This window comes from Nomascus leucogenys, chromosome 25 (assembly GCF_006542625.1).
Source record: "Nomascus leucogenys isolate Asia chromosome 25, Asia_NLE_v1, whole genome shotgun sequence".
NCBI lineage: Eukaryota > Metazoa > Chordata > Mammalia > Primates > Hylobatidae > Nomascus > Nomascus leucogenys.
The window spans coordinates 26,329,348-26,448,199 of NC_044405.1; the positions used below are offsets into that span (position 1 = coordinate 26,329,348).

Consider the following 118,852-nt stretch of genomic DNA (forward strand, 5'->3'; position numbering starts at 1 on the left):
ATGACACTTTCAGGAAAGGAAAACCAGTGTCTGCTGAGCGACTGCTATGTTCCAAGTGTTGCCCAGTTTCACCAGCTTTAATGATACTAAGACACATGCCTCGACCAAAAGAACCATCCTTTCATGTACTACTGAAAGCATGCTACCATTAAACCATGATACTTTATTATTATTATTTAGGATTTCTGTTTTGCATGTATGAAGAATGCTGGGCCCTATTTAGACGTTCTTATATAAACATTATATATAGGTGAAATCAATTGTTAAATAATTCCTAACATTTTCCACACTCAGGCTAACTCTTCTGAATCACATTTGGACTTGGAGTCATCAATATCCATGATTTTCCATGCACTATCATCTTCTTTGCCGTTAAGATGTCAGGTGGCAGAGAATTTTGTAAGAGTAGCGCATGAGTTTCCTACACACTGCAGTCACAAATTATCACAACCTTTGTGGCTTAAAACAAAGCAAACCTTGTCTTCCACTTCTCCGGGTCAGAGGTCGGCCACAGGCTTCACTGGGCTGTCAAGGGGTCACAGGATTGTTTTGCTTTCTGGAGTCCGCTTCCTTGCTGTTGCCAGTCTCTCGAGCAGCCTGTGTCCCCTGGCTCATAGCCTCTACCACTGCTACAAAGCCAGCAATGTTGCATCTCTCTGACCCACCATTCTTCCACAGTCATGGCACCCTCTGAGCACAGCTGGAAAGGTTCTCCGATTTTAAGGATGCACTTGATTAGCTTGGGCTAGCATCTGGATTAACCAAAATAACCTCCCCATCTCAAAGATCTTCCTTGAATCACATCTTCACAGTTCTTTTTGCCACGTAAGGTAACTTATTTCTTGGTTCTGGGGATTAGGGCAAAGACACCCTTGGGGGACACTGTCCTCCTCACTACAAGCAGTTTCCCACGGTCTCCAGAACACCCCCAGCCCCTGACACCTTCCTGAAAATGTTTACACTGGGGCTCTCTTGACATCGTCAGAAGCTGTCAACAGGAAGGTGTTAGAAACCTTCTCCAATGACCCTTAGTCATTTGGTAACTAAAATGTCAGGAGAGATGGTTTCCCATCATGACACCAGGAATTGCAACAACATGCCTACCCTCACCACCCCATGGCTGTGGCATGGAGAACATAAGACGCTACAGTGGCGTCTGCGTCCTGGCTTTGGAATGGTTAAACTAGGAACGAACAGAACTGAGAGACTGTAGACTATGATTTCATCCTCAGGAAGCCCACTGCAGTGAGTCAACGAAGCCATACTGACACACAACTTCAGGAGGGGCCATTCATGTTGAGTCTATGAGAATACGCCCTTGGAGGTGGCCGGTAGACATGGAAATAAGGACACCAGAGCTCAGGGGACAGAAAATTGCCCGGAACATGCCAATGGTCTAAGCAGAATCAGAAGTTGACCCCAGGTCTTGAGCCTCAGAGCCTCTGAGCCCTCCACGGGGTATCTCCACGCTCATTCAAACAGGAGGGCTGATGATAAACAGACATTTGGAAACCTCTATGATTTTAGCCACCCACCTCTCCAGGCAGAACCTTGCCTAGCTGGGACCTTGCTGATGTAATATCATAGTAATTGGCCTTATTTATCCAACTGATATGCTCCCGAAAGCATGCACGGCTTTCGGTAAATGGGACTCTATTTTAAATACGTGAGGAAAGATTGTTCTTTAAAGGAAGTCCGAGGTGAATCCCTACTTCCCTCTGTTCCCAAATGTGCCTAATTAGTCATTTGAAGAAGGCAACATGGGTTAGGTAAAAAAATATTTAGGCTTCTGCAGCTGACTGGGTTCAAATCCGGGTTCGTCATTTCCTCACTGTGATTTTAGACGAGTCAGCAACTCTGTGCGTCCGCGACCTCCTCTGTGATGCAGGTGCATGGTGCCTACCTGGGAGTGTTGGAGGAGAAGAGTTCCAGGACATGGTGGGAGCTCAGCCTTCCTGTCCCTCAATTTCCTTTAATAAGGAAAATTATCATCCCTACCATCCCTGCCTCCCACTGCTTGAGGAGCAAAATGAGGCAGGATTTGTGATATTGCTCTGAAAATTGAACAGCACCAGCGCCATGCAAACAGGAGAGATTATGATGCAGATGGCTGTGTGTTGAGTGCTCCCATCACATGAGAGTCCTATGATGCTTCTTCCCTGTGCTGCGAGGGCTTCATCTCCTAAGCACTAAATGCTAAATTCCCCCTCCCACGCCCATCGCCACTGTCCTCACGGATCCTCGCAGCAGCTTCCCAATTGGTCTCCCTGTCTCCAGCCTCACCACCCCCAACTCTCCTCCACCTAGAAGCTAGAGTGGTGTTCCCAAAAAGGAAACATATTTACAGTCAGTCTGTCTCCTGCCAAATTGTAATTTCTGATGGAAGGGGCTTTCTGGGTGTTATTCGCCCATGTGAGCCCGCCTCTAGCGTGGAGCTTGGCACAGGGAGGGTTCAGCATATGTCTGTTAAGTGCCTGGTTATGGATGCAGCCTGTAGGGTTCTACTGGCCTATTGCACTTTCTGTGTCCTGCCAGAATGCAGGTGGCATTCTGCAGCCCTCTCCAGCTGGGACAGTCCATGAGCTCCAGAAAGTTCACATCAAAGGGTGGCCCGGGCTCCATGATAAAGTGTATAGGCTCTGAAATCAGACCCAGGGTTCTGAATACCATTCCCACCTCTCACCAATCAACTAGCAGTTCTGTGCCTCAGTTTCTCATCTGTAAAATGAGAATGATAATAATGCCTGCTAATAGGGTCATTATTTGTATTAAATAGCTGAGAATATTGCCTGAAATCCCTGCCAACCCACATTATTTTGAAACAAGTCTCATTTCATCCATAAATATGGCAGCATGTGTCTCCGCTAGATAAGAGCCCTCACACACACAATACCACTATCACACCTAAAATATTAACAATAATTCCATAATATCATCCAACCAGTGTTCAAATTTCTCTCATTGTTTCATAAACAACTTTGTCATTTTGTTCAAATCAGGACTGAACAAGGTCTATCTATTCTAAGAGACTGATAGGGTACTGGGATTCTTTTGATCTATAGCAGGGGTTGGCAGACTTTCACTGAAAAGGGTTAGATAGCAAGTATTTTAGTCTTTGTGGGCCATTCTGTCTTTGCTGCTATGACTTAAACGAATGGGTATGGCTGTGTTTCAATAAAACTTTATTTATAAAAACAGGCAGTTGGCCAGATTTGGCCCCAAGAAGGCAGATTGCTAACCTGTGATGTACAGGCTTTTTCAGATTCAGGGTTTTTTTGTTTTGTTTTGTTTGGCGATAACATGTCATAGATCGGTAGCACTGTGGATTTCCATCAGAAGGCTTAGTATGTCAGGGTGTTTCTCTTTCCCTCTCTCTCTAATATTATCAGCCATGTACATTCGGTGTCCAGATTCATTAACTCATTAAGGGAAGTAAAACGGCAACATTCTAATTCTATTGTCCCTTCATCTGTTAGCCGCAATACTTTTACAAAGAGAAACTCACCTTTATCTACTATTTGCTTATACTGAGGTATAGTTTGTACAGGAAAGTCAAGATAATAAATGCTTGATCCCTTTCCTTTCTTTGCCAGCTTTTAAAAATAATGAGTTGGGCTTCTTAGCATTCTTCAAAGATAATCAATGAACTTTTAAAAAGAACATTATGAGCAAATAGATTTCAACACAATTGAAGTGTTTTGAGGCATTGCAGTTACTGCCTTTAATGATGTTTAAATCGTCTCCGTTTTGCCCCAGCTTATGACAAGACCTCAGGAATCTTTGATAACATCCTTGCTTTCTGGTGTGATGAGATATTCTAGGGTTATCTTATTCAGTTTATAAAATCAGCCTTCTCCAAAAAGCCCTGGTTCTCTCTGGAGGGAAGTGACATTTAGTAACCCTAATATGATACTAAGGATACTCATTGTTTCCAGAACTTTTCAGCAGATATACCAAAGGATCATTTTTTTTAAAGGTCTCAGAAATACAGAATTCAAAATACTGAAATTTCTGAATCAATTCAAGACCACAGCTGGGGCCTCTATGGGTAAGGTAAGTATGTGGGAGGTAAGATCCCCCATGATCAAAGCTGTTTGCGTCCCTCGGCCCAGCCTGATCAAACTTCTGGATGTCATCGAAGAGACCTGCCTAACCTAAAGATCATTGTTCTTTAAAAGAAAAACAAGTTCATTAATCACGTGAGGAGCCTTGGGGCCAGGATATAAAGTTAATGACAAGGGACTCCCTTCTATTAAAAGGACTGTGCAAACAGGCATGCCTGGAGGAAGCTAAGGACCGCGATAAAGGAAAACAAACGCCTTATGATTCATCTAACATAGGCTCGGTTACAATTGCAGGTGTAAAAGGAACTGGGAGCTGGCAGTGAGAGACAACAAACATCAGTGGAACATGGAACGGTGACTCTTTCTGGCTGAGCGCCACACGTTCCTACCAGGAATCTTCTATTAGTCATTTGGGCTGGAGGGTGAGATCCTTCCTCACTCTCCACCATATTTGTTCTTTCCAAGGAGAGAGGGCCCATCTAATCGCAGGGCTTTTGTTTTCCTGAGTGGACTCAGGAAGGCTGTGGCTGAAAACGAAGGTGCTGGGAGGCTGCAAGGAGAAGGGAAGGAGGTGGAGGCTCTGGTGGAGTGAGGAAGAGCAGGGCAGTATTCCATGTCCTCTGATGTTAGGGGTGAGGTCAGGAAGCTGGGTCTCACCTTCTCCTTTCTCTGCCCTGCATCGGTCACCATGGTTTAAAAATCAATGCTATTCCATCAGAGGGCTGCCACTTATCATTTCAGTTCCAACACCTGCAAAGTCAAATTATCGTCTCCCAAATCTACCCAGCACCATAGGCTTGAATAGGGATCATGTGCTCTAAGACCATTCATGAAAACAGAGACAACCGAGGAGACAGTCACCCAATGCTGTCCCTTCAGCTTGCATTATTTTCTGACAAGACAGCTCTGCCATCCATGGAAGCCTGTGTGCTCCTCCGTCCCTGGATCTTTACGCATCCTTTTCCCCACAAACCCAAACCATCCCTCTTAAAATGAAAAGCTTACGAATACTCACCCTAGACTGAGTCACGAGTTTCTAGTACAAACTTTAATTAGACTTGATTTTTTAAAAATTTCCCTTATGGCTTTTATTTATTAGAGAGAGCAAATGTCTTTAGTATTAAACTTATATGTCACAACGCATCTTTATCAATGGCCCTAATACATTTCGTGTGCTTTTCAGAAAGATTATGTTCTTCCCAGAGCTGTCTGAATGTCTTTTTGAACCCCTCAAGACTGGACACCAAGGAGTATAAATAATCATTAAAAAACATCACACTCCCTCTACAACCTTAAATCTGAAATGTGAATATATGAATAGAAGGGCTCTGGAATAACTATGCAGATTTATGGAGAATATCAATTTAAGTTATATCACGGGATCCAGCTATGCCTTTCTTCATGGAGCTGGGGATTTGTTAAAGTCGAGGTACAGTTTGGGGGAAGTGTGATTTATGGTTAAAGTCATCTGAAAATCAATACAGTTGAAGATCTCTGACACAAGGGTCCCTTGCAGAGCTAGACGTGATTCGAAAATTGGGAACACAGGAATAAAAATCAAATCTTGAGTAGAAGTAGCTGAAAATTGCAGTGATTCGGGGAAGCTTGGCTTCTAACTCCCCACTGTTTGAAGATGGGCTTGTTTGTTTTTTAAAACAGCCAACATAATTCAGCTGGAGGAGGTAGAAAGAATTTTCTATTCCTTGTTTCTGTAGAAATCAATGGACTTTAGCTTGTATAATTGTCCCCCCTGCCTTTAGTATCTAAAATAAAATAACCCTCGTTGCTTGCATTACTCAACACATTTCTGCGTCTTGGTGTCTATGGCTAAACGAGTATTAATTAGATAGTCCGCGGAGAGCTGGCTGGGGATAGAAGGGGAGGTGGGGGAGAAGGGCAGGGATCGCAGCAGGGTGGACTCGCGGCCCTGATTTGGGATCCTGACAGCAACTTATTAGGTGGCCTGAGGGCCCGGTGCCAGGGGAGAGAGAGCGTTCCAGTAACATCTGACCTGTATTAGGGACAGGGGCGCGGCGGAGGGGGCGAAGGGGGCGGGGGTGGAGGGAAGGTGGCTGGGGGGAAGCCCAGGTTCGCAGCTAGCTCCGGGCAAGAGAGAGAGTAAGGGGGGGCAATGAGGCTGGGGCCAGGCTCCAGCAGCGCCACGCCCCCCACCTCCCCCGATTTTTAGGGAAAATTCTCCAAAGCTCTCGCACCCTCCTCTGCCTCCTTCCACCCTCCACCCTCCCAGCCTCCACTGAGACCTCTTTAAAACCACCCAGGGGCCGCCGGGTGATGAGGCGGGGAAATGGACAGGACTGGGGGCGGGGGTTCGGGGGCAGCGCACGGGAAACGTCTCGAAAGCAGCCAGACCCGGCGACTGAAATGAGGCGGAGGAGCTTGGCGACGGGAGGCGCAGGCTCGGAAAGGCGCGCGAGGCTCCAGGCTCCTTCCCGATCCACCACTCTCCTGGCTGCCCTCCGAGTCACCCCCGGCAGTCCCCGCCGCTGCAGGGCGAATAGACGCCCGCGGACCCCCACGCGCGCGGGGCCGGGGCCCTAGTTCAGGCCCTCGCTTCCCCTTTAAGGGTTCTCGAAACTTTCCCCCCGGTATCAGATGAGCCTCGTCACATCCGTTGGCCGTGGCCGCTGGGGCGCTTTCCGAGGAAATTCGGGACTCGAGTTTCCCGGGGAAGAGGCGCGGCCTGAGCCCGGCGAGGGTGGGCAGGGCAGGCGCAGGTGGACCCCGGCGGCCCCCGAGCCCCGCTGTGACCTTGGCCGCGGGGGAGGGGCTGGGCCGCTGCGGGGCAGTCGCGGCCGCCAGAGGGGGCAGCGGAGAAGAACTTGCCCAACTTGGCGGCGCGGGCTGGGGCGGCTCTGCGCCTCCGCGCCCGCCTCCCTGGCCTCCGCCTTCTCCCCTCCCGAGAGCCTCCTCCCCTCCCGCGAGCCTCCTCCCCTGGGCCCTCCTCCCGTCCTCCCCGCCGCCGCCGGTCCCGGTGCGCGCCCATCCCTGCCCGCAGCCCCGCGCGCCGGCCGAGTCGCTGAGCCGCGGCTGCCGGACGGGACGGGACCGGCTGGGCTGGGCGCGCCCCCCAGGCCCCGCCGTGGGCATGGGCGCACTGGCCCGGGCGCTGCTGCTGCCTCTGCTGGCCCAGTGGCTCCTGCGCGCCGCCCCGGAGCTGGCCCCCGCGCCGTTCACGCTGCCCCTCCGGGTGGCCGCGGCCACGAACCGCGTGGTTGCGCCCACCACGGAAGCCGGGACCCCTGCCGAGCGCCACGCCGACGGCTTGGCGCTCGCCCTGGAGCCTGCCCTGGCGTCCGCCGCGGGCGCCGCCAACTTCTTGGCCATGGTAGACAACCTCCAGGGGGACTCTGGCCGCGGCTACTACCTGGAGATGCTGATCGGGACCCCCCCGCAGAAGGTAGGGACCCCCGGTTGCTGCCGCGGGCTTTTCGGGCTCGTTGGAGGGAGGGGGCTGTCCAGAGACGCCTCCACGCGGCTTAGCGTCGCCCCCAAAGCGGCAGCTGTCCCCGCACAGAAGAGCGGGGAACGCAGAGGGGCTCGGGTGGGCCGGGGAGCGGGGGCGCTCGCTGTTGAGTCGCGGAGGACGGCAGCCCCCGCCCGGGGCGCACGGAGGGGTGTGCGCGAGTGTTTCAGAACTTGTGAGCTCCCCCTCCGCGGGGCTGGGCGGGAGAGGAGACCTGGAACTTGCCGCCTCCAATAACGTGATTTCCTTCTTGCGGGCGACACCTACTTCCAGCGGGAGACGGAGCGGTGGGCCTTGGGCGACGGGCTATTATGGGGAAAAGCACCTCGTGTTCTTACTCTCCCTCCCCCCCCGCCCCCCCACCATGCTGTCTCATTGCTAAAGAGGCTCGTGGCCGGCTTCCAAAGGCGCAGTACCCTTTAAAAAGGATTTATGCATGAGCTCAGCTAAAAGCAACCCGGTTAAGAAGTGGCTCGCTTGCTGCTCTGAGGAAGGAGCAGCGTCTCCCCTGCGCCCGCTTTGCTTTCTCCGAGTTGGTTTGTCAGCTGTGTCCTCGCTCATCCGGCGGCCCTGCCCCTCTGCACGGAGCGATGCATCTACACGCGGGTGTGCAGAGAGTGTGAAATGCAGTCCAGCTACCAGGAAAAAAATAGGGGCTGAGTGAGGTGTCCGGGGACCAAGTGGTATCCCGATTACAACACAAAAATAAAATCAAACAGCTTTCCTTTTCTCTTACTCTGATGTTCATTTACTAACACTTTTTGTAGCAAGAAACAAATGTTCCCAAGCACAGTAATCTGAAAAAAAAAAAAAAAATCCCAATTGATCTGCTTCCCCTCCTACTTTCAAACTATCTAATCCAAGTGGGATTTGAAGTCCTTTGCTCAATTGAATGCAGTATTTGAAGATACTTTATTTTTATTTTTAACATTGTCATTTGGGTTTTGATTCAGCTATGATTCCCCCATAAATAGAACATACTCATGACTTTTGTATAATTCTCATTAAATTATTCAAGACTTTAAGAGGAAAGACATGCCATGCTAATTCTTTTAAAAAAGGAAACTGCCGAATAACTTCTGTAGTTGTTTAATTAGTTTAGGGGAAAAAAAACCTTCAAAAGCGTATATTCAAACTTTGATTCTAGTTGCCTTTCATCTAAGTCATGGGAAGCCACGTGAGTGATCTTTGCCATCTCCGGGAGTGGATGGTTAGAGGGAGGGCATAGGAATCTCCTTCAGCTGAGGGAGCTTAACTTGGCTGTAAGATGTGGTCTTGGCGCAGCCAACACGTGGGAACATGCGCCTGGTGCTGAGAACCTTGTAAATATGACAAGATATTGAGGAAGAACCTCTTCTGTGACTTACAGAGAATCTTTTGGAACAGGCCTTGAATGAATCCCCATTTGACATGTGTGATTTGATGCGAGGGAATTCTCTCTACTAAAAGTAAATTTGGGTGGTCTGAGGGCTATGATGAAAGAAGCCCTGAAACCCTCCCTCTAGAGCAAAGGGGAAAGGAAGAAGCCTGAAGAAGGACTAAGAAATACTTAACTTGGGCAATCAAAAAAAAAAATGCTTTTATAAATAATAACTTGCCTGTTAATTAATTCAATGACCTTTACTTTAAAATGATGAGGTTTAATTAATTTAATTAACAGAAATGTATTGAGTACCTAGGCTCCTGTCTTTACCATCGCCAAGGCAGTAGTTGGTGCAAGATTACTTCCTCAACCATTAGCATGTTTCCAGGGAGGGCTGCTTCTACAGAGACAGATTTAATTTTTACATGTGATGGGGAACGAAATATCCTGTACCTCCTTCCTGGCTTGGTTTAGCGATAAGCTGCTTTATAGCAAAATCTTTCCCAATGCCCACTGTAAAGTCAGGCTTTACTGACTACTGCATTAGGATTCACTACCTGCCTGTGTTGCCCTGAAATGTCTCTGACCACCAGCAGGGTGTCAGCAGCTGGCTAGAGGGGGCAGCAGTGAGGTGACTTCTGAACCTGGAGTGAGCTTTCCTGCTCTATTAATGGCCAGGAGTCATGCATTTATTCTCTGCTGATTCTCTGAAGCCTAAAATAAAAATTGCTTAGGTGGAGAGAAAAATGGAATTGTAAATTCAAGCGATAAATAACCAAGAATTTTTCAAGAATTAAGTAATCGTCATAGACAATGTCTGAAAGCTCAGTACATGACAAGCACTGCGCTCTGTGCTTTTTTAGGTGTGCTTTCCCAGGAATCCCTACCCACCACCCGCCACCCCTCGGGGGTCTTATATGCATTTGGGGGTGGGAAAACTGAAGCTCGGAGAGACTGAATGACTTTCCAGGGCAACAGGGCAAGAAAGAGGGAGGGCCAAAAATGGAAGTCAGGGAGCTGAACTTCAGAAGCCAAGTTCTGAACCACCAGGCAGATAACGACTTCCTTCCCTTCATGCCTCCTCATCTGTTTGGTTTGGGCCTCAAACTACCCTTTCTAGCCAGAGAACCCTGAATTTATACCCCAAGGTGTTAGAAACTTAATGTATGACTGCAACTGGACCCTCCGGAACTCCCTGCTCTTCTCCCATCCCCTCCTTCCTTCAGCACTGCTGAATGAGCAACAGAATGAAGGGCAGGATCCAGGTGTGCATGGGAGAGGCCTTGAGAGGAGAGGTTCAACGGGAACCAGAGCCCTCCAGCTCCCCTTCTTTTATGGGAACGTCAACTGTTGGAAGTGTGCTTGTTCCCCGAAGGCTTTAATCAGGAACTAGAGGTCCATTGTTTGCCCAGTGACTCTGTGAGGAGTCACAGGCATGTGCCCAGAAGCCCGCGTGAGAGCTGCAAGGCCTGTGTGCTGGCGGGCAGGGCCACGTTGGCATGGAGATGACTGCCAGGTTTGTGGCTGATCCCATTATGTGGGTTCTTTCGAACCGTAGAACTTTTGAACAGTTCTTTCAACCAGCATCTGCTTGAACCGTGCAATTTGGTCTTAATAATAATAACACTCTTCTAAAGTAATTATAATTACAGCAATTTCCATTATTAAAAAAGAGACTTTCATGTTAACACAATAACTCCAGCTGAAGACAGGAAAAGGTGTACAGCCATATACCTTGTAGTAGCTTCAGAAAAAGCCTTTGGGAATTTTTTTCTGAAAGATTTTCTGTCATCTCCACTAAGATAGGTGAAGCAGACAGCAAAACTATTCTCATACCTGAACACTTGAATGTAAAGGGCCACCTAATTATTTTGGCGAATCCTATTTTAATCATGGTGCATTCACTTGATTATCAGCCTCTTAGTACACAATTATTTGGAAGACTTGTATTGAAAATATGGATCGAGCATATGCAATAAGAGTTTGTGTTCTTCAGAAGAAGCCATCCAGGCTCCCCAAATGAAGCTGACTGTAGGTGAGGCTGAAAACAAGAAGGCAATCCCAGCAAGGAGAAATCTGAGGGAGCCACCTGAAATGGTAAACTATTAAAGACAATGAGAAAAAACAATTACTGAGGTTGAAAGAACAAGAAAGTCAAAGCCAGTTTGCCATCAGCTCCTTCGAGTGAGAAGTGGCAGCTCCTGGGCTTCAGAGAAAGAATTCATCAAAGACTGTATTACAGAGGACTGGGAAAAGTGAGCCAAGAAATCAGCTTGAAACAACAAAGAGGGACAGGAGTCTGAGAAATAGTTTATAAGATCAAGAGCTGACCTTGATTTCTTGCTGATGGAGTGTTGGACACTCAAAGGGCATGTGAAGCGCTTTGTGTGGCTCACCTCATTGTATCCTTGCAACGTCCTGGAAAATGTGCACAATAATGTGACTTAATTTTCACACGGGGTAACCGAGGCTTGGAGAGGCAGAGTAGTTTGTCCAGGGCCACACTAGTGAAGGCAAAGCAGGGCGGAGCTGTCAATCTGGGTCTGCCCAGCTCAGTCTTTGCACTTCACTGCGGTTGCTCCTTAGGTGCAGTGTTTTAGTTACAGTAACTTTTTGAGAAGAACCATCTTCATGCTTCTGGAGATGATGTGGTTTGACAGGAAGCATCCTGGCGTGATTACAGGTCCTGAACACTGTAGTGTCACACCTGTGACCATGAGCAAGTGTGTAACCTCCCTCGTCTTCCCTTTCCTCAGCTGTGGATAATCTTCTAATTTCTGCATTAATGTCCTGGTCTCAAAACAATAGAAACTTGTTCTCACAATTCTGCAGGCCAGAGTTCAAAAAGCAAGGTGTCAGCAGAAACACTATGCCTCCGGAGGCTCTGGGAGAGGGTCCTTCCTTCCCTCTTCTTAGTGTCTGATGGCTGCTGGCATTTCTTGGCCCTTGGCCGCCATCACTCCAATCTCTCACATCCGTGTAAGTTTCTGTGGTCAAATTCCTCTCTTCTTATAAGGAGACCAGTCATTAGATTAGGGCCTGCCCTCCTCTAACCTGACCTCGTCTTGATCACATCTGCATAGACCCACTTTCTGAATAAGGTTAAGTTCACAGGTACCGGAGTTATGTCTTCAGCATATCTTTTGGGGAACATGAGTTAATCCACAAAAAGTTCATTCTAAGTTTTTCATTCTATGGATTTTTTTTCTTTGACTCTACCTCACTTTTTAATTGTTAATAATTTCAATTTGGGATTCAAGTGTAATTTTTATCACAGGCAATAAACAAATGATGATTTTAGTGCTGTATTAATATGAAGCCTGTGGCAAGACAGTGCCCTGGGGCTTAGGGTGGGAGAAGGAAGAGAGGAGGGTTTCTGCTTCCCTTTTGTACTTCCGTATTGTTTTTCCTGCTGGAAAGTAACTGCTTAAAAATTTAAAATGTCAGTCCAGGCGCGGTGGCTCATGCCTGTAATCCCAGCACTTTGGGAGGCTGAGGCGGGCGGATCACCTGAGGTCAGGAGTTTGACCTGACCCAGCCTGGTCAACATGGTGAAACCCCGTCTCTACTAAAAATGTGAAAATTAGCCAGGCATGGTGGCTTATGCCTGTAGTCCCAGCTACTCGGGAGGCTGAGGCAGGAGAATTGCTTGAACCCAGGAGGCAAAAGTTGCAGTGAGCCGAGATCATGTCACTGCACTCCAGCCTGGGCGACAGAACAAGACTCCGTCTCGAAAAAAAGAATTTAAAATGTCCCATGTCATGTTGCACTCATTCTAGAATTGCTGAAATTAATGTATAATATGAGAGAAATCCAATGTGTGCAAGATTAGATCAATGATATTTAAATACCTATGAGTAATAAACACTTATGTTGGGATGGATGTAGAAAGCTTCAGTATTTCATGTTTTAAACACGTTATAAGGCAACCCCCTTATCAATCAGGATATATTTAATATGAAACAGGTGCTTCCCCCCATACTTCCCGCCATACTCATCCCTGATCTCCTTGTGTGATCTCCTTGTTGTAGGTAGGTTGGCTTCACCTCCTCTTGCCTGCCCATTTTTCCTTTTTCCTCCTGGAATGATCCCAAAAGGATAAGGCTAGCTGTTGTGATGAGTGGCTTTTTTTTTTTTTTTTTTAAGACAGTCTCGCTCTGTTGCCAGGCTGGAGTACAGTGGCCCGATCTTGGCTCACCGCAACCTCCGCCTCCCGGGTTCAAGCGATTCTCCTGCCTCAGCCTTCTGAGTAGCTGGGACTACAGGTGTGTGCCACCACGCCCAGCTAATTTTTGTGCTTTTAGTAGAGACGGGGTTTCACCATGTTGGCCAGAATGGTCTCGATCTCTTGACCTAGTAATCTGCCCACCTCGGCCTCCCAAAGTGCTGGGATTACAGGCGTGAGTCACCATGCTCGGCCAAGTGGCTATTCTTTTGTGGTGGTGGTACCTAGCTGCATTGCTCCCAGGGGTGGACGGGGAGGAATTTAAAGGTGGTGTTTTTCTCCTTCTCCCTGGTATCTGACAGCATGCCTTGGGATTTATGTAACATCTCATTCATAGACCAGAGCAGGTCAAGCCTTTGGCCTCTGAATTCAGGGTCTACCTGTGCTGGAGAAGAGGTGGGGGGTTAGTGGGCACTGACTCTTGCCCCACCCCCACACTGGGTACAGCAGGAGCAGGGTGGTGGTCCTGCTTGCCGGTGAGTGAGGCCCCTCTCCAGGTGACCTGAGGCTCCTATGACTGACTGTGGGCCTCTGCCTGTCCTTGAGTCCCTTGCTGTGTGTCATGGATCCCTCCTCTGGGTCACCCTGTTTGCCCGGCCTTGGTGAGACACTGGGGCTCATTGTATGTTGAGGTAACACATACTACCTGGATGATAGGGCATACCTGTGAGGCAGGTGGGCAGCCTGGCACCCCTTCTATAATTTCCCTGGGTATAAGCATGTTTCTGGTGGAACCTGAGGAAGAGAGTGTCACCTCTTCTGGGTGACTTTCCTGGCCTGGCTCCCCTTCATCCTCTCTTGGCCTAGATGTACTATTTTGATATTTGACTATTGCTACTCAATACAAAAAAAATGGTCACTTTTTTGCTCTTAGAATTCTCTAAGAGTACTCTGGGAGTGCTGACATTAACCACATAAAGGAAATGCAGTGAGTGGGTTTGTTTTGTGCCAATGCTCGCTGTCCAGCCCAGGCTCCGGGTGGGATGTTTTCAGATTTTTGTTGTATGGCGATCATATACCTGCACCTAGAAATATACAACCTCAGTGCTGCCACTGCAGGAAGACAACGAGACTGTCTGGAGAGTAACGTGGCGATGCCCTGGGCAGCACCATCATTCCAGGGAAGCATAAAGGGAAGTGGGAATGCACACTCCATCCGTTTCACGCTAGGCTGAAAGTGGCAGGGGGAGAACTTACACCTGGCTTGCTAAGGGCAGCCTCGTGTTCCCACTTCAGAGCCCCAGCTCCTCCAAAGCCAGTGCTTGGGAAATGGCCTTGTTGGCAGCAGGCAGGACACTGGTGCAGTGTGCCAGCTGTGCAAACCCCCACCAGCAGCCAAAGAAAACAATTTCTAAAGCAGCCCCCAGGATTTCATGCCATGGGGGTGGCGAGGGGTAGGAGGAGGTGGAAAGCATTGAATCAGAAAGTTTTCCGGGTACCAGCAATGCCAGGGTTAATATGGTCTGGCTTGCTTTTCAGGTGAGCACCTGTAGCTGGCAGGAGAGTGGCTTCTTTCCTGGGGCATGAATTCCAGAAGCCTTGGAGGGCTTGAAGCCTTGGTGGGCATGAATTCCAGAAGCCTTGGAGAGGCATCCAGAGCCCCTCCCACTACATCGTGCTGCCTCCTGGGGAAATTCCTAAGCTTTTTTTGAATCAGAAAAGCCACTGACAAGCAGACAGAATTGTGTGGCTTGTGCAGTGATTGGAGAGCTAGGTGCTTTGGGTACTAGTCCCAGATCTGCTACTTGCCGAATGTTGGGTATTGGAGAGAAGTCATTTGACTTGTCTGAGCCTCTGTTTCCTCATCTGTAAATCAGGGAATTTGAACAAGTGACCTCAGATTCCTTCTAGAAGCTCTTAACAGTCAATGACATCATCTATTTCATTTGAGAGAATCTCCATAGCTCTAATTTTTTGCCCCCAGACCAATCTGCTTCAGCTTTGTGTGGGTGCCACACCTGGGGTTCTATTAAAATGCAGAATCGGATTCAGTGACCGGGAGCAGAGCTGACGGTGGCTGCTGCCAGCTCACCGGTCACACTTGGAGTCGTTGCTTCTTTCCCTAAACCAGCTGCCGATGGTTCCTGGAAAGACCAGGAATGCCTTGCAGAAGGGCCTAGAAATACAGATTCCCACATGCAGTCCAGACTTATTGGGTGAGACTGTCTGCACTAGGACCTGAGAATCTGCATTTTATTATGTCCTTTGAGTCCCCTTTAAGCAGCCACGCTGGCCCCAGCCGTTGGACTCTATTTGGAGGCCACTGCAGAGGCCAGATTCTCCTCTGCTCAGCGGTTTCCTGTGCAGAAAGGCTGTGTTCTTTTGTCTTCCTGAATACTGTTGCTAGGTTCAGTGTTTCCTTCTCTTTGCCCATCTAGAAAATCTCCACCTCAAGCAGATCGTGTTCCAAAAACTCCTTGTGTTGGGCAAGTGGAAAACACGCCGTTTTTTCTAGGGATCTCATTCTGAGGTGGTGCTGCTCAAAATCTTGGTGCTGAACGTGTGTTTTTGAGATTTCCAGTCTATCACGGGGCCACAAGGTGTAAATATCAAGAAAAATGAATTACTAGAAAGACAAAGTGAAAAAGACATACAAAATACAAGTGTAATTCTTTTTATTCTTAGTTTGGACAGATACTCCATTCTTCTACACTGGTCCCACAGTTTCTGAAGCTTCCTGTAATGATCAGTGGTTACCTTGTTGCCCAAGTAACTGCAAATCCCTGCTCTACAAAGTGCGCTTGCTCCAAGGCAGTGCACACTAGAAGCTGTTACAAATGGTTCCAGTAACAAATTTGTTTGGCGGCCTTTTCCCTTGAATGAGACAGTGGTTATTTTTGCTAAAGCAGAAAGGAAATGTGATACTATTGGGCTGTGTTTTGCTCTCTGGAGTAATCCTGCTTGGGGAAAATGGAGGCTTGTTCCAGAATGCAGAAATCCCTGTTAAATGAGGCAGTCTTGGGCTGGAGGATGTCTGCCTGCATCCCCAGTGCCTCACAACTCACATCTCTAAAGGCCACTCAGGTGGGACACCATCAAGACATTGAAAATCGGCAGAAGGCAGGCAGGAAGGGGAGAGGGTCGAACCTGTCAAAATAGATATTCAGAAAATCTGTGTTCTAAAATAAGGCAGCCCTTCCCTCACAGCACACTTATTCCTAATTTCAACAGGACTCTGAGTCTTGCCCCACAGCGTCACAGCCTACAGCAAATTAGAAACTGGGGTGGGGGGGATATTATTCCACCAGTAACACCCTTGGGATGGGGCACACAAGATGTTTGCCTTCCTACCTCTCTGTCACCTTCCCAAGAAAGGGTCAAGATGAAACAGTGTGCGTTTATAGTATTGCGAGAGTTAAGTGAGCCGCGGTGTATTAGAACCTTAGCCTCGCACAGCGTCAGCCGTGTGGTAAGCGTTCCATAAATCTTCGTTTAGAAAAAGTGGCAAATTCCAGGCTGATAGTAAACAAGGGAGGGAAGACAAGCAAAATGGAACAGCAACAACAACAGAAAACCCAAGAACTAGATGCCTAACAATCCGGGTCTGTGTCTTGAAGGCATGTGCATCCTGGCCTCTGATTGCAAAGCCAGGCCTTCTGTGGCCCCACGACGCTGCCTCCTAGCCCTCCTAAGGTGGGAATGGAGCTTCACCCCATGGTGGCAAACAGACCTGGCTCCATGGATCTCAACCCGGGCTGATCGTGTCCCCGCCCCAGGGGACATCTGGCATCCTCTGGAGACATTTTGAGTTCCCACAACTTAGAGGGTGCTACTGGCATCCTGTGGGTGGAGACTGGAAGTGCTGCTCAGCATTCTTTGCCGTACAGGGCAGCCCCACAACAAAGAACGATCTGGTCCAAAATGGCAACCCTGCCAAGATTGAGAAATCCTGTTACTCGACACAGCAGGTCGGCTGGCCTAGGAGTCACTGCCCAGAGAGGCAAAGGGAGAATGTCCTGTGGAAACAGCTGCCCTGAGCGTACAGGGCACGCTGACACCTGCTGATTCCCCCATCCTTAAGGTCCTGTCTTATTCCTAACACCACGTGGATCTTCTTGCTAGATGCATTAAAGTGTGAGAAGAGTTAAAAATCACTTATAACTGGAGTGACTGGGGATTAAAGAGGAGAAAAAAATTGAACCTGACTAAAGGATGAGCATGTTTTTCTTTCTTTCTTCAGCACATTGGCTGGGTGTGGTGGCCCCATGCCTATAATCCCAGCACTTTGGAAGGCCGAGGTGGGAGGATTGCTTGAGGATAGGAGTTCAAGATCAGCCTAGGCAACATAGCAAGTTCCCATCTATACAATTTTTTCCTTTTTTTTAATTAGCCGGGCTTGGTGGTGCATGCCTGTAGTCCCAACTACTCAGGAGGCCGAGGCAAGAGGATCACTTGAGCTCAGGAGTTCAAGGCTGCAATGAATTATGATTGTGCCACTGCACTGCAGCATGTGCAACAGAGCAAGACCTTGCCTCAAAACATATTGATTAAGCACCTACTGCATGTCAGGGCCTTGGTCTAAGCCCTGGTACGCAACAGTCAACTAGACAGAGATAGTCTTGGCTTTTACAGAACCTCTCCTTATAAGGAAGACAGATTGTTAAAGAAGTAAACAGACTTTTAGAGGAGTGCCGTGAGACAGTGCAATGTGGGAAGGGGTATGGGTGAAAGAATCCTGCTTTGTAAGGGCGGTTAGGGAAGACCTCTCTGAGGAGGTGCAATTTGAGCTGAGATTGGCATGAGGAGGACTGAGCCTTCAGAAGTTAGGGAAAGCGTGTCCCAGGCTGCAGCCAGGGAGGTGAAGACTTGAGGGTGTCAGGGTGAGTGAGGGTGTCAGCGTGAGTGAGGGTGTCAGGGTGAGGAGTGAGGGTGTCCAGGGTGAGGAGTGAGGGTGTCCAGGGTGAGGAGTGAGGGTGTCAGGGTGAGTGAGGGTGTCAGGGTGAGTGAGGGTGTCAGGGTGAGGAGTGAGGGTGTCAGGGTGAGGGTGTCAGGGAGAGTGAGGGTGTCAGGGTGAGTGAGGGTGTCAGCGTGAGTGAGGGTGTCAGGGTGAGTGAGGGTGTCAGGGTGAGGAGTGAGGGTGTCAGGGTGAGTGAGGGTGTCAGGGTGAGTGAGGGTGTCAGCATGAGTGAGGGTGTCAGGGTGAGTGAGGGTGTCAGGGTGAGGAGTGAGGGTGTCAGGGTGAGTGAGGGTGTCAGGGTGAGTGAGGGTGTCAGCGGTGAGTGAGGGTGTCAGCGTGAGTGAGGGTGTCAGGGTGAGGAGTGAGGGTGTCAGGGTGAGTGAGGGTGTCAGCGTGAGTGAGGGTGTCAGGGTGAGGAGTGAGGGTGTCAGGGAGAGTGAGGGTGTCAGGGTGAGTGAGGGTGTCAGGGAGAGTGAGGGTGTCAGGGTGAGGAGTGAGGGTGTCAGGGTGAGTGAGGGTGTCAGGGTGAGTGAGGGTGTCAGGGTGAGGAGTGAGGGTGTCAGGGTGAGGAGTGAGGGTGTCAGGGTGAGTGAGGGTGTCAGGGTGAGGAGTGAGGGTGTCAGGGAGAGTGAGGGTGTCAGGGTGAGTGAGGGTGTCAGGGTGAGGGGGGGGGGGGGGGGGGGGGGGGGGGGGGGGGGGGGGGGGGGTAGGGTGAGGAGTGAGGGTGTCAGGGAGAGTGAGGGTGTCAGGGTGAGGAGTGAGGGTGTCAGGGTGAGTGAGGGTGTCAGGGTGAGTGAGGGTGTCAGGGTGAGTGCACACGTATGGTGGGGAAGGTTTGCAGTGCTTCAGGTGCAGCTCCTCTCTCATCTAGTTTAAAATTGTGCTCTGAGGTTAGATTTTAGTAGAACAAAGGCCTTACAAAGGATGTGAAAACATTATGCTACCCTGCTTACAGGCAATTAAAAAGGAGAATCAAGCTGACAGTGCCCGGTGTGGGGTGGGGTGGAGAAGACCGCAGAGACTCTTGTGTGTTTTATTCAACAGTGTCCTGGGCTGGTTTCTCCAGAAATGGCCCTGAGACATGGGTGTAAGTGTGGCTAGTTTACTGGGAGATGATCCCAGTGCCGCAGGACAGGCGAGCTCTAAGATTGAGGCATAGCCCGGGAGGGTTCTTAGCTTTGCCCCGGAAGGAACTCAAGGGCAACCCAGTGGTGGTAGCAACTTTTATTGAAGCGGCCAGCCGTGCACAGCAGCACCAGAGGCGCTGCTCCTTGCAGAGCAGGGCTACCCCACAGGCTGTGCGCCCAGAGTAGCAGCTCAGAGGCAGTTCTGCAGTCGTATTTATACCCACTTTTAATTATACGCAAATGAAGGGGCAGTTTATGCAGACATTTCCAGGGTGAGGGTGGTAACTTCTGGGTTGTCCGGTCATTGCCATGGAAAGGGGCAGTAACTTCTGGGTGTTGCCAGGGCCATGGTGAACGGACTTGACACAGGTGGGTGTGTCCTATGGAAACCGGCATCTGCCCTTGACCTATTTTAGCTAGTGCTCACTTTGGTCTGAGTGCCTGAGCCCCACTTCCAGAGTTGAGTCCCGCCTCCTACTTCACTCCCCCTTCAGAGATTAGATACTCCTCCTTAATCTTAAGGGGGCTGCAGAAGGGCGGAGATCTGTTTTCTGTAACTACTTCCTGCTGAGTTTATGGACGTAGGCCCTGCCTAGTACTGGAGGAGTAAAAATCTCTGGATATCTGATCTAAGGGGCCCAGAGGCAGGACGATTTCATTCTCCGTGTCAGTGGACAGGATGGGCTGGAAGCCTTGTGCCAGCATTGTCTCTGGAACTGTGGTAATCTAGAATACACAAACTTTACTAAGAGGTTAAAGAAGCAAGGACCAAAAATTTGTAACAAGACAGTTGTCAAGGGTCCTAGAAGAGGTGAAAAACAGGTGAGACTTGGGAAGGCACTTTGGATGGTTGACCAGATATAGTTGGGGTCAGTGCCCTGGTTCTATCTATGTAACTAGGTAGCTTGCTCATAGAGCTTTTGAATGTTAACCTCAACCTGTCCGGAGTTAATATATGTGCAGCAGGTTGTATTAATAACTGCACGAGACTCCACCTTGTTCAGCTAGTAAATAATCCAATGCTAGTCTGTTATCGACAACTACATTTGCCAGGGTCTGGGGAATTCTTGAATTCTCTTTAATTCCTGAGCTCCGTTGGTGGCTAAGGATTCTAGGATTTGAGCCAAGTCCTTTAGCGTTAACTCATGGTAGGCAAAGCCACCCCAGGGTGCTGCTAGTCCTATTGCCGCCCTGATTCCTGCCAGAATTAGTTTTATTGCTTACTTATTTCTGATATTCTTGGGTCCTAGGGGTTCTAGATTGTGACCCCTGGAGGGGCAAGAGTGGCCAACATTCATTCACGTCAGTTCCAAGGTTTTAGATACAAGGGAAAGTTATTCCTTAAAGAAGAGGTGACTCCTTAGGGAGTTGGACTGGTTACAGGGTGTGACTTCTTCCCATTCATGGTCACAAACAAAAATGAGCCCAGCTGGGGCACCAAGAGAAGCCCTGCAGGGTGCGATGTTTATACTTCGTTGCCAGGTTGGGTCTATAGAGATATTTTCCACCTGTTCTCATGGTGGTGGTTGAACAATCTTTGTTTTCTAGAAGAAGGCAGTACTATCACCTTCCCAGATCAGGCAGTTGTTTTTCCTTTGTATGTTCCCATCCGGGAGAAGGTACCATATATGGTCTTTTCACTTACAAATGGAATCTCATTTACCTCCCTGTGGTCTTGGAAACTTGGCAACTAGAGTTGGATCAGAGCATTGCAGGGAAGCTTCCACTTTTGTGTCATTAATGCAAGAGTGGTTGCAAAATCTAGAGTTATGAGTGCACTGGAGATATAGATGCCCAACTTCCCAGATTCCGATAATAGTGGTCAGGGCAGGGGGACAGCAGGGTTCAGGTGGGATCCACTAAGTGGGGGAGAGTTCCACTTCACAAGTAGGGCTTTGGGTATTTTGGGATTGCTATGGTTAATTAGGAAGTCTGGGGACATGGTCCTGAGATTTTCCAGATAGATCAGAAGATGAAACTCTCTATCCTGGGGGTGTTGATGACAAATCTAGCAACCATAAAGATGATTGATTCTATGATGCTATAATTTTTGAAATATTTACTGTAGAATTTTGTCCACCCTCCCCATCCACATACACACTGGCTTAGGTTAATTAGAAGAGCAAACAGAATTGACAGTGGCATCATGGTATCTGGTTGGGTCTTAGAGTAGCCTCTGTACCCAACAAGCCCACAGGAGATGTTTCCCAGGAGGAGGTGGCTGGTTAAAGCCATAGAAAGGAAATACTACAGTCAGGAAGAAGAGCAAGATTAATGCTCCTATTCCCATCTACAGCATTACATTACCTCTTCTGGCTGAGTGTTGATTATTTTAAATAGGTAGCAGAGGTCTTCCAAAGCTTTACTGATATTGGTTGTGGTTGTAGTGTCCTTCCTTTGTGCCTGTGACTCATAAGAAACAGGTTTAGTCCTGGATCCGTGTGCCCAAGTAGGTGTTCCCTGAAGTTTAACAGCAGTGGGGGTACTTAACAATACCTGATAAGGGCTCTTCCATTTTGTTGTAATTGATTCTTGGGGGATCCCTGTCTTTAAGATTTTAGGAAGTCTCCTGGTTTAACAGGGGAGCTATTTTTTCTTTTGTGGGGAAGGACAGTATTTTATTTTTATATTGGAGGGCCTTTTGAACCTGTCCTAAATTCTAAAGGGGAGGGGGAAGGTTCATACAAGTAATTACTACAAGCCAAGACCACAGCAGCTCAACACATAAAATCCATAGGCAAATCAGTTTTACAACCCCGTTTCCTGGCTTCTAGTTCTTGGCTTCCATACTGCTCAAAAGGAGTTCAAGGGCCAATGAGTGCCCCCCCACCTCCACACTCATCCACACTGTGCAGATGGCTTAGATCATCTACAACGTGGTTGAATTTCCTGACATGTTCTATACTACCTCTTTCTTAAAGTTCTTTTACTCTAGGATAGGAATTTACTATACAAGATTTCTCCACATACAAAATTACTCTTTCTTTATATCCTTCCTTGCAAAACAAACAAAAAATACATTTTCTATTCATAATGTTCTTTACATCTCTCTTTTCTACTCACTGGTTCACTCATGTTTTGAACCTCCCATTTAATAACTTCCAGATTAGACAAAAAAATTTTTCTCCATAAAGAATACATTTCTTTAGCACATTTTATGTAAACCTAGGAAGGAAGAAGTCATGAACTTCACACTAGATATAGTCATTCTATAGATGAGAACCATTCTACCATTTTATGATTTTAAACCATACATTAAGCATATCCCATTTACATGTATTTAATTATTTCACTTTTAACTTTATCTAGATCACTGAGAACCAAGATACCATGCAAAGCTGGTCACCATTTAAAGCCATTTTAACCATTTTAAAGCCTATGAACATCAGTTATTTTTACCTAGGTAAAAATCCTAAAGTTACATTTTGGAAGATACAAGATTCTCTTCAAACTAATAAGCTTTCAGTAGTCTTATTTGTTGAATGTATGAGCGTTCTTTTATCTGTAAGCCAATTTGATAGCACGCTAGACACAACACACATCACAATACATGTACATATACCCAAAAGCGTATTAAATAAAACGACCTATACAAGACAACTGGATTCAAGTTATTTACAGAACTGGGACCCATCTACCTGGCCAAATTTTGTTTGCCCCGATAGGTATGGAAAACAGGAAGAGGCAGGACAGGGAATCCCGTAGCATCAACTAAAAAGGGGAGGGAGCAAACTGCATTGCTCAAAAGGAGATTCTGGAGTCCCCAAGCCACTGGAGAGCACACTCAGCAGTGGAAATACCAGAGCAAATGTTCAGGCGGCTGCTTATCTGCCACTGTGGAAAGCCGTCCTCTGGGACAGTAAACTTGCTTGAGCTAAGCAGCTCACTGGGGCTAGTAGAAGAAGGTCAGCTCTAGTATTGATGGAAGGTTTTTGTTGTTATTGTTCTCTCTCACCAGAGCAGTTAGGACATCCGCATTGCCGGGGGCCCTTTTGCTTATAGTAGGCACAGTGATTCTGGCCCAGGGGTCAGCAAGTCAGGCATCAAGTCTTGTTTAGACATCCCAGATGCTAATTTTGTAACATTTTCTCAAGATGAGTAACCCTGAGGGGGAAGGGGCCTTAAAGTCACTGTTAACAATTGTACTTTTTGGCTATTTCTTTTTACTCCCCTCTTTTGCCCTGCCCCTATTGTTGTAAACTTTAAAGGCTATGTTTAAGTGTTGTTTCCTAGGACTTGAAGGTCCCATTGCTGCTTTTTGTAGATTCCTCCTGATGTCAGGAGAAGATTGAATGATAAAATGTGTATACCCAGGAGAGCTTGCCCTTCTGGGGTGTCTGGGCCTGCATTAGTATATTTCCTGAGTGCTTCAACGAAAGGACCCTGAAACAGAGCGGGATTTTCATCTTTTCCCCAAGTTATTTCTTTAACCTTGTCATAATTGACTGGCTTAACCACACACTTTTTCCTCTACTTTTTTTTTCCCCACAGCACAGCAAGCGGATGACAATATTTGTAAGTCATGGCACTTTAAGGAACGTAGTCAACGTTACAAACTCTTGTATAAGCTTTCCTGGTTTATCTGAAAACTGGCCAATTCTTTCCTTTTATAAGGTCCAATTAGACATAGAAAATGGCATATGTACTCTTTGAGTGTTCCCTCATTTCCATCAGCTACTTCCCACAGTGGACACAGGCTTGACTTTAGGGGCTGATGTGGAGCCCCACTCCTGGTGTACTGGTTGGACTCATTTTCTTGGGCAGCGGAGTGTATAGGCTAGGGCTAGTTGGATAGGGGGGAAAGGTGCCTGATGATATTGGGGTGGAATCTTTCATTAGAGAATTGGCGAGAACCCCCACTCAGGAATGGGGCACTGAAGAGACTCTGGGGAGGCTTATAAGCTTTCTGTGGGGAGCAGCTAGTTGGGGACCCCTTATGCATGGCATTCTAATGCCTGGAAGTAATGTGATCCAGTATAGAGCCATAAAAGCCTGTACATAAGGGATCTCTTCCCATTTTCCTTCTCTTTTACAAAATAAGCCTAATCGTAAAATATCATTATAGTATATAGAACCATGTTTAGGCCAGATATATTCATCATCTAACTTGTATTTAACCCAAATGGTGTTGCAATACAAAATGAGTTTCTTTTTCTTTAAGCCAAATTTGAATTTGCTCCAATAGCTTAAAAGACACCCTAGTGGCGAGTCCCTTGGGATGCTCCTTGTTGTTCCCATGGCTGTAGTAAGGATCTCTCTACAGAGGGCTTTAATTAGCCCAAGTTTAGCAAAAGCCTAGTTATTCTTCCCTCTTAAATTCCCGTGTTCTCTAAAGGTGTAAATATAGAGAGCAAGGTGTTATAAAAATGGATTATGAGCTACAAATGAGCAGTCGAATATTGAGCCTAAATTCCATAGAGATCTGGAGTTGGGTGGAGAGGGGGGCTAAACAAATGGAGGAAGGGAAATGGGTAAACAGCGTTGCCCAAGGGGAGACCTCAGAGGCTCTGACTTGCTGGAGAACCTACCCAGTAGTGGAGATACTGAAAAAAATATTGGGCTGGCCCCTTGTCTACCACTGTAGGTGGCGGACTGCCAGGCCAGGAGCCTGGGAGCTCCCAATTCCTTTGACCGAGAGCGGCTTAGGCAAGGGAGTTATAAGACAGTACACAGGAAGGAGCTTGCAACTGGCTATTAGGAAAATAATACTCTTAACTTCAGGGTGGAAAAAGACAAGACCAATATTCGCCTAGCGAAAGGGGTATAACCCACAATCCTAGAAGAAATGTCAGTGCTGAAAACCCCAGAGCATCTGGAGGGTGGCCTATAATACTGATGCTGAGAACCCAGAATGCCTGCGTTTCAGCCAGCAAGGATGCCCTCGCCAAAGCAGCTGTGCACAGCAGTGCCAAAAACCCTGGGGCACCCAGGGGGCAGCCAACCCCGTGAACCCAAGACCAGGTTACAGAACATAGAACAACGTGACTCTGGTATCCCAGAGTCAACACAACAGGGGACCTCTCACAACCAAGTGTCCTGCCTTAAACAATTGCCCAAATACAGTTAACAGAAAGTCGAAAGCAAGCATAAGACTCCAAACAAGACATACATATTAGGATGCAAAATGAAACCGAAGTGGAGCAATAAAATGGAGTCAGAGGAGAAAGAACCAGGTGAAGGGGTGGCAAGAATGTGCTTCAAGGCACCTAAACTGTGGGGAACTGACCACTTAGCCAAAGGCTTTTATTTCCTAGCTTAGCTGATATTATTGGGGAAGGTTGCAAAGGGGACACTCACCCATCCACAGAAGACAAAGTGGCACCAGCCAGTCTTCCACGTGGGACCCGGGTGCACGTCTCTCCAGGTTCCCCAGCTTGGGGGTGCTCAGCTTCTGTGTAGGGGGCTGGCTGGTTGGAGCAGTGGGTCCCACACGAGGCAGCTATACTGTAGACACTTGGCTGTCCACTCAGTTTCACCACCTGCCAGGGAAAGATGATGGCTGTGAAGAGAGGCACTGATTAGGGTTATAGCTCAGTAGTGCTAGCAGCCCTTTATTATTACTTCCTCAGTGTTACAGATCTTACATCCTCAATCACACACAGACTGCTTCACCGGCTCTTGCTGTCTTGCCAACTGCTGTCTCTTGTCTCTCACCAATTGCTGCCTCTCTGTCTCTGCTGTCTTGCCTCTCTGCCAATTGCCACCATCTCCGCTGTCCTTGTCCCTTTGCTGGTTGCCAGATGATGCAGGACAGGCAAGCCCCAAAATGGGGACTTAGCCTGGGAGAGTTCTTGGATTTGCCCAAAAATTCAAGGGTGAGCTGGTGGTGTTAGGCAGCAGCTTTCATGGAAGCAGCTGTGCACAGCAGCGCCGGAGATGCCGCTCCTTGCAGATCAGGGCTGCTCCATAGGCTGTGTGCCCTGAGTAGCAGCTCAGAGGCAGTTCTGCAGTCATATTTATACCTACCTTTAAGTACATGCAAATTAATGGGCGGTGTATGCAGATACTTCTAGGATGAGGGTGGTAACCTTAGGGCCAGTGGGTCATTGCCATGGAAAGGGGTGGTAACTTCTGGGTGTTGCCATGGAAACGGTAAACCGACATGGCATGCTGGTGGGTGTGTCCTATGGAAAACTGCATCTGCCCGTCATGACCTGTTTTAGCTAGTGCTCAGTTTGGTCCTATGTCCAAGCCCTGCCTCTGGAATCAAGTCCCGCCTCCTGCCTCACCAGGAGTCACAGGTAAGAGTGTGTGTCATGGAGGAGGTTATAAATGTGGGCCACTGAGGCCCACTCCCCCCTGGGGAGCTCTGAGAGGTGACATCAGATAGATTCAGCTGTGCTGACTAGGGGGCAATGCAGCTGGGCCTTATCACCCCCTCCTGCCAACCATGGGTAGAGGGCAGCTCACAGGGGGTTCACTCTTCAGCATTTCTGGCTCAATAGCTGGCCAAAGAAACCATCCGCAGAGAGTCATAGGTGCTTGCATTTAGAGGCTATAGAGTCAGGTGCCCAGGAAGGGTGTGGCCGGCAGTTTGCTGTAGCTACTCTGTGTCTAGAATAGCCACCGTGTGCTAGAACCATGGCTGGCACAAGTTAGGATGATATTTGAGGAATGAAAGATCGAATATGTTCTACCACTGAACGTATTTGAGAGCATTATTTTGGCCCAGGAATCACAAAACAGAGTTTTAAAACTGTTCTTTAAAATCCTAACCTGCTAACAGGCTCTAGAATCTAACTCATGAAAGCCTCTGTGAGTTTGGAGTGTGCCTGTCATTGCTGTGTAGTACTTTGAACTTTTATTGGAAGGTGAAGATGTGATGTGTAGATACTGAGCAAGAGAAAATGGTTGGGGGGCAAAGGGTGATCGTGTTTGAGGTTATAAACAACCACAAAACCACCTTTGAGAATTGAGTGCTCTGAATGTAAGAGCTTGCAAAACCTTTAGAATGTCTGGGCTTTGTATGGTTAACTGGCAGCACAACAAAGTTACAAGCAAGTGTTAAATTCCTGACCCACTACCACTTCCATGTAATCCATCAGGAAGTTTACCAAAGTATAGCTCCCACAGCTTTTGTATACATGAGAATTTACTATGTAATAGTTCGTTTATATTCTGTGTAACATCAGTTCTTAAGTACACACATATTTTAAAAGTATGTAATATTGTTATCATCCTTCCATTAGTCGATATATGTACATTTTGGCTTAACCCTGTAGTCCAGGGTCAACTTCTATGATCCCTCCTTCTTGCTCTTTGCACCCAAATAGGAGAGAAGGCAGTGTCATTCAGGATGGTCGGGCTGCAGGCACCTGTGGGCCGTGTTTATAGAGACTGGAATCACTCTGTGCCCAGCAGAACCCACATCTTCCCCTCTGTGTCTGAGGTGGTGCTTCACTTGGGGCCTGCTCATCTCTGTCTCCATGGACATATGCCTCATTGCCGGGGTTTATGAACCATGAGGCTAAGTAGAGAATTGAAAACTCCCAATATTTGTGTTCGGGCCTAGGGAAAGGCAGGGTGTTCCGTGGTTGGCAGGCCTACGCAAACCACCCCAGAGTCCAAGGAAGCTGAGAGGCCCAGGAAGAGGCTGCCAAATCCAGTTTCTCAGAAAGAAATATTTAATAGGGACTTATGAATGGAAGCCATGCCTGTGTCTAAAGTGGTGGCGAGACGAGATGGTGGATTCCCACCCATCACCCCCCAGACCAGGGCTTACATACCGTAGGAAAGGAATGTCTATGGCAGTCGAAAAGGCAAGAATCCTATGTGAATCTGCCTAAGGGCGGGATTGCCTGAGCTAAGGGCAGGATTTACCAATAAGTACTTTCTCTTACATAAGGAACAATAGATAACAGAAACCTTAGAAGCCTTCCCAGAACTGGGGTCAATCAGAAGTCAACATGGTGGTGGAAACCCAAGGATGGAGTTGCTTTAGCCTCTCCACAGGGGCCTGCTCAACCTCAGCCTTAAGCCTCATGATCCAAACCAGCATCAACAGGATTCTTCCTGGGGCCACTGGGTTTTAGCACAGCCAATGGCACATTGGTTACTGTGGTTCCTTAGCCCTGCAATTGCATCAGAGGCCTGCCCAGAAGACTGATTGGAGGCCAGCAGTCTTGCTCCTGTGGCCAAGCAGCATCTTCTTGTGTCCCTTGAGAGTTTTGAAGGTATTTTCACATTATCTTCCAGATGCTGTTGATAAGTCTGATGCAATTGTAATTCCTGATTCACTGTATATGAACTGTTTTCTTTCCCTCCAGAAACATGTGAAATATTCTTGACCTGGTATTTGGAAATTTCTTGTTGATGTGTCTTTAGTCTGGATCTTTTTTTAAAAAAAAATGCTGGGCACTTAGTGAATCTTTTCAGTCTAGAAACTCATAATGTTCATGTCTGAGAAATTGTCTAGTAATTGCCTGTTCTCTCTTCTTGGACCTCCCATTATTCAGATGTTGCACCTTATAGTCTGGTCTCTCTGTTTCCCTTGTCTGTCTTTTTGTTCTTCTCTCCATTTTCATTTCTGCCACCCACATTTTAGTTTTCAGAATCACTTTCTTTTTCTCTGAATGCTTATGTTTTTGTTTGTTTTTCACCATACTCCTGCTTCAAAGTTGCACATCTTCTTATATTTCTCTGAGAAAATTATGATTTTGCTTAACATTTGATTTCTGCTTCCTGCTTTTTACCTGTCTCCTCCAAGTTCCTTGTTTCAGTGTGTTTGTCATGATCTTTGTGTCTCATGCCAGAGGCTTTCCTCACTATCTCATGATTATTGGCCGTCTGTTCGTATTTAAAAGAGAAGCATTAAAATTTGATTGGAAGTTAAGGACTGTATGGAGACAAGGTATAGAAAATATTTTCATTGTTTTATTAGTCAGGGTTCTGTAGGGGAACAGAACTAATAGATAGATATAAATATAGAGATAGAGATATAGACATAGATATGGATAAAGGGGAGTTTATTAAGTATTAACTTACACAATCACAAGATCCCACAGTAGGCTGTCTGCAAGCTTGAGGAGAAAGGAGAGCCAGTCTGAGTCTCAAAACTGAAGAATTTGGAATCCAATGTTCAAGGGCAGAAAGCGTCCAGTATGGGAGAAAGATGTAGGCTGGGAGGCTAGGCCAGTCTCTCCTTTTCACATTTTTCTTCTGCTTTATATTCACTGGCAGCTGATTAGATGGTGCCCTCCAGATTAAGTGTGGGTCTGCCTTCGCCAGCCCACTGCCTCAAATGTTAATCTCTTTTGACAACACCCTCACAGGCACATCCAGGATCAATACTTTGTATCCTTCAATCCAATCAAGTTGACACTCAGTGTGAACCATCACAAGTCCACCCCTTGTCAACTTGAACCCATACACATCTGAGATCATACATAATCTTCAAATAAAGACAATAATAAGGTCATAATTATGCCTAACATATTACAACTGTTCTTTGTACAACCTGAAACACACCAGTCCCCAACCCAAATACTATTACATAAAGTTAACAATACTTAAATGCTGATTTGAAGTCAGTAAATCTTATGTTACATGCTAAAGGAAAAAGGAAATAAAATCAAGATATTTTCTTAGTACAAGTATAAACATGCACAAACATGTTTTTAACAAAACAAGGAAAAAATACTCATGACAATTATAGTCCTCATTTCTGCAGCTGGTCACATGGTTGTAGCCGGTATTGATGACTGCCTTCTTCTACTACCCATTCTGTATTCCCTTTGCCTTCAGCAAACACCTCAGCAGGTCGTGTGTTTTTTTCTTGGTGGAGTGACCCAAACCTTCATTCCTGAAGGGTCTGGGCCATTTGTAGTCCTACCTAGATGGGGCTGTGGTAGTTTCTTTCCCACTGGCCTTAATCACAGGGCATGGTAATACTAAGAGGTGCCCTAATGGATCTCCTGTATTCCATGAGTACTCTTCCTTACCTCTGTTGTGGAGTAGTAGACTGATTTCATCTTGATAGTCTGGGTCAATCACCCCGGCCACCACTGTAACTCCCTTCTTAACCTGTTGACTTAAAGGTAGGAGGAGCCCAAACTGTCCAGGTGGCAATCTGAACTTCCAGTTTAATGGGATTGTTGTTGTGTCCCCTGGTGGCAGTGTTCCTCCCTCTGGAACTAAGACCTCTAGTCCAACAGAACTTAATGTTATGGGAACAGGAAGCAAAAATTTTGCTACTTAATCAGTAGGGGTGATGGTGAGTGGTGCCATTTCCACTTCCACCCCTTGATTCCTGGACCTGTGAATGCTGGCTATAGGAGAAACAGTACTATATATGGGACGCTGATTCAGAGCATACATGGCCTTCTGGAGAACTTTGTCCCAGCCATGCAAAGTATTGTCACGTAGTTGGCATTGTAATTGTGACTTCAAAAGGCCATTCCAACATTCTGTCAATCCAGCTGCTTCAGGATGATGGGGGGATCATGGTAAGACCAGTGAATTCCATGAGAATGAGCCCACTGTCGCACTTCTTTAGCCATAAAGTGAGTGTCTTGGTCAGAGGCAATGCTGTGTGGAATACCATGACAGTGGATAATGTATTCCATGAACCCACGGATGGTAGTCTTGGCAGAAGCATTGCGTGCAGGATAGGCAAACCCATAGCCAGAGTAAGTGTCTATTCCAGTGGGAACAAACCTCTGCCCTTTCCATGATGGAAGAGTTCCAGTATAATCCACCTGCTACCAGGTAGCTGGCTGATCACCCCTAGAAATGGTGCCATATCGAGGACTCGGTATTGGTGTCTGTTGCTGGCAAATTGGGCACTCAGCAGTGGCCATAGCCAGGCCAGCCTTGGTGAGTGGAAGTCCACGTTGCTGAGCCCATGTGTAACCTCCATCCGTGCTACCATGGCCACTTTGTTCATGGACACATTGGGCGATGACGGGGGTGGCTGGGGAAAGAGGCTGAGTGGTGTCCACAGAAAGGGTCATCCTATTCACTTGATTATTAAAATTCTCCTCTGGTGAGGTCACCCGTTGGTGAGCACTCACATGAGATACAAATATCTTCACAATTTTTGACCACTCAGAGAGGTCCATCCACATCCCTCTTCCCCAAATTTCTTTGTCATCAATTTTCCAATCATGCTTCTTCCAATTCCCTGATGATCCAGCCAAACCATTGGCTACGGCCCATGAATCAGTGTATAATCACACATCTGGCCATTTCTCCTTCCATGCAAAGTGCACAACCAGGTGCACTGCTCAAAATTCTGCCCACTAGGAAGATTTCCTTTCACTGCTGTCCTTCATGGATGCCCTAGAAAGGGGCTGTAGTGCTGCAGCTGTCCACTTTTGGGTGGTGCCTGCATATCGTGCAGAACCATCTGTGAACCAAGCCCTAGTCTTCTCTTCCTGTGTTAGATGATCATAGGGAACTCCCCATGAAGCCATCAGTGCAGGCAAAGGGAGAGAAGGTAGGGTGGCAGGAGTGGAGACCATGGGCATTTGAACTACTTCCTCATGTAACTTACTTGTGCCTTCAGGATCTGCTGGAGCCCGATCACGTATATACCACTTCCATTTGATGATGGAGTGCTGCTGTGCATGACCCACTTTATGGCTAGATGGGTCAGAAAGTACCCAGTTCATGATAGTTCAGGTCGCATGGTGACTTGAAACATTCAGTTTCCACCAAAGCCTGGTAACAGGCCAAGAGCTCTCTCTCAGAAGAAGAGTAGTTATCTGAAGAAGATGGCAGGGCCTTGCTCCAATATTCTAGAGGCCTCCACTGTTATTCACCTATGGAGGCCTGCAAAAGGCTTCAGTCAGCATCCCTATCTGCCACTGACACCTGAAGCACCATTGGATCTGCTGGGTCATATGGCCCAAGTGGCTGAGCAGCTTGCACAGCAGCCTGGACCTGTTGCAGAGCCTTCTCCTGTTCTGGACTCCACTCAAAATTGGCAGCCTTTCGGGTCACTTGATAAATGGGCTGGAGTAACACATCCAAATGAGGAATGTGTTGTCTCCAAAATCCAAATAGGCATTGTGCTCTTTCTTGGTTGTAGGCGGGACTAAATGCAGCAAATTATCCTTCACCTTAGAAGGAATATCTTGACAAGCCCCACACCACTGGACCCTTAGAAATTTTACTGAGGTAGAAGGTCCCTGAATTTTAGTCACATTTATTTCACATCTCCTGGCACATAAATGTCTCACCAGTAAGTCCAGTGTGTTTGCTACTTCTTGCTCACTGGATCCAATCAGCATAATGTCATCAAACTAATGGGCCAGTGTGATATCTCATGGAAATGAAAAGCCATCAAGGTCTCTCCGAATAAGATTATGACACAAAGCCGGAGAGTTTACTGTCCTACCCCTGAGATAGGACAGTAAAGGTGTATTGCTGGCCTTGCCAGCAGAAGGCAAATTGCTTCTGGTGGGCCTTATGGACAGGAATGGGGAAAAAGTTATTTGCCAAGTCAATGGCTGCATACCAGGTACCAGGAGATGTGTTAATTTGCTCAAGCAATGAAACCACATCTGGTACAGCAGCTACAATTGGAGTCACTACTTGGTTAAGCTTACAATAACCCACTGTCATTCTCCAAGATCCATCTGTCTTCTGCACCGGCCAAATGGAAGAGTTGAATGGGGACGTGGTGGGAATCACCACCCCTGCATCCTTCAAGTCCTTGATGGTGGCACTAATCTCCACAATCCCTCCAGGGATGTGATACTGTTTTTGATTTACTATTTTTCTAGGTAGAGGCAGCTCTAATGGCTTCCATTTGGCCTTTCTCATCATAATAGTCCACACCCTACCAGTCAGGGAGCCAGTGTGGGGGTTCTGCCTGCTGCTAAGCATATCTATGCCAATTATGCATTCTGGCATTGGGAAAATGACCACAGAATGAGTCTGAGGACCCACTGGATCCACTGTAAGTTGGACCTGAGCTAAAACTCCATTAATTACCTGACTTCCATAAGCCTCTACTTTACTGGAGGACCACAATGACATTTTGGGTCCTCTGGAATTAACATCAGCTCAGAGCCAGTGTCCAGTAGTCCCTGAAATGTCTGATCATCTCCCTTTCTCCAATGCACAGTTACTCTGACAAAAGGTCTCTTTGGGAAAGGATGGGAGAAAGATTCACTGCATAAATTTTCGGTAATGTAGTGGGGTCCTTCCTCAAGGGGACCCGACCTACCCTTCATTCAAGGGGTTCTGGGGCTGTAAACTAGCTCAAGTCTGGAAATTGATTGAAGGGCCATGATTCTCTGTTTTTATAATTCAAATTAGTCTTTTGTCCATTTGACCTAGAAGTTTTCTGCTTGTATAAATTAAGTAGGAATGCAGTAGGCTTCCTATCAATTTCACTTCCAGGAACACCGTGATTAATTAACCCGTGCCAGAGCTCTACACGAGTCAGACTATTCTGATTGCAGCTTTGCCTCTGCTGTCTATTACGGTAGCTATGCCCACCTGACCTTATCATACCTAGTTTTTGAAACATGGTAAGGAAAATGATTCCACGTAACCTGACCGTATCAGCTGGATGACTGAATAAAACACCTTCTCAGGTCGCTTTCCTCTGGCCTGAAGCTTTTTGCTGTAGCTGCTTTTGCAACAAAGGACACTGCTGTAGACAGTGGATCCTAAATGAGGGTTTCCTGGGGGACTTTAGAGAAAGCTTATATTTTCCTGATAAAACTGTCAAGTGTGACCAAGATAATACTTCCCCCTGTTTTCTGACTTTAATGAAAATACAAGGCCCTCAACAGAGATAGCTGACTTCTGACTTTGGGAGAGAGGTCAGGGAACAGCAGTGATGCTGACGCTGATGTTTTTGAGATATTGGTCTGATAACACTAGAGGCTTCCTTTACATATTTGAGCCATCCTAAATCTATAATTTTCTGTTTACTTGTAGCCAAAAATATTCTAAATGTTTCACCCTCATACTTTTTGAGAAAAAAAATAATAGCTTAATAATAATAAAGTACCTTAAGGCAATTTGCCATTCTTTTCCTTTCTTCAAAATCAGCAAAGCATGGCAGGACACATCTGAAAGTCTGTTTACTGTTGTTTTTGTTGATGTTATTGGCAGGCAGGGCACTTATTTCCAGCAGGGAAGAAGCGGACCCAGTTAAAGGGATCTTAGACTCTGGTCATCAGGAACGGGTCAAGTCCTTCACCATGAGAAGAGCACCAAAGGGAGTTAATATGGGGTTGACCAGAGGTAGGCAAAGAAAGGCTTGTGGGCCAAATCTGGCCAGCTGCCTGTTTTTATAAATAAAGTTTTATTGGAACACAACCATGCTGGTTTGTTTCATAGTTCCTGAGGCTGCTTTCACACTGCAATGGCAGAGGTGAGTGGTCGACACAGATGCCGTCTCACCAAAGCCTATGATATTTACTGTCTGGCCCTATACAGAAAAAGCTTGCTGACCTCTGGGTTAGACTGTCAGGTGGTAGAGACTAAGGAGGGAGTGATAAGTCCCTGGCTGGCCACCTGAGGTTTTATCTGTATCAGGAAGCTGCAGATGGGAGATGTCCAGGCAGTGGCTCAGAAGAACTCATGGAGGACCCATTAGGGGAAGGGTTGGTACGTGGACACCAGCCACGCCCAGAGTGAACCAGCTGTGCAGTCAAATACAAAACTTCCCGTCCCTTACACCTCCATTCCCTGTGTTTCAATTTTAGTGAAGTCAGCCATGCCCAGAGTGAACCAACCGTGCAGTCAAATACAAAACTTCCTGCCCCTCACACCTCCATTCTCCCTGTTTCAATCCTGGTGAGGTCAGAGGCACAGTCATGAGCAAGGTGGGGAAACAGCAGTAAATCCAACCACAACACCTCTCCTCCCCGAGTATAGACCGCCAAGCCTAAATCAGGCCCGTCACATTGGATGCCAGATAGAAACTTTGATATGAGATAGTACTGGACTCAAAATGCCTAAAATCAAATGTATGACCACAAAGGTATTCAAAAAATGTAGACTGTCCAAGATACCATTCAAGGGTGGAGAAGTATGACTTACATGGCTTGTTAGAAAGCAGTGGTATGGCAAGAGAGGGTTCTATTAAAATGTTATTCCATCATATAATTTCTATGGAGAGGGATTTGGAAATGGCTAGCAAAATTACGTACATTTATCCTTTGACTCAGAAATCCACTTCTGGGCTGGACGCAGTGGCTCATGCCTATAATCCCAGCACTTTGGGTGGCCGAGGCAGACGGATCACTTGAGGTCAGGAGTTTGAGACCAGCCTGGCCAACATGGTGAAATCCCGTCTTTACTAAAAAATAAAATAAAATGAAATAAAAAATAAAAATTAGCTGGGCATGGTGGTCCATGCCTGTAGTCCCAGCTGCTTGGGAGGCTGAGGCATGAGAATTGCTTGAACCTGGGAGGCAGAGGTTGCAGTGAGCCAAGATTGCACCAATGCACTCCAGCCTGGGTGACAGAATGAGACTCTATCTCAAAACAAAAAACAAAACCAAAAAAAAAAAAGAGAGAAATCCACTTCTGGATGTCTATACAAACATTATACTGGGGAAAAATATGAAAAGCAATTCACAAGGCTATTCACCATGGCACAACTGTCATAGCAAATGATTAGAAATAACCCACATGTGCCTCGAAAGGGGACTGGTTGATTAAACTATGGTAAATCTACACCATCGAACATGATATAAATGATTGAGAATATCTTTAGATACTGCAAGTGAGAACAGCAAGGTGGAGAAAAGAGGATAGATGTGTACCACTGTTCACCTAAGAAGGTAGTATATGGCACATGGAAGTGTCTTTCCCAAGAAACTGCCCAGGACAAAGGTCTCCAAAGTTAGTGGATGCAGGAAGAAATTAGAATGTCTGAATTTGTTTTGCCTAAAGCAATAAAGAATTTGGCTTTGGTAAGTTGTGGTAAACACAGGTAAACCTCGTTTGGTTCACCTGCCAGGTGTCCTGGTCTTCATTGACGGTGACACACTGCAGAGATCTGGGGTCTAGGGATCGCTGATTCTGCAGCTCAGTGAGCACAACTGGTGCTTCCTCGCATGTTCTTTTGCTTGCACCCTGCTGGTGGCTTCAGTTTCCAGGATTTTGTATGGCATCAGTCTGGTTTGTCTTTTATTTTATTTTATCTTATTTTTTGAGACAGGGTCTCACTCTGTCATTCAGGCTGAGTGCCATGGCACAGTTATTGCTCACTGCAGCTTCAGCCTCTCAGGCCCAAGCCATCCTCCCACCTCAGCCTCCCGAGTAGCTGGGACCACAGGTGCATGCCACCACACCCAGCTCGTTTTTAATTTTTTGTAGGGATGGGGTCTCACTATGTTGCCCAGGCTGGTCTCGAACTTCAGAGCTCAAGTGATCCTCCCACCTTTGCCTCCTGAAGTGCTGTGATTACAGGGATGAGACACTGCACCCAGCCAATTAGGTTTTTTTTTTTTTTTTTTTTTTTTTTTTGAGAAACACGGTCTCTAAAGATGAGTTGCATGATTTTATTTCTCAGAAAGTCACAGTTCCAGATTTGCTGACATTTATGGTGTTAGCAAGTGACTGGCAGTGGTATGGTACTTAGTAGATATTAAAAAAAATAAACACAAACCAGGTCCCTTTAAGATGATATTTTAATGCTAAGTGAGAAGCGTAAAATCTCTCGCTATGGAGAGGTCTTCTGAGGATGATATCTGTACATGTTTACATCATTATTTGATTTCTACTACCAAAATGGAGTAAGTTTGCTACCTGTAAAATACTTTGGAACCCTTAACTTGGGGACAGAATTTCCTACCTATGTAAAAATCTTCCAAATAATGTTGCTTGTGTTAAAAAAAAAATGGAAATAAGCTGTACGTTCCGGTTAGTTTGCTAGTAACTGATTGACATTAGGAAATATGCAAGTTGACTTTTCCAGATGAGGAAACTGAAGCACAGATCAGCTATATGGCTGAGGTAACATCATTCATGAGGGCAGAGCCAGGATTTGAAAGCAGGTTGGCTGGTCCCTCACTGTCCGCCCTGAACCAGTGTACTAAGCTACCTCTTGTGTGTTTTATAAATTTCAAAATGTATGTGATGTACAAAGGGAGGATATGCATAAGGGGTAGATATATACACACATAGAAGTTAAATACTCAAAAATATTTATTTTTATTTTTATTTTTGAGACAGATTCTTACTCTGTGGCCCAGGCTGGAGTGCAGTGGTGCAATCTCAGCTCACTGCAGCCTCTGCCTCCTGGGTTCAAGCAATTCTCGTGTCTCAGTCTCTCGAGTAGCTGGAAATACAGGCACGAGCCACCACACCTGGCTGATTTTTGTATTTTTAGTAGAGGAGGGTTTTGTCGTGTTGGCCAGGCTGGTCTCGAGCTCCTGGCCTCAAGTGATCTGCCCACCTCAGCCTCCCAAAGTGCTGGGATTACAGGTATAAACCACTGTGCCCGGCCCCCACAATATATATTTTTTGATGCCAGTTTATCCCCAAATTTTCAAAGTCACTTGTCACTGAGAATTCTGAAGCCTTGTGGGGAATGATGGGCCTCGTCTGATTCAAGAGAAATTGCCTGTTTCTGAGTTGAGTCATAGTGTATCTGGGTACTCAGGCTAGATCCTAGAACATCACAGACGCTCAGGAGTGATGCATTCACCTGTCTGTTCCTGACAGGGCTTTCTAGCTGCCTTCTTTAATCAGCTCCTCTACCAAAGCAGTTCAGAGAGAATCGAACAATCTTTTTAAAGCATAAATATCAGCTTCCAATGGGGGTCTCCATGCAGTCTCTACTCTACGGGTGGCGTATTTGACCCCTCTTTCCAGCTAGCTGGTGTCAACACACCCACTCGAGTTTCAGCACCGCCGCCTTTTTTTTGTTTTGTTTTGGTTTTTGTTTTTAATTTTAGTATGAGTACTGCTAGCAAAAACAGACTGCTTCTGGAGGTTCAACCGAATAACCGTCACCCTTCTAGGCAACTTGGGTGATTTGTTGGTGGCTCTCTGTACGCCCTTTCTTTCTTTCTCTTTCTTTCTTTCTTTCTTTCTTTCTTTCTTTCTTTCTTTCTTTCTTTCTTTCTTATACTTTAAGTTCTAGGGTACATGTGCACAATGTGCAGGTTTGTTACATATGTATACATGTGCCATATTGGTGTGCTGCACCCATTAACTCGTCATTTAACATTAGGTATCTCTCCTAATGCTTTCCCTCCCCACTCCCCCCACCCCACGACAGGCCCCGGTGTGTGATGTTCCCCACCCTGTGTCCAAGTGTTCTCATTGTTCAATTCCCACCTATGAGTGAGAACATGCAGTGTTTGGTTTTCTGTCCTTGCGATAGTTTGCTCAGAATGATGGTTCACCGCCTTCTTTTTTTAACAGGAACCCTCTCAGAGGTCAAGGTGCTGCCCAGCGTCTGCTCCTCTTTCCCTTTTCCTCCTTGTGGTGCCGGGAGGAGCTGGCTGCCGGAGTTGCTTCCTCATCTTCCTCCACCTGCGCCTTCCTACCCTCCCTCCCTGCCTCCTTCTGGAGGGAGCCCCAGGGAGGAGGGGAAGGCTGGTGAGGAGGAAGAACTGAGCTCTGCTGGCAGCTGCTCAGGGGTCTGCAAGGTGCTGAGGATGCCGCTGGGGGTGGCAGTGGGGCTCTGCCCAGCACCTGGACGGAAGTGTCTTGTCTGGGTGCCCCGGTGAAAGCAGTACCACCTAATGTCCTCCCCCTGTGGTTGCCCAAGGAGTAGGGCATTTTCCTGGGGTAGCTTCCTTCTGTCCTGTGCTAGGGAGGCCAGCTTCCAAGAGTGGTTCAGACTTCCTTTTCTTCTGGCTTCTAATTCAGCTCAGAAGGGCAAGAGAAAAGCCAGTGCATGGATCCCACTCACCCTTCCTGCTTGTTCTAGCCGGGCTTCGATTCCCTCTGCACCTCCAGCTTCTGAAAGCAGGGCCTCTCCCAGCCCCGGCTCTCACTGGCAAGCAAGGTGGTGTGTGCCCTGCCCCTCAGGCCAGGGGTGGGGATGGCTGCCATTGTCGTAGGTCCCTTGTGCCCTGCTCACACCTCCACAAATAGCCCTTCCATCAAAACCTCTTCTTCCCACCTATGAGTGAGAACATGCAGTGTTTGGTTTTTTGTCTTTGTGATAATTTGCTGAGAATGATGGTTTCCAGCTTCATCCATGTCCCTACAAAGGACATAAACAATGAGAACACATGGACACAGGAAGGGGAACATCACACACCGGGGCCTGTTGTGGGGTGGAGGGAGGGGGGAGGGATAGCATTAGGAGATATACCTAATGTTAAATGACGAGTTAATGGGTGCGGCACACCAACATGGCACATGGATACATATATAACAAACCTTCACATATGTAACAAACCTAAAGTATAATAAAAAAAAGAAAAAAAAACCCTCTTCTTGGGAGCTCTGGAGTAGAATTCTCTTTCTGGCTGGACTCTGATAAATACAGCCGGTGATCATTATTTCAGAATGAAACTTCGTTTAGTTTATGAGTCTGTCCAAATATTTTGATCATTTAAATTCAGATTTTAGTTTAGCTCGGTTTGTAGAGAATGGACTGGGCTGTAGAAACTTAGAAGTTAAGCGAATGTGGACTCCGCTGTCTTCATTGCTATCTTCTGTTACTATGGATGTCGGATTAGGTGCACCCATGAGGTCTTGGATTGAAACCCCATGTTCTGCAGGTCTCGGGACCTCTTCCCTGCACTGTGCTAGCCTGGCCCCCTGTGATGGACTGAATTGTGTCCCTCAAATTTATATGTTGAAGTCTAAACCTCTAGTACCTCAAAATATGACTGTTTTTGGAGATGGGGCCTTAAAAGAGGTCATGAAGTTAAAATGTGGCCATGAGAGTGGGCCCTGATCCAGTCTGACAAGTGTCCTTACATAGGACATGCAGAGAGACACCAGGGGTGTGTGCAGAGGTACCGCCATGTGAAGAAGCAGCAAGAGGAGCAAGAGGACGGCCATCTGCAAGCCAAGGGGGAAGCCACCTGCCCACACCTTGATCTGAGACTTCCGGCCTCCACAACCATGAGAAGATACACGTCTGTTGTTTAAGCTGCCCAGTCTGCGGTGCTTTGTTCTGGCAGCCTGCGCTGACTCACAAACCCACTTCTGACCTAGGCCCTGAGTGGGTTCAAGCACGCACAGCCGGGCCGGCTCAGCCACTGTCCGCATTCACAGCCTCCTGCAGCTTCCATTGCTCGGGTATCCTGGTCCTAGCCTTCTTAGTTGGCCATTGCTCACCAGACCATTTTATGTGGGCAGGAATGAGGAGACAAGGAGGGCCTTCAGGGACACAGTTGCCCCTCTGCTGTCATACCCTACCTGTCTTATCCTCTGGACCATGCAAAATGTTTATCTTATGAAGTCTTTTGTTCTTTGGTAAATGCATATTAATATAACAGACACATACTTAGCATCCATGGTGTCCCAGCAGTCCCGCAGCTCTGATCGTAGTAGAGGTGGTTTAAAGAGAAATGCATTAAATAGAGTTGAGTTTGTTTTTCACAAATCAAGACACATCCCGCTTGGGGCAAAGTCGTGACATTCAGGTGAACCTGAAAGTTATAGCTTCTTTTATAGCCAGTTATCCAAGGGCTGAAGCCATCGAGCTGCCTGCCTTCTGAGCACTTGAGACAAAAAGGATTGGAATGTTTGGTACAAAACCCAGCACTTAAAACCTATGAGGCTTTCAGCTATGACTCTTACTGTCTCGCCTCCGTCTGGGAAGTTCATTGATCTTCAAAACCTGGCAGGCTCCTCAGGGGATAGGAGATTTAAGATGGGGCAGCCAGCTCAAATCCCTATTAGGTCCAAGAGCCGAGAGGTGCAACGCGCAGCTAGTTAGGAACATGTGAACATCCTCCCAAAAAGCTGCGAGACCGTTTTGCGTGTAAATCTAAGTTCAGGAAATTATGTGGTGAAATGGGGTTTTTCCACAGTTTGCACTTAGGCCCTTTTCCAGAGAAAATCTGTGTTGACAGTGGAGGGAGGTAATGTTTGAGTTAATTGATGAGGGTTTTAAGCAGTAATCAATATTTCCCAAACTAGCAAACCCAGCATGTTTTAGGGTCATTTTCAATGATTCAAATTAAAATTTGGTTGTTTCAAAACTTCGGTTGAATGCTGACCACTGGAGGCCTGGTGTTGGATGAACAGAGCATATTGGGATGCTAAAAGATATTAAGTGCAAATCCCATCTTTGTCTGAAATTGGTTTTTATATAATTCCTGTTTGAGGAAATTGTGAAATCAAGTAAGACAGTTTTCACTATAAATTATTTTCAAAAGTCTTTGTGCTAAATGATCAGGCATAACCGTAGTAAGCTGTTCGTTATTTGTTACGGTTAATGCTTAGTTGCCATGTGCAGAAATTGATGGTTAGATGTTTGATTAGGGGATTGTTGAAGGTGGTGTGAGGGCTGGGTATTGACTCCAGATGAGTTTTTCAGATGCTACCATGATGAGGAAGGAGCGGGAAATCATATCACACGACCAATGCTTGGAGGATTTCAAGGGGGTGTGCAGCCCACCCACCTCCACCCCAGACGGATGCCGTGGGTCCTAGGCAGGGAACACTCTACACTCAACGAGCTGCCAGCCAGGTGGAAGAGGGCATTATTGCAGAGGACAGGCTTGGGTCTGCTGGAAAGCAGGAGGGGATGGGAAGTATTCAGCCAACTGGACGTTTCCTGGGGACAGGCACCAAGTCCCTTTCACTAGCTGTTTATTTCTGGATAGGCCATCGCTCCTGGCACTGGTCAGATCCTCAACAAATACTGTGGAATTAAACTGAAAAAGGGAGAACGTGGTGAAAAATATGCCCTAACACTGTAACAAGTTAGGTCATAAGGTAACGCACTTCCCATCACGGAAAAACCCAGCAGAAACACTGTCACCTCTGCATGCTGATAGACAGCAGTGCGGTCACTGGGAGATGGGACCAATCGGTGCTCCCCAGACCTGGCTGATCAGCAGTTACATGGGGACCTGGTTAAACATATGGATTCCAGGCACCATTCTCTGGGCTGGAGATGTATATATTCTTTAAGTGTCTGAGGTGATTCCAGTGATCAGCCAGGACAAAATGATGACCCCTAAGATTTTCATGTTTCTTCTTAAAATCTAGTGCAGTGACTGAGTTTGGTTATTGTTTTGGAGAAGTTACTGTAATCCACATGTGACTGCAAACATTTGACAAATCGATATTTCATGGACACGTGATACTTGCCTGGTCCTGTTCTAGGCACCGAGCATCCAGTAGGTGCAACAGTCACCAAAAATCCTGCCTTCTTGGAGCTTACTCTTTCATGAAAGAGACAGGCAGGACAACGTGTTGTAGGCATGGTGATAGAGACTATGAAAGGATGGTGATAGATGCTATGAAGAACATTACCACACTGGCAAAGGAGTGTCAGCGGTAGGGAAGTATCACAAGTTCATAATTATCATGACCAGGGAAGGCATCTCCAATGAGGGAGCTCTGGAGCAGAGACCTGAAAAAGGAGGGGTGGGAGAGCAAGGTGCTTGGGGAAGGGTGTCCAGGCAGAAGGAAGAGCCAGCACGACGGCCTTGAGGACGAGCTGTGCTTGTGTGCTGGAGGGACCCAAGGCGGCCTGTGTGGTGGAGCATGCTAGGTGAGCTGTGGGCAGGAAGGCTTGAGGAAGGCGGGGGAGTGCTGTTGATGAGAGTTGCCTGGCTGCGAGGGTGAATGGGGAGTGTGGTTTTGGAAACACCAAATGGAGGTGCCATTCCTAACACCCATGGGGAGAGCACCTGCAGCAGCTGATCATGCCTCTGGGCCCAGAGACACCTGAGTTTTGAGAGTGTGCTACACAGAGGTGGCACTCACGCGCTCCCATGGACTGAGCCTAGGGACAGGAGGTGAGGTCCCAGCACAGGCTCTGGGACACCCCAAAACTTAGAGGTGGGGGAGGTGAGGAAGGGTCAGTAAAGGGCCCCAAGGAGGAGGAGCCTGGTGAGGCAAGATACCTGGAGACGGGGATGGGGCAGGGAGGAAAGGAGTTTTGAAGGACGTCAAACCCCTCAGCAGGTCAGCTGTGGCTGGAGAGGACATTGCTACAGAGAGAAGAGCTGTTTTTTGGGGGTGGTGGCCCCAAGGGAGAAAGGGAGGAGAGGATCTGGAGCCTGTGAGCTCACTCAGCCCTTTCAAGGGGATTTATTGTGGAGGAGAACGGAGAGATAGGGCTGTGGTTGGAGGACAATGTGGGGTTAAGCCCAGGCTGGAGTGCAGTGGCGCAGTCTTGGCTCACTGCAGCCTCCGCCTCCTGGGTTCAAGCAATTCTCCTGCTTCCGCCTCTGAGTAGCTGGAATTACAGGCACCCACCACCACGCCCGGCTAATTTTTTTTTTTTTTTTTCAGTAGAGACAGGGTTTCAATATGTTGGCCAGGCTGGCCTTGAACTCCTGACCTCAGGTGATCTGGCCGCTTCGGCCTCCCAAAATGCAGGGATTACAGGCATGAGCCACTGCGCCCGGCCAAGAGTTTGCATTTTCTTTCTCAAGGTGGGAGATATCATGTCCCATGTGTAATAAGGGGGAGTGATCCTGGGAGAGGGGAAAAAACTGATGATGCAGAAGAGAGGGAATTAGGGGCGTGCTGTCCTGAGTGGGCACTGAGTGGGGTGGTCCACTGCCCACGGAGAGGGGCTGGAGCTAGGACCATGGGTGGTACCTGTCTCCACTGCTGCTCCAGCAAACATATTTAACACTCACATTCAAGGGCCCTCACACGTATGTTGAAGACTTTGCCAAGGTTAGTATGTTGCAATTTTTTCTCCAAGTCTTCCTTATTTTTCCTGTCTCTAGAATGTTCTGAAAGATTTCTTTATGACTTTTCTATACCATAATTAAAGAAAATATCTGTATTTTGCTGGCAGTAGAAGCCAAAGAGGGATGCATCTGTCATTTCTCTTCTGGGTTAGCATTCTTTCAAAATATCTGGACACCATAAAAATGTAGGGGTCAGTCAATAGAGATTTAATGCTTTCTTGTGAGAAATTCCCTTGGAAAGGCTTTAAGAAAGTCTTTTTAGAAGAGAATGATATCTTTGATCACCATATGCCTATTAAAATACTTTTTTTTTTCTTGTGGGTTTAACATGGAAAAAAACATCAAAGCCTTATATGAGCCACATAGAAATAGCCTGTTTCTTAAATGGCTGGCCTGAAATTAGCGAAGGGCAGCAAATTGAACACGATGGTGTTTCTGTGTTGCGCATTCAGTTTGGGCTGATCAGATCCCACGCAAAAAGATTAACATAAAACGAAGATGAAATTTTAGATTTTAAGAAGATTTCATTGGAAAGCTAGGTCACAGCATTCCACATTCAGGTGAGTACTAGAGTTTATAGCTTATCAGTCATTATCATTAACATACTCACATATAATTGTCGTTGTTGCTCAGAAGTGTTTGCACCTTTTCAACACTTAGAAATTAAATCACATTTTCTGCATTCAAAGCCCTTAACCTTAATCAATATTTTATAATGTATTTTCATAGATGAGATAAATTTGAGTTACCCCAGTTATAAGATGGTTGCTCCTTGCAATTATTCTAGACGTGAAGATTCATTTTGCTAAAATGTGGTAAAATTGCAAGGCCATTCAGCAGGTCAGTTTTAAATACAATACGATGATTATTTCCGTCATCTTGTGTGTGATTGAAAATAACAGATTGTGTGATTGGCAATTCGCTTCCCCATTAGAAAATTTACCTTCCTACTTCTGTTGTGTCTTCTATGGTATAATTATTCTGCTGCCTTGAAAAATATTATAATAAACAGAAGGGCTATTTTTTTTTAAGCGGGCGGCTGAGGAGAAATGAAATTTTGAGTGGAAAACCTCACATGAATTGTCTGTAGTCGCTTGTCCTTCATCCCTCACCAGTCCAAAAGCCAATTCCACAGGAATTGAAAACTGTTATGAAAGAGAAGGCTGATCTTCCGTCTTAACATCGGGTCATGAATTCAATGGGGAACGCTGTATCTTCTTCATCTCTATGACTCAGGCACATAGTAGCTGCTCACTTAATATTTATTAGAAATAAATATTTATTGAAAAAATGAATCTCCCCCAAAGAACTGAAAGCAGGGTCTTGAAGAGATATTCACACACCTGTGTTCACAGCAGCATCATTCACAATAGCAAAAGGTGGAAACAACACAAGTGTCTGTGAACAGTTGAATGGATAAACAAAATTCTGGTCTATACTTATGTTTTAGTTTGGGCTGTCCTAACAAAGTACCCTAGACTGAGTGGCTTATAAATAATGTGAATGTACTTCTCTTAGTTCTGGAGACTGGAAACCCAAGATCCAGGTGCCAGCATGGTCAGGGTCCAACGAGGGCCGCCTTCTGGGCTGCAGACTGCCTGCTCTTCATTGCATCTTCAGATGGCAGAAAGAGGGTGAGAGCTCCTCCGTTCTTTTTATAAGGGCACTAATTCCATCCATGAGGCTCCATCCTCATGACCTAATCACCTCCCAAAGGCCCTGCCTCCTAATAGCACCACCTTGGGGATTAGGACTGCAACAAAAGGCAGGGGACACAAACAATCAGGTCATAGCAACATATAATGGAATATTATTCAGCCTTAAAAAGGAAGACAGTTCCGGCACATGCTATAACATGGAAGAACCTTGAAGACCTTATGCTATGTGATAGAAGACTGTTACAAAAGGACAAGCACTGGATGATTCCATTTATGTGAGGTTTCTGGAGAAGGCAAATTCATAGAGACAGAAACATTAAGGGTGGTGTCTGCAGGAATGGAGCGTGAGGAGTTGTTTAATGGGTAACGGTTTCAGTTTTGTAAAATGAAGTGAGTTCCTCAGGTGGGTGATGATGATGGTTACACAACAATGTGAATGTACTTAATGCCATTGAACTTCACCTTTAGAAAGAGCTAAGATGGTAAATTTTCAGTTATGTGTATTTACCACATTTTAGAAAAAATGAATGTTAATATCTAGAATAATTGCAAGGAGTAACCATCTTATAAATTGCAGTAACTTGAAAATCTTGCCTGATGCTGCAGCAGGTGTATATGCCTTATCTCTTTCTTTTTTTACATTTATTCAAAATTGTGACAAAATTTGAATGTTGGCAACCAGGGTAAAGTTAACGATGTTCTTTTTCTGTAAGTTCAGGTTTGAAGTGGCTCTTCAATTGCTGTCATCAACTCTTGAGCAAAAGAGAACATTTAGTGAAACTCCAGAAACATCTTGAGAACTAAGACATTACACTTTTGATAAGAATTTATTCACATTTCTTTAGAAAATGTGCAGAAAGAACTAATTTGTAGGTAAAATGACGTCCTAAAATTTTGGGAAATGCATAATGGGTTCTTAGGGGTTCTTTCCGGGTGGCTTTAGTTGTCGCTTGGGAAAGGAAGAAGCTAACTAACCCTGTTAATAGAAATGTTATTCTACTTCTCCCCCTCCCCAACTATCATCAAAGTATGAAGGTCAAAGCTCTTTTGTCCTTTTTAATAGTTTGTTTTCTTAAAAGTGGTTGAGTGTGAATTTTCTCTTGCGTGGGAAAAGGATAATTGTTTTTACTGGCATCAGTGAATGTGCTCACACATGACTGTTTAAATGTGTCTTCATTCCTTAGTCAGTAGGATCGCATCCTGCTAGAAGACAGATTGTGTAACCTCAGAGGCTTCCAGGGAAACTCCAGTCCCAGGGAGAGAGTGGGACAGTGCATGCTCTATAGAGAAAGCACCCCTTGTTCTCTCTCTCTGCCTCCCCAACCCTGCCCCACTGATCTCCCTCCTGGTGCAGGCTGTCTTCAGAGGGGCTGTTGGAGCAGAAGAAAACATCCAGCTCACCTGTCACTGAACATCCCCTGTTGCACAGGAACACAGGCTCTCTGGCCTCCAGCCCACATCTGCGGAAGCTTGGTTGGAGTGAAGCTGCTTACGGCTGCTCCCCTTTCAGTCCATGTTTGGTTTCTGCATCCAAGAGGCAGAGCGAGAATCAGACCCTGGACGGGGGTGATCCCTGAAGGCAGTGCAGTCATATGCAGTCTCTTGGCAAGCAGCCAGTGCTCTCAGCTGGGACACCCTGTCTTCAGGCATGCTGCTCTGTGGCCCCGATGCCAGTGGTGACATTGCCTGATTCTGGCCCTGGTTCTGCCTATCACTGCCCAGGCAGCCCTGAACCAAGCTCATACTGCTAGGGCCTTAGGGAGGGAGAGGAATGCAGGCAAAAGTCGTCTCCCATCCACAGCCACCTAAGGAGGAATAGAGCCTTAGGATGTTAAGTGGAACAAACCAAGTCACCACCCACATGTAAGAATGTGACCAAGAGCAAGAAAACCCACAGACACACCTTTCTAAGGGTGGTGGCCTACCCTTAGAATCAGCTTCTCTTTCTCTTCCAAGTGACTGCTCTCCCCACACCTTGGCCTCCACCAGAGGGGGATGTGGGCAGTGCACGCAGGACCACTCGGTGTCTTCTGCAGGGGTGAAAACAGTATGTAAAGCCCCTGTGACTGCAGGTGTCTGCACCTTCTGGGGGTGGGAGAGGGCGTGAAATCCATCAGCAGGAAAGTCCATCCTTGCTGCTCCACTCCACTCGCCCAGGCCGGGCTGGGAAGAGAGGAGAGAGGACTTCAGAGGTGCCCAGGCTGTTCCCAGGGGGAGGCCTGTGTGGTACCCGTTTGTTCGGAGATGATAAGGAGTCCATTCGAGGGAGGAGCTGCCTTCTGGACATGGGAGTGGCTGACACTACCTCTTCGGGTTTCAGTGCAGAGATAAGGAATGCCAGTCTGGTGGATAATTTGATGCGTGCCTTGTTCTGCAGAGTGATGTATTTGAGAAACAGCCCTGTAACGAGAAAAAGCCGCACTACTCCTCTTTAAGTTCAAACACCACCGTGCCAGGCACTTTTCTAGAGGCAGGACAAGGTGCGATGCTCAGAGCAACACTCTTTATTAGCCCAAGGTACAGACAAGGGGGCTGAGGCTCAGAGAGGGTGGCAAACCTCAGATTCTGCAGCTAACAAGAGGTTGAGCTGGGGTTAGAATCTCGGTCCAGCACACCCTGAAGTCACTATTCTTTCCTGTATGGAGAAGACACAGGTGTATCCTGGGACCATGGCTAGGAAATGAACGTGAAACTCGCATCCTGTGAATGTTATGAAAGGACATAGTTCCCAATATCTTTAAGGGCGTTCTCTATGGGTTTGGGATGAAACCTCTCACTGCTGTAGAAATGTGTCCTTTCCACTCTTCATAATTGATGTGTGTTATTTGGAAAGTTTCAAAACTCAGGGAGGTCCCTCTCCCCCCTAACCAACCTAACACCCCAGGAATGAGGTTTCAGCTGCAGAGGTAGTGATGACAGCTCCCAGGTCCAGAAGAATTAGGATTTGGGGACTTGGACTTGAGTGAACTCTTAGGTTCTTAAAATGGGCCTCCTACACCCTAAATACTGCTCCCTCAACTTCAACCTCCACAGTTGGTATCAACCTGCTGTCAACTAAAAGTAAGCTTCTAAGCCCCCCACCAACTGAACAGACCTTCTTTTTGCCAAGGAGACCCCCCCAAAAAAAACTTAAAAACTTAGTTCTCAGCCATGATGGGACAGGAGATCAGACACACCTTGTTATGCTTTCTCCCTGTTACGGTTTAGGCACAACGACTGACCGGTACTAATGTTAAAATAGAGAATAGAACAGACTGTTTGTGGCAACAAGATACCAACTTATAAGCAGCAACCTCAGGCCATGGCAGGCAAGGGTCGAGCCGCGTACTCTACACTTAGAGAACGGATTCCATTCTCACGCCACAGCGTCTTCTTTTTCTCCAGCAGCTAAACATGCACCGGCCCCGAGATCAGCCAGATTCAAATGACTGCAGCTCATCCACCCACAGACGCTGACTGACCCCGTTCCACAGCCATGACTACAGCTCAGATTGGGCAGGAGACTGACTTCAGGAACCTCCTCCAGATAAGAGACCCCTGACAGTGGACTGGCTCTGGCTGCTTTACAGAGGCTGCTTACTTGAGTGCCTTCAAGTCCTGAAAAGACCTTTTTGACATTTAGGGCCTAATTGTGATACATTTAAATGTTAAGACTCCAGCCCAGAGTGAACACAGGAGGCATGTAACATGGCTGTTCAATATGCGTGCATAAGGACCACCTTCATGAATATTCATAGTTCCTCCTGTAACCTGCTGAATATGTATGTTTAGCCAACCCATTCAGCATAAAGCTCCTTCCCCAACCCCTCCTCCTTCAAAGTGCCTGTCTCTGGTCTTGCACAAAGGCACACTTCCCAGACTGCAGGATGGCCGCCTTGCACCTTTATAAGAAGGTATTCTTTTCACCTTCCCAAATGTATAAATATTGTGTTGATTTTTTTTTAAGTGAACACTGCTAAATGCTAAGCATTTGGTGGAAAACCACCACGTTCCAGAATCAGGCAGCCAAGCCCATCCCCATTCCCTCCCCCACCCCTTTCCCCCCTTCACTGCCTCTAGAAAAGTGCCTGGCACAGTGGTGTTTGAACTTAAAGAGGAGTAGTGCGGCTTTTTCTCATTACAGGGCTGTTTCTCAAATACATCACTCTGCAGAACAAGGCACGCATCAAATTTTCCACCAGACTGGCATTCCTTATCTCTGCACTGAAACCCGAAGAGGTAGTGTCAGCCACTCCCATGTCCAGAAGACAGCTCCTCCTTCGAATGGACTCCTTATCATCTCCAAACAAACGGGGACCACACGGGCCTCCCCCTGGGAACAGCCTGGGTACCTCTGAACCACACTTGGCAGTTGTGGTTTTCCCAAGAGGAGCCCGGGTATCCATGTGTCTCTCAACATGTGTCTTTCTAGTAGGAGCCTGTACAGCAATAGTGAAATGGCTCACACTCTCACACGTGCACACACAGCCGGAATAAATTGTATAATCAAGCTCCTCTTAGCTAAGTTCTGTAACATCTGTTTGTGTTAAGTGGCGCTCTTTGAAAATGATTCCCCCCCCTTTATAAAAACAACCTTAATTTTAGATTGTGGAGAAATGGCGCATGACAATTATTTTTGCTTTCTTCAACAAGATGTGTTTAAGTAAATGAGATTCATTTCTAGAACGGAAGCGCTGAAAGAGCCTGATTAACAGAATCAGTGCCTACAATCATATGTAATAACTGTGGGCAAACAGCCCCACGTGGCTGGGCTGCAGAGGCCACTGCTGCTGTGCGTTCAGCTTGCCGGCAGACTTCAGCAGATGGGCTGCTAATATAATTAGGAATCGTTGTGTTAAATGAGCCATTATTTAAATTATCTGCTAATTTTCCTATCTGTTAACCTGCTGAAATAGAGTAATATCTGAGAAATCTCAGGCTGCTAATCACTAACTAGATGAATCACCCAGTTTTTCCCTTTAATGCAACATTTTACCTTATTGCAGCAATTAGCAAATGGCTTTCTGTAGGGTTATTGCCCAATGCATCAACTGGAGATTAAGAAGGGACAGTGGGAGATGTCCACAGTCTGTTCAGGTTTCATCCAGGTGGCAGATTGGTGGCTAGACCATGGCTTCTAGCCTAGGAGGCTCTTGGCTTTCTCGACCACTGTTTTCTTGTTTATTTCATAGTCTCTGCATTAAAGGATATTTGGCCTTCAGAAAGCTTCTCTTAGTCCATTTGGGCTGCTATAACAAAATACCTTAGACTGGGTGGCTTATTGATGGCAGACATGTATTTCTTACAGTTTTGGGAGCTGGAAGTCCAAGACCCAGGCACTGGCAGATTGAGGTCCAGTGAGGGCTTCGTGCTTCATAGAATCAGTGCCTTCTCTCTGTCTCCTTACATGGCAAAAGGTATGAGAGAGCACTCTCAGGTACTTTTGTAAGGGCACTAATCCTGTCTCTTAGGGCCCCACCCTCATGATCTAATTGCCTCCCAAAGGCCTTGCCTCCTATTATCAGTACATTGGGAATAAGGGTTCATCATACAAAGTTAGGAGTCAGGGCACAGACATTCAGAGCATAGCAGAGCATAAGATGAGGACTGTGTGAGTAAAACTTCTCTCACTCTCCCTACCCTGAGACACTGGCAGGGGTCAGGGAAGTGAGGTAGGGGGGGAGGAGGAGGTCAATACAGGGTGCACTCAGAGTGGGCTATTGCAGTGCACATCTGGGGCTCAACCCCACCAAGGACTTCTGGGGGATGGCACAGAGACCACTCCAAACTGTTTGCCTGGAGAGTAAGGGAGCAAGGGTTTGGACCCACCAGCTGTTTATTTTTGGTCGAGGGCTGCTCCCAGGAGCATTCACTCCCTGGCACATCAGACCTAACTTGGACACTAGATAATCTCACTCTTGAGGTTACAGAAGCTGAAGTGAGTGCCCAAGGAATATGGGTAGGCCACCAGCAATCTCTGCTGTCTTCTCGCTTCTAGCTTTGCTTATACTTGGACATTTAAGAGACAAGTTTGTGGTTATTTATATAGCAGCTGGGAGGTTGACTAAGTTTAGCCTGCCCTAGCCGTGTCTAGAAAATCTAAATTAATTCTTTGTACACATGATTTAGGAGTTTGGCCTGTTGAACTTTCTCCAGCTACTTCCAACTTCTTGGCAGGTTTGTTGACCTAATTGGCATTCTCTCTGCTCCTAGGTGGGGGCTCGTGGACGTGCTTCCCCGTCTTAAGGAACAAGTGATTAGTGAATTCCTATTAGTTGTAGGCACTGTGGGGACCATCAAAAAGAGACTAAGAAGAAGAGCTTTGTCCTTAAGGAATTTACAAGCTCATTGAGAGGAAAGATAGGCAACCGGGAAATGTTAGAGGACAATAAAAGACACGAGATGACCCTGGACACCAAAAATCAGGGCATGAGCTGTCAGAGAGGAGGAAATCAGAGCTGCAGCTGGGAGGCCTTCTGGGGAATGCAGGACTTAGCATGGGTCTCAAAGGCAACAGCCTTTGTACGGTTTATCATTTACTCTCAGCCAGCGGGCAGAAGGGGTGAGAGGTGGTTTCTACTTGCATCAAAACAAAATAAGGAATATCAAGCCCCACAAGTCATGCTGTTTAAAAAAATGAGTAAGCTGGCTGGGCACGGTGGCTCACGCCTGTAATCGCAGCACTTTGGGAGGCCAAGGCGGGCGGATCACGAGGTCAGGAGTTTGAGACCGGCCTGACCAACATGGTGAAACCCCGTCTCTACTAAAATACAAAAAAAAATTAGCCAGGCTTGGTGGTGAGTGCCTGTAGTCCCAGCTACTCGGAAGGCTGAGGCAGGAGTATCTCTTGAACCCGGGAGGTGGAGGTTGCAGTGAGCCAAGATCGCGCCACTGCATGCCAGCCTGGGTGACAGAGCAAGACTCCGTCTCAAAAAAAAAGAGTCAGCTTTGTCTGGGCAGGGCCCAGCATGGGGAGAACAGTTCTAAAGGGTTCTTCATGAAGAATCAAATCAAATTGCTCCAGAATCAGCCATTTTCCTTGTCCAGAGGTTTTAGTGCCATGGGATGCTATGGATTGTGTGTCCCTGGTCACCAGGAGCCAGACTCAGTTTACTCAGTTTTCACACCTTGCTGGCTAAAATTGCACGTGGAACCGGCGCTAGTGTTTATTTGCTCACTCACCATGAGCCAGCACTGTGAGGAGCGTGTGTCACAGCATTTCCTTCTCACAAGCGCCCCGTGATAATGGTCATTGCCCCCTTTCCTAGAGGAGGGAGGGTGCAGAGAGACCTGGGGAGAGGCACCGGCACATGAATGGTGGAGGGAGACTGGACCCCCAGCCCTGCGTGCATTCAGTCATTCCACTCAGTGAAGTGGGGACAGAGTTTGTGTGACGGGAGGTAGAATTGTTCTCAAAGGGCTTGTGACTGAGGAGGAAGATGTCTATATTCAGGACATGTCTAGTTCCTGCCCACCTGTGACATGTGGATAATGGTCCTCCCTGTTTTATAATTATTTTGTAAAATCTGATGATGCGGTTTTGGGTGGGGCTGCTGGAACTGGGGCATATTGCCAAGGATGTCTATGCCAAAGACGAACAGTTTTCATCGTGGGGGCATAGAATTTTCACACATCTTCTGGAATAGATCATCGAAATTCTTTTACTCTCAGATTTTCTGTCTAATTGGTAGGTGCTCAAGAGATTCGCTTTAGAAATGAACAAGCCACCTTCCTTTTGCCTGGAGTGTGCATTTCTCCCACTTGCTCTTCACTGCATGAACGTCTCTCTAACCTTGACTTTCATTTATTCATTCAACAACTGTTTAGGGAGCACCTACTAGGCTCCCAGGCACTGTCTGAGGTACTGGTGACAAAGAGATGAGCCACACGTGGCCCTACTGTCAGCTCTGATGGAGGGTGCACTGTGCTGGGGACATCATCTGGAGAAGATAGGCTCTTGTGTGACATGAAGCACCCAGGACAGGGGTACAAAAGCCTTGGGAACACCATGTAAAGTTAGAGGAAGAGGTATGGGGGGAGGGCAGAGATCAGAAGGAAGGACTGTGGGGGGCAAACCAGGAGAGCGCATTTCCAAAGCTTCACTGAGGCCTGGTCACTTGCGGCCAGCACTGCCTGCAGGCTGGACAGGTCAGGGGAGAGCTCAGAGATGACCGTGGGCCCGGAACTCAGAGGTCACTGGTGAGCTTGGCCGGCCATGGAGAGCTGAGGCAGAAGCTCCATCTCTGCAGGTGGAGGAGAGAAAGGGAGAGAGGAATTGAGACGGGATCCAGCCCACTGCTGGATGCTTGACCGCGAAGGGGGAAGGAAGAGTAGCTGGAGGGAGTGTGTTTTGGGTTTCGCCATTTTTAAGAAGGCGAGAAGAAATTAGCCAGTCAGTTCCTACAGTTCCACCTCCTTAGGTCTCTGGCAGCTTGGATCACAGATGGTTTTTAAGGGCAGGTCCTGGTGGACGGGCCATTCTCCCTACTAGATGCTGCACTCTGCAGGGGCCAGGACACAGGCACCATCATCTTTGCTGCTCTCACCCCATGCCCCAGGTTCAGCACAGCAAAGACCCACATCTGCCCTGCAAAGGCCCTCGAGGCTGCTGATGTTGGTGGCAGGGTTGGAGTAGTTAAAAGCCAGTGATTTTCAAGGTAGAAGACTCCACCCAGCTTCTGCTGGAAAACAGGTCTTTGTTAGTTGTGACTGTATTCTGGAAACATGGAATGTGACTTCTATGGGAGGCTCCCTAGTATCACGAAAGAAGCAGGGAACAGGGGTGAGGACGTCAGGATCTCCCTGGGTCGTTTCACGTCTCCAAGGCATTTCTGTTTTCCTCAGTTGTAAAGTGGGGATCTGCCTATTGTATGAGCTTTTGAGTCATTTTAAGTTATGCTTTGCTTGGAAGTTAAGAACATTCCCTGAATTTGAGAATATATCTTTTCAATGACCTTTTATGTAGCTGAAGGGACATGGCCCAGGGCTAGGCTGATGTGTATGTGTGAACACATGCATACATGCACGTGAGGTTGAACCCAAAGAGGCAGGAAATAATTTTGGAAATTCCTAGAATAAAGGAAGGGGCAGATTAAATTGCTAGCATGTGGCGTGAGGTGAGGAACCTGGAAGGAGCCCACAGCCGGGGTGTTTGAGATTTCCGTTGTTTGAGAGTGCCTCGTGTGAAATTTATAGAGCAGGTGGCATTACTATTTTTTTTATCTCTGTGGTTGAGGCTACTTGCAAAAGTGGGTAATGGTCTTGGCTAGAATTCAACACGGGAAAGGTCCATTTCCAGTGTCACCACGCAGAAAATGGTGTTGGCTCCTGTGGGCCGCTCAGACACACGATGTGATGCACAGCCCAGAGCGTTTACTGTGCCCTGGAGACTCGTCCCTTGCCTGACTCTGTGGCCGCCTTATTTATTTGGGGCCATTTCTCTCAGATCATATGCTCTAGGAACGATCATCATGGTGACTGGCTTTGCCAAGCCATGACTCTGAGTTGAACCTTCTTGAAAATCAGCTTTTGCTGGAACTGCCACGGAAGATATGGTTGTGCTGAATGCCTGGGCAATGAGAAGAAATCACCTGTGTAAAAGAATGCAGTCCACACTTTGGTCTGACTTTCTCTGCATTTGTGTTCCCTGCCTCTGCAGAGGAGTGACACCCCCTGAGAGGCAGGACTGGGTCTGGGCGTGTGAGAAAGAGCTCCGGTCATGAGACGATGCAGAGGCTGCGGTGGAACTTCAGATGGAGGGAAGCAGGGTGAAGCGTCTCTGGAGAGAGTTCCCCTGTCACTAGGGCTGCTGTGTGAAGGGCAAGTCTTGTTCCTGCCTTGGCCCTGTCTAGTTACGCAGTTGCAGTCAGTGTGGACGTGCATTGCCAGCCTGACCGGCCGGGCGTGGGGTCTCCTGAGCTACTGAGTGCAGAGTTGCCAGCGAGACCCAGAAATGGTTGTGAAACAGCTTCCACGATGGACAGTGGGCACAGGGAGGAAGGCTGGTCTTGTTCAGAAATCTGTAGCTGTTCTTTTTTTTTTTTTTTCTTCGAGATGGAGTCCTGCTCTGTCATCCAGGCTGGAGCGCAGTGGTGCGAGCTTGGCTTACTGCAACTTCTGCCTCTTGGGTTCAAGGAATTCTCCTGCCTCAGCCTCCTGAGTAGCTGGGATTACAGGTGCATGCCACCACGCCAGGATAATTTTTGTATTTTTAGTAGAGACGGGGTTTTACCATGTTGGTCGGGCTGGTCTCGAACTCTGACCTCGTGATCCGCCCGCCTTGGCCTCCCAAAGTGCTGGGATTACAGGCATGAGCCACTGCGCCCGGCCCAATCTATAGCTGTTCTTATCTGTGACTTTTAATGGCTAAGAAAACGTATTTCCTACTGTTGTGCAATTAGTTATCTTTTTAGGGCGATTGATGTTTCTTGCCTAATATCCACACTGTCCTCTTCTCAAGCCCTAATATTCTCTGATTTGCCTTGTAAAGGAATTTTTTTGTGTTTTTTTTCTGTCTCTCCTTTACCTCTTTACCCCCCTCCTTTCCTTCTTTACCCCGTTTTAGCCAAGCAACTTCAAAATTCATCTCACCTCCAGGAAGCATTTAAATCCCCAACACAGAGACAGTGGTGAAGACTCAGGGCCCTGTGCCTTCCCTATGGCAGCTCATGGCAGCTTTGGCGAGGTATCTGCTGGTTGAGCCTCGGTGCTTTCCAGCCTGGGTGCTGGACACGTGGTACTTTGGAGCCTCCTCCCAGTGATGGTTTAGGTCCCGGCCCTTGCTCTTTTCACATCAGCCATAGAAGTGGCTTTTGCTCTTGTGATAATCCTAAGCTGGCTGCAAAGGTGTCACAGAGCCAGCTCTGCAGGCAACGAGGAGGCCTAGAGGCCGGCAAGCCTTGAAGATGGACGGAGCAAGTATAGGCGCCAGCCAGCAGCAAGTGAGTGGGAGAAGCCTGGGGACATACCTCCATGACACAGCCTGAGGGCTGCCAGCCCCTACCAGAACCGGGAGAGACGAGAAGGGCCCTGAGCTGGAGCTTCTGTGGGAAGCGCAGCCCTGCCCACACCTAGATTTTGGACTTCTGGCCTCCAGAACTGCCAGAAAATAAAAGTCTATTATCTCATGCCAACCAGTTCGTGGCTGTTTGTTAAGGCAGCCATAAGAAATTAATGTAAAAAGTGAGTCCCGTTTTCCAGGAAACTTGAATTAGACCAACCAATGTTAAGATATGTCAGTAAAACTATAGAACGATGGTTCTAATATAAACAATACAACTATAGAACTTTGTGGCTATGGAAAGAATTCTTCAGTATCCAAGGAGAAAAAGTCACGTGTAATGAGGAAAAATAAGACATGCTTTAGATTTCTCCACAAATACTCGCTGTTGAAAGACACTGGAGAAATATATATATAAAGTGTTAAGAAAAAAATACGACCCAAATGCACAAAACCCAGGCAGATCATTCTTCAAGTGTAAAGGCCATGGATAGGTGCTCTCAAGCATGAAAGCCCTTGGGGAAGATGGTGTCCGACTTTGGGTGGGGCCTGTGGGAGGCTGAACAAAACCTAGCCACTGGGGAGCTGGGTGAAGTCAGAGACAGGAGGACTGGTAGGAAGAAGAGAACCTCTTTCCTTATAGAATGACTAAGCAACTGTGGGAAATATGGGTATCAAAAGCAAATCTTGAAAATATATAAACAACAGTGTAACCCATGGAGAGGTTGGTGGGACTGAGATTCCTGGTGACATAGGTACATTCACCACCTCCTCTTCCTTAATGGAAGGAAATTCTGACAGACAATAGATAAAAAATATTGGCAGGTAGGTAAAAAAGAAAGATGGTCACGCATTATGTAAAATTACAAAAAGGCATATGATGAAAATAAAAATGTTATAATCCAGCACTTCTTCCCATCGCTCCCTATCCTAGAGCACCCCCTGTCCCTTCCAAGCATCTTGATTTTTTTTTTTGAGACAGAGTCTCGCTCTGTCACCAGGCTGGAGTGCAGTGGTGTGATCTCGGCTCACTGCAGCCTCCGCCTCCGGGGTTCAAGCAATTCTCCTGCCTCAGCCTCCCGAGTAGCTGGGACTACAGGTGCGCGCCACCACGCCCAGCTAATTTTTGTATTTTTAGTAGAGACGGGGTTTCACTGTGTTAGCCAGGATGGTCTGGATCTCCTAACCTCTTGATCTGCCTGCCTCGGCCTCCGAAAGTGCTGGGATTACAGGCGTGAGCCACCGCGCCCAGCCACATCTTGATTTTTTTAGAAGTGTGCAGAGTGGGGATCCCAAAAATATCATTCTAAGTTGCTAAATCAAGAGAAGAGGTTAAGAGATATCACATAAAATTGTAAAGAAAATGACTAGAATAATTTAAAAATAGATGTAAAGCTTGCAGTTCACCAGGACAATTATTAAACACCAGAAATCTGTATAGTAAAGATGAAAAGAATAAAAGAAGAAACATTATAGCAGACAGTGTCACACAGGAAGAGATAGGATGAGGAAAAATGTGTGTAATTCGATGCAAATTGATAAATTCATCTCTTAAAATGATTCAGTTTGGGGGAATGTTTAAAAAATGGTGCAGGGATTCTGATATGCCTGCCCCCTTTGAGAATCAGGTTGTGGTGAGTTACTGATAACTTAGTGTTTATTATTTAAGAGCAGAAAAAGAGAGAACCCTGTCCTTCAGGAATATCTGGTTCAACCAGACTGACCAAGGGACGGATCTCCTTCACTTACTTTGACCTGTTACTGACTATTTGATACATACAAGAATTACTCAGCCTCCAACAATTTCTCTCCTGTAAAATCCATGTCAATGCAGATTTGTTTGGTTCCTCTAAGTGGAAAAACCACACACTGTTTTCCCTCTGCTCTCACACCACAACGATCAACACAGAAGACTTCCGGGACCAAATGTGTGGGGATTTCTCCTCACTGACAAACAATCGATCAGTTCTGCAACAGACACCAGCTGCGTATCCTCTAGTTTAGTTCAGTTCCTACGCTGTCTGCCTGGGGATGGCGTCGGACCCCAGAGTGAGGGCCCAGTCCCCCAAGACTGCCCCCAGCTTCCATGCCAGTCGCGAGCTCCGTGCTCCTTCCATGCCAGTCGTGAGCTCTGTGCTTCTGCTCGATCGGCTACAGATGGAAGATTTCCAAGATCCTATCCTTGGTTTGATTAATTTGCTAGATTTACTCACAGAACTCAGGAAGACACATACACTGGTTTATTATAAAGGGCATTACAGAAGATACAGATGAAGAGATGTGTAGGGTGAGGTATAGGGGGACAGGTACAGAACTTCCGTGCCCTCCCTGTACACGCCACCCTCCAGGAACCTCAGCTGTCTGGAAATTTAATGAACCCTGTTCTTTTGGGGTTTTGTGGAAGCTTCGTTATGTAGACATGATTGATTAAGCCATTGGCCATTGGTGATCAGCTTAACCTTCAGCTCCTCCCCACTCCCCAAGGTTGAGGGTGGGGCTGAAAGTTCCAGTCCTCTAATCCCGCCTTGCTCTTTCTGGTGACCAGCCCCCATCCGGAAGCTACCTAGGGGCTGCCAGCCATCAGTCAACTCACAGCATACAAAAACACATCGCTGTGGAGATTCCAGAGATTTTAGGAGTTGTATGTCAGGAAATGGGGATGAAATCAAATATGTATTTCACAATCTTTCATGCCCTTTTGTACGTTTATGAGAAATTAGGATTAAATCAAACCCAAATTGTGACTTTGAAACTTGGGGCTGTTGAGCATCTATATTTGGATGAAGAACCAGATAATAAATTATTATATATAATACATAATATATATGTAAATATATTTTTATATATGTGAGATTACATTCTATCTGAAATCAACCCAAACACCTCTGTAAAGGAGCGAGATCTTACGCGTTTTCTAGGAGTTGTGTATTTGTAAATAGAAATTAAGAATAGAGCATTCATTTACTAAAACTAAGATGTTTAAAGTAACATTTATAGTCTCATTACTTAGAGTGCCTTTGCTGGCCAGGCGTGGTGGCTCACGCCTGTAATCCCAGCACTTTGGGAGGCTGAGGCGGGTGGATCACTTGAGGTGAGGAGTTCAAGACCAGCCTGGGCAATATAGTGAGACCCCATCTCAAAAAAAAAGTATATTAAAAAAAAAAAAGTAGAGTGCCTTTGCCATTGTTTTAGATTCACTTCAAACCTTAATCCCCCAAATCTGTTTCTCTACCATTCCTACAAAGTTTTTGTGAACATGATCCTCACTGGTCGGGAGGGAATTCTCTGAAGGCACAAAGTAGCTTTTCGTTTGAGAAAACAGGGGTGTCACCACAGGTTATAGCATCGCCCCTGGCAGATGCCCAGGACTGTCGTTCATTCCTCTCCACTATTTCCACGGCCTCCTGTAGGGGAAGGGGCAATGGCACTTAGTAGATTAGGGAAGTAGGAGCCTGACTGTTTTTGCCAGCAGCTCAAAAACTGTGTGTGCAGAACCTACACACAGCTGGTTTGTGTGCACAGACTGCATTATTCTTGCTTGTTTATTTTTTTGGAATCTGTTATCTTTGTACCAAGGGCAAAACGAGTGTCTTTGATTTTACCTTTGCGAATAATTTCGTTGTCGATTCCACAAATGTGTGAGTGTCTACTGTGTGCCTGGCCCTGTTGTAGGCATGCATGGCAGACAGAGCAGCAAACAGCAAAAATCCCTACCAGAGGGAGGCGTCACGCTGGTGGGGCGGAGACAGCAGGAGCTGTCGGGACCCCGTGAATGGCATGATTGCGCACAGGGCCCAGGCAGTGGCTGAGTTGGTTACAAGAATGCGCTCGGAGTCTGACTGTGGGTTCCAGCCTCAGCTCTGCCACTTACCCTTGTAGAGTTGAGCAAGTCAGTGTCTCTGCACCTCAGCGTTTCCATCTGTAACATGGAGTGAGGACTGTGCTGCCCTCGGAGCTCTGTTATGAGGTTGAAATAAGCTAATGGATGTAGGAAGCACGTACAGCAGTGCCCCGCCCACTGCAGGCGGTGTTCCGTGTCCGCTGTCACTGTTACATGAAAGGTGTGGTGTTATGGGAGGGAAAGGGATGCACAGGCCGGCAGGAGACTGGGAACAGCAGTTCTCCCAAAGGGCCAGCCAGGGTCAGCTTCACAAAGAAGGTGGCGTTGAAGGAAGCCTGGAAGGGAGCGATGGGCCATGCCACGTGGATCTGGGTATCCTGGGGAAGAGCCCCCACCCCAGCAAGGTGGCCAGGGGAAAGGCCCTGCCTCTGGGGCATGTCTGGGGCATTCACGGAGTGGCCTGGTGGTCAGCGTGGCTGGGAGGAGTGATGTCAGGGCATGGCGAGTGACTCGGCAGGCCATGTGAAGACTTTGCCAGTTACTCTGGGTGACGTGAGAGCCATGGGAGGTGGAGGGCTGACTCCCTCTGACTTAACTGTAATAGGACTGTGGTGGCTGCTGGTTGGAAGTAGGCCTAGGAAGGAAGCAGAGACACCAGTGAGGACGAGGAGGGGAAGACAGTGGTGTGGACCCCCACAGTCTCCTTGGAGGAGGTGAGGGGTGGGCAGGTGTGGGCCAGAACCTGAAGGTGGAGCCCTTGGGACCTCCTGGTGCCTGGATGTGAGGCGTGAGGGGAAGGAAGCCCTAGGCATCACTCCGGCATGGCCTGGCCTGACCTGATGGAGCTGCTGTTGACCGAGATGGTCAAGTCCACCGGGAGAGCGGGGGTGGGGGCAGCTGGAGCTCAATTCAGGACACGCCAGGCCTGAGATGATGTCCCATCTCAAGATGTTTCCTGGACCTGCTGTAACTAAGTATACAAACTGAGAGCTTAAAACAACAGGAATGGGCCAGGTGCGGTGGCTCATGCCTGTAATCCCAGCGCTTTAGGAGGCCAAGACCAGAGGATCACTTGAGCCCGGGAGTTCAAGACCAGCCTGGGCAACATAGTGAGACCCCATATCTACAAAGCATAAAAATAAATTAGCCAGGCATAGTGATGCACGCCTGTGGTCCCAGCTACTTCAGAGGCTGAGGTGAGAGGATCCCTTGAGCCCAGGAGTTTGAGGCTACAGTGAGTGATGACTGTGCCTCTGTACTCCAGCCTGGGTGACAGAGTGAGACACTGTCAAAAAAAAAAAACCCAGGAATGTATTCTTTCACAGTTCTAGAGGCAAGAAGTCTGAAATCAAGGTGTTGGTGGGGCCATGCATCCTCTGAGACTCCAGGTGGAGCCGTCCTTTACTCTTCCAGCCCCTGGCCATGGTTGTCAGTCCTTTGGCATTCTTGTGGCTCCGTCACTCCCATCCCTGTCTCTGCGGTCACTTGGCACCCCCCGTGGGTCTGCTTTCCGTGCATTTTCATCTCCCTGGAAGGATGCCTGTGATACTGGATTAGAGCTCACCCCCGTGGTCCTCACCTTCACTTGATTATCTTTGTAAAGACCTTTTTTCCAAATAAGGGCACATTCACAGGTGCAGGGGTTAGGAACTTCAGCATCTCTTTTTGGAAAACACATCTCAACCCATAAAAGATGACTATTAGCCAGCCAGGGAAAAGTGTGGAATAGGTAGAGCCCAGAGTGCATGTGCAGGCCGGGGCCAAGATGTACAGTTGGGGGTCGTCAACATGCGGATGGCATTTAAAGCCTTGAGACTCAGTGGGGACATCAAGGGTGTGAGTGGATGGATCCCAGAAGTGATTCCTGAGCTGAGCCCTGGGAAAGTTCAGCAGGTTGGGGAGATGAGAAGCACCTGGCCGTGAGACTAAAGTGAGGAATCAGAGAAGGAGGAAATCAGGAAAGTGTGGGGCCCGGGATCCAGAGTGAAGAATATTTCCAGGAAGAGGGAGCAAGACTGAGTCAGATCCTGCTGATGGGTCAGCTCAGAGACAAACACTGGACCCAGCTAAACTGAGGTCCTTGGCAAAATTATTTTATAATTGTTGATAAGATAATCCTAGGCAAAAACTTGCCCATTTTGATTTTTTTTTTTTTTTTTGAGATGGAGTATCGTTTTGTCACCCAGGCTGGAATGCAGTGATGCGATCTTGGCTCACTGCAGCCTCCACCTCCTGGGTTCAAGCAATTCTCCTGCCTCAGCCTCCCGAGTAGCTGGGACTACAGGTGCATGCCACCATGTCCGGCTAATTTTTTATATTTTTAGTAGAGATGGGGTTTCACCGTGTTAGCCAGGATCCACCCACCTCGGCCTCCCAAAGTGCTGGGATTACAGGCATGAGCCACTGTGCCCAGCCTATTTTGATTTCTTTAGTCTATAGCTTTTTAAACTTGTTTTTCAACCTTTTGGGCTATATCTATGTGGTCTATGTTTATTTCTAAAAGATGTGTTCATTCTGTAAACAACTGGGCATGTGTCCGGACTTGGGATAGATGCTGGGCATAAAATGATGAGTAACATACACACCTGCCCTGAGACATCATTCACTGGGGAAGATGAGTGAAACAATGGGATACCGGGCAACAGCCCAATAGCATTGGTCCCTAGGGGACTGCAGATTAAAACCACAGTGAGATACCATTCCACACCCATTAGCATGGTTCACATTGGAAAGACCAACACCACCAAATCTGAGGGAGGATACGGAGCAAGTAAACCAAATGGCCCATGGATCCATTGCTCATGGGAATATAACTTGGTGGACCCACATAGCAGACCTGTTCAGCAGTTTTCTTTAAAACATTAAAAATGTATCTAGTCGGCTGGGTGCGGTGGCTCACACCTGTAATCCCAGCACCTTGGGAGGCCGAGGCGGGCGGATCACAACTTCAGGAGATCGAGACCACCCTGGCTAACACGGTGAAACCCCGTCTCTACTAAAAATACAAAAAGTTAGCCGGGCTCGGTGGCGGGCGCCTGTAGTCCCAGCCACTCAGGAGGCTGAGGCAGGAGAATGGCGTGAACCCGGGAGGCGGAGTTTGCAGTGAGCTGAGATCGCACCACTGCAGTCCAGCCTGGACAATAGAGCGAGACTCCACCTCAAAAAAAAAAAAAAAAAATGTATCTATGATCCAAAAAGTTTCACTCCTAGGTATTTACCCAAGAGAAATGAAAATATATGTCTGCAAAAAGACCTGTACAGTGTGTCCATAGCTGTCTTATTCATAGTAGCCTTAAACTGGACACAACTCAAGGGCCCGTCAAAAGCAGAGGCAAATCATGGTGTGTCCCTGCATAGTGAAGAGAAACAAAGGGCTGATGCGACATGAGGACGTCTCAAAGACAAGTTGCACTTAAGAAGCTATGCTAAAAAAACAAACACACAGAAACCTACATCATTACAGTTATAGAATGTTCAAGAATTGATGAAACCAGTCCACGGTCACAAAAGCCAGACAGTGGTTGCTTCTGGGGACCAGACGGGAAAGGGGCATAAAGGGACCTTTTTAGGTGAATAGAAGTTTCTGCATCTTGGTTTGGGACACATGCCAAAACTCACCAGGCGAACATTTAAGATCTTGCATTTTTATTATACACAAATTATATCTCAAATAACCTAAAAAACAACGCTTATGACAGGTGTTCCCAGGTGCCGTGCAGGGAGGTGAGGGGCCACCACATGCCAGGAGGAGGCTGGGAGGCATCCTGGGGAGGGGAGGTCACGTTGGATCGGGGTTTCCAGGCAAGATTTGGAAAAGCAAGGGGAGGGTGAGCCCAGCGGAGGGCTAAACCTGGCCGAAAGCCCAGAGATAAGAAAGGGCTCAGTCTTGGTTTCAAGCGCCAACGGCCTAAAAAGGAAACCCAGTTATTTAACAGAATCCATTCTCTTTTAAGGCTCAGTGTGTATCTGAGACACGACCATTTTCCCCTCACCAGTGCAAGCTTCTTCATGGACTTTGTTCAGATTTCAATTTTATAATAGCTTTTTGTATTCTCCTTGTCAGTATACTTTTTTTTGTTCCAACTGATAAATTATTCTTGGTACTTAGTTTTAAAAAAATTATTCAAGAGTATTGCCTTATTAAAATAACTTGATGCTTTCTATTTTTTTTTCTCCTTAAAACATAAAAGCTACAGATTCTCGTTGACACTGGAAGCAGTAACTTTGCCGTGGCAGGAGCCCCGCACTCCTACATAGACACATACTTTGACACAGAGAGGTAAGCGCTGGCCCCTTGCTGGTGTGCTGGGGCGGGGCACTGCATGATCAACATGCTTCAAAATGCACCAGAGTATAACAGCCAGAAAGCTGTTTCATTTTCAGGGGGATACTGATATGTATGTGTATGTATACATACATGTGGACATGTGTATGCATATATACATGTTCAGTCCATCCACAAATCCACAGCAGGGGTCTCCTGATAGACTTCACGTATTTACATGAGATTCATTTTCTAAAAATCCAAGTCAAACACAACTCCTTTAGTTATGCCAAGTTGCAGGGAGCTTGTGGCCCTTTGGTGTTTATTGCAGCAGCTTTAGTTCTGCAGTGGAGGTGGGCTGGAGCAGGGGACGAGGTCCTGGGAGTCTGTGAGGCCACTGGCGAGCCAAGGGTGTGGGGTTGCTTCCTCAGCTGAAGGGATACATAGAAACCCACCTTCGCATAGTTCGGTAGGGGTGAAGATGTGGTTCATGGAAGCCATTTCTGTGGGTTGGTTTGCAATACTCATTTGGAAGAGTGAGTTTTGTGAGCACAGAGTATTAAGGGCCAAGACTGGGGCTGCACGTGAGAAAGTATGGGGTGGCGTTGAGAAAGAAAAGTGGAGCCAGATGGAGGTCTCTGGAATACAAGCCCTGCCCATGCAGACTTCTGAGCAGCCCTGGGTGGGGTTGTGGGGAGGCCCCCAGCGGCTTGTGGCAGCCTTCAGCTCTGCAGGAGCCCGTGGGGTCTAGAGTCACTGCCCTCTGTGAACTGGAAGCTGCTCTAATGCTGTGCACGTTTTGATGTCACAACTATTTTTACGATCCTGAAATTTAAATTCAACGGACAGAACAGGTAAGCTGACATGCTGGTTTGTTTTTCAGGGTCATGAACCATCTAGAGGCTCGGAACTGTCACATTGGGTTTCCCTACTATAAATTCTTTTCCTGACTTCCCTTTCTCGCTTTCCTTATCCTCAGTGTTTTGTTCCAGGGAATAAAGGCCAGCTCTAGTTGGGGACAAAAGGAGGGGGAAAGAATAGCTGACGTCTTCTGAAAATGCCAGGCAATTTAATAAAGCAAGATGATTTGCTGTGTATGAAAGAAAGCATAGAGGAAACCCTGTATATCTGTTCTACCTACACCACATCCTAGGCTCCACTTTGGTGCCATAAATAATGGGGCCTCCTGCACGTATGGCTGCAGCTGCTTGCTGGGGAGAGGGCTGTGGTGGCCAGTGCTCTGAGACTTCAGAAAAATATGGCTGGCCCCTCCCTCAAGGAACCTATAGCTTGGTTTATGGCTTCACGTGTTGGTAAGCTTTCTTCATTGATATTCCCGGATACAACACCCGGCTATGATCACTATGTGCCCAGCTGTTGCTATAACCACAAACGTGTGTAGAAGTAGTGGTGGTGTTTCTCTCTGTGTGTGCAGCAGAGGTTTGGTTTACGATGGCTTATGCTGCCCCTTCCCACTCAGATCTGTGATTCATCCAAGTCCTCAGTCCCCAAACAGCGCTTACCTCCAACTGTTCACTCTGGACTGCTCATCATGGAACAGGACTTGGAGTTGGTCCAAACCTCTCATTTTGATTCCTGCAGCACAGGAGTTCAGAGAGACAGGGGACTTGCCCAAGTTCAAGCTTTGAGGCCAGCAGTCCCCAAACCTTCAGCCAACACCCGCTTTTTATAACAAGTGCTTTGTCATTCCCTGAAGTGAATGCAAAGGTCATATGACTTGTCTACATACACAGCTCACAGTGCCCTGACATAATATGGTGGGAATACAAGGGAAGTAATGTATAACCGGGTAATCAGTACCTCAGTACATGAACACCCTGGCTCCATGGTGCTGGTAGACCATGCAGTAGGCAGATGCTGGAGGTGAGTTAACGTCACCATGGACATGTACACCCAGTGTAGACTGATCAAGGCAAGCTGCCTTAGACTCACACACCCCAAGCAGCTCAGCTTGCTGTCTTAGACTGTTGCGCTGCTATAAAAGAATACCCAAGGCTGGGGAATTTATAAAGAAAAGAGGTTTATTTGGCTCATGGTTCTGCAGGCTGTACAAGAAGCATGGCGCCAGGCTCTCAGGCTGCTTCCAGTCATGGTGGAAGGTGAAGCAGAGCCAGTGTGCAGAGATCACGTGGGAGAGAGGAAGCAAGGGTAGGGGAAGGACGTGCCAGGCTTTTTTTTTAACAATCAATCAGCCCTCCCTGGAACTAACAGAGTGAGATCTCAGTCATTATTATGGGCAAGGCACAAAGCCATTCTTGAGAGATCTGACCTCACCACACAAACACTTTCCACCAGGCCCCACTTCCTACACTGGGGATCAAATTTCAACATGAGAATTGGAGGGGACAGATATCCAAACTCTGTCAGTTGCTGATATGATTTTCCAAAATGGAAAAGAATCTTAGGAAAGTTCCAAGAAAAACAGAAAGAGAATCAGCTTCCCTGGGTTTCCATAGTAGCGAATATGCAATGTATACTAAACCTATGTAGAAAAGGTTGTATGTACATGTGAATGGGAGGTGCATTCTGTGCCCAGATGATCCAGCAGATTTCACCCATGTTGATGCCCAGAGCGACTTTGGAAAGCGGTGTGGGACGGGAACAATACTTCATTTTGCACGACCACCCTTCACATTCCAGGATAACCAGCATGCTTATCAAACACACCCCCAAAGTTTCCAAAACTTCCCCTAGGGGACGGAACCTTCCCCATTGAGAACCGCTTATCTGAACAGTCCTTGATGGTCCCAGCCCTGTGTTGTTTCCACTGCCGGACTCTAGTCTGTACGACACGTTTTCCACGTTTTCCCCTCACTGGGACTCAGCACATAGGGGCAGAACCAACACACGTGGAGCTTGCATTTTCTCATTTAGCAATTCTTTTCCCCTTAGAACAGGTTTTTCTCTCATCATCTGTAGATGCAAGATACAATAGAAAGAAACAGTAAAGCACAGTAAAGTCAAGGTTAGGGTGATGTGGATAGTTACTTTCCAGATTTAAACGGAACCATGCAAGTCAAGCCCTGTGGATGGCTACTTTTTTCATGGCAGATAAATAGCAGTTCTGTGGCAGCCACTTATAGCCAGAGTCCATCAAGGTCAAAGTATGCTTCTCAATCCACACATCCTTTCGCTATGCAGATGCCATTGTTGAAACCTTCAAGGGTAAATAATACTCTGCATTATCAAGACTATGTGCAATATTTCATCAACCGTAGACAACCCAGCATCTTTCTCAGCTCCCTTCAACTGTGTTCAGTGTTTGGTTGAGCTGTGGTTCTCTTTCAGGCTACCGTGGGACATATCTCTCTTATTTACCTGCTAGCCCTGTTTGGTTTATTCAGGTGGATTTTGTGTCCATCACCAGTTTTGCATTCAAGTGGCAGATGGTTCCTGTTTTCCATCCTTTGGGCTTCTCTAGTCCATATGCGTTTGATGAATATGAAAACTCCTGGGATCATCCAGAACGCATTTGATGACTAAGCCTTCCCTCCTGCTAATCTCACAAGATAATTCAGGATTCCTTGCCACCATTCTGAGCACTCAAGGTCCTGATCTGTTTCTCCTTTTCTGGGTAAATAAAAAGAGAAAGAACACACCAGTGTCTAGGGAAAGCCTCTCAATGGTTGGTTTCACCCCATTGCCACTTCCACCATTCAAATTCAGCATACCTTCCTTATTTGCGAGTACTGCAGAGACTGACTTATTACATATAACACATCACTCACCTTTTGGGTGTCTACCCTGGTACCGCCTTTCTTTTCAAGAGACCATTCTTCAAGAGAACTGTAAGGTTTCTTCTTGGCTGAATCAGATGTGATGCATCCCACTTCTGAGTTTGAGGCGAGTTCTATTCCTTCAACTGCATTCCTGCTACCATGCTTGCTTTGCAGGTTAACTACTTTCTTAGATTGATATTAACTTGTTTCCTTTTATCTGCTTTTTACATGCTTTATTATGGTTGATATGCTTTATGATTGAAAGATATGAATATTTTCTTTCAATGTCAATTATGTATAATTAATTTGTCTAATGCTTTCATCTAACTTTAGAGTTGGCCTAAGTTATACTTTCAACCATTGTATTTGATGGGAGCCAAGAGACTGTCCTTTTGCCTTCTCAATTTTTGACAAAGGTTTCTTTTCTGAGCTGCAGCTCTCTGCCCTGTGATGTGTCTGTATTTGCTTGTGCTTCTGATCTCTCTTAGTTATAATAAGGTTCTGGTTGGGTTTGTCCGCCTCTGATTCACGTCCTCAGTCTTTGGATATTCAGGTCTAATGCTTCCTGAAACATGTTACAGTAATTGGAGATTTGGCGTGGGGTTCTTTGACAATATCTCTTTGATTTATGGAATGAGATGTCAGGCTACCATTAGTCATTTGTGAGCTCGTCTTTATCAGAATCCATCTTTTCATGGTGGTGAATGTTCCAGTGAGTTACTATAGAGCAAAAAGAGAAAAAAAGAAAAGATCATCTATTTTTTAAATGTACATCTATTTTAGCCAATAAAATCTCACCTCCAGCTAGTTGGCTTGAAGAGAGATCCAGTATACTCATCCCTTGACCCTCCATGAATCTATTCAGGAAATTAAGTATATTTCCATTAAAATGTCTCCTTACTTCTGTACTATATCCGGGTTGAAGTTCACAGAGCAAGAGACCAATTTATTTTCGTCAACTAATGTTTGTAAGTGAAATTAGGGACTTCTTTAAGGAGGCTAAACTGGATACAGATCAAATGGCTTTCCATTCAATGAGGACAGATATTTTTACCTGATTATTGAGATCATTTCTCAAGCATGTCCATCATTTGCCTGGTAGAAGGGGACTTGCTGTTTTGAAGCCTGTGAGCATTTAACGTTATTGAGGATGTTGATGAACCACCAGGCTGGGCAGGCTGAGCTGACCCTGAACCTCAGGGGGTCTCATGCATTCAGGTCTGGTGACTTCGAGAATCACAGAAGATTAAGAGGGGCATTTGGTCATCTAGGCCAGGACAGTAAGCCCGCTGGTAGATTTCAGACCCTGAGAGCCCCAGGGAAGTCCTGAGCAGAATTCTTTAGGAGACTCAGCATTCCCTGGGTCAAGTGGCTTAGGAGAACCAGAGCTGACCCAAGGATTGAACTCTAGAATTCTGCACATCCACCTTCTCTTTTCGTGTTCTCTGCAACCAACAGCAGGTTTCTTTTGAAATAATAAAATGTTCTGTAGCTCTTTTCCCCTCAGTTCAATTGATTTCACTTTTTAATCCTGCATTCCCTGAGCACTCTTATCAGAGGCAGAACATCTTCTGAATTTGGTTCAAAGTGTTTTTATTACTGTGAGCGGGCTTTTTCCTGGCCACCCACATCCCTGATTGATTGCTGTTTCTGAGCATCCGGAATGGACATTGCCAAGGAGAAGCCCATCCGGGTTTCTTGCTCCATGTATTTAATTATTGTGCAGAGCAATTGAGAGCCAAAGCATTTTAGTCCCAAGAGGTGGGATGTTAGAAAATGAAGATGAAGGCATATTTTTTATTTAAAGTGCTGGAAACTCTACGCTAATAATAACCCCTAGAGTCACTTATGATTCTTCTCTGGGGTTTTACTCAGAGGTTTAGTTCAAGGAACCCAGAGAATATGAATATGAACTGAGAATTACCTTTTTTTTTTTTTTTAGTGTTATCTAGGACTGTGCTTTCTACAAGGCTAGCCACAAGTCACATGTGGCTATTTAAATTTAAATGAATGTTAAATAAAATAGAAGTTCAGTCTTTCAGTTGCACTATAATCACATTTCAAGCGTTCATTAGTCACAAGCGGCCAGCGTATTGGGCAGAATATTTCTGTCGTCACAGGAGGTTCTGTTGGACAGCGCTGGTGCAGGGCAGAGAGGAACTCTGCCGTTTAGACACCGGTTGCACAAGAGCTTGAAGCGTCACCACCTCTCCTTGACCTCCTTAGCTGAGTCACCCCACACACATTTGCTCCTTTCATGGGGTGGTTGGACTTTAGAATGAGACAGCTTTAGATTCAGTAAGAGTAGCTATAGGAGCATTTTCCAGAAAACAAACAAACAAACAAACAAAAACATTCTGATGGTATGCTTTGGGTGCAAATCTCATGTTGAAATGTGATTCCCAGTATTGGACCTGGGGCCTCAGGGGAGGCGTTTGGGTCATGGGGACAGATCCCTCATGAATGGCTTGTTGCTCTCATCAAGGCAATGAGTGAGTTCTCACTCCGTTAGTTCACATGAGAGCTGGTTGTTTCAAGGAGCCAGGCACCTCCTCCTCTCTCTTTTGCCCCAGCTCTCACCATGTAATGTACTGTGTCCCCCTTCGCCTTCCACCTTGAGTGGAAGCTTCCTGAGGCCTCACCAGAAGCAGATGCCAGCAACATGCTTCATGCACAGCCTTCAGAACCATGAGCCAAAATCATACCTCTTTTCGTTATGAATTATTCAGCCTTGGGTATTCCTTTATAGCAATGCAAACATGGCCTAACAGACTTGAGTTTTTTTTTTTTTTTTTTTTGAGATGGAGTCTCACGCTGTTGCCCAGGCTGGAGTGCAGTGGCGCAATATCAGCTCACTGCAAGCTCCACCTCCCAGGTTCACGCCATCCTCCTGCCTCAGCCTCCTGAGTAGCCGGGACTACAGGTGCCCACCACCACACTTGGCTAATTTTTTGTATTTTCACTAGAGACAGGGTTTCACCATGTGAGCCAGGATAGCCTCGATCTCCTGACCTCATGATCTGCCTGCCTCGGTCTCCCAAAGTGCTGGGATTACCAGACTTGAATTTTCTAATAATAACTCATAGACTGAAAAAAGGCAGCAAATGATTAATTATAATAATAGCAGCTATTTTGTGGCATATCTCCTGTGTTCCAAGCTTTTGTTCTACATGCTTTACAGTATTAACTCTTTTAATCTGCATAATTAACTTCACGAGGGATGGTATTATATTATCACCATTTTTTAGTTGAGGAAACTGAGGCATAGAGAAATAAATAACTTGGCCCTGGGTCACACAGCTAATAAGGGATTAAACTCATATTTGAGCGCAGGCAGCATAACTCCAGCTGCCTCTGGTCTCTCTGGAAATGACACCAAAATATCCAGAGTGCTCCCTCTGTAAGGAGACCAGCAACATGAGCAGGAAACTAGAGAAGACATACTAAATAGATATGCAGGCTGGTTCAGGTTCTTACTAACACTACAAATTCTACGGAGTTTTCTATAGCCTGGACAGAGTGAAACTAAACTTTTCAAAAGGAAGTCATAGCACTTTAGACTGTTTGGGAAAGATACAATTACTCTACCAGGGCCGGGCAAGGTGGCTCATGCCTGTAATCCCAGCACTTTGGGAGACTGAAGCAGGTGGATCACCTGAGTTCAGGAGTTTGAGACCAGCCTGACCAACATGGTGAAACCCCATCTTTACTAAAAATACAAAAATTAGCTGGGCATGGTGGCATGCACCTGTAATCCCGGCTATTAGGGAGGCTGAGGCAGCAGAATCGCTTGAACCCGGGAGGCGGAGGTTGCAGTGAGCCGAGAAGGCACCATTGCACTCCAGCCTTGGTGACATAGCGAGACTCCATCTCAACAACAACAAACGATTACTCTACCAGACCAGGTAGTGTGGTTTGGCTGTGACCCCACTCAAATCTCATCTTGAATTATAGCTCCCATAATTACCATGTATTGTGGGAGGGACCCAGTGGGAAATGATTGAATCAAGGGGGCACTTTTTCCCCATACACTGTCTCGTGGCAGTGAACAAGTTTTACGAGATCTGATGGTTTTATAAGGGGAAACCCCTTTAACTGGCTTTCATTTCTCTCTTCCCTTCCCCATGTAAGACATGCCTTTCACCTTCTACCGTGATTGTGAGGCCTCCCTAGCCACGTAGAATTGTGAGCCCATTAAACTTCTTTTTCTTTATAAATTACCCAGTCTTGGGTATGCCTTTATCACAGTGTAAAAACGGACTAAGGCACCAGGAGTTGGCAAACTCTAGCCCATGAGCCAAATCTGACCTGCTGCCTGTTTTAGTAAATAAAGTTTTATCAGAACACAGCCATGCAAGTTGACTTACACATTGTCTGTGGCTGCTTCCACATTACGTTTGAGAGCTGAGTAGTTATCACAGAGATCCTATGGCCTACAAACCTAAAACATCTAATGTTTGTTTCTTTATGGAAAAAAATTGCCAACCTCTGTTCCAGATCGTATTCTCCAAGCATTTCAAGATAATTAGTCTTCGTATATTTCAGAACTTGAGGAATGAACCCAAATTGTCAAAATGGACTGAATAATTCAGTATTTTTATTGCTATTCAACATAAGCGTGTGCATCTCCTCCCATGTGGCAGGCACATCTGAATTTATATTGGCACTAAAACTTGGCATTCCACCAATCTTCAAATACCCCATTTCAAAGACCTGACTGCATGTTACCTGGGTAATTTCTGGTGGGTCCCTTAGTCCTCTAAGGTCCCTCTGTGGTCACTTTGCTGTTTTTGTACCTGCCCATTGTCAGGAGATTTGCGTACAGAAAACATTCACCAAATCCCTCTCTTACTTTATGATCACGGTGGAGTGAACCAAAACAGTAGGCAAATATTAAAAGCCAACCATCTTTATATTCTGTACCCCATTATGAAGTTAGAATCAGCGGTTTCCCCAAAATCTGTTTGCCAGACCTTCATAAAATAACATATTTTTCCTGATTATAAAAATAATACATGCAAAAATGGAGGTACCTAACCACAAGAATAGGAGTCCTCCCACCCCCAGTCCTGCCACCCCAGCTGGCCACTGTTAATATTTGAGTGGGATAAAGAGTTTTGAAGGAGAGTCTGTCTCATTGACTTATTTTTCTTTTAACTTTTGCTCTACATCATTTAAAATTTCTTAGAAAAAGAAACATTTTTTCCTTGGCACATAATAGCGCATCATATGGATATGCTGTAATTTACTGAACTGTTTCCTTGTTACTGAGCATTTGGATGGTTTCCAACTGTTTGCTGTTATACATAAAACATCACGACCATCTTGGCACATGAACCTCTGTCTGCTTCCTGGGTGTCTCTTTAGGGTCAGATTCTCAGAAGTGCAGTTACTGAATTAAAGATAGTTAACATTTTTAACGCTTATGAGATATACCAAGAATGAATTCATGAATAAAAGGCCAGATATGGTGGCTCATGCCTGTAAACCCAGCATCTTGGGAGGCTAAGGCAGGAGGATTACTTGAGCCCAGGAGGTTGAGACTAGCTCGGGCAACATAATGAGACCCTGTCTCGGCAAAAAAATAAAGAAAAATATTAGTTGAGCTTGCTGGTGTGCGCCTGTAGTCCCAGTTACTCAGCAGGCAGAGGTGGGAGGATCTCCTGAGCCCAGGAGTTCGAGGCTGCAGTGAGCCATGATTGCGCTATGGCACTCCAGCCTGGGTGACAGAGCAAGACCTTTTCTTTAAAAGAAATAATAAATGAATGAATGAATGAATGATCATGTCATCTCCAAACTTCTTTACTGACCTTAAGCAAGACTGCACTAGTTCATGTAATCCCACAACAGACTTATTAATATGTGTTAGTGTTCGCGGACTGATTATTAAAACAGTGAAATCAAGCCTGCAGGCGAGCAGGATCCCTTTAGCATGATCTGCTGGGTGATTTGATATTTAGCTTATGATTGTGATCGTTTTCTTGGAAGGAGCGTGGTTTGAGAGTTCACAGACATTTGCCTAGAGATGTTTCTTAGGTTCCTTCCTACATTCCAGCAATTTTCAAACTCAAATGGGCATAGGAATGACCTTGCAGGGTGGGACTCCCCAGGGCCATGACACCTGCTGTCCTCTCTCCACAAGGCTCTGCCCCTAGAGAGCCCCAGGTCTCACTGTCTTCATTCAGGTCTCATGCAGACATGGTCGGATCCAAGAGTTCTCTCCAACCGCTGGGTCACTTGAGGTCCCCTTGCCCGCTTTGTTCCCTGGGTGGCTGTCGCCCCCGTAACCACCATTCCCGCATTCATTGTCTCTCCTCACTGCAGCATAAACTGAGGGGGCAGGACTTTCCTCTGATCTTGTGACTGTCGTTCTGCGTCAGTAGCTCTTACCTCCAGGGCCATGTGAGTGTCAGGCTCTCGGTCATGTCACAGTGATTCATGTTCTGGCATGCCATTAGCGTCACTGCCCATATTTTGGTGTGAGTATAATCACCTTTGGGGCATTGGGGGAGAACCTTGAGAAGGACCTGTGACATAAAGGACCTGGGCTTCAGCAGGTAGGGCTTGGTCATTATTTGTCACATGAGTTGTATGTGTGAACCTGAACCCCAGCTGCTGCGGGCACAGGCTGGTGGAGCCTCCCTCTGGGATGCCGGCCCCTACCCGTGTCACAGAGCAGCAGCGCAGCAGCCCTGCAAAGTCGGAGGGCCAGGCAGGTGCCCGGATTGGGTTGTGTCCTTCAAAGGGTCGTGTCCTACAGTGGCCAAGCAAAGCACCTGACTTATAGGGTTTAACTTGGGTATAGGGAAAAATTAAACTCAAGCCACATGTTTACACCAGTGCATCCCTTCCACATGACATGGAAAACACTGTTACCAAAACATCAACAATTATGTTTTTGGGGGAAGCTGTCGTTTTGTTAACATTGATGCTGTTCATGATAAAGAATGGCTTACAGGCTTACAGTAGACTTTCTGTGTTTAAGATGGCTGCCTTGGACATGGCAACCTTATCTTCGTGGTTCGGGAACATGGATACATAAAAGAATACAAGGGGCTTAGCCGGGCACAGTGGCTCACGCCTGTAATCCTAGCACTTTGGGAGGCCGAGGCAGGCAGATCACAAGGTCAAGAGATCAAGACCATCCTGGCCAACATGGTGAAGACCCGTCTCTACTAAAATTACAAAAATTAGCTGGGCGTAGTGATGTGTGCCTGTATTCCCAGCTACTCAGGAGGCTGAGGCAGGAGAATCGCTTGAACCCGAGAGGCGGAGGTTGCAGTGAGCAGAGATCACACCACTGCACTCCAGCCTGGGTGACAGAGCAAGACTCCGTCTCAAAAATAAATAAATAAAAACAAAATAAAATAAAATGAATACAACATGCTTTTCTTTTCTTTCTCCAGGTCTAGCACATACCGCTCCAAGGGCTTTGACGTCACGGTGAAGTACACACAAGGAAGCTGGACGGGCTTCGTTGGAGAAGACCTCGTCACCATCCCCAAAGGCTTCAATAGTTCTTTTCTTGTCAACATTGCCACTATTTTTGAATCAGAGAATTTCTTTTTGCCTGGGATTAAATGGAATGGAATACTTGGCCTAGCTTATGCCACGCTTGCCAAGGTAAGGCTAATCCATGGATTTAAGGAAATCAAATAATAGGACGAGATTCTGAAAATCAATCATTAAAGGGCTGACACATGAGTCTTGGGCTGTTCTCGGAGACAGTGGGAACCACGTGGTGGAAACAGACCAGCATTCACACAATTATATTTCCAAGCATTTTTTAAATTGAAGGTAAACAGCATGATTCTTGGAACCTTGCTGTAAGAGAGACTAATAGCATTAACTTTTTGTTTTATTTTCGTTTTATAGTTTAAAATGTTAACAGAATTTGAATCATGTAGATTGTGGTGTGTGTTTAGGAGTTTTTACTAAGGTAGGATTAAAAGAAAACACATTTATTAAATTCATACGTTTGCGTGAAGATGGAGCCTGCGGGCGGCCCTGGAATGCAGGCAGGGGATGGTGCCCTCCGCCAGGCTGGGACGTGGCCTGTTTTCCTGGCTCTGCAGGGGACACCTCGGAGGAGACACCCAGCACGGGAATATGGGCAGCCTGAAGGCATGTCCTGGGGAGAGCTAGCCCTTCCCAGTGGTGGTGAGCCCTGGAGGAATTGTGGAGCCCTGCTCTTGCCGTCGCCAGAGCCTCCCCAAATGGGGAAAGACAGAATTGGATGTTCCCCAAATATTTGTACTTGGGGTGTACCCAAAGGAAATAATGTCTGTATGCAGGAGGAGGGAGGCAGGCAGAGGAACTTCCACCTGGAGGCATTGCCAAAGTCAGGCGGGAGTAGACACCAGGGGTGTGTGCTGGGCTCCTGGAGTCCACATGGGTTTGCATGCATCGAGAGCTGCAGAAGGAGACCAGCTCTCCTGGCCCCGTACCTGGGCACCACGCCCTGGCCTCACCTGGCTCAGCATTAGGCTTGGAAGCAGAGCTACGTGTGGAAGGAAACAGAAGTGATTGCTGGAGCAACAGGCCCCCACTGTCCCATGAGGATAATCTTCCTGTCTGGAAGAGCATTTGTTCCAGCTCAAGTTCATGAGCAGATGGGGTAGGGTGGGGAGGGCAAGAGGAATTTTACAACCCTTGGCCCCTCCAAGGAGACAGAATCACAATTACTGAGAGCCTATTAGGCCCTAGGCTGAGAAGATGCAAGATAAGCTGTGGGTCACTCAGTGCTCATGTCTCCCCTGTGAGGCATACTTTGTAAGGTCGTATTCTCCCCATTTTCTTAAAGGTTGTATTTTCCCCATTTTCTTTTTCTTTTTACTTTTTTATTTTTTTGAGAGAGAATCTCACTCTATTTCCAAGGCTGGAGTGCAGCAGTATAATCTCAGCTCACTGCAACCTCTGGCTCCTGGGTTCAAGTGATTCTCCAACCTCAGCCTCCCAAGTAGCTGGGACCACAGGCACACGCCACAATGCCTGGCTAAGTTTTGTATTTTTGGTAGAGATGAGGTTTCACTATGTTGGCCAGGCTGGTCTCAAACTCCTGGGCTCAAGTGATCCATTCACATCAGCCTCTCAAAGTGTTGGGATTATGGCATGAGCCACTGTGCCTGGCCTTATTTTCCCCATTTTCAAGATGTGGGGATTGAGGGTCAGTGAGCTGCTGCCCCTTTGAAGTCAGAGCATGGAGCTTCTTACTGTCTGCAGAGCCAGGGCTGGCTCATGAACCCTTTTGTCCTCTGCGTCATAGGGAATTGCAGACGGATGAAAACTTGCGTTCCTAAATACATTTTCAAAATGCTTTATCTGTATGTGACTGGAAATGAAAGATGTATATGACTGGTTTTATGCGAATTGTTTGGAAGATGATAGAGTAAACCTAAATTGCCTGGAATGAATAATATGTAAAGCTTCTGTGAGAACAGACCCCTTTGGGTTTGCTCAGACCTTCCGACTCTCCGTGTGACATTTTATCTTTTCATTTATGAAATTCCAAGATGACTGACAATTGGCTCCCCATTTCCAGAGTTTGAGGAGAGAGCAATAGGACTCACAGGAAGCAGAGTGTGGCTGGGGACAGGGCCTGCAGGGTGGGTGGGGCGGACTGCCCACCGGGGTCTCTGAGACAGGTGGGCTGAGCGCCCTGCAGTGGTCAGCTTGTGTGGTGGCCCCTGGTCCATTCCAGGGGCTTCCTGTCAATGCTGTGTCAGTGACACCTACTGGGCTTCTAACACTACAGCTGCCTGGGCCCTGCTGCTGCTGAATCAGGTTCTCTCAGGGTTGGTTGTGGGCACCTGGATGCTTTTAAGTCCCTAGAGGGATCCCGAGGCACAGCCCTAGTGAAGGACTTGACAGAATGATTGCAGCTCCTTCACTGTGTGCCAGGTGCCGCTCCAAGTGCTTTATAGGTATTGGCCCATCTAAGCCCCAGAGCGGCTCCAGGCAGCCGCCCTTATCCCTGTTTCACAGGGAAGGAAGCAAAGGAACAAGTCACTCGGCTGGCAAGTGGCAGAGCTGGTCTCTCATTCGTGTGTGCTTTGCTCTACTGCCTCTCAAGAAGATGGGTAGAACACCAGCTGGGGGCACCCCCAGGCCCACCCTGTTATCCCAAGAGATGATTTTGTCTCACTGGTTGACCCAAACGCCCACAAATGTTCTGACAGAGATTGCATATGGAAATCGTGCTAGATTCTGCCTCGGAATTCTGCAGAAGCTGAGATGAAACAAGTAGGAGGTCAAACACAAAAGGACTACACCAATGGGAAGATCTGTATCTATTCCACGGTGGAGTTCCCCCTCACTCCCTCTGGAATCACAGTTTTAGCTCTCACAGATAGTAAATAATCATTCCTGTGAATGACCATGGGCACCCAGGGGATGCCTGTAGCATCCGTGCTACCATAGTTAATTATGTTTTCATCAAAAACTAACAACTCAGGGTCACCAACTCCAGTGTCTCCCAGTTGTCAAAGCCAAAATCTAAACTCAGGTCTATCACTGACTTCTTACATGACCGCCGGCACCCCTGGCACACCCGCACCTCACAGCTGTTTGCAGACCTTCCTGCTTCCCTGTGAGTCTCTCTGGAGAAATGAGGGCATCCTCTGTATGTCTTGCTGGATGTGAGGGATACAAAGAGCACATGAGGGCTTCTGAAATCTGGCCTTGGGGGAATAAGAAGGCTTTTATGCTCCTGGAGTATAGATTTGTGCCTTTCCTGCTTCTTTCCCGCCGGAGTTCATCTGGCAGAGCTAAGCCTCGCCCCAGGCTCCGGGGCCCGGGGGATACTGTCCTCCTGGGTCAGCCACCTCTCATTTGCATGGTGGACAGCTGCGGCTGACGGGCAAACAAAAATGTCTGCGGCCATGGCAGCTCTTAGAGAAACTCTTCTCTCCTTACTCTCAAGTGCCTAAGATTAGGATCCACCACCTGCCACGGTAACCCACTTCCACGGCTTCTCACACCCCCTCACAAGGCAGTCATGATGATAGATGTGACTGCGTCGAATGGCTTCCAGAAATACGATCTTATTTGTACAACAGAGCCGTGCCCAAAGGAAGAATGCCAACCAGTGGGAAGCTCTGCTGGGGCTTTCTGAATTCCTAGACCCGATCACAAGCTGGTGTATTGTTGAACCATGAAAAAATCGAGTATAAACACCAGGAATGTTTTCTGTGGTGTGTGGCGTCTACACTGGGTGACCCATGTCTACACTGTGAGTCCTAAGCAGGTGTCCCTCTCTGTCGCCCTCCCGCAGCCATCAAGTTCTCTGGAGACCTTCTTCGACTCCCTGGTGACACAAGCAAACATCCCCAACGTTTTCTCCATGCAGATGTGTGGAGCCGGATTGCCCGTTGCTGGATCTGGGACCAACGGAGGTAGTCTTGTGGGTATCTTTTAGTCTTAAAGGGGCGAAAAATCACAGATGGATGGGCTGTTTCTTTCTGTTGTATTAAACACCTGAGCAGAAATATTAGGCATGTAGGTGTGCGTAGGTACCGTAAAACTTTCATCCTCCTTGTAGTAGGTCTTTTTAAAAATGGCTAAAATTAGGCAATCCTTTATGTCATCCTGCCATCTGGAAGGATGATTCTCATCGCTTCTCCGAATTCCATTAAAACTTTTCTTTACAGCCCTTGGAAGGGCACTGCTTTCTGTGGGTGGGGGAGGGACAAGTGAGGAGCGATGGGGGGTGTGGTGAGTGGCCATGACTGTGGGTAGGGGGCCAAAGGAGAGTTCATAAATTTGGCAGGGAAGCAGGGGCCCTTGTAGATCCTTTTTCTCTCACTCTCTCTCAACACACACAGGCACACATGCACCACAGCACAAGTGTTTGCTACTGAAACAGAACCAAAGCCATCAGCACTACGGAGGCGCTAGAGCCTGAGCTTCCCTCCAGGGCCCGGCACCCAGATGTCAAAAGTAGTAGGGGACAGAAGAATGCACTAGAAGAGAGTGCTGCCAGTCCCTTTGCTGTCTGACTATGAGAGGCAGGATCTGCACCCCTGGTCCTCAGCTACTTTCATTTGCTACCATTTCCAGGCAGAGGATAGCATAGGATTTATGAGGAAATGTTTTATGAGTTTGCAAGATGAAGCTTTGATCAGGGAAGTGCTGGTTCTTCTGTTCTCTGATCTCCAAGGAACTAAATAATTGTCAGTCAGTGTGGTTAACTGTTTTATTGCATTTCTTTGAAGGAAAAATCTCAATATTGTAAAGCTAAACTTGCATGTACTTTCTTTGGATAAGAGAAACCCCCAAAGCATCTTGATTAGATGAGGGCCTAATACCATCTGACCTTTGCAGATGTGGACCCATAAAATTCCTTGTTTATTTTATTTTATTTTATTTTATTTTATTTATTATAATTTTTTTAGATGGAGCCTCGCTCTGTCGCCCAGGCTGGAGTGCAGTGACACGATCTCAGCTCACTGCAGCCTCCACCTCCCTGTTCAAGCGATTCTCCTGCCTCAGCCTCCTGAGTAGCTGGGACTACAGGCGCGCGCCACCTCGCCCGGCTAATTTTTGTGTTTTTAGTAGAGACGGGGTTTCAGCTAGCCAGACTGTTCTCGAACTCCTGACTTCATGATCCATCTGCCTTAGCCTCCTGAAGTGCTGGGATTACAAGCGTGAGCCACCACGCCTGGCTCCTTGTTTATTTTTTAAGCATTGATATTTGTTTCATGACATCGTCACGAAGTAGAAGCCCTGACTGCAGTGAAGTTTCTCTTTACAAGTGCATGCTTCTCTGTGTAACCTGTTGATATGTCTGTGTATTTTTTCTCTTATACCTGAAAATATTTTCTGTCCTAGGTCCTGGGTGGAATTGAACCAAGTTTGTATAAAGGAGACATCTGGTACACCCCTATTAAGGAAGAGTGGTACTACCAGATAGAAATTCTGAAATTGGAAATCGGAGGCCAAAGCCTTAATCTGGACTGCAGAGAGGTATTTATGCTACAGTCTCTGTTGTGTCTTTCTATGTGTGTCTGGGTCCCTTAAATATGCCAGCTGAACCCGTAGATGCCAACAGAAGGTACATTACCTCGTAAGATAAAGGCTCATTACATGAAAAGATGGAGGGACTTGCTGTACAGTAAGTTGAAATCAATTAATTGTCCTCCCTCCCCACCCCAAATATTGCATCCTCCCAACCACTTATCTTCATAGGGCAAAATTACCATTAAATGGTGAGTGAAGAGGACTATCTGAGCTACACCTTTCACCATTCGTTCATCTTGGACTGATGGTCCCTAAGCTCAGTTTAAGAGGTTGAAATAAGCAGATTTTTAATCAGTGTAGGACAGAGAGGGACAAAAATTAAGCAAAATGAAACCGAAAAGATCATCAGCTTTTTATCCTCCATTCACAGCTAGCCTGGCCCCCAGAGTACCGAATTCTTCCTAAAAAACAGTCATGGTGTATAGATGTGTGTGGCTTGGTAGTGCTAAAGTGGCCACATGCAGAGCTCTGACACCAAACCTCAGGACCATGTTCATGCCTTCTCACTGAGTTTTGGTTTGTTCGTGACACATTATAACATCATTATTATGATGACTTGTGAGAGCCTCAGTCTTCTATAGCACTTTTAGAATGCTTTATAAAAACCATGGGGATTTCATCATATTCCAACCTATTAGCACTTCTGTTCGTATTACCCATCACATCCCAACATCAATTCTCATATATGCAGGTACCTCTTGTCACGTGTGTCCATGTGAAGAGACCACAAAGCAGGCTTTGTGTGAGCAACAAGGTTTTTATTTCACCTGGGTGCAGGCGGGCTGAGTCTGAAAAGAGAGTCAGTGAAGGGAGATAGGGGTGGGGCCATTTTATAAGATTTGGGTAGGTAGCGGAAAATTACAATCAAAGGGGGTTGCTCTCTGGCTGGCCAGGGTGGGGGTCACAAGGTGCTCAGTGGGAGAGCCTTTGAGGAGAATGAGCCAGGAGAAGGAATTTCACAAGGTAATGTCATCAGTTAAGGCAGGGACTGGCCATTTTCACTTCTTTTGTGGCGGAATGTCATCAGTTAAGGCAGGAACCGGCCATTTTCACTTCTTCTGTGATTCTTCACTTGCTTCGGGCCATCTGGACATATACGTGCAGGTCACAGTCACAGGGGATACGATGGTGTAGCTTGGGCTCAGAGGCCTGACACCTCTGAGAAACGATTGCAAATCTGTGTTTATTGTCAAGAGGCACTTATTTGTCAATTAAGAACCCAGTGGTAGAATCAAATGCCCGAATGTAAAACAAAATACAAAACCTCTGTGTGTGTGTGTGTGTGTGTGTGTGTGTGTGTGTGTGTGTGTGTGTGTATTAGAGAGGAAAAGCCTGTATTTGGAGGTGTGATTCTTAGATTCTAGGTTCTTTCCTGCCCACCCCATATGCACCCACCCCACAAAAGAACAAACAACAAACCCCAAGACATCTTAGCGCAACATTTCAGTTTGCATATTTTACATATTTACTTTTCTTACATATTAAAAAACTGAAAATTTTATGAACAAGCTAAGTTATATTTTAAATTAAGTTTGTTTTTACACTGAAAATAATTTAATATTTGTGAAGAATACTAATACATTGGTATATTTCATTTTCTTAAAATTCTGAACCCCTTCTCCCTTATTTCCTTTTGACCCGATTGCTGTATTGGTCATGCGACTCATGGATTTGCCTTAAGGCAGGAGGATCAAGTCGCCCAGGACTCATTCCATCCCTGGGTAGACTTGCCCACGCAGCTGTGCCCGTAGTGGTTGGGGTGGCTCGTCTGGTGTTGGCCACTGGTGTCCATTCTCCTCCCTCTGCCACATGAAGAACGTTGCAGGTGGGGACAGGGCTGGCAGTGCCTGTGTGTGTCTCAGTCTATGATGCACTGTGGCTCTGGTTCTGTTCCCAATGCAAATATGGGATGTCTGTTGAAAAATTGTCCGTCCTTCTTCTCTTCGTTAGTGAGGTCATAGAGAGTTGATTTGTGTATAGTTCGTACAAGTGGCTTTTAATATATTTCAGCCTCAAAAGACAAATAGGTCTTCCCTCTGCCCTGGGGCAGGAGTGGGGGGTCCTCAATGAAGGAACTCACCCGGGCACCTCTGAGTAAGGAAAGAGCTGTGCCTTGGGAGGACTATTGATTTGCTAATTTGGGCCTTGTCCCCTCCCTTTCCTGGGCCCGTTTCCTTGTCTCTGAAGTGAGCGTGTTTGGTTGGAAGACCCCTGGTTCCCCAGTTCTGAGAACATAAATGAACTACCCAGTCCGCGACGACTGGTGTGGCTTCCTGGATTTGTGTGTAACAGACAGATGGTGATGGCGGCTGGAGCCACACGGGGCGGGGAGTGCCACTGTCACTCACGCACCTTTCCCTTTCTCTCCCGGTTCAAGTATAACGCGGACAAGGCCATCGTGGACAGTGGCACCACGTTGCTGCGCCTGCCCCAGAAGGTGTTTGATGCAGTGGTGGAAGCTGTGGCCCGTGCATCTCTGGTGAGTCCTCGGGACACTCACGGGTCCCCGAGTTGCTGAGTTACAGTCACCTGCTGAGGAGCAGCACTGCGTGTTCTGAGCGTCTCTGAACTATTCCACCATGTATTTCAAATTTTCATATTGTGTATTTATATACTTTATATGTAATGGTATAGGTGGAATATGTAAATATATTTTATATGTATTTAAACTCTTTATATTTTGAAAGGTTTTGTTTCAACTATTACTTGTTAATTTCACAATCCCCTTCTTTGATGTTAGCAAATAATACCTTCATGAACCTCAGAGGACTTGGATCTGAATGTGCAATGCCCTCTAGTATTTCAAATAATAGTCCAGTTGGTATGGTATTTTTTTAATCTGCGAAAAACAATACTTCGTAATATAACTATGTTAGAATAAACAATAAATCAATAATACATTTATAGCCTTTAAAACAAAACAAACCAAAAATTTTACTCCTTTTTGGCCTTCATCCCTGCACTAGTATCTTAACTTCTGTTTGTATAAAAGAATACCATTTTTTCACAGAAGACAAAGAACAATCAGCCAATCTAATAATTATTTTATGGCCATGCTCTGAAATACAATTAAAATTATGATCGTGGACAACATGCCTTTGGGGACCTGGCTAATGGTATTCCTGGTGTGACCTCAACTTTCCACTCAGTTCAGGGCAATAAACATTGGATACAGCACAGCTTTGGGGATGAAATAGGATTAAATTTAGTCTAGTTTTTGCCACTTTTAGCTGGATGCCTGGGAAGGGGTTTTGTACCCTCTGAGAGCCTCCGTATTCTCAACTGAGGGGTGGTTGTGAGTTTTGGGTCAAATGCTTGGTGTTTAGTAGATGCTTGGAGCTTCCATTAAACGTGCAACCACGGCGTTGCTGCTATTTGTTTAGATGCGAGATGAACAAGACTTTTGGCTTCCTGAGTGTTCTCATAGCATCTGTCCACTCAGGGCCTTCCTTGTGAGATCGTCAGAAAGTGTTTCCTGCACAAAGCCTGTACTGCAGCCCTGGCGTGGCGCTGGTTGTCCCGCTACTCTGCTGTGATGGCTGAATTCAAAGAGTGGCCGACAGGAGCACGTATGGTGGTTGCCTTGTTACAGCTCATAGCAGAAGCGTGACAAGCGGGAGAGGGCTTTGGGTTGTCCTGAACTTCAAACACCTGTAACTGCTGCGGGAAGAGCGGCACGTGGATGAAACGGACACAGAGGGGGAATAAGCAGGAAAGGACGCGGGCCCTTTTTGAAGCAGCAGGTCTCAAGGCGGCCAGCCGCCTGGCGCAGCTGCAGCTGAAGCCACGGCAGAGTCTCCATCTTTCCCACTATCTGCTGAATCAGAGAAAGTGGCAGGTAACATTTTTAGTGCCTTAAGTTTAGAACGCTTGCTGAAAATCAGACCCTACTTGAAATAAGGAGCGATACCCTCATTTCTTAAATAGTAAAAATGCCCTCAGCAGAATTAACGTGAGCATCTTCCAACTTCATATCCTGAATGGAAAAGTCTGACCACCATCCCGAGGACGTGTTTGAAGCACAGTGTGAAAATCCAGCGAGTCGTGGACCTGCCAGGCCCCTGTGCCGTGAGAGGTGGGGCGGCGGGGCTGTGGGGCGCTCGCACTCCCAAGCTCATCGTGGCATGTGCTGAGCCGAAAACCACGAGGTAGAAGGAATGAGATCACAACATTTGCTTGCTTTGTCTAAAATTATCCTCTGATTTCAGTCGGTGCCTACGTCAGGAGGGAGAAACATGGGAAGGTTGTTTGTCTTGGGCAGGGAAAGCATAACAAGGCCACATTGTGTGTCTGTCTTACTGTCTCTGGACCAAAAGTTGTGTTTGTTTTTCTTATCTACCAGTTCCGGTAAGCCAACCCTCTTGGCGTGGGTTTCCTTCTGGTTAAGGGGAGGGCTGGCTTCAGAGAGTGAAAGACAACGAAAATGTGGAGGTCTGTCCCCCGGCATGGATTGTTCAGACAGGATTCTAGAAATAAAAGGTTTGGAGTTCTGTATTTAGAAATGAACCTGAAGCAGGGAGTATTGTACAGGGTGCAGCCCGTGCAGAGGCCCGGAGACCTGGGCTCGTTCCCACCCTGCCGCAGTGCCCGCGTGGCTCAGGCCCAGCGCTTCTCCAAGGAGTAAATCCAGATGCAAAATAATACCCACTTGAAGATGACTTCTAACTTTAAAACTCTGTGATCTGAGGGTCGAAACTGGCTCCCAAGGAAGGACACGTGGCTTCACCCCCAGGGAGGCTGCCAGACTTTTAGTTAAGGACCATGGCTCTGCGGACAGTAAGTCCCACATCCAAATCTGAAGTGAGCTACCCAGGCCAGTGACGTGGCCCCTCGGAGCCTCATTGTCCACCTGCTGTTGGAGCTGGTCATGGCGCTGTCATCTGAGCTCTGTGCCCTGTGTCCCGCTGCAGACCTGGCCACCAAAGCTCTTCGCCGAATCCAGCAAAATGACCATCCCACCTCTTATGAGCGTGTCTGAGAAGGGGCTCTCCCTGTGATGCACATCTTCAGTAGACTTCGCTTTTTTACAAAGCAAAGATGCGTTAATGCCAGCATTAGAAATTTCACAAATCAATCACAAATGGTCTGAGTGGAGAACATGGGAGGGATGAACCAACCACAGGGCGCTTTCTCCCCAGCTGCACGCCCTGGTGAGGAGGGCAGGTGTCTGCAGTCCGCATGGTTACGTGGCATGTGCCACCCCCAATATTCAGTGTGTGGGCATCGGCAGATGCATCCAGGGGCACCCAAGTGTGTTTTCAGTTCTGGTCTTGGCAGCGTTCTGTCCCATATTCCTGTCTTCTGTTCTAACTATCCCTTTGGCTTCTATAAGACCCTTCTGCCCCCTCCTTGGACTCTCCCTGTCCCTGTGCCCCTCCTCATGGAGCTTCTTTTTCTGGCCTGAGCCCCCTGTTCTTGCTGCACACCCTCCTGCGTGATCCCATCCTTAGCCTCATCGATACCTCCTGCTCACCTGTCAGTGCCTCTGGAGTGTGTGTCTAGCCCAGGCCCATCCCCTGGAGCTCAGGGGACTCAGCACTAATGAGCCCCACATGTACACTTGGACACATGAACCACATCAATGTGCTGCAGAACTCAGCCCTCTGCAGATGAAATGCGGCTTGGCATTCCTTCACAGTGGCACCCCTCGTTCCCTCCCCACCTCATCTTCCATTCCTGTCTGTCTTCAGCACCAGCCATGTCCAGCGGGCAGATTCCATGGCAGCGTCTTCTGCAGCACCCCCACCACACCCCTCCCCAGCGCTGGCTTGGCCCTCCAGCCCAGCTCACGCCTTTCTTCCTTGGGGAAGCTCCCTGGACAGACACCCCCTCCTCCCAGCCATGGCCCTTTCCTGCTGTGCCCCACGCGGGACCCTGCCCTGGGTATGTTACAATAGACACGTCAGACACAATCCTTCCTCAGCAGCCGGCAGGCCCAGGGCAGACTGCTCGGGAGCCTGCCTGTGAGGTCACGCAGGTGTCCTTAACTTGCCATCTCAGCAACTAGTGGATATGGGCAGATGATACCTTCCTTCCGGTTCCCTGGTGAGAGGTGCTGGTGGATGTCCTGTGTTGCCAGCCACCTTTTTGTCCCTGGATGCCATTTACTTTTTTCCACAAATATTTCCCAGGTCTCTTCTGCGTGCAAGGTGTTAGGGCTGCAGTGGGGGCCAGGCCACAGATCTCTGTCCTGAGAAGACTTGGATTCTAGTGCAGGAGACCGAAGTGTATCACACCAATCAGTGTAAATTGTTAACTGCCACAAGGAGAAAGGCCAGGAAGGAGAGGGGCATGGTGGTGTTCTAGTGTTACAAGAGGAAGCCAGGGAGGACTTCCTGGATGAAGCGGCATCTGACCTGAGATCTGGAGGAGCAGAAAAATGTCCCAAAAGAGCAGAGGGCCCATACTAGGCTCGTACCAGGAGGCAACTTGCTGGGCTCATGGAATTCAGAGGGCAAGTGAAAAGCAGAAAGGCCTTGGGGGCCACAATGAGGATTTCTCTCTTCTGAAGGGCCTCTGCCCTCTGCTGTGTGACCTTGGGCAAGTTACTTCACCTCTAGTGCTTTGGTTGCCTCATCTGTAAAGTGATGAGGATAATGCCATCACGCTGGTTGAGAATTGAAGTAACTATTGCTGCAAAGGTCTTATAAAGGTGTCTGATACTAGTACTAGTAGGTACTTCGTGTCTTGACAATTTTAATCATTATTATTTTGTCATCACTGTCACTCTTCCAGGGGACTAATGTCCCTGCTATTCCATCCAAATTAAACATTGTTTATCCCTGTGGGCATCTGGCGAGGTGGCTAGGAGAGCCTGGAGCTGTTTCCTGTTGACGTGCCAGACTAGTCATGGTTTCTCATGTGATCTTGTTTTGTCTAGATTCCAGAATTCTCTGACGGTTTCTGGACTGGGTCCCAGCTGGCGTGCTGGACGAATTCGGAAACACCTTGGTCTTACTTCCCTAAAATCTCCATCTACTTGAGAGACGAGAACTCCAGCAGGTCATTCCGTATCACAATCCTGCCTCAGGTACGAAATGGGATTTGTGCTTTGCTCTTTTTATCATGCAAAAGTGAAAGCACTCCATGCATGACACGTGTATTAGATGTCACACCTGTATTAGATCTCTATCACCATAATAATGCTGCAAAAGACAGCCACACGTATTACTGCCCCTGAGTCCAGGCAGGGTGGTGTCCCTTGGCCAGGCTCACTCACGTGTCTCTGCTCAGCTGGTGGTTGGCTGGGTCCCTGTTGGCCTCCGCCCAGGCTGGTGTAGGATGGTCTCACTCACATATCTGGTGGCGAGGTGGATGGAGGAACAGAGCCATGCGTTTCTCTCCATTCAGTGTCTGAGTCACATGTGGTAACAGGGACCTAGGAGAGAGAAACGAACCACACAGGGGCTCCTGAATTGTCCGCCCAGAACTGGCCACTGTCTCTTCCATGATGCTGCCCAAACAAGCCCAAGGCTAGCCCAGATTCCGAGGATGGAGGAAAAGATGCCCCTCGCACTGGGAGGAGCCACGGAGCCACATTGCCAAGGGTGTGGCTACAAGGAAAAGGGAAGACCTGGAGACATTTTTGTCACACCTACCACATCACCCTTATCCATTTTTCCTGTTTATGTATAAAGAATAAAAGTGGGCTGGGTGCAGTGGCTCATGCCTGTAATCCCAGCACTTTGGGAGGCCAAGGCAGGCAAATCACCTGAGGTCAGGAGTTTGAGACCAGCCTGGCCAACATGGCAAAACCCCGTCTCTACTAAAAATACAAAAATTAGCCGGGCGTGATGGTGCATGCCTGTAATCCCTGCTACACGGGAGGCTGAGGCAGGAGAATTGCTTGAACCTGGGAGGCGGAGGTCGCAGTGAGCCGAGATCACACCACTGCACTCCAGCCTGGCGACAGAGTGAGACTCTGTCTCAGAAAAAAAAAAAAACAAAAAAAACTAGATTGCCCAAGATGAAGACATCATTTTTTTCCTATACTCCCAGTACCCACTAACTCCCTCTTTATCCTACACGTCTAATGAAATGGACCACGTCTGTCTTCCTCAGTCCCATTTCTCACCTCTTCCTCCTCCCCTCCATTACTGAGCCCTCATGCGTGTGGCTCTCACCAGCACTTCTGTAACCTGCAGAGTGCTGCTGTGCTCCCGAGCCCCCACCCTCTCTTCTTTTTGAAACTGTTGTCAGATCAATCTTCCTAGACCACCACTTTCACCCGAGCCTCCCCTGCTATGAGTAAGCAGTGCGTCCCCATGATTTAAATGCTCAGGGCTCGCTCCTGGCATCGCCGTCCATGGCCTCCCACCAGACCCCTCCTAGTTCCCCAGTGTTTTCACTGCACCCCAACCCTCTGCTGGGTGGCCACTGACCCTCAAGGCCTCTCGCCTGCAACCATCTCCTAACCTTTGTTCTACCAACCCCCCTGCCTGAAATGCCCTCCCTTCCTTACTCTGCCCGTATATCCAGATTCTTCCCATCCTTTAAGACTCAACTCAAACAACCCAGCTTTTGTTGAAACTATGCTGAGCAGAATAACCCATTTGTGAGGTTGCACCTCCCACTCAGCACGCATATTTTCTGGTCTGCTCATCTGGCATGGAATCTTATCTTTAGGGTACGTTTTATGCTGTTGCCTTTTTCATTTGACTTCTGTTTTCTTAACTTCTATTTCGTTTTCAATTAATTATAAATTCCTTGAAGATGAGAGCTGTGGGGGTAAAAGATTTTCCTTCCTTCCCCAATGCCACCAGGCAGTGGAGGGAAAGTACATCAGAACTGTTTGTGGAATGGACACATCAATGTGTCTTTGTTGCAATTGATGAATTTGAGATAAAGGGAATTGGACTGCAGGGACAAAGAAGGAGGCGTAATTTCAGGAGAAAAAAAGTAAATGGTACTACTGCCTTTTCCCATTTTCATCTTTACATTGTGGGGATGTGCTTTCCAGAAAAGGAGAGATCTTGGGGAAAGGATTGAAAGCTTCAGGAGAAATTCAGGCCGACAGGAGATACCACGCTCTCAGGAGAGGCTTGAGTTACACGCTCAGCACTGCCCTTCCCTCACGCCGTAACTTTGAGCAAAGCATTTAACCCTGCCTGTGTCTCTTTAACTATAAAGGAGAAACAATAATACCTACCAAAGACATTTTCAGAAGAATGCAGTATGCTTGGATGAATGGCGCTGCACTGAGTGATGTTACAATGCTATGTCTTCAGCATCTTTAAATCATCTTTAAAATCATGTGCTCTTGGCTGGGCGCAGTGGCCCATGCCTGTAATCCCAGCACTTTGGGAGGCTAAGGAGGGTGAATCACGAGGTCAGGAGTTCGAGACCAGCCTGGGCAACACACTGAAACCCAGTCTTCACTAAAAATACAAAAAATTAGCTGGGCTTGGTGGCAGGCACCTGTAATCCCAGCTACCTGGGATGCTGAGGCAGGAGAATCGCTTCAACCTGGGAGGCAGAGGTTGCAGTGAGCTGAGATTGTGCCATTGCACTCCAGCCTGGATGACAGTGTGAGACTCCATCTCAAAAAAAAAAAAAAAAAAAAAAAATCATGTGCTCTTGATGATTACATTTTGGCTAGTAGAGCGGCAAAATGTGGACATTATTTCATCAGTGTGGTGTGTAATAATGTCAAAACCCAGCTTGAGGACCCAGGTGTGCACTGCTGAATGAATGTCAGGCACCAAGGACTCATAAGAAGCAGGAGGAGAAGGCAGGCGTTAGGCGGAAACCTCTCAGTCCAGGCAGGTCACAGCCAGGAAGGCTTGCTTGCCTTCCTCAATAGCTTTTAGGACCCAGCACTGGGCAAGCTCAGGAGCAGAATGAGAGGGGTTTGGGAGCATTTCATCTCATTTGCACATCTCTGCATAAGAATTCATTATTGCTTTCACCTATAATGGTAGATATTTTTTGGTTGTCTTTGACATGTTCAGATTCTTGATTTTTAAAAATCCACTTTCCCCCCTGTTTTCCTGATTTCTTACTCAGCATCACATTCCACTTGCTTTCCATTCCCTTTCTGGGAGGGGACTCCAATAGGAAGCTGGGAAAGATCACCTGGTGAGACCCCACATGCTCCATGTTTCCCAGCAGAAAGGCTCTGCCCAGCAGCCTTTCTAACACCAAGGGAAACCGCCAGCGTTCTTGTCCTCAGAGTTTTAGGATGGGGCCCTACCTGGGACCTCTCAAACATGAGCCCTAATAAGTGGGCAAACGATTGCTCCTGCAGAAAAGAGTCAAGTCAAAAGCAATTACTTTAAACTTTGTCTATACCCAACACTGTTTTCCAAAATCCCATGGGCTGAATCCTATGTGGCCTGTTATAAAACAGCAGCTGCCAGCCCACAGGGGAGCTCTAAGGTTTCTTCACAGCTTCTGCTTTGTCCCTACTTGACCTGCTCTTTGGTGTGGTCACATGGCAGCCCCTCCCTGCTGGTCTCCTCTCAGTCTTTTCTGCTCCCTCCAAAATCACCCCTCATAGTCCCTCAAACCCCCTACAGCCGGAAGGCCCAGGACTCTGTGTATTAGTGTGTCTGCCTTTTTCCTCCAAGTCTTTCTTCCTGTCTCTGCCCTTTAAGGCTAATCATTACTCACAGGAAGTTTTGTTTTCTTACTCATTTTGCACTCTTGCTTTTCTCCAAACAGGTGGCATTTTGTCATACTCAGCTGCTATACTAATTGCCTGCATTTGAATTATTTGCTATTCAAAAGCCAAGAAATTGTTACTGCTGATAGGATATTGATTTGCTCACTGATTGTGTTAAGGTTTGACCCATTTCCCCACGTACTCTTGGCTCCAGAGATATCAATGGCCAACTCATCTTCATTTAACACTGCACAGCACCTGTGGGAACTGGCCCTCCTGAACAGCAGAACTTCTGACCCACAGATGCTGTCTTCTCTCTGATGTTGATTACTTCTTCCTCTTTTCACTGAGGAAATCGTCCTGCCTCCATCAGGCTGCCTACTTTTAAAACTCTGTCTGTCCGAAGGGCGCATGATGGGCTCTGGGCCAGCTAGGAGCCATTGCAGTGGATCCTGAGGGATGAGGACGGTGAGGACTTGGCCTAAGTCAGGCGAGGGAGTGATTAGATTCCGCTTCGGTTTCACAGGAAGGCTCAGAAGGGTCTGGTTATAGTCTCTATGCAGGCTAAGAGAGAAAAGGACTGGCCCAGCACTATAGGGCCTGAGTAACTGGGTGAATCATGAATTTACTGAGACGGAGAACTGTGGGAGAGGTCTGATTTGGGGGGAACAGCCAGCATTCAGGTTTCACAGGTTACACGGGAAATGCCATTTGAGAGGTGGACAGGCAGGTGGACACAAGCATGTGGCAATGGTGGCCCAGGTCTGGGCTGGAGAGGAGGAGTTGGGAGTCTCAGGCGAGATTACGGGGTGACCTAGGGCCATGGGGTGGGGCCAGATGGGTCACTCAAGGAGGGAAGATTGAGAGGAAGCCAGAGCCTGAGAGTGCTCCGATGCTTGCAGGGGAGGAAGATGAAGGAAATCCAATACAGTGCCTGGGAAGGAGCAGCCAGGGAGTTAGGGAGAAGAAGAATGCAGCCCTCTTAGAGTCCAAGTGAAGAAAGCTTCCACACGGAGGAAGTGATTAGTGGTCAGCAGTACCCACAGAGGGGGTCTGTGGGGGCACTTCCCGCCCTATGGTTACTGCCTGGTCCCCCCTAGATTGGAAGCCTCGAGGGAGCAGGGACCGTGTGTCATTCACCATTGTAGTGCTGGTGCAGAGGGCAGCATCTGAGCCATGTGAAGTCTTCAGCGGATAACCGCTGGGCAGATAGCCAGATGGCCAGACGGACATGAGGACTAAACTTTGACTTTTTTTTTAATTCTCTTGCCCAAAATTCCTACCTAAGGGGCCTGGGGAGTCTGCCCTACACACCATAAAGTTTCACCAGAGGGGTTTTATTTAACCTTGTATAACATGGCCTGCTTTCCAGCCTGGCTCTGGCGTAACATCATCACATGACAAATAAGGGAAGAAATCAAAATATTTTAACCCCAAATATATTTCCTTTTCATATTTTGAAATTGCCCTGCAGAGTTGTCTCTTGTGAGAAAAATCTACATCGTATAGAGAATCCCCTTTTCCCTTGTTTTATTCTTTCCAGATCTAGAAGATAATCAGCTAAGAGTCAGGCAACCTTTTTTTTTCTTTTTCAAATGCATATATACTTTAAATTCTGGGGTACATGTGCAGAATGTGCAGGTTTGTTACATAGGTGTACACGTGGCATGGTGATTTGTTGCACCCATCAACCCGTCACCTGCATTAGGTATTTCTCCTAATGTTATCCCTTCCCTAGCCTCCCACCCCCTAACAGGCCCTGGTGTGTGATGTTCCCCTCCGTATGTCCATGTGTTCTCATTGTTCAGCTCCCACTTATGAGTGAGAACATGCGGTGTTTGGTTTTCTGTTCTTGTGATAGTTTGCTGAGAATGATGGTTTTCAGCTTTATCCATGTCCCTGCAAAGGACATGAACTCATCCTTTTTTATGGCTGCATAGTATTCCATGGTGTATATGAAGGCACCCTTTTAAATTCTGTAAGACACATTTCACAACCTCTTTTCTTCACAGCCTGCTAACTAAAAGCTTCCTCTGCACAATAAAACTTTGGTCTCCACAATCCTTTCTCTTAATCCAAACATTTCCTTTCTATTGATCCCAGGTTAGATAAACTTAACCAATTATCAACCAGAAAATTTTTAAATTTACCTCTAGCCTGGAAGCCCCACTTTGACTTGTCCTGCCTTTCTGAACCAAACCAATGGACATCTTAAAAGTATTTGATTGATGTCTCATGTCTCTCAAAATTGTATAAAACCAGGCTGTGCCCTAACCATCTCGGGCACATGTTCTCAGGACCTCCTGAGGCTGTCTCATGGGCCATGGTCACTCATACTTGGCTCAGAATAAATCCCTTCAAAATATTTTACAGAGTTTGACTCTTTTCATCAGCAGACAGTTGGACAGATATCTTCTGGGTGTGTGCACCTGTGTGTAACTCCAGGTGGTGCATATGGGTCACCTGCGCTGTCACTGATCAATAATATTGATCACCATGCTTTTGATCTTCTGTCCTCCTGGATGGCAGGATGAGATCATCTTTCTTCCCCTGTGACTCCCCCCAGCACCTGGGAGGGTCCTGAGCATGCGTGTGACCTCAGCAATTTTGTGATATTGCCTGATTTGTGCTTTTTCTTGTTTGTTTGCTCTCTTCTCTCCGACAAACAGCTTTATATTCAGCCCATGATGGGGGCCGGCCTGAATTACGAATGTTACCGATTCGGCATTTCCCCATCCACAAATGCACTGGTGATCGGTGCCACAGTGATGGAGGGCTTCTACGTCATCTTTGACAGAGCCCGGAAGAGGGTGGGCTTTGCAGCGAGCCCCTGTGCAGGTGAGTGATTCTAGCATCGAACAGGGATCCCCGACAAGAGTCCTTTATGTAAATGTGCTGACTTGGAAGCAATTCTTGATGGCAAATCAATTACCATTGAATTGTTTCACTCATTCCTATCACCAGTGATCAAAATCTTCTCAATAAAATGGGTCATGGGGTTGCTGAGAGAATTAAATGACATCATCCATGTGAAACTTCAGTGCTTAGCACATGGGAAATGCTGAGCGTGAGTCCTGATAGTCACTAGGAGTAAAAATATGCCGTGGAGCCTTGGAGTTGAATTGCAACTTTTTGACAGTTAAAGCAAAATGAGTAAGGAAGAAATTTCACATATAAGCTGTGTACATTTATTTGTCCTTAAAGCTGTCCTCATTTTGAAATAGGAAATGGACACCTATCGTTGTGATTTCTTGAAATCCTAATATAATGAGACCAAGGAACCCCTGTTTCTCGTGGGATTCCTTTGAAAGATGTGTGAGGGCGGCCCGCAGCATGACTCTGCAGTCTAGCTGGAGGGTTGGCAGGTCTTCAGAGAAAGTCAAGAGGGTGGATAAATCCCATAAGCTTCAAAATGTCTTCAGATTTCACGGTTTGCTTGAAACGGGGTGCTCACACCGCACACAGCTTAATGGGAGGATTAGGTATTTCTGACTGAGAGTCCAAACCTGCAAGGCAGAGGCAAATCACAGAAGTGGGCATGAGATTGAATTGCCGGAGACAAGTGGAGGAAGAGCCTGAATCAGAAAAGTGGTCAGGAGAACTGCAGCCTTTCAAAATAAGATATCAAGAGACCGAAAAAAAATTGGTACATTGGATTTGAAGTCACGAGCAGAATGGAATTCCAAAGTTGTGCTGGTGATATGTGAAAGGAGAGAAAAATTAAGTGTGAGGTCAAAAAAGAATCGATGACAAGGAGGTAGAATAGAACAAAATTTGGGAATCGATAGGGAAATACAAGATCACCATGCAGTTGAAGGAAAGGGGGTTTTGTAGGAATTTAATGGATATGAGACGCTGTTGGAGGACAGGTGAGAGTGCTGGGCCATCCTGGGAGCCTCAACTCAGACCCTCGCTCTGATCTCAACCCAGGTAAAGAGCTGCCAGGATGAGGTGCACAGGCAAAATGCCAAGTTGATCACAGCTGAATTATTCCAGGAGGGAGAGATTTCAGTTACTATTTTTTAATACCCAAAACATGGTCTTAAAACAGGACTCCTGGTAAATAAAGCAGATAAGGGATGCTTCATTAGCTGGCTTTAGCAGAATGGCCTTTCGGGAAAGTAAAGTAACAATTTAGAGAACAGAAATATTAAAAGGAAAGATTGCATGTGGACTATTAGGCCAATTCATATTCTGTATAAATAAAATCATCCAACCCAGTGTATGTATATGACACATCATGACTTGTCTTCATCAATATCCGTGCCGACGTATTTCACTTCGCATTTGTGAGCAGACTTGGAACCCTTCCCATTGTCATGTTTTTTATCTTTGCTATGAGTAAATGTTTACCTTTTGCGTGTGCAATAACTCTTTTAGCCTGTTCAGTTATCATTGAGTGAGACCTTTCTCTGCGGCAGCAAGTGGGACTGAAATATCACTGAATTTCCTAACTGTGACTATTTTACTTCTTTTTAACCAAGGGAATCTAAGAACTTAAGCAATTTTGCCCACAATTTCTGTTTTCTCGTTAGAAATCATTAAATAGAGGCTTCTATGGCAACAGCTGTTAGAGTGTCCACTTAATACAGTGGAGTCTAATAACCATTTGTTTTCTAAGTGAATAACTGTTGGAAATGGTGTAATATTAGGCGTCTCTAGGCAGGGCAACTTTTTTTCCCTGAATTTCACTGTGAGTTATTTGCTAGATGCTCTGATATACACCTTTTGTTCCATTTTTAAAAATGTACTTGAGGGTTTGGTACTTAAATGTTAGATTTTACCAGCCGTGGGAAAATACGCTGATATGTGTCTCCTCTTCCGTGTGGATTGTTTCGCCATTAAAGTAATTACTTCCCTCAGGGCTGCAATTAAAGGCCCCAGACAGTGCTCGATAGAACCCTAATAAATGGAATAGCTGTGCTGCCTTTTTTTTTTTAAGTGTTTATTTTTCATTATAAAATGTTTAAGTAACGAAAAAACCTTAAGTTACAGGAAATCATATACTGTGTGTGCATTTATGCAATATCTAGATTTAATATTTTGTCATATTTTCTTTAAAAATTTGTCTTAGAAATAAAAAACCAAGTATAGCTAAAGTCTCACCCCACCCCCTTCCCCAGCATTACTCATTATCCTGAGATGAGTGTATATGCTTATCTGAATTACTGTACATTTATAATTTTACTAGATGGGCATGAGAACCTTGTATTGATTATCTATTGCTATGTAACAACTTACCCCCAAATGTCACAACTCTCTATCACCTTCTGCAGTTTCTTTCTTTCTTTTTTTTTCTTTCTTTCTTTTTTATATTTTTATTTTATTTTTTATTTTTAGACAAGGTCTTGCTTTGTCACTTATGCTAGAGTAGGGTGCAGTGGCATGATCAGGGCTCACTTTAGTGTCGACCTCCCTGGTTCAGGTGATCCTCTGACCTCGAATTCCTGAGTAGCTGGGACTACAGGTGTGCACCACTGCCCCAGATAATTTTTTGTGTTTTCTCTAGAGGGGGTTTTGCCATGTTGCCCAGGCTGGTCTCCAACTCCCAGGCTCAAGTGATCACCCCCCCTGCCCCGCCATGGCCTCCCCAAGTGCTAGGTTTACAAGCATGTGCCACCACACCCAGCCTGGCTTTGTTTTGTTTTGTTTTTAAAAGACAGGGTCTCACTCTGTTACCAGGCTGGAGTGCAGTGGCATGATCTTGGCTCAGTGCAGCCTTCACCTCCTGGGCTCAAGCAATCCTCCCACCTCAGCGTCCCCAGTACCTGGGACTACAGCATGTGTCACCATGCCCAGAAAATTTTTGGTATTTTCTGTAGAGATGGGGTTTCACCATGTTGCCCAGGCTGGTCTTGAACCCCTGGGCTCAAGCGATCATCCCACCTTGGTGTCCCAAAGTGCTGGGATTACAGGCGTGAGCCACCATGCCTGGCCATCTCGTGGAGTTTCTTAGGGCCAGAAGTTGATGAGGGGCTTCACCGGGTGTCTCTGGCCCACCATTGCTCACGAGGCTGCAGCTGTCTGAAGTCCATTGTAGGAGCCGGTTCCGAGCTCACTGTTGTGGTGTCAGGAGCCCTGCTTCCCTCACCATTTGGACCTCACCCCAGGACTGCCTGATGTCCTCTGGTCAGCCCTGAGCAAGTGATCCAAGAGAGCATGACAGGGCACCCAGGACAGAAACCCCAGGTTTTCATCACCTAATCTTGGAAGCAGCATGTTCTCACTTCTGCCCCACTCTGTTGGTCGCACACAATGACCCTGATACGACGTGGGAGGGGACGACGCAGGTAAATGCCAGGAGTCATCCACAGTCATCTTGGAAACGTCCTGCCATATACTTATCACAAAACCTAGGTTGGTTGATTTGTTTGTTTGGTTTATTTTTTTTTCTTTTTAAATTTATAGGAATGCTGTGGTAGTGTGTGTCCTTTGTCAACTCGACTTGATTGTTTGACATTACATTTTCTAGGTTTTCCATATTGATATGAGTCCTAGGTTATTTGTTTTGACTGCATACTATTTCACTTTATGAATGTACCCAGATTACCCATTTTTGTCTTAATTAACATTTGGATTATTTCTATATTGGCAATTATAAACAGTACTGCAGTGAACGTCTTTGTGTAGGTGAATGAGATCATCTAGGAATGGAATTTCTAAATGATTTATTATGCAACTCTTCAGTGTTATTGGCTACAGTCAAATTTGTCTTTAAAGTAGCTGAAACATCAGCATTATATGAGAACTTCCATTCCCTGAAAGCATTACTGTATTTGTTTTGTCTTTGTGTTTTGCTAATCCATGTATGTGCAATAGTGTCACATTTTAGTTGATTACTTTCAAGATCACACAACTTTGGATATCTTTTGGGGATGTTTGAGCTTCTTCTCTGAGGGTGAATTTTTCTACTAATATAGTGCACACATTTTTCTACCCATACTTTTTACTGATACACATGATTTCCTTATATTTCTGAGGTATTAGTTTTTCTGAGTTATACCTATCTAGTCTCCCTGACTTTTTACTTTGTTTTGGTGCCTTTTATTTATATATATCTTTAATTTAGTGAAATCAAATTTACCAGTATCTCTCTCATGAATTATGCCCTGTGGCTTATTTAAGAAATACTTCTTTAATCCAAGAAAATAGGGATTTTTTTCTTCTAAAGATACTGTATACTTTTTTCTTATTTTCTTCCAAAATGTGAATTAGGAAATTAATTTTTATAAGGACATTCCCTTTTCTCAGCATCCTTATTGAATATATAATGTTTTCCCCTCTGATTTTTCCAATTTTTTCATTTAAAAAATTTATATACAGAAAAGACTAAAAATAATACCATCCTGTTCTGCATACCAACCATCTAGATTTAGTAATTTTTAACATTTTGCCATATACCAGTATGCGTGTATAGGTGAATATGTAGTTTTTGCTGAACCATTTGCAAATAAGTTGCAGATATAATGACTTTCACCCCTAAATATTTCATTATGCATTTTAAAAATAAGGACATTCTCCTATATAACCACAATACCATAATCACACCTAAAAAATTAATAATATTTGCTAAATATCATGACTATGTAGGCCACATGCAGATTTCCCCAGGTGTCCCCAAAATGTTTTCATTAGCTGTTTTGCTTTTGATTTTGTTTCAGAAGGCCAGTTCTCTTGTAGAATGTATCATATTCAGTTTTATCTGTTTCCTAATGACATACCACATTGATTTTGCATCATATTTCCTTGAACTTAAGTCTAGAGGCTTAATTAGACTTGAGTTAAGTGTTTTTTTGCAAGGTATCTAATGAATTTTAATAGCATCTTTGTCATGTACCAAGTCCCCATTTATGCCTGAGCCTACTTCTGAGCATTCTGTTCCATTCCACTGGTCAGGTTGTCTATCCCTGGACTAAGCTATATAGTTTTATTTTTTTTTTTAGTTATAGGACAATATCTGGCAGGGACTTGACCCTTCTTATTCTTCCTTGGAGTTCTCTTGGCTACTTTTGCCCTTTTATTCAGCTTGTTGAGATCCCTGAAAAACCCTCTTGGGATTTCTGTTACAACTGCATTGAACTTACAGAATTAACTTGAGAAGAAATCAAATCTTTACCATATCAAGTCTCCCCTATGAATGTACCAGATCTTTTCATTTGTTTAGGTTTTCTTTTATGTCCTACTGCAGTGTTTTATAATTTTGTCCAAAAAGATTCACACATAGACTTATTCCTACATACCTCTTAGTTCTTACCACAAATGAGATTATTTTACATTGCATTTCTTGTGGGTTGTTGGGAATATGGGTATGCAACTTTTATATATTATATATTAATCTTCTATCCAGCCACATTGCTAAGATCTCCTTTCTAGAAATGGTTTTTAGAGTCATTTGGATTTTCTATTAAAACAGCCATATAATCTGCAAATAATATTTTTTAAATCCCTTGTAATTGTTATATCTTTTATTTATATTTTTTGTGATGCCCTCTGAGACAATATTGAATACAAATGGTGATAATGGACTTTTTTGTCTTTTTTCTTACTTTAAAGAAAATATTTCTCATTTTGCACCATGGAGCATTATGCATAGGATAGGTTTGTGGAATTTCCTTCTGAGTCCTAAATTTAGGGATTCCCAGTTTCTGAAAAGTATTCAGTACGAATGGAAAAGCTTTTTGAAAATTTCCACATTAAACATATGCCTACTCTATAATCAACATTCAACATTAAGCATATGCCTACTCTAGAATCCAGCAGTTGTCACTCTTAGGTGTATGCAAAGGAGAAATGAGTATGTAAGTGTGCTGAGACTTAACCAGAAGGTTCGCAACAGCTTTACACATAAAATAACTTAAGTAATACATACTTTAGTAGTTACATAAATACATAAAACCATCACTTTTATCAAAATAGAAACATCCCAAAAGTCAACCAAAGGAAAACAGATAAACAATTGTTGACTTGCCATTCAGTGGAACACTGCACAGCAATTTTCTTTCTGCTGAAGAATGTGCTTTTGGATGTCTTTTATAAAAGACTATGAAAGGTAAATTTTATTTTGCCTCAATTCCGAATCACAATTTAGCTACACATGGAATTCTAGATTGCACATGTTCCCTTAGTATTTTGAAGATTCAGTTTCGTTGTCCTCTGGCTGTGATGATTGCTGAAGAAAAGACCCTAGATGGTCTCTGTTGTACCTTTAAGGGTAATCTGTTGCTTCTCCTTAGTTACCAGTAAGACTGCTTTTATTTTAAATTTCTAGTGTTCTGAATAGTGTTCTGAAGTTTCACCATGATGTGTCTAGGTATAGGGTATTTTCCGGTCGTGCTATACCCTTTACACTCTCTGAATCTGACAACTCATGACTTTTGTCATCAATCTTATAGAATTCCCAGCTGTTACCTCTTCCACTATTGCTTCATGCACATTCTTTCTAGTCTCTTCTTCTGGATCTCTCATTTCAAGTAATGAGATTTCTCATTATTTATTTCAGGTCCCTTGACCCTTCATTTATGTTTTCCTTTCTATCTTTGCTGCATTCTGTGTAATTTCTTCAGATACATTTTATATTGGCCTAATTCTCTGTTCAGCTATGTTCAATCTATTTAACCTATTCAGTGAGTTTTTTTAATACTTTTAGTTTTTATTATTTTTATTATTTTTGGATTCTTTAATTGTCTTTGGTTTGGGGGTCTTTTTTTTTCTTTTGAATTTTTCATTTCTATGACTATATTTTTCATTTCTAGAAATTATATCTCATACTTTTCCAAATATACCATAGCCGGGCACAGTGGCTCATACCTGTAATCCCAGAAGTTTAGGAGGCCGAGGCAGGAGGATCGCTTGAGTCCAGAAGTTCAAGACCAGCCTGGGCAATTGTGTTAGTTCATTCGCATGCTGCTATAAAGACATACCTGGGACTGGGTAATTGATTAAGAAAAGAGGTTTAATCGGCTCATGGTTCTGCAGGTTGTACAGACTTCTGCTTCTTGGGAGGCCTCAGGAAACTTACAACTGTGGCAGAAGAAAGGGAAGCAGGCACGGTCTTCACATGGCCAGAGTCGGGGGCAGGGGGGAGAGAGAGAGAGAGAGAGAGAGAGAGAGAGAGAGAGAGAAAGAAAGGGGGAGGTGCTCCACACTTCCAGACAACCATATCTTGTGAGAATTCTATCATGAGACAATACTAGGGGGTGGTATTAGAAACCACGCCTGTGATCCAGTCACCTCCCACCAGGCCCCACCTCCAACACTTGGGATCCCAATTCAACATGAGATTTGGATGGGGACACAGTGCCAAACCATATCAACAACGAAGTAATACCCTGTCTACAAAAAATCAAAAGGTTAGCCAAGCATGGTGGAGCATACCTATGGTCCCAGCTACACAAGAGGCTGAGGCAGGAAGATCACTTGAGCCCAGGAGGTCAAGGCTGCAGACAGTCATGATCACGTCACTGCACTCCAGCCTGGGAGACAGAGCAAGACTCTGACTCTAAATAAATAAATAAACAAATATGCCAGTTAACTTTTCTATAGTGTTGTGTAACAATTTTATTGTGACTTGGATTTTCTTTATCTTCTTTTTAGTTTTTCTTTAATTTAAAAGGCTAGGTAATATTCAGAAGGTACGGTATAGCACATAGTCCCACTCCCTCAGAGGTAATCGTACTAATGCCTAAAGTTCTTCCTTTTTTTTTTTTTTTTTTTTGAGCCTCATCGTCTATTATATGGGTGCACCTAATTTATTTAACCAGTTCATTATTGATAAGCATTTAGGTTGTTTTAAGTCTTTTGTTGTTACAAATAATACTGCAGTGAACATCACTTATATATATCATTTGCATATATGAAAGTATACATCTGGGTTAAATTATTAGAATTGCTGAGTTAAAGGGTATAAACATTTGTAATTTTAATGAATATCACCTCGTTACCTTGCATAGAGCTTATACTCGTTGATACCTGGCCATACCTTCTCTTGTAATGTAGATGATAACCTACTTGGAAATTTTGGTCATCTGACAGGTGAAAAATGATGATCTCAGTGTAGTTTTAATTTGTGTCACTTTCTACGAGTGAGATTGAGTTTCTTTTCAATGACTAAGGTCACTGTTTGTCCTTTTCTATGAACTACCCACTCATATCTTTGCCCATTGTTTTCTGTTGGATTCTTTTTTTGTATTAATTTGTAGGAACTCTTTATGTAATGGAGTAATTAACCATATGCTTGGAGGAAAAAGAAACTATAATTTCTGTCTCAACTGTACATTTTTAAAACTTTGCTTATGACATGTTTTAGTGTAAAAAATGTTTACTTTTTATATTTAAATAGTTTGATATTTTGCTTTAAGGGTCTTGGGACTACTGTTACCTTTTAAATGGCTTTCCTCACTAAAAGTGTTTTGTGACTTATTCAAGTACTTTCATGTTTGATTTAACTTGGCATAGAATGTGTGGATTAAACTTCTTTCCTCTAGGATGACTACCCCATTGTTACAACATTTATCAAATAATTTATCTTTTTTTTACTTTAAATCCTAAAATTAATGCATACCAAATTCTAGTAAATATTTGGGAGCTGTATATCTGTTTCTGGATTTTCTGTACTATTCCATTGATATATCTTATAGGATTAGTTTCTTTTCATTATTCTTTTTTCAGAACTTTCCAACTCTTCTTTCTTAATTTTTCTTTTCTTTTATGAACTTTTGAGCCAGCCTGTTTAGTTAAAAAAAAAATTGTATTTTAATGGGGTTTTTAGTCACTTTAAACACAGCTATGGTATAATCTTGTGCACATTGTTCTATTTTTCCACCACTGATGGGGAGTTCATCTTGTTTTTGTGTCTGCTGGCTGCTCTCTCATAGTAGGCTTTTTTCTCATTTGCTTTGCAATTTTTTGTTGTGAGCTTATATTTAGAGGGAGCATACTTTTTCTTCCAAGAGAGTGCAGTGTGCCTTGGGCTGTAAAGTGTTGCTGTAAAGCAATTTTGCGTATGTTTCTGCTGAGTGTCTGCAGACCATGAGAATCTTGGGATTTGTATACCAGGTGGTGCGAATTTAGATGCCAGCCATGTTTGAGGTGGAGGTTTAGGGGCTCCATTTCTCATGGGAGAGTTTCTTGCCCTCCTCCCCCAACCTCTTAGCCCCTAAGCTGAGCCAGGCTTCCTTGTTGGTAGAATTTCCCGGCTCCTTTCACCAACGGGCAAGGCTTGCACAGGCATCTTGACCCCAGTGCCCACCTCCTTGGTGCCCAGAGTCAAGTCTCTCGCCCTTCCCGGTCATGGGAACCCCAGCCCTAGGGCCCATTTCTGGTTGAGGAATGTCTCTTACTTCTGGACTCAGTTATAGAGTTAAAAAGTTATATTTTATCCTCATTCCTCTTTGTTGCAGCAGGAAGAGGTTCTACCTTCACACCAGTCACTGTTTGAAGACCCCAAATCTTTGGGAGCTGCCCTTCTCTCACAGTGGTGTGTGTGTGTGTGTGTGTGTGTGTGTGTGTGTGTGTGTGTTTTCATGGTCATTTGTGTTTGTCTGATGACACTTAGTCTAAGGGCTGGGGTGGGGGGAGCAGTGATTGGGAGCTCCTTGATAGAATCTCCTGGGGAGCTTTTTCAAAATACACCTGGTCAACATCCTTATGCCCTTTTCCAGCTAAGGCACAGCAGGATGGCGGTGGGTGGGAAGGTGATGGGTATTTTGGAAAAAGTTCCCTAGATGCTTCTCTTATGCTTCCCCTGCCTCTCCTCAGCCCACTCCCACCCCTGCTGAGAATCATTACTGCAGTCAGATTGGCTGGAGGTCAGGGCGTGTTATGGCTCGGGCCAGCGTCTCATATCTGACACAGATACTAGGGACTGGAGCACTTTCAACCGCCTCTGTGTTGCTGGGCCAAGTGTCCTACAGCTACGAAAATAATAGAGTGTTAAAATTGACAACTCTCTGTTATTTTAATGTATCCAAAGCTTATGAAATACCACCCATCTCTTTTTATAGATTGAGACATTTAGCACCCAAGAGCTGTATAGATCTCAGCTTGTACAACTTGAGGCACATGATGGATTATGGCAGCCATTTGACTGTGAATTTTTCTTGCTGCAGGTTGAAAGTGGATCATCTGGTACATGCTCATGTTTAAAAATAGGAAAGTTAGCTGTTAAGAGCAGAGTTTCAGAGATACTCCTCTGCCATCTACTTAGACTACAATGAAAAGATACCAGAGCCAGGGGACCCCAAAGGTGTAGATCAGGCCGCTCTGTCAAAGCAAAATCCATGACTCTTCTCATTTTACAGAAGAGAACACTGAGGGCCCCAGTTATTCCATAGCTTTCACATGGTTGCAGAAAAAAAATCTGGCTCTGGGTCCAGAACCCCTATCCTGAAACTCCAGAATGTTCTTCTAAGTAAACCATGCCTACTCAGAAAGCATCTCAGTACCAGATAATCAGTGTGGTGGGACAGTTCTCATTATTTTGTATGCTATAGGGAAAAAGACCTGACCATTATAATTTTTATCCTTGCTAAAATTATAGATCTTCCACAGGCACTCATTATCAACCAGATCCTGACCTTTCAGAGAAAATACACAATTAAAATTGTAACTCGAGACATTGATGAAAGAATTAAAAATAACAACTTAGTAACAGCGGACACTTAACATAGCACTGATCTTAGCCCAGGACGACACTAAGTGCTTAACATCTATTAACTTGATTGTTCTTACAAGACTGATGTGTAGGGGCTGTTACTACCTTCATTTTATAGATGACAAAACTGGGGGGCAAAGAAGTTAAGTAACTTGGTCCAGATCACACAGCTTGTATGTGGGAGCTAGGATTGGAACCCCAGAAGTCTGGCCCCAGGGTCATGCTCTCACCCACTGCATAGAATGGCCTCTCATAAATCAATCCAGTATAAAACATTAGAATCTGCTTTAAAACCATAGAATTAGTAGTGTAAGTAATAAATGTAGAGACCATGCAGTGAATGGCATTCCTGGATAAAGCCCCCAGAAGGAATTTTAAATCAGCTTTCCTCTAATCCTGAGCAGCTAGTTAGCAAATATGAGAATACAGTTGTTCCCAGATAATGCTTTATGCCTGACCATCTTAAACTGGCGTTGTTTTTCAAAAACTTAAAAACAAAATCCATGACTCTTCTAACTATAAAAGTGATACATGTCTACTCGGGAGGCTGAGGTGGTGGGAGGATGGCTTGAGCTCAGGAGTTTCAGGCTGCAGTGTGCTACTATCATGCCTATAAATAGCCACTGCATTCCAGCTTGGGCAACATACCCAGGCCCTATCTCAAAAAATAAAAAGTAATACATCTACATTGAAGAAAATTAATTTTATTGGGTTTTTTTTGCATTTTTATTATACACAGCACACACAGCACATATGAAAAAATGGGTATGAACTCAGGCATTCAACTGGAAGAACAGTACTAAAACCAACGTCCATGTAGTCAGCATGACTGAAGTTGGTTTGTTTTTTCTTTTTTCTTTTCTTCTCTTCTCTCTTTTTTTTTGAGATGGAGCTTTGCTCTTGTTGCCCAGGCTGGATTGCAATGGCGTGATCTCAGTTTACTGCAATCTCTGCCTCTCGGGCTCAAGTGATTCTCCTGCCTCAGCCTCCCGAGTAGCTGGGATTACAGGCATGTGCCACCACGCCTGGCTAATTTTGTATTTTTAGTAGAGATGGGGTTTCTCCATGTTGGTCAGGCTGGTCTCGAACTCCTGACCTCAGGTGATCTACCTGCCTCGGCCTCCCAAAGTGCTGGGTTTACAGGCGGGAGCCACCGCGCCCGGCCTTGGCTTTTCTTTTCTAATCTCAATGAGATTATAACAGATGTGTTCTTCTTTGACATGCTTTGACTATCTTATTCTTTTGACTTTTTAAAACAGCTTTGTTGGGATATAATTGGTGTAAAATAAACAGTTCATGCTGAAAGGATACAGTTTGATAAGCGTTATATGTGTACACATCTTTGAAACCATCGCCACAAACAAGGTAATGATCATATGCATTGAGCTGTTTTCCCTGCCTCCCAGGTCTTATGGACCCCGTGCCATTCCCAGGAAACCACTGACTTGCCTTCTGTCACTGTAGTTTGCATTTGTTAGAATTTTATATAAAGGAAATCATACAGTATGTATTCCATTTTGTCTGACTGCTTTCACACAATAAAATTGTTTTGAGGTTCATCTATAATGTTTCATGTTCAATAGTTCATTTTTATTGCAGATCAATTAGGCATTATAGTTTCTTTATCCCCATACACCTGTTGATGAACTTTTGGGTTGTTGCCAAGTTTTGGGTTTTTTGGCAATTATAAATAAAGCTGCTATCAACAATAGCATGCAAGTCCTTGGACATATATATTGTTTTTTATTTCTCCTGGATAAACACCTAGGAGTGGAATGGTTGAGTTATATAACATGTATGTTTCACTTCTTAAAAAGCTGCCAAACTCATTTTCAAAGTTGGCTGTATTATGTCACATTCCTGCCAGCAGTGTATGAATGTTCCAGTTATTAAACATCCTCACCAACATTTGCTATGGTCAGTATTTTCATTTTAATAGGTATTAATATTTAGCGGTCTCATTGTGATGTTAATTTGCATTTCCCTAATGACTAATAATCCTGAATATCTTTTCATGTGCTTTTTTGCCATTCATACACATCTTTTTAAATGAAGTGTCTTTTCAAATGTTCTTGCCCATTTTTGTATAGGGTTGTTTGCTTTCTCATTGAGTCCTCAGAGTTATTTATATATTAAGAATACAAGTCCTTTATCAGAAATTTGGCTTGCAAATATTTTTGCCAAGTCTTTTTAGTCTGTTAATATTTTCTATTAAAGGGGAGAAGTTCTTACTTAATTTTCATAAAATCCACTTTTTTTCCTTTTACAAATTGTGCTTTTGGGTACTATAGCTAAGAAATTTTTCGCCTAACCCCAGGACACAAAGATTTTATATATATATAATGGAGATGGGGTCTCGCTCTGTCACCAGACTGGAGTACAGTAGTGTGAGCATAGTTCATTGCAGCCTCCATCTCCTGGCCTCAAGCGATCCTCCTACCACAGTCGCCTCAAGTGCTGGGATTATAGGCATGAGCCACCACCACACCTGGCCACAAATGTGTTATTTAGTTTCCAAATAATTAGGGATTTTTCCAGAAGCTTTCTGTTATTCTAATTTAACCTCAGTGTGAGCAGGGAATTTAGTTTTTATGAATTGAATCTTTTGAAATTTATTGAAACTTGTTTCATCGTCCAGAATATAGTCTGTCACAGTAAATATTTCTTGTGCTCTTGAAAACAATGTATACTCTGCTATGATGGGTGGATTATTTTATAATAGTTAGATCAAGTTAGTTGATAGTGTTGTTTAGGTATTCTATATCATAACTTACTTTCTGTCTACTTGCTCTATTATTGAGAAAGGGATATTGGAATCTCTGACTATATTTGTGGATTTGTCTATTTCTCTTTGCATTTTCATCAATCTTGTTTTATGTATTTTGAAACACTGTTATTAGGTACAAAAACATTAGGATTTTTATGTCCTATTTATGAAGGGAACAGTTTATCGTTATGAAACTACTGTATTTACCTCTAGTAATTTTTTTGATCTGTATCTATTCTGTCTAATAATATAGCCACTCTGGATTTCTTTTGATAAGCATGAATATGATAGTTATTTTCCATCTGTTTAGTTTTACCATTTTGAGTCTTTACATTAAAAGTGAGTTTCCTGTAGGGAGAATATACTTGGATCTTGCTTTTTATCTAATTTAGCAGTCTCTGTTTTTTAGTTGTAATGTTTAGGCCACAGATCCACAAACAACGTCTATAGGCTGAACCAGCATGTAGCTTGTTTCTGTATGGCCTGTGAGGTAAGAATAGTTTTTAAATTTTTAAAGGGTTGAAAAAAATCAAAAAGAAGCTAACCTAAAAAGCTTAACATATTTACTATCTGGCCCTTTATAGAAAAGGTTTGCGAAATGCTGGTTTAGACTATTTATATTTAATGTATGATTGATATGTCTGTGTTTAACCAGTAACACAAGAAAGAAAACTATTTTTCTTTTTGTCTCATTTGTTCCATTTTTTCCCTTTTTTCCTTTTTTGCTGCCTTCTTTTGGATTATTTTCTATTTCTTTATACCTCCTTGGCTAGTTTATTAGCTATAACTCTATATTGTGAAATTTTAGTGGTTGTTTTAGGATATGTAGTGTAAATTTTTTAACTGACCACAGTCTACCACTTCATATAGGCTAAGAGCCTTACAACAATACACTTCCATTTCTCACCTTTGGTCCTTTGTGCTATTGTCATCCGTTTCACCTATGCCTATATTATAAGCCACCTGGCACATTGTTATAATTTTTTCTTTAATTGGTTAATTATCTTTGTAAATATTTAAAATTAAAAGTAAAGATTTTGTAACTACTATATAGTTTCCATTTCTGGTGTTCATCATTCTTTTGTGTAGATTCAAGTTTCCTTCTGATGTCCTTTTTCTTCTACTTGAAGAGCTTTCTGTAGTGAAAATCTGTGATGAGTTCTCTCAGCTTGTGTATGACTGAAAACATTTTTATTTCTTCTTCATGTTTCAGATATTTTTGCTGGGTATAGAGTTCTAGGTTAACAGGGCCTTTTCTACCCCCAGCACTTTAAAGATGTTACTCTATTGTCTTCTAGTTTGCATTGCTTCCAACATGAAATCATCTGTAATCCTTATTTTTATTCATTTGTACATAATATTTCTTTTTTCTCTCTCCTTGCTTTTAAGAAATGTTCTCTTTATCACTGGTTTTCAGCAGTTCACTATTATAATCTATGTCATGTTTCTTGTGTTTGGGGTCCTTTGGGCTTCTTGGATCTGTAGGTTTATAGTTTCATCAAATTTGGAAAATTTTGTTGGTTTTTTCAAATATTTTTTGCCTCACAATCCCTTCTTCCTTTTGAGTACTCTGATTACATGACTTAGCAGCTTGATGTTGTCCACAGTTTACCGATGTTCTCTTTCTCTTTTTTTTTTCGGTTTTTGTCTCTGTGCTTCATTTTGGATGGTTTCTATTGTTTTCTTTTGTTTTTTAATTTATTAGGCTGTTTTTCTGCAGTGTATAATCTGTTCTTACAACCATACAGTATATTTTTCATCTCACATATTACAATTTTTATCTCTAAAAATGTGATTTATATCTTTAATATCTTCTGTGTCTCTATTTAACATGTCTAACATTTTCTCTGGCATCCTGAGTAGAATACAGTTATAATAAATATCTTGATATCCTGCCTGCTAATTCTATCATCTGTGCCATTTCTTACTAAGTTCCAACTGATTGATTTTGCTCCCTATTATGAACTGTGTTTTCCGGCTCCTTTGCATAATTAGTGCAATAGAATAAATGTTTATGTCCTGCCAAAATTCTTATGTTGAAACCTATTGGGGGAACCTGCCCCTGATAATTCAATGTTATTTCACGTAGGTTCTTTTCTATTTCCTTAAGTGTCGGCCGGTCTGAGAAGTAAAGGGAAAGAGTACAAAAGAGAGAAATTTTAAAGCTGGGTGTCCAGGGAAGACATCACATGTCAGCAGGTTCGTGATGCCCCCTGAGCCACAAAACCAGCAAGTTTTTATTAGTGATTTTCAAAGGGGAAGGAGTGTACGAATAGGGTGTGGATCACAGAGATCACGTACTTCACAAGGTAATAAAATATTACAAGGCAAATGGAGGCAGGACGAGATCACAGGACCAGGGCAAAATTAAAATTGCTAATGAAGTTTCAGGCACGCATTGTCATTGATAACATCTTATCAGGAGACAGGGTTTGAGAGCAGACAACTGGTCTGACCAAAATTTATTAGGCGGGAATTTCCTTGTCCTGATAGGCCTGGGAGCTCTGTGGGAGACCGGGGCTTATTTCTTCCCGTATCTGCAACTGTAAAAGACAGACATTCCCGGAGTGGCCATTTCAGAGACCAACCCCTAGGAACACATTCTTTTTCTCAGGGCTGTTCCTTGCTGAGAAAAAGAATTCAGCGATATTTCTCCTATTTGCTTTTGAAAGAAGAGAAATATGGCTCTGTTCCACCTGGCTCTCAGGCAGCCAGACCTAATGGTTATCTCCTTTGTTCCCTGAATGAACATCACTGTTATCTTGTTCTTTTTTCAAGGTGCCCAGATTTCATATCGTTTAAACAATTTGTGCAGTTAACGCAATCATCACAGGGTCCTGAGGCGACATACATCCTCAGTTTATGAAGATGATGGGATTAAAAGATTAAAGTAAAGACAGGCATAGGAAATCACAAGAGTGTTGATTGGGGAAGTGATAAATGTCCATGAAATCTTCACAATTTATGTTCAGAGATTGCAGTAAAGACAGGCATAAGAAATTATAAAAGTATCAATTTGAGGAACTAATAAATGTCTGTGAAATCTTCACAATTTATATTCTTCTGCCATGGCTTCAGCTGGTCCCTCCGTTTGCGGTCCCTGACTTCCCACAACAGAAACGTAATCTCCAAGGTGATGATATTTGGAGTTGGGGCCTTTGGAAGGTGATTAGGTCATGAGGGCATGAGCTTTTCTTTGTAAATGGAATTACTGCCCGTTATTAAAGACAGTCCAAGAGAACTCCTTGTCTCTTCCACCATGTAAAGACACAGCAAGAAGATCATTATCTACAAACTAGGAAATGGGAGTGTAGATTGACTGCAGGGTGCATCCCTCTGTTCTCAGGTGTTGGCAGGCTCTTGTTCATTGCCTTTCTTTTTCAGCGCACTTAGGAAAGCCATGTTGTGACAGAATCCACATTAGCAAGAAAATGCAGTCACTTTGCAAAGTAATCAAGCCTGTTTTCCTCTGATTTTAAAATCATTCTTTTCAGGTCCCATTATTATTTTGACTTTTTCTTTCCTCAATCAAAAAGGGTATCATTTGGCAGCTCTGAAGATCTTGAGGCTTTAGTTATAGAAAAATCAGATGCTTAGCAGTGTTATTTTCTGGTGCCAAAATATTCATTTCTGTGATTAAATATAGGAAAAATGGGTAATGAGGCCTATTTCTTTTCCGTATTTCAAGTAAAGCTTAAGATTCCATATTCCTGAAAGGGGCAGAGAAGCCTAGTGTAGGGAAAGGAAGTCTACGGATAATCCACAAACCAGCTTTAAGAAATCATCTCAACTTTTTCCTTGGTTTGAAGTTATTCAAGAGTCTCTAGCAGAAGTCACCGGGTGACTTTTAACTGTTTCTCTTTGTCACCAGTGATGTCATGAATTAGGTGTTGCATTCACTTGCTGCTCCTGGCTGTCGATGAGACCTAGGATAAGAGTGGGGCAGGGAGGGTCTCTCAAGCCAGCCTGACCCCGGGAGGTCTCACAACCCACTAAGACTATGAGTCAGGCTGATATGAGGTCCCTATCTGTTGTAGAATCCATGGTAGAGAGTGAACTCAGGTTGACTCTACCAGGGAAAATTCCCCATGACACAGGCAGGTCCAACTGAGCTTTCTGTGGTAAACTCTCCTTCTCTTTCTCCTCTTTTTTCATCTCCACTGAGGAATCACAACCCACGCAGCTGTCACAACCAGGCGCTGACCTGCACTCTCACCTGTGTAGTACTGCAGCGTCACTGGCCTTCCATGAAGCACAGGGTGCTTCCATATGTGCCCTGCTGCAGTTTCCCTCCACACCTAGGCTCAGTACCCACACACCTTAAAACACACCATCATTCCAGTTTGCAGGGACTGGACCCCCAAAGGCACGCTGAGCTGTGACCCCCTCAGTGCTTCCTGAGCTGTCTAAGCCACTGGGACCTCAGTGGACTTTAACTGTGGTTTAATAAACCAAGGGGTTCTGTCTGTGTCCAATGTAAGAGGTGGACCGCTCATTTCACAGCTGTGGATTTTCCCTTTCTGTCTCCCCAGAAATTGCAGGTGCTGCAGTGTCTGAAATTTCCGGGCCTTTCTCAACAGAGGACATAGCCAGCAACTGTGTCCCCGCTCAGTCTTTGAGCGAGCCCATTTTGTGGATCGTGTCCTACGCGCTCATGAGCGTCTGTGGAGCCATCCTCCTTGTCTTAATCGTCCTGCTGCTGCTGCCGTTCCGGTGTCAGCATCGCCCCCGCGACCCTGAGGTCGTCAATGATGAGTCCTCTCTGGTCAGACATCGCTGGAAATGAAGAGCCAGGCCTGACCTCAAGCAACCATGAACTCAGCTATTAAGAAAATCACATTTCAAGGGCAGCAGCCGGGATCGACGGCGGCGCTTCCTCCTGTGCCCACCCGTCTTCAATCTCTGTTCTGCTCCCAGATGCCTTCTAGATTCACTGTCTTTTGATTCTTGATTTTCAAGCTTTCAAATCTTCCCTACTTCCAAGAAAAATAATTAAAAAAGAAACTTCCTTCTAAACCAAAACAGAGTGGATTGGGCTGCAGGCTCTATGGGGTTCATTATGCCAAACTGTCCACATGTGCCACCAATGCAAAACAAAACCAAGCCTTGGCTAGTTCTCTTCTCTCTTCAATCTCTGGAAAAATAAGTGCATATAGTTGATAACCCCTCTTAGCTTACAGGAATCTTGTTGTATTAATCGCCTTTGAGGGTATTTTGCACCAGACCTCAACCTGGGTCAAAGTGGTACAAGAAGGCTTGCAGTATGATGGCAGGAGAATCAGCCTGGGGCCTGGGGATGTAACAAAGCTGTACCCTTCATACTTGGAAACAGAGCCACAGGCCCCTTTTGTGGGTTTCTCTGTGCTCTGAATGGGAGCTAGAATTCACTAGGAGGTCGTCAACTGATGGTCCTCACAAGCCTCTTCTGAAGATGGAAGGCCTTTTGCCCGTCGAGGTAGAGGGGAAGGAAATCTCCTCTTTTGTACCCAATACTTGTGTTGTATTGTTGGTGCGAAAGTAAAAACACTACCTCTTTTAAGACTTTGCCCAGGGTTCTGTGCCTGGGTGGGGGTGCAGGCAGCCTTGACCATGGCTGTTCCCTTTACCCAAAAGAATTATCCCAACAGCCAAGACCCAACAGGTGCTGAACTGTGCATCGACCAGGAAGAGTTCTGTCACCAAGCTGGCCACTATCACATATGCTTACTCTTGCTTAAAATTAATAAATCATGTTTTGATGAGAAAAAACTATTCTATTTCACTAGCTTAGTTGTCTCTTTTTCCAAATCTTCTCTGGAAGTAGGTTGGCTATTACCCTGTTGGGAAACAGGGAAATGGCCTGATGCCCCTATTTCTGACCAGCTGTCAGGGAAGGAAGATGCAAGATGTGCAGAAGACACGAGGTAACGTCTACTTATCCCCCGTGCTTCGAAGCCATGTGTTTCCCTTTGCAGAACTGGTTAGCCTCAAGCATACCCATCCAATCAGCTTAAATTGTTTAGCAGTTGACCTCTGTGCTTCTTCCTTTGGGGATGTTTAATCTTTGGTAACAGGTGTGCAGTGGTAGCCTTACTTGGGGGGCAGTCCCTACTTTCTGTCACTTATTGAGGCCTTTGCCAAAGAAAAGTGGAAGCCGTTTCCTTGACATAGCCTTATATGACCTGATGTCATTAGGAAGAGAGTTAAAAGACAGTATCCCCTCTCTCCTGCTTGTGCGCCAAGTTCAGTGTTCCCTTTGCATTTCTTCTGGGGTGGGTTGGCTATATTACAGAATTCTACCAAAAGTGCTAAGTGTCCCCTCCTGCAGAAGTATCGTTTGTATTCCCAGTAGGCTACGTGTGGATGTTTCAGCCATCTGCTCTGCTCCCTGGGTCCCTGGGTCACCACCATACTGAGAAATATATGACTCCGCCAAAGAGACGTGGAGGCCACGTCGGCTTGTCATGGTGTCCTGGAAGACTCTCCAGCAGCCAGAAGAACCTTCTGCACTGTTTTCACTAGAGAAGATTTGAGCTACAGCCTCTTGGAAAGAACATGACGGCATGGAATGGGAGGAGGGGGCTCTTGTATCAGGGCCCGTTGTCACGTCTGCTCTCAGCTTGCTGAGAACTCATAATCTCAGAATGCATTTCACAGGGAGAGATGTCTGGAAGTCCAATTCTCATCCCATTGGCTTTTTCCATGGTTGCTGTTTTGTGGGCCGCTTTGCACAGGAGTGAAGCCAACACCCCTAGATTGTGCCTTCCCCTTGCTGTGAAAAATTCAAACCCCTGAAATAAGAGGAGGGAATCGCAGACATGCCCTGATTAGTTTTCCCGCTTATTTCTTCATACAGGCATCTTCTGTTCCGTTGTATTGTGTTAGGTTTCAGAGGTGGGGAGCTTCCTCCTGCAGCAGATGAACAGGCATAGTTCTTAAAATACAGGAAAGTAACAAGTGAGGTTTCCAGGTAGAGTAGGTGAATGAAGTTTGCCGTCATGCTCTGTATTTCATAGCAGATTTCTTTATCTTTTCATATCGCATGTCATTGGATGTGACATTTTGATGAAAATACTGAAACTACAAAAGCATAACTTAGCAACAAGAATGAGATAGACAATTGAATGTGGGACATTTTTCTGGCATGCCTTGCTGCTGAGAATCGGACTTCCAGTCAAAACCCTGTTAGTGACACCCACCTCCTCCAGTTATGCAAATTGATGCTTAGCAAGCCTTCAAGGAGGTTTGCTTGGAACAGGAAAGGAATTAGCAACCCTTTGAGGGTGTCATTTTTACCTTGTAATACACTGTGGAAAATTCTGGAAGATGGTCCTTGCCTGAAAATGTGCAACTTAGCATTAGGTTGTTCTCAGAAACCTTGTCAAGTCAGATGGGAAGTGGATACTTCTATATAGACGGTATTATTTGAAGATGCTGCTTTATTTTCTTGATAACTTCTTTGGAAGTCTGAAATGAAATCCTGCCTTCAGTAACTGAAACCATTTATTAAAAATAGCAAGAAATGAGATGGGGACCAATTCTATTTTTATTCTTGGGAATTTAAAAGAGCCACAAGTGATTGGTGTCCGATCTCCCAGCATATACTGTACACAATTTTGTATTTCTCCTGAACCAAAACCAAGTACTTAGCACTCAAGAAACAGATGCCCTGTGTGTGACCGCAGGGAATGTTTTTCTACAACAGGTTCCACTTCTGAACACTTGGAAGGACCTTACCTGATTCATGGTGAAACACAGAGGTTTCGGTTGGAGATAAATCTGGGGTCAGTTACTGCTCAAAATTGTAAAAGTAGTTCCCAGGAAGACAGCATTAATGACTCCGCAGTGCTTTGGGTAATAGATTTTGAAAAGCAATTGTGAGTTGGGGATTCCATCATTTTATTTAAGAGGTGAAGAGGGATTTAATTATTTAATACGCCAGGTGCAAACTGGTTAAATTCCTCTTTCCCTGTCCCTGCTTGGTGGGGCTGCCACGTGTGGTTCAGTTGTAAGTTCTGGACTAGTGCCACTCGATATCATTGGGAATAAATCGCTGTTCAACAGTCTGTTCCACAAACAACAGTAATTGAGTTTCACAGACTTTACCCTGATTAGTGGAAGTCAAATAATTGAGTGGAATCCCCATGTGTTTTCTCTTGCACAAACTTATTAGGCTTGATTAGAAAACTGTTTGGAGGAAAAACTTGCCACTAAGTTTTTTTGTTGTTTTGTGTTTTTGAAAAACGACCCAACACCATAAAGTGTAAAATTAGGGGTTTTGGCCAAGAGAGGTACTAGGTTTTTTTAATGCCAAGAAAAGTCCATGCCACAGAAGTTACTGTGTATGTCTCTAGGGAGTTTTAAGAATTTCACGTTTGAACTTTACAGCTGTTTACCAATTAAATGGCAGGCTGGAAAAATACATTTTGAGAGGGGTAGAAAGAATAAGAATATAATTAAAAGTATGCTAACAAAATAAGCAGAACATTTTTTTTTAGAAAATGCAGTTTAGGCCAGGCATGGTAGCTCATGCCTGTAATCCCAGCACTTTGGGAGGCCAAGGCAGGTGGATCGCCTGAGGTCAGGAGTTTGAGACCAGCCTGGACAACATGGTGAAACCCCGTCTCTACTAAAAATACAAAAAATTAGCCAACAGTGGTGGTGCACGTCTGTAATCCCAGCTACTTGGGAGGCTGAGGCAGGAGAATCGCTTGAACCGGGGAGGCGGAGGTTGTAGTGAGCCAAGATTGCGCCACTGCACTCCAGCCTGGGCAACAGAGCAAGACTCCGTCTCAAAAAAGGAAAGAAAATGCAGTTTAATTCCAGCCATCCTTAGATTTTTTTTTCCCCTTAAAGTGGCTGAATCCACTGGAGATGTGATTTATTTTGCAGATCCACCAATTCCAAACTTCAGGAATATTCAAGCGGGAGTCGTGTGTAAGTGACAGCTTTGACAAAGGGAGAGACTGTGGCCGGGCGGCCTGGGTGTTGCCCACATGGAGCAAGGATTGGTTCATTCAACGGGTGGAGAATACAGGATGGCTGGGACCTGGGAAGTTCCAGAATCAGAAAAGAGGGCAGGGCAAGAAGGAGCCAGAAGAGAGGTCCCACCCCTCAGTTGGCAGTGGGGCACGGAGGTCTGCACCAGCCAAGAACGTCCCCGGGATGCCGTGGGCACCTCATTTCACCCCACATTTTTGGCAGAGTCTACTTTTTAGGTATTTTGTAAAGGAACTTCTCAGGATTGATTATTTGTCAGAGGAACAAATTAGGCCAAGAGAAATTTGCTTGACAGCCATGTGTAAAACACGTCTGTCCTAATAAAGCTAGAGATGCCTCAAGGCCCAAGCAGGACACAGGCAGGTTCAAGGTTGTGCACCAGGAAGTTCATAGGTGAGGGTCAAGCAACTGAGGCCAGAGGGGGCCAGTAAAGTGGCTTGTGGAGTCTGAGCATCTGGAAGGCTCCTGGCAGCAGTTCCTGATAGCATCGTTGAGAGGCACGGCAGCTGGGCCCTCACCGTTTCCACCAGCTCTGCTGAGCCAGCCCAGCCCGTGCATTCCGAACATCCGACAGCTTCTTTCTCCAGAATGTCTTCTGTCAGAGACTCCCAGGAAAGGAGCTCCCTCCTGTCTCACTGCTGTCAGCGTGGGAGCCCTGCTCCCCGGGATCCACGTCCCCGGAAGGTCCGTGTTGTCCTGGATGGAGCACACCCAGCCCCATTCAGGGTCAGTGCAGGAGGGAACAGGGAATCTGCATTGCAGTAAGCTCTCCAGGTGAGGCTGCAGAGCAGAAACCACGGCTTTCAGATGTGAGCAGGCTCCGTGGGCTGTTGGTGTCACCCTAGCAGTGGGCAAAGGCTGTTAGCCACATCTGTGGAATGTGGAAGTAGGAGCAAAGCCACGCTGCTTAGTGCTGCCAGCAAAACCTCAAGTTGCATCAGTGGCTGGAATCTATCACAGGTGTTGAGGATACGTAACTCCCCCCAATAAATACAGTATTTTCTTCCCTGCCCTGAGCTTCCTCTGGGTTTCTTATTATCAGCTATTACACACAGATGTCCAGTGCTTCTAAACGAAATTGTACTGTGTAACTTTTACATCACACTTGTGTGCTTAAAAAGCACACAGTGGGTAGTGGCTGGGCCAAGAGACATCACAAAGCTTCCTGATAAATTCGAATCCAGCCACGGCAAGAGCGACGTGCGGGTACCTGGTCCCTGATGCTTGGGTGCCCCGTTGAGCCTTGGGTACTTCTTGGACACTATTGTGAGAGCAGCCATCCTGGTATCTCTGCCAGCATCTCAGGAAAGGGTGTGATGGTAAAATATCTGTCTCTCCTCTGGGAATCAGGGCAGCCCTGAGAAGTGAGCAGTTCCCTTTACAGATGGATAATTATTTGTGTAAGACCAACCAGATAAAGTCCA

General features: G+C 45.7%; 1 protein-coding gene and 1 pseudogene across 2 annotated transcripts; one reads left to right on the top strand and one right to left on the bottom strand.

Annotated features, from left to right (window-relative positions):
- The first annotated feature begins 6,713 nt into the window (after positions 1 to 6,713).
- BACE2 (beta-secretase 2) lies at positions 6,714 to 114,200 on the top strand. Its single transcript, XM_030806172.1, has 9 exons — positions 6,714 to 7,482; positions 64,598 to 64,686; positions 75,818 to 76,034; positions 79,684 to 79,812; positions 81,240 to 81,374; positions 83,806 to 83,907; positions 88,309 to 88,458; positions 94,701 to 94,869; positions 112,982 to 114,200. Exons 1-9 carry the CDS (start codon positions 7,171 to 7,173, stop codon positions 113,233 to 113,235), a joined length of 1,557 nt encoding a protein of 518 aa, XP_030662032.1. The 5' UTR covers positions 6,714 to 7,170; the 3' UTR covers positions 113,236 to 114,200.
- Positions 17,988 to 19,275, bottom strand: LOC115833141 (annotated as a pseudogene). The gene is made up of 5 exons (XR_004028583.1): positions 18,837 to 19,275; positions 18,573 to 18,672; positions 18,197 to 18,366; positions 18,090 to 18,161; positions 17,988 to 18,054 (listed from the first exon to the last, which is right to left on the bottom strand). The product of XR_004028583.1 is annotated as a placenta-specific protein 4-like (transcript).
- Positions 114,201 to 118,852: the final 4,652 nt, after the last annotated feature.

Bases quoted from the DNA above. Each gene is read 5' to 3' on its own strand.
- BACE2 (XM_030806172.1), top strand. From the start codon at position 7,171: ATGGGCGCACTGGCCCGGGCGCTGCTGCTGCCTCTGCTGGCCCAGTGG. The intron at 64,687-75,817 runs GTAAGCGCTGGC...TTCTTTCTCCAG, and splicing joins ACATACTTTGACACAGAGAG to GTCTAGCACATACCGCTCCA. The intron at 94,870-112,981 runs GTGAGTGATTCT...CTGTCTCCCCAG, and splicing joins TGCAGCGAGCCCCTGTGCAG to AAATTGCAGGTGCTGCAGTG.